The sequence below is a fragment of the Lytechinus variegatus genome, chromosome 1 (genome assembly GCF_018143015.1).
Source record: "Lytechinus variegatus isolate NC3 chromosome 1, Lvar_3.0, whole genome shotgun sequence".
Lineage (NCBI taxonomy): Eukaryota > Metazoa > Echinodermata > Echinoidea > Temnopleuroida > Toxopneustidae > Lytechinus > Lytechinus variegatus.
In genome coordinates, this window is record NC_054740.1 from 21,815,323 (window position 1) to 21,959,501 (window position 144,179).

General features: G+C 36.1%; 2 protein-coding genes across 4 annotated transcripts; one reads left to right on the forward strand and one right to left on the reverse strand.

The window, feature by feature from the left end:
• Positions 1–5,792: 5,792 nt before the first annotated feature.
• LOC121409247 (glutathione S-transferase C-terminal domain-containing protein-like) lies at positions 5,793–18,834 on the reverse strand. Of its 2 annotated transcripts, none has more exons than XM_041601125.1 (9): positions 18,358–18,834; positions 16,788–17,253; positions 15,014–16,005; positions 14,157–14,311; positions 13,284–13,399; positions 12,107–12,280; positions 10,952–11,119; positions 9,896–9,965; positions 5,793–6,013 (listed from the first exon to the last, which is right to left on the reverse strand). In XM_041601125.1, coding segments are annotated over exons 1-9 (2,304 nt in total). In that variant the 5' UTR covers positions 18,360–18,834; the 3' UTR covers positions 5,793–5,852. The 2 variants fall into 2 exon arrangements, with proteins under 2 accessions (XP_041457059.1, XP_041457067.1); XM_041601133.1 differs by lacking the exon at positions 5,793–6,013 and adding an exon at positions 8,091–8,317.
• A 16,478-nt stretch (positions 18,835–35,312) lies between these two features.
• LOC121409262 (phosphorylase b kinase regulatory subunit alpha, liver isoform-like) lies at positions 35,313–92,412 on the forward strand. 2 transcript variants are annotated; one of them, XM_041601144.1, is made up of 26 exons: positions 35,313–35,526; positions 39,369–39,527; positions 42,286–42,502; positions 43,616–43,698; positions 44,211–44,291; positions 44,853–44,993; positions 46,053–46,211; positions 46,698–46,916; positions 47,935–48,121; positions 49,037–49,171; positions 49,838–49,947; positions 50,488–50,632; positions 52,463–52,618; positions 53,839–54,189; positions 58,700–58,954; positions 64,397–64,548; positions 65,461–65,570; positions 66,724–66,802; positions 67,640–67,876; positions 68,463–68,592; positions 69,271–69,369; positions 69,851–69,951; positions 71,622–71,780; positions 72,909–73,015; positions 73,845–73,995; positions 91,608–92,412. In XM_041601144.1, the coding sequence occupies exons 1-26, from the start codon at positions 35,449–35,451 to the stop codon at positions 91,836–91,838; spliced, it is 4,032 nt and encodes a 1,343-aa protein (XP_041457078.1). In that variant the 5' UTR covers positions 35,313–35,448; the 3' UTR covers positions 91,839–92,412. The 2 variants fall into 2 exon arrangements, with proteins under 2 accessions (XP_041457078.1, XP_041457087.1); XM_041601153.1 differs by lacking the exon at positions 58,700–58,954 and having other exon boundaries at positions 35,314–35,526.
• The last annotated feature ends 51,767 nt before the right edge of the window (positions 92,413–144,179 follow it).

Here is a 144,179-nt window from a genome sequence, read left to right on the forward strand (position 1 = left end):
TTGAAAACAGCATTATGTTCTTGCTCGGTCACAACGCTCCCTCGCCTACTTCATTACAATATAAAAAAAAATAATCGCCATCAGTGTTATTAACACTAAGTTTCATTGTAGAAAATAAAGACAAATTTGTCACTCTATGTGTAGGCATACACCCCTCTGTTATATTTTTTATCAGGGGTGATGTCACTGCAGACCTAAGCCTGATTGCTTTATCATGTCCTCCAAAATGGGGGGGGGCACCACTTTTGTTTATATTATATACAAAATCCTTCCATTTTTGCACGTTAAATATTAATAAGCTTTTATTAAAGTCATCAAGAATGGCACTCATATAGTTATTTAGAACCTGAATAAGGCATACAGTACATTTAGTTTGAAAGTTTCTTACAGAATACAATTCCCTCAATAAGAAAATGATTTGTTTCACAGATGAAATTGATTTAAAGAGATAATTGTAAATCCTAAATCTAAAATGAGGAAAATAGTGCATCTAGCTTCCCCAAACCCTTGTTTATATAAATATTTCCTATATATTTAAAGTGTGGTATACCAGCTGAAAGTCATGCCTGACATCAACTCTGTGTAAACCCTGGTTATCATCCGACAATTCTGCTTCCGATAACTCAGACAATATTACATACATGCTCTACTGACTCACAGGCAGACTAGCTCCTATCTCAGCTGTAACAAGGACTGTACCCACTGCCATGTCATGCAGTGCACAGCCCATTTGTCTACAACCAGTTGCTTCTTCCCAGATAGTCTAATACCACATAGGCAGATACCCTTTTGTCTGTCAGTCTACTATCTATTTGGCCTACTTGCTTTAATTTTGGTCTACACTGCACTTGGTCTAATCAGGGATTCTCACCAATTTCATGGTCTAGTATCAACTAAGTCTAATTCTTTAATGTCCAGATGGTAGATTTTCCATTCTGTCTGCTATCAGCCAGTACTCTGTCAAATGACAATTTGGTTCATGAACTGATCATTAAATCATAAACTGATAAGTGTTACACCAAGTGGATATTGTGTGAAATATAGCCTCACTTGAGAGTACACAAAAGTAGTAAATAGGCTTGATGGCAATTAAACCAAATAGACGCTAGTGCTGCGGTGGGATTCGAACCCCAGACCTTGAGGTTCAAAGTCAGGAGGCTTATCCACTGGGCTTCAGCGCCTCTAATTTACCAACCGATCAGGCTCAATGATTTCTTTCAACACAAACCCATTTCTTCAGATTGATCTAGTGCAATAATGTGTATGTTCTACATGATCATGTGACAAGCGGATCACACCATAGCAGTGGGTACACCACACAGTATGTGAGTCACCCTCATCACTACGTTCCAAATATAATACAATATTGGACTGAAAATACCAAACTTATAAATAGAAAACATACTGGGAACATTGTTAATGTAGAAGATGCTTATCAGCAGATATTTTATTTTTGGTATGTACTACATTGGCATAACCATATAAAATACATATGTACATTGTAAAACATGTATAGAACTGCTAGTGGAAAAGTCTTTCATCATCATCATGTGTGATATCAAAGTGATTGATTGATATGGTTTAAACAACTGCATATTGCAACCAAATTGCTGAATAACATTCAGTTTCCTGTATATTATATACAAGCAAAAATACAGGGGGTTGGCACACTTAAGTTTCATGGCACTTTTACATTACAAATTTGAATTGTGTCTCTTGAATGGGGGAGAGGGAGCACGGGCTGGCTTTGCCATCCCCCCCCCCCCCATACACCAGTAATTATTTGAGTAATTATTGCATCTTGTGAAAAAATAACCTCAGAAAATTGTTAAACAATGAATTCTGGGCCTTTTGGCACAGTCCATCATAGTACAACATCTAGGCAAGACTATGTTAGTATATGAAAACAACAGGATGAATACAAAACTGTATGTAGGTGAACTATTCATTAAAAGCTCCATTTTCAAATATTCTCTCCAGAAACTAATGTCTTTGAATGATCAATGAATATGATGTTTCTTCAAACATGAAGATGAATTTGGAATTAGATTATCAGCTAGTACACTAAGTAGATACAAAAAACAATCAGATAACAATGTATCTTAACTTGTAGTTGTAAAGGTTGATTTTTTTTTCTGGGGTGGGGTGGGGACAAACTCTCAAATATATGTATACTGCAGAAGCATGATTAAAGCCAGACTGTAAATGACAAGTATACAGGTCACAGGAAGTTGTGAATTTTTGATAAACCTAGCTTTCACACATCTAGACACAAGACCACATGGTGAGGATCCTTCTTTAGAAGTAAGATACCCTTCAAATGTCACATGGTATTATATCTATCTTACCAATAATCTTAACTCATTCAAGATGATGGTTTTAATACATGCATGGTTGTGAATGCATGGGGTTGAGGACATAACTTCTGAATAATGTCAGCACCCCATTGATACTAAAAACACAAACAGAAAAATGAGAAATCAAAATAAAGAGTTGAATTAAAATATCAAATGGCTCAGAGTATGAAATTAACTCCTACATTAAATAAACAATTAAACCTTACAGTATTGTTAAATAAAATGAAGTGTTTTGAACCTTCAGTTATGACATATTGCTTTCTAAAAGATTGACATTAAGATGAATTGCAACAAGTATTCACTTATCTAAATAAAAAAGTCATAATACTACATGTATTTACAAAACACATTGGCACCTCACATACTGCATACAAGTGACATTGCACAAATGAAAATCCAGGGTACAAAAAAATGGAAAGCATAGTAAATGCACAGCAAAAGCAAACAAGTGGAACGCCTTTGGCAGTCTTGCCTGCATTATGCAATTCGATATAGCAGCAGTGCTGACTTTGAATAATTATTCACAATAGAAAACATTCATATGATAATAAGATACATGTACTATGTCTTTTGACACAAAATGACCTTTGGACATGATCATGCAACCTAAGATATGTTCCAAACAATCATTTATACTTGATTACACATATGTCTAGTATGTTTTGCCTTGTATGTAGTCTTGCTCTGCCATGCAGGCATGACAAAAATATCTTTCCAAGAACAAGGCAAAAGCAATTTTGTGTCTCGCCCACTTATGAAAATAACCAGAAATATCATGATTTGTGAGGGAACGCAAGAGGATTATATCGAAATTCATTGTGAAATGACTGGGATTGAATAACACTTGTCATAAGAGCCTTGCACGTAAACTTTGTTGACCTGAAAATGACCTTACCATGTGACCTCCGACTGCAGCATAACATGCAGGTCGCCTAAGTACATCTACCATCCAAGTTTGGTTGAAAAGCGACTTATGGTTGCAGAGTTAAGAGTCTTGCATGTAAACTTTAACATTGACCTGAAAATGACCTTTGACCTTACCATGTGACCTCCGAGTGCAGCATAGCATGCACGTTCCCCCCCCCCCCCAAGTCCATCTACCATCCAAGTTTGGTTGAAAAGCGACTTACAGTTGTGGAGTTAGGTGTCATAAGAGAGTCTTGCATGTAAACTTTAACGTTGACCTGAAAATGACCTTTGACCTTACCATGTGACCTCAGACTGCAGCATAACATGCAGGTTCCCCAAGTCCATCCACCATTCAAGTTTGGTTGAAAAGCGACTTGTGGTTGTGGAGTTATGTGTCATTACAAGTTTGTGACGGACGGACGACATTTGGATCCCTAAGTCTCGCCTTCACCTCTGGTGGGCGAGACAAAAATTGAACAGTGTAGAAAATATTAATTTACATGTATACAGAATATCCGTCTGAACTAATGTGTAAGTTCAACTGGGTAAAAATAACTCCTCTTCATCAAAGTGGATGGAAATTAGACAGACTGATCACATTAGAAGTGTTTTTTTAAAACACAAGTACAAAATTACATACATTCATAAAACAATACTTAATCTCAAATAAGGAGATGTAAAAAATGTTGATTTGTTATGACCTTACTTCATGCAGTTAAAAGCAGAATTAATATGGAAGACAGTACACCTGCTCTAGTTTGAGAAAAAAATGGGTTCTGACTTCATATAAATATCATATAAATACAGATAAGGGGCATATCAATGATATAATATTTAATAGAAAGAGAAACTTTGTTGTGCTAGGGGTCCACTAGGCCGTCACCCGTTTGCGCCAGAGAGTTGGTGCCAGATTACAACAATGCAAGCGGCTGTGTCGCCTAGTGTCGTGCAGTGGCTCTAACTGCCTCCGTACTTGCTCGTGGTGGCACGCAACAGCGCAAGGAATTATTCAAAGTGTTTGAAGATTTAGTCACGCAAAATTCGATTTTCGGTGCCGCGACATGTCATCACACGCCAGTTGGGTGGCAGTTTGAGCCACTGCATGCCACTTAGCACTTATCTGGTGACACTAGGTGTCACATTTAAGGTGCATTGGCACAAACTGTATTATACATGATTAAGGGTCCGGTTTCATAAAGGACATGCAACTGTTGTAACTTTGCCATAATATCAACTACCATGGTAACAGGGCTCAGCAGCCAATCAGAATCAAGGTTACCTTAGAAGTTGTCATAATGGCAAAGTTACAATACTTGTAAGTCCTTTATAAAATGGGCCCCAGATCACATTTTTTTTATTTGATTACATTATAAGGAATTAATCATGTTTTACCAAAAAACAGTGTGTACAATTTCTTATACAAAATATAATTTAATGTAATTCACAATAATATTCAGAATTCATGAAATACAAGCCGTGCTTCTATTCATGGTAAAATACACACTTTATGGCATAGGCCAGACATGTCATCCACACAAATACAGAGCTAGGACAAATGGACTATATACACTAGTTATAAAAACTGGTTGATACAACCAATGAATATTAGATGATAAAAAAAAGGATCAACATTATCACCGGTCAGCATCCATTTCAGGTTAGATCGTATGATCTCCACAGATATGGGTTTGAGCCCAGTGCATGCCAACAGATGCCTGATAAAAAAAGCCGGTGCAATAGAATTACCGGTATGTGAGCATTCCTCAATGCTGTGTTCAGGAAAGGTGTTAATGCAGTCGAAAACACTCAATCCATTTGAATAAAAATATCAATGTTAGAAGAGTCACAACCTATGAATTATGAAACCAAACGTTGTTACCGCTAACAGTTCAATAACAGTAGGACCAGTCACATCTTTCAGATTGTGATGTCAAACGTTGGGCCAAGATTTATGAACAATGCATTGTGGTGATAGGCTTTGTTGTGAGAAGGGCCTCTTTTAGTGCAGTGTTAGAGCTAACAATGTTTCTGTGTGGCTGGTACTGGTGTAATGCACTGATCAGTCCCCCACCAAGAGTTTTAGACAGTCAAGTCAATTCTTCAACTGCCATGGCAATCAACACTTTGATTGTGGGCATCAATGGAAAGACAAGGCATTTAAACTACTACGATATAGATCTGCATGCTTTCTATAGTCCTGGAGCCCCCGTTTCATAAAACTCATTCTAAGTCTATCAGAGTTAAAAGCTCCTGAAAGGCTTATAGTAAATTTGTTATAAAAAATGTGCAGTCTTTGGGACACAGGACCTTGATCAGATATGGTGCAACTAACCCCAGTAATACCGGCAGAAACTTCACACAAGCTAAGTATATGGCATTCGAAACAACATAATATTTATGATCGATTTGCTGTCAGTTTGGCTAGTTTGGCTGACACAATATTCATGCATTTATAATTCCTTTGCAATTAGCATCATACCGCCATCTATGACGCTGTCTGAAGAAGCCACCAGTTGGAAACTTACATGTTGAATCACTGTGGTACAAATATATTTCTCGATTTTTAACATCAAGAACATACGATGATCATGCATTGTTGTCTTGCCTATGTAGAGGGGAAACCCCTATCAGAAGATTATTCTTGGGTGAACATGTCTCAGGTATCAGTGAACATATGGTAACTTGATAGCCATATTCCCTGGCGAACTCGGCTCTATCTCGATCGATATAGCCCATACAACGCTTTCCTGTATGAAGTATATAAAAAAATTGAAATATAAACATTTGCTTTTTTCTCTTTTAGATACATTGTTGTTGATAGATTCATTATTGAGTCAATTGAATCACAAGAAGACACACCCTTTTTTTAGCAAAAACCTTTTTTTACCTTTTTTGGTAAAAATTTCCCTTGCGAGGCTGACAGCTTCATCAGACCTTTGTCGTATTTGGCATGGTTGCTGAGGCAACAAAATAAAGTGTTAAGATGGGGTTGTGAGAGCGTTTTGATCCATAAGTCTCAATAAAAGGGTTCGTTTCACACAAATCTGGTTAGCTTTCCTACAGACCCTCATTCACTTTGTACATGTAGATTTTGTGCTACATCAGCAAATATGCCACCAAAGACAAAGGTCTGATGAATCTTGCAAATGACATCTTATCAAACAGGTGAAAATTCATGATTGTGGGAAAGAATATTGTACATCATCAAATCAATTGCTGATGTGGTTTACGGTACACCATGTGGAGTGTTATAGAAAAAGTGGATAGGCGAAAAAGTGGAGATTTGAGAGTAGAGTATTCTTTCTTGAAAATAGTCCTGAAAAGGACTGTAAACCAGAAGGAATGTCGAGTAAGAACAGCTTGAGTAGTAGAGCTGATGAGGAGATGCTGGCTTGAGTCGGAGAGTAGAGATGATGAGTAGTAGAAAGACTCGACGTTTCGGACAGGTTGACTATCCGTCACCTCAAATCTCCACTTTCTCGCCTATCCACTTCTTCTCTTCTTCTATCCACTGTTTCTATAACACTCCACATGGTGTACCGTAAACCACATCAGCAATTGTACATGCCACCATGCAAACCTTCAAACAACACCATCATCAAATCAATAACTGGTTCCTTTTCAGGGATCTATTTGGCAATTCCATAAAATATGTACATCCGACCCCCAATATGTGGGGACTTCATGAAATTTTCTGTCTCTGATTTCTTGTTCTTTTGACAGTCAGTGATGTTCTCAAGGGTCCATGACTTGGTCAGTTTATAAAGTGAAATAAGACTTGAGAAAAATGGGGGTCGGATGTACAAAAAGGTTGACTAATTTATGGAACTGCCCTAATATAGAAGATATCTGCCACCAATAAGATAATGTTATTATGTTAGTAACTCAACCAACTTCATTTAATTTTATGAGTGTGGAATAGAATGTTTTATGTCATCACATGTAACTTTTATAGTTAGAAGATATCTGCCACCAATCCAATAATGTAAATGTTATGTTAGCAACTCAAAAACTTCATTGAATAACTTTAACCCAATAACTACCAACATCACATGGCACTTGCTGATGTGGTTTACGGTACACCATGTGTGTTATAGAAACAGTGGATAGAAGAGAAGAAATGGATAGGCGAGAAAGAGGAGATTTGAGAGTAGAGTATTCTTTCTTGAAAATAGTCCTGAAAAGGACTGTAAACCAGAAGGAATGTTGAGTGAGAACAGCTCGAGTAGTAGAGCTGATGAGGAGATGCTGGCTTGAGTCAGCGAGTAGAGATGATGAGTAGTAGAGAGACTCAACGTTTCGGACAGGTTGACTGTCCGTCTTCAGGAGTCTCCTGGATTGTACATGCCACCATGCAAACCTTCAAACAACATCACAAGGCACATACCATACTGAGAGAGTGGGTTGACTAAGACTTTCAAGGACAATTTTTTTTTCCAAGCAGATGTGCTTTATTGGTTAATGCCAGTTTTAAACCTAGGATACCTTCTGCATAAGCAGAAAGGTACAAGTTATACAAACAGGTGTAAGAGATAACAAATATGGGAATACATAAGAGATATATAATTTGACAAAAGAACAAAACAAAAAATTGTTAAATTTATAAGGATCGTGAATGCATCAGAAGAAAAACTTCCAGTAAATAAAAATAAATGAACAAAGTATAAAGCCTGGTAAAGGTGAGCAGTGAACGTGAAGGTGAACATAATCTTAGTTTGTAGGTTAATAATATTTAGAACATTTTGGAAAGGCCAGGTTTGTAATTATTATTTTGAAAAGATAACTGAATAATAAATTCATATAGAAAGATGACTTAGGAATAGATGGTGTTTAGAAATAATAGATATATGTGGTAACTCCAAATGACCAAATAGAGAATTACACATAAATCAAAAGTTGAGATTAATAAACGGGTTAGTGAACGTAACTAAATGCTAATGGTTAGAACATGCAATCTGCTTACAGATGTCTATTTTCAGAAAATGGGACAAAGAAAGTATTGATGTAAGATGAAGACATCCTTGCGAAGTACTTATTAATGTACATTATTCCTTTGGAAAAGAAAAGAAAAAGAATTATAAAGAGAATTTTCTCCATCACCAACATCATGTTTATGTCTGTTCTATGTATGCCAAGTGGGGGGTCTTTATTACACACATCCCTCTTTCATAACCACATGTGTGTTTGTTTACAATTTCATCATAGGGGAATCCCCCTACTTTCCCCTCAAGTTTCTGTCTTGCACTGTTTTTGTCTTACACAAAGCAGTGTTCTAATCTGAATTTGAATGACCAACTAACTATCTACTTCCTTGATTCTCTGAAGGTAGTGTTTAGAACTTAGAACTAATTGGTATTGATTGCATGGATCCATCTATTTGAAAGTGATAATCAAGCCATTTAGCAAATAATCTATATCAAGTTCACAAGAAAGCAATATGCAATTACATAATGTACACATTGACCTACAGTAGAAGTTACATCAACATGTTTAGGTTTGTTGAAATGTAGGGCTTAAAAAGTCTCTTGTCATAAATCAGAGCCAATTCAGTTCACACACTTCATCATTATAGACAAAATAATGTGAATTGTGGGAAAAGCCACTATGAAAAGATGCATAGTTCCTTTATAGTAGGTTGCCAGCTAAAAGGCTCGGCACAGCAGTGGACTATAACTTTCAAAGAAATGTGAATGATCAAATCAACCTTAACTGTAGAAGTCTATCAACGTCATAATTCTTTATACAGGAAATTTACACAATGTCCATCAGCAGAGCTGCCAACCTGAACAAGAACATTTCAGTATTTTTAAAGCTGAAAATCAGTATTTTGGCGAGGAGATCCGTATTTTCCAAGAAATACCATAGGACAACACATAAAACTGAAACTTGAGAAATCAGTATTTTGCATGATTCCATCAGTATTCTTCTCATTTTTCAGTACTAAATACTGAAAATCAGTACTACTTGGCAGTAAACAAGATAAAGCATTCTAGGTTGGTGAAGACACGGATGCATGCATGAGGATACATTATATGACACCTAGATAGATCTTTGTCATCTGATTAGTTGTTTGATATTGATCATTCAGCCCGTTTTACAATGACGTCATCAACCGTGCAATTTTGGATCCATATGATTTTGTCCATTGCACGTGCACACCGAAACTGCTGCAGGCATAGGCTGCAGGGCAACATGCATGTTGTATACTGTACGTGACAACAGACCGAGCTCGCACTGCAAGAGCATATTTTGCATCGAAATCCATAAATTTCATTTGAAAAAGAATCTATTTTAGGTGTCATATAAACCAAATAATGAATGTTTTTATCATTCGTGCAATGGACACAATACTTCATTCGGTGAAAATTAAATGTATGATCCATTCAACTCGGCTATGCCTCGTTGAATGGATCATTTCATCTTTTACCCCATGAAGTATTTTGTCCATGGCACTCATAAACATTAATTATTTGTATATTGTAGTAAGAAAACACTTTGAATAGACATACACATATGCATTATTGATATAGTGGGTCACTGGCATTCCATACTTGAGATTGGTCCGATCAGTGGCAACTCTCTGTATGTCAAAGACTTTGAGCAGATATTGAAGTTAATGACTGACTTACCTTGTTTAGCAAGGCGACTGTCAAAATCCCAACATGTCTGATCAGCTCCATGTGCAACTAATAAATAGTCCTGAATTAAAAAAAAGATACACAGTTTAGAAACATAAATAGTATGTAGAGTAAGCAAATATTCAATTATTCAATAACTTTGTCTTCATTCATCTTGTAAATTTAAAAAAATACATTAAGTTAACATCACAACATTACAACCAAGAAAAATAATGACTTAAAAATATTTTTGTGCACCTTTGGCACATCCTGGGGCTCGTAACACAAAACTTAGCAATGATTTACGATTGATTCCATTGACTACACTGTACAATCAATCGTGAAAATCAAGCGTACGATCAATCGCTAACCTTTGTGTTATGGAACCCTGGTCTGTTGCTTCAGACTATCATCTCTGAAACAGAAGTTTGAGAATTCAAATCCAAGCCATGGTTTATTTCCTTTACAAAGAAATTTATCCATATTAAGCAGCGCTATACTCAACCTTGGTGAGATGAAGGGGTTCTTAAACAAATTCCATGAATATACTGGCCCGTATTCTGAAGTCAGGTTTACCCTAAACCCAGATAGCCAATTGTTACATAAATCACTAACAGTAGAAATATCATTTTTCAGCTCTTTTGGCTCTCAAGTCATTCATAATTGTCTAGGAAGTATAAAAAGATGATTTTCTTGACCATCAATGAATCAGGAAAAAGCATAGTAAACATAAGGAACATACAACTTAATAAATTTTTTTAACACTTTTGGCTTCCCATAATTTTAGCAGAGTTAGACCATGGTCTAAGTTAAACCTGACTTCAGAATATGAGCCACTGAGTGCTAGTAGCACAGCTCAAGGTGAAACTGGGGTAATAATAAGTCTGCCTTCCATTATTTAATCTTCTATCTTTCATACAATGTCATACCTTCCCAAATCCCTCATCCCTTCTATCTTTAGACATGTGAAGTGCCAGATGATGTGCGTTATCTTTGGTCATGTGACATATCATGTGATGTGCTGTCTTTGGTCATGTGGTATCTTTGGTCATGGGATGTGTCTCTTACCTTCTTAGCGATGCTGCTCTCCTTGAATACTCTGCTTCTTGGATAGGTCATGTGATGTGTGTTATGTATGGAACCATAACAACATGGACTGCTCACAAATGATGCATTCTGCTCTAGGCATTTACTAAGTACAATATCTGTTGCTACTCCACAGGCATGTAGAGACACCTAGAGGACAGGACAAAAGGGGAAAGCATCCAATTTCAGGTCTCATTTAATAACAAACTTAATAAAACAAAGTCTGACTACCACATTAAGTCCATAATCAACAATCTGACCCAACACTTATTCTCTTAAAATACTATGCACAGACCCAAAGGCATGTCAGTGCAGAATGGCATTTCATAAAGTTGTTTTTAAATTACGCAAGACTTAATACTGCACTCATCCTTGATTCATGCAATATTAGCACTACATCATGGAACATCTCTGGTATCACACTCTGAGTCATCCAATACAATTACTTAACCTGTTACCTACTAGGATTAGACGGTCCCTGTACATAGCCTATGGAAATTAAAGAATTCAGCATTCAAAAGGTTAACGCAATGCCTACTGGGAAACAGGTGATACTTTATATAGCCTATGGGAATTACAGAATTCAGCAGTCAAAAGATTAACCCAATGCCCACTGGGAAACAGGTGATCCCTGTCCATAGCCTATGGGAATGACAGAATTCAATAGTCAAAAAAAGGTTAACCCAATGCCCACTGGGAAACGGATGATACTTTTACATAGCCTATGGGAATTTCAGAATTCAGCAGTCAAGAGGTTAACCCAATGTCTACTGGGAAACAGGTGATCCCTTTACACATCTCATAGGAATGACAGAATTCAGCATTCAAAAGGTTAACCCAATGCCTATAGGGAAACAGGTGATCCCTTTCCATAGCCCATGGGAATCACATAATTCAATAGTCAAGAGCAGAGCTACCAACTTGAAAAAGAACATTTCAGTATTTTTAAAGCCGAAAATCAGTATTTCGGTGAGCAAGTCAGTATTTAAAAAAATAATACGATAGGACAAGACATAAAGCTGAAAATTTAGAAATCAGTATATTACATGAAACTATCAGTATTATTCTCATTTTTCAGTACTAAATACTGAAAATCAGTACTACTTGGCAGCTCTGCAAGAGGTATATTGCACTCACCCCAATATCAAATTGTCCATAGAAGTAATCAATGTTACTCAGGTACATGGTGACATTCTGTAGTTTGAGGGTTTGTACTCTACCAAGCGCTCGTCTCAAAGACTCTTCTTTGTTCTCTATCATGATCACATGACAGTCTGGGAGGCAGTATGCAAGAGCTATACCAAGATGACCCTGAAAAGAATAAACAAATAACTTATTAAATTGATGGCAAAAATAAAATAATTAACAGGGTGGGTGTATAATAAAGCTGTTCGTAAAGTTAGAACTAAAACATGTTCTTAGGTCATATATCAATTAGATGTGGATATCACATAGCACAAGAAAGGATCACCAGTCATGAGCAGTCATTCAGATCTTTATGAAACACCCACCAGTTACTTAATTCATTGTGTCTATGAGTGATTTCTAATGCAACTCATTATATACTGAATTTGTTCATTCCAATCTATGAAGACATAAAGTAAAGTATTATCAGAGTCAGAACATATCATGAAACATATACCGGTAGTCAATGATTTCTACTGACTGATATAACTGAAATCCTTGCATCTTGCTCCTTGTCATTTAATATCATTCACTATTTACTACATGAAATTATAATCATGCTACCCAGTCTCCCATACTGAACACTTAAAAGCGAATGTTCATTAGTTGGAGAGTCGGTGTTTTGAAAGTTTGACAATAAACTACTTTGTTAACTAGAATGAAAATGACTACACCTGTACATATACTGATGTCAAATCATAAATTGTAAGCAAAAGCAGCAACATCTATTTGAGCAAAATTGGTTGAGAAACAGCTAAAATATTTCAGAAATAGGAATCGTGCTTGGGAATCATTCAATGAGACATTCATGCTACCATGTGTGTGTGAAGCAGTGCAGATTATACGTAGGAAGTTGCTCAATGTGGATGACTGGAGTGATGCATAGACGATGGCAGATATTTGGTAAGTAATAATATGAGTTGATTATCAAATGATCTCTTGCATGGATATTTTTGTGGAAGGTTGACAATATTTCATGCCAAAATCATGAAGCTACCACTACTCAACATTACCTCTATGGTCAACATCAATAACATTAACTTTAATCATGTTTGAAAATGAAAATCACAAACAATTCTATTTTTTTCGACATCAAGGGTTAAATCTGAAATATGATATGATCACTTACCCCTCCACTACAGAAATCAAGAATCCTAGATCCAGGCTTGGCTATCTGTTGAACAGCTGTGACAATGCTCTCAATCTGATTTTCTTTACCTCTCGCTCGACGTGCTTCAACTTCACCTGTTACAAATAAAGACACACATATTGGTTTGAGAAAGGATTTTTGGTTCAAAAACTGAATATTCAATGTAAAAAAAAAAAGAATTGATCAATATATCTAACCATGCAGCCAACTATCTTGTAAGATCTACACATTATAGGTTACTTACATTTATTCCATCCATCCATCTGCTCTACCTACCATTTTACATCTGTAAGTCCATCTGTCAATCATCCATCAATCAATCTATCCATCCACTCACTCATCCATCATCCATCCATCATCTATCCACCATCCATCCATCATCTATCCACCATCCATCCATCCAATCATCCATCAATCCACTCACTCGTCCATCATCCATCCATCCACCATCCATCCATCATCCATCCATCCATCCACACACTCATCCATCATCCACCATCCATCCATCCATCCACCATCCATCATCCATCCACTCACCTATCCATCCATCATCCATCCATCCATCATCGATCCATCCATCCACCCATCCATCCATCCACTCACCCATCCATCCATCCATCATCCTCCCACCCACCCATCCATCCACCATCCATCCATCCATCATCCACCTACCCACCCACCCATCCATCCACCCACCCATCCATCCATCCACCCACCAACACAACCACCCATCCTTCCGTCTCTCCATCCATCCATCCTTCGATTCATCCATCCATTCATTTGTCCATCCATCCATTCCTTTGTCCATCCATCCATCCATCCACTCACCCATCCATCCATCCAACTAGTTACCTTCTATAGGACTAACAGCTGCATGCATGTTTCTCCAATCCAGTGATGTATTCTTTGAAGGGTGATCCAGGAATCCAGCATTCAATCCTTCATCCTCTATCGTCACAATCACATCAGGTAAAGCCTTCTTCAGTAACTCTCTCATTACACCACGGCTAAAAATAAAAAATAAACCCCAAAGACAACAAAAATCTGAATAAGTTTCAAGAATAAACAGCCTCTTAAACACATCAAAGAGTACTTCTGATAATACAATATCTAATGTCAAGACCATTCTCGTCAGCTAATGATTTCTGGACACTGTATAAGAAAACATACTCTCCTTCAACATTGCTGTTTACAGTAACTCACATGAAAATTTTGTCGTTTAACAATCAGAACAATCAAAGTTGTCATTGAAAATGAATACACAATAATAATGGCAAGTTTTTGTAAACATGCCTGAGTGACAACATCTAGTCTACTGGAATGAAATATTATTTCAATAATCATGGTGTGAAAACACATGTTCAACATACATTTTGAGATTGCAACATGACTGTAAAAAGGTAATATGTAAACAAATACAGCAATTTTCTCCATATTGGAATAAATGGCAGTGTTTGGTTAAGCATGAATAAATATGTCTTTTTGTTGTCACCTGATAAAGAAGACTTAGTTATCAAATATTACATATTTCATCAAATAACCCATAATTATGATAGTTTACCCTTAAAATTAACTATTTTATTTACTTTTTAGATAATGATCTGTATCTTGCTTTGGACAAAGTAATAATAATAAGAAGTCAGAACCACTACACCACGGCTCCTCCACATAGTGCTTATAACTACATGATAAAACAAGATGTAACCAACCTAACACCTAGATTGCCAACGTGAGGTCTAACATCTTCTTCTGATATGAAACTATCAGTCTTGGAGATTTCACCGATATCGCTAGTTGTTTCCTTGAGAGACATTATATCCACTTCCCTCAGACCTAGACAGGTTGATGCTACCTGCCTCACCAATGGAACATTCCACATGCGCTGGTACCAATCCAAGACCAAAGGCACAGTCCTGTATGGAGCGTGGGATGTACCATTCAGAGTAGAGGTGTGTAGCCACAGGTGGATGGGAACAAACAATGTGAAATCAGCAAGAGTGACGTCTACATCATGTACAAATAGATGAGTTAGCTCTGGCAAAGTGTCTTTGTGGATCTTTTTCTTATTCCTCTGTTTTCTTTTCCTTCTCATGCTTCCATCCTCTGACTTAGATGAAATCTCATCAACTGTTTCAACTCTGCCAATAGCACCATCTGTATCAGTGGATGATTGATGTACATTACCTACAGCAGATACATCAGGACTTGAAACAGTGTGATCTCTTGCAGAATTCTTCTGATTCTGTTCTCTCTTCCTTCTTCGAACTTCTTTCTTGTTCCACAAATTCAACTTGGTAGTGAACTCAGATGTCAACTCTTCATTCTTACCCTCTTCACATGTCACCATATCATTCCCAGGATGCATCTCCTCATCATCTGCTTCTCCTATCCCATCATTCTCTCTTATAACAGGTGTTCCATATTCATCAGTTTTCCTGTCTACATCAGACCTTCCATCTCCTCCATCTGTGATACCATTCTCCTGCTTGTTCTTCAGCAACTTTCTTCTCATTTTCTCAGAATTGAATGCAGACACAGGCTGGGACAGTATTTCCTGGAATTTGCTGACACACATGGGGCAGGAGGATTGTTCTAATGGCTTCTTGAGGTAGTTGGTGATCTCATCAGGAGTGTCTACTTCACAAAGTTTAGTCCATATGCTTGATTCTGAACAAGTTTTCAGGCAAGTTTGTCGGAAACCCTGCAAATAAAAACAACAAATTTCATCAGAGTCCGCATGGATTCATAAGATTTGTTTTTAACTCCTCGGAGATAATATATCATCATACTTTTTTTCCCATGAGGTTTTCAATCTAAGATATTTTTTCAATTTTGAATATATCTCATGTATAGTTTTAGATCACTTTAGAACATCATGTTCAAAAGCTTTAACATTATAAACGGATTGGAAATATGACAGTGTAACATTTTGGAAACCAGCTTGAAGCTTGCGGGCTATATTATAGCCATTGGCTTTGCAAAACTCATGTACAAATAACTATCCCCATTTCCTTTCAATGGTAAAAAGAAATATATTCAAACTGTCCAGCCAAGAATGATATGTGTCTGATCAGGCTGCTGTATCTGATCAAGTGTGAGTTATCTCCCTCACAACTCCTTGATTGTATACTATCTACATGTAGATTGCATTTTCACAGAACACATTCCTGAACACTTAAAATACCAATCTGATCTAATAAAAGCATTATTCAGCTTCATTACCAAATTGAAATGCAATGTCTGATAGAACTCTTTAATACTAATCATAATAATGGTCTATTTACACCATATCAAAATTTAGGGAAGGAAAAAAAGTTTAGACTATTATTATGTACAGTATACATGTACTTGACATTTCATTTTATTTGGAGGGGTTGACTATCTTTTATTGGATGGTGCAGTTGAAATACATGCTTTGTTTCTGCAAAACACAATGTACTACTTCGCAAGGGTTAAAGAAAGTCAACCACAGTTTTCACTTACAAGAAGTGTTATTAAATTCCGATGTGGTTCTAAAGGCACCGCAGCCTGGATGATTCGTCTACACACGTTAGCCAGACCAGAAACACAGAACTGTTTTCCTGGCAGTAATACAGATGGCAGCTGACAATCTTGAACCACACGAGGGAGACAGACATAATTCAATAAACTGAACTTCAAGCTCTTAGGTATCGCCAGAAGACTTTGCTTAAGATCATCTTTGTCACCTGGGTTGCCATCAAGGCAATTTTTATTTAGACTTGATTTTGGAGATGATTTTTGTTCCTGTTGATTTCTACTAACGAGTATAATGTCTAGATTATCATAGTGACAGTACTGCTGAATAAAGACGACAATCAGGGATGGAACCGTTAAGAAGTTTGAATCACTGCTGCATTCAAGATAAAGAGTATCTCTAAGTGCATCCTCTGTCTCCTTGTCCTTTTCCATTTTGGTAAAGTTATCACACCTATTGATAAAGTACCAAAATAAATGAACATAAAAGTGTTAATATGCATGATTTTCTAATGCTTTCACTTTTCCCCAATTCCTATGTTACGTAGAAGAAAAAAATAGCAAGTATACATTGATATGTAAAAACAATTTTTGTAAAAGTTAATGCATAGGAGCTGACAATCTCGTACCACACAAACTTCAAGAGAAGGAAGAGGGGAGATGATGTAAAAGGATGAGGAAGAGAAAGGGGAAAAGAAGAGGGGCTAAGAGGAAAGGGGAAGAGATGGAAAGATCGGGATAGAGGGGAAGATGACGAGGGGAGGAGGCGGTAAAGGATGAGGAAGGCAGAAGTAAAGTAGCAAGAAGAGAAAGGGGAAAAAGAGGGGGTAGAAGACAAGGAAGAGTAAGTAAAGTATGGAATGGATGTGGAAGAAAAAAAATAAGTAAAAGTAACATGAAAATAAAGGGTACAAGAAGAGGGGGAGAGAAAGACAAGATAATACAAGCATGACAAGAGGGGAGAATAGTGGGGAGGAAAAGAGGGGGAAGGGGAGGATGAAGATGAGGGAGAGATGAAGTAGCAAGAAGAGAAAGGGAAAAAGAGGAGGGGGAAGAGGAGGGAGAACAAGAGGAAAAGTATGAAAATGAGGCAAAGTATGGAAATGATGAGGAAGAATCGAAGATATAAAGTAAATTAACATGAAAATAAAGGGGAAAAGAAGAGTTGGGAGAAAGACAGACAATACAAGCGTGACAAGAGGGGAATAGGAGAGAAGAGGGGGAAAGGAAGAGGATGAAGATGTAGAGAAAGAGGAAGTAAAGGATGAGGAAGTTCCTTGGAAGAGAGGTGAAGTAGCATGAAGCGAAAGGGGGAAAGAGGGAGGAATAGAGAGAGGAAAATGGAAAAGGGAAAGTTCAAAGAGGAACATGTCAAGGAAGTGAAAGACAAAGGGGAGGTACAAGAAAAAGATGGGGCAAAGAATTATGCCCCACAAAAAAATCTAAAAGTGAGACCCATTAACATCATGTTCTCGTTTTGCTCATTTAATTTTGCCCACCTGATTTTGGGGGCTCATTCTGGATGGAAATACTAGAAATTTGAGACAATACCACTTACATGCATATTTTTTGTTCTCGTCAATAAATAGGAAACAGCCAACACCATGCATGGGTGATGGTGATTCCGATGGTGATGCTGCCTGTTGCTGTTGTTCGTTTTGGGCCTGTTCTACACCTGGTAGATCAGCTCAGTAGACACTTGGTGTTGATTGACAGCTCGAAGTTAAACTAAAGAACTGTGTGAACTAGGCTAGGTAGAATCCCAATTGTTTTGTATGGACCAAATTGTAATTGTTGGCAAGATAGGCAGGTGGCTCTAGAAGCTTGTTAGCGCTGGTGATTGGTGGATGACAAAGGCCAACGACAATCTAAGACCGTCGACGCACACTTGCTTGGTCATTGCAGGGTTGAAGCCAAGAAGGATAACCACTGAGATCTCTCAGAGTCTGAAATGGCATGGAGTGTTCGTGTATCCTCACCCTGGGCATGCTGGGCAGTCTCTAAAAGACTACATTCTGTATCAAGTAGTAAAACAAAAAGGACAAGTTACATAACGTAATAATATATCGTTATTAGTCTATGGCTTTCTGCATGGTTTCCCCCATCTCTATTTTCTATATTTCTTTTAGTTAGTTGAACTTTGACTGAACTAGAGCAGTCAGACCGCTGGTCCCTATGCTAATGAGAAAAAAGGCCAGATTCATCCAAATCATCTCGTGGCTGAATCCTCCTCCTTGCAGAATCTCGTGATTCGTGACATTTTCTTTCTCTAAGAATTTACCTGTTTTAACCTCTAGTTAAATGAAGTATCACTGTACCATCAGATAGAGTATATGTTATTCTTTCATATTGCCATATTGGTCATTTATTTTGTATACAATATTTTCATAAATAAGTAAATTTCTGGCCTGAAAATATGCCTCAAAACTGAATTTTCTTCCTGTTTTCTTTTACAAATTCTGAAAAACTTTTTATTTTTGAGCCTCAATGATATATATATCACCATAAAGCTGAACTTATGTACTTTCTCACAATGCCATTCTTGATATGGGGCACATTATAATCGGGTCAAGATCACACTTTTCCCACCAAGGTACAAGACGAGATTTCTGATCGGCTGGATAAGGTTCACAGAACAGGCGCAGGTAATTTGAGATTACCACATGGGGGGGGGGTCTTATTCTGGCAACAACTTGTTTAAGGGCCAAAATGTGTAAATATAAAGCCCGTGAAAAACTTGTTTGGAGGGTATTTTGCACACAGAAAATAATTGTTTAGGGGTAACCCACGAAGCAGAGCCCAGGAGTCAACCATGCAAAACATGGGAGACACTGGGGTAGATTGGGGTCTCAATAATAGTAATCTTAAAATGTGGAAACGGAAATTATATACTTTATGATTATATAGATGAAGGTCTATCGTGACACACAAAAATCTTGACATCGAGGCACAGACTGGAACCTCAAAAAAACGAAGTTCTGTCGCGATACCTCTCCTTCTTTCAAATTAAAAAAAATGGCCCTTAGAGACCGAGGCTATAGGCCTAATTTGTTTTTTAAAGATCCAGTTTGTGCCTCAATAGAACTTTTTGCGTGTCATGATAGATCTTCATCCATATAATCATGCCTGGTAAGTGCATAATTTCCACATTTTATTAATAAGATTAAATAGTATTGAGACCCCAATCTACCCCAGTCCAGCGTCCCCTTTGTTGTTCATGCCTGGTCGACTCCTGGCCCACTTTGCGGGCTCTCTGGGTTTACTTTAGGGGGTGTTTGGAAATGATATGATCACGCCTGTGTACAGCAATACATTCGACTGCCCCCCCCCCCCCTGATAGGCAGGACAACAAGAATTTCAAAATGTGTTTGTTGTCCCCAAGAATGTTATTAAAAAATTTCTTAATATCTAATTTGTCATGTGAAACCACTTAAAACTTACGTAAAATTCATTTAAACTGTAAAAATTAGCAATTTCATAGCACCAACATGGGTCGAAAAAGTCATAGACATCGCGGGTCCCTTGTTATGCACTGTCCTTACTATCGATAGTTTAAACGATCACGATGTGCTCGCTAAATGCGAGCGCCCGTCGGCGTCTGCTAGCCGTCCTCTGCTGTGACTCTCAAATAGCCCCGCATGTGCGATTTTTAGTCAGATCGTCCCATATGCTGTTTTTCATGTTAGTACATAGATGCGTGCGCGTTTTTTGCGGACGCAGATCATGTACCCATCTCCGTCGTCTGCTACGGCTCTCCGTATCAGTTCCAACTTGTGATATGTGTTTTCATGGTGTATTTTCATTTGGTCTACATGCAGTTTGCCCACTTGTCATTTGGTCTAATGCCAAATGGGCTAAACCCATTTGGTCTACTAAATTGCCATTTGGTCTACACTTGGTCTAATTCCCATTTAGCGAAATGTCCAGTTGGTCTAATTTCAGCATAACCTACATAATTATATATTTTTTTACTTTGTCAAATACTGGTACATAAAATTGACTTTATATCATGCAGTTCCACATTGTATTTTGGTTCACATGCAATTTGCTCACTTCTCATTTAGTCTAATGCGGAATGGGCTAAACCCATTTGGTCTACACTTGGTCTAATTCTCATTTTGTTCAGTTGGTCTAATTTCAGCACAACCTAGGCTACTTAATTATATTTTTTTAACTTATATACATATATTTTAGTCTTTATACCATATACCAAATGGGCTTGACCCATTTGGTTTTAAAAAAATTCTAATTGCCATTTGGTCTACACTTTGTCTAATTTACATTTGGTCTGCACTACACTTGATCTAATTTTGAGTCCAGTCCAGGGTCTAATTTCAACATGACCTACATCATTATGATTTTATACTTTGTGAAATATATATTTTTTTTCTTTAAATAATTTCATTTCACCGTATAGTTTTAGCATTGGTTTCCAAATAAATAATACTTGAACAGTGGCATAATCATGATAATGGAGCCAAAAGTTTTGAAAGGTGTATCGGGTAAATTTATAAAGTTGTAAGCAGAAGCAAACAACAAAAAAATGTGGAAGGGGGGGGGGGGGGGGGGGGGGGGGGGGGGCGGTGTTAATTAATTTCCTTTTATTTTCCAATGCCAGATCAATCTGTGTTTTTGCTTGCTAAATTTTTAAAAAATGATATGTTCTGTTCTCTCTACAATCTTTACTAATGATCCTTTTTTTACTTATTTTTTTTCAGACACATTCGCACCCGAACCGACTCTACAAGGGAAGAGAAGGAATTATTGAACCCCTTGAGAATATACAGGTCAAGGGCTGTAATAGTATACAGGGGCACTTCCTGGGAGTTTAATTTTATCTTATGTGTTTTCAGGATTTTTTTTAGGATATCTAACATTGCAGTGAAAATTATTGCCCCTGCTGATAGTTTTTCAGCTGTGCATGCCCCTCCTTAATTTCAGTGAATAAGGTGTGGCACTGCCCTCTATGATTCATTATGAATTTTAATGGGCTCAAAAATGCAGTAATTTATAAATGATAGCATGATCTTATTTTGATAAAGCATTTTACTTAACGGGGGGGGGGGGGGGTGAATTTGACTACTAAACCAGCCCCCCCCCCATGTCAAGGATTATTTTTTTGGAAAAAAAAGCATATATAAAATAGATATAGTTATTGCATATCAGAATGTTATTTTTCTTGATGTTTTCTCAATAACTCTAAGCTTTTATTGATGAATTCTTTCTTGAAACAAAAATAAGCAATTTATCCAAACATGATGTCAGTTTCATTTTGTAGACATGTGCATTGAATTTACCAATTCAAAATATAAGGTATGCAATCTTTCATAAATGTTGATTTTTATCATTGGTGGATCTGGGGGAGGGCACATCTAGCTCAACCCCCCCCCCCCCCTTTGAGAGCTACAGTCAAGATGTAATGAAATATGCAATTTTCATCAAAGAATCCCCCCCCCCCCCCCCCGTAAGGCCCTTTTTTTTTGCTTGACAAATTTTCATCCTGAAAATGTGCCCCCCCCAGGATAAATCCTGGATCCACCATCCCTGGTTTTGATTAAGTTTTCATGTATTTTCATTTTGAAAAAAAAATCCTAGAGATTTATAAACAGCATGATTTACACTGAGCATTTCATACACTTTGTGCAGAAGAAATATTATCTTGAGAAATTTGGTTATTAAATTATGGAAGATATCTTTTGGATATGAAATTACTTTATTGCAGTTATTTCTTACATTGTATTGTCATTTTACTTGATAGAAATTCATTATTTTTTATAACCATGACAGTGTTATAAATTCATATTTACTAAATTGTAATACCGTAATCATTTTGATGTTCCTTCATCTTCATGAAAGTATGAATTCTAGTCATCTGCTTTAGTCTGCCCCATGCAATGGTTACAAAGGGCGTAAGCATCCCTTGTCATTTTTCAATAATTAGTTAAGTCAGTAGTCAAGTAAGGGGTCAGACAGTTTGGCTGTATTATATTTGTTTGTCTTACTAGTGTCAATTTACTAAACTTTTTCTGCTTGTGATTGAACCACCAAATTGCCAGATAGTACCATTTTGTTGGGCAGACATTAATATTGACTAGAGGACTTACTTTCCAAACCAACCTAAAGATAATATGATACTTTATGTATTACAGGGGTATATTGCCTCCATTCCATTGTTGGGATGTATATGGGCTGGGTAATATCATCTAACTTGTCCTGGAATAATCATTCTCTATAACAAGTTCACAGACAAACGGGGATTCCACTTCAGCAACACTCAGTTGAACATCAACATTCCTGGCATTGGTGGCGGAAGCCAAAAATTTTAGGGGGGAACCGCCAAAATCTTTTGACCCCCCCAAAAAAAAAGATAGTGACCAAATGATATCTTGGGGGGACACAGGAAACAAAATTGAAAATTGACAAGCCAAAAAAAATTTAAAAATAAGGTTATCAACAAAAAATTGAGGGGGGGAATCGTCCCCTCCCCACCTCAAATTTAGGGGGATACGTCCCCCCCCCACTTCCGCCGCCTATGATTCCTGGTGCTTGGAGATCTGCGAAAGGCATGCTATAACATCCACTTAAGTTCCATTTCCTTTCATGTTTTTTTCCTCTTCTTAGTGAGCATCTCCAAGTGTTCATACTTTTCAGTGTCCTTTTTTAGATTTATCAAACTCAGTTTTATTACCTGATAAAATTCTATCCCAAGAATTGAACACTTTGATCAAATTTGGTTACTATAACTGAAAATATATAATAAAAGGCAAAATAATTATGAGAAAAATAATAAAGAAAAACAGTTACTCAAATCAAATTCACTCAAAACCATACACTAATGTACTCTCCTCAAAAATCAGTTCTCACTTTTAGGTATTGATCATTCATTCAGTCAATAAAATAAAAACAGAGACAGGAGGTCCTCCTCAAAATAAACACAAACACAGTGTCTCACATACACACTACACATTAAGAGTAAAATCAGTTTGTATCTTTCGTGGGATTTGTTTTTATGTAAATCTGGATTCTTCTTGTTAGTAGGGCCTTAGGTCACTCTGACTTGAACTTAAAACTTCCAATCTCAAGAAGGCAAGATATATCTCAGTAGATAGTCATTATCAAGATGTTTAGGAGTTCAATCTGGTGGTGAGGTTATTCATGATGGCATCTGATATTCTGGCAGAAGGCTTTTGACAAGGTCGGTCACCAGCGCCTTCTCCGGAAACTTGAGTTCTATGGAGTTAGAGGACATAACAACCGCTGGATTGCTAACTTTCTTCATAACAGGAAACAGCAGGTGCTCCTGGATGGTCGTAGTTCATCTCAAGTCGACGTAACTTCAGGCGTGCCACAGGGCTCTGTCCTCAGCCCCTGTCTCTTTCTCTACTACATCAATGACCTGCCTGATCAACTCAAGTCAAGAGTTCGACTGTTTGCTGATGATGCTATCATCTACCTCACAGTTCAGTCAGATGCTGATGCTGACCAGTTACAACAAGACCTCAACAGACTATGTGAGTGGACCAGTAAGTGGATGATGGAATTGAACACCAATAAGTGTGAAGTCATCACAGTCACCAGGAAGCGAAACAGGATTGTACACCAGTATAAACTCAAAGATGCTATCCTTACTCCTGTAGAAGCAACAAAGTATCTTGGTGTCACTATCACATCAGACCTGAAGTGGAACAGTCACATCAGCAATGTTTGTCAAAAGGCTAACAACACCCTTGCCTTCCTACGAAGAAACCTGCGAGTAAACTCTCCCAAGTTGAAAGCTACAGCATACCAATCACTCGTCAGACCTTTGGTGGAATATGCATCTACTGTCTGGGATCCATCAACCTCCAAGAACATCTACAAGCTTGAAATGATCCAACGCAGAGCAGCTAGATTCACGCTGAATCGATATCACAACACATCAAGTGTGTCATCGATGCTGCAGGAGCTAGGATGGACATCCCTTCAACAACGACGGGAAATCTCTCGCCTTGTGATGTTCTACAAGATCCACAACGAGCTTGTCCCATTCAACTCTGATGCATACATCACCAAATGTACCAGATCAACAAGAGCTGTTCACACTCAAGGATATCTGATGCCTCAATCAAGGACCCAACAACATCAATGCTCTTTCTTCCCCAGAACCATCAAGATGTGGAACACTCTCCCAGTAAATGTTGTGACAGCACCATCAACCGAAGCCTTTCGTCTGCAACTGACGAAAGGCAACAACAGCTAGATCAATATCTGTTTTTACTTGCACCATGTATATATTTGGCACATGGACTTTATCCTTGTGACACACACCTCACCAAGTTCTGCAAGAATCTTCAGGATTGAAGGAAGCAGACTACACAGAAGAAGAAGAAGAAAGAATGAGAAATAAAAAAAGTGCATAAATACAATAATTTATTTTTCAATGCAAATTAAATTAACGAGTCATTCAAGATAGTGTGTATTGTTTAGAGGGGGGGGGGGGGGGGGGGTGATGGCATGACAAGTTTTTAGTCCAAATTATTTTTATCTTCATTTTTTTTCCACTTTGTATTACCATTTATTCAAAAATTGCAATAAACATATTAATAAATGAATTTTAATCTAGTTGGCAAAAGAAAAACCAGTGGCGCGGCAGTGCAGAGAAAAGGCCAGTAAAAGGCAGTAAAGCACTGTCTGAGTGACTGACACCACGGCACTGACAGTGAGGTGAATGTTCATTTTCCAGTGCATGCACATTATTGTCCCATCATATTCACTCGTTTTCAGAAAATATTTAGTTATTCCTCATATGACCATGATTATCTCCTTCATGTCATTACTCTGGTGTTTATTCATGATTTTAAATTCAGGAAATCATTTAGCAAACAAAGAAAACAAAGCATTTCTTGACTGTGATTCCGTGTGATTCAAGTTCAATTTCATTTCTGTGTTTCACACGTACGCACGTACGTGACGTAATCTTGATCTCTAATCTGCTAATTGTTATGTTAATTAATCATCCCGTGCGCGCGATTAAAATGGCTCGAAATTCGACCAAATTCAAGGGCAGCTCAGCTTGTAAACCTCACTGAGAAGGGCTTCCACAGCCCTTGCGATTCCCCGCGCTGCAATTTAACTGCAAGAAACAGAAAGGAAATCAATTCAAGTTTCACAATCAACGGAAAATCCAGAACCCTTCGAGACCCATTTTGCAAGAAATACAACTAATTAAGGTAAGAATTGAGAGCAACTCAAGACATTTTTGACTTACCGACACTTTCATAGTTATTTTTGGAAGATTTCATGGAATTTGGGGCACGAAAATGACTTCGGTAGCTCGCGAAAGTCCTATGCATTACGATGACATATTTTTCATCGCACGGGAGGACAATCACAAAGAGAAAATATCATATTCATCCGCGCTGACAGGGGCTTAATTTTGACGATATCGCATCGCTATGCGATTTCACTCATTGACAAGCGGACGAAACTTACGTACAAATTTTGAGCACTTCCGCGACAGCGCCATCTAGTGACTACGGCCGTGCCTACCCTTGATCTTCTATCACATTTATCCTGGCTTTTTGCAGCATATGTAAGCAAAGGAAATTGGTCTCCCAGGCCAGACTTGAGACTGTCTCTGAAATTTGATAACAATAATTCTTTACAAAAGTCTCTGATGAGATAAACTCAGCCTTGAGAGACAGTCTCCCATTATCTACTTTTATTGGCCGTGCCCCTCTGCCCTGGCCTGGCTCTGCAGCTCAGCAGCGCAGTCGTAGTCGTACCGTTATCTAGGCCGGCCCAGCAGGCAGAACAATCATCACTGCACTGGATCGGAGGGACTTCGTGTGCGGCATTTCTCAGTCGAAAGAGTTCTATTTGTTCCCTCATCTCCACAGCATTTTTAACAGGATTTTAGATGAAGACTTGACGATTAGAAACCTCATATCGTCGATAAGCTCTGAACCAAGGGGTTAGGAAAACGCTGAAATATAGTTGATTTATTCCACCTCGCTCGCAGGACAGCTACAAATCCTGATCCCGCACAGTTCTAGTTGCACGTGGTTAAATTCACGTCAACGCCAGTACAGTGTACGTTAATAAACTAAGGGGTTATTTCAGTTCAATCAATTTGAGATGGATCTTCAGTGTCGTAACCCGGGGGGGGGGGGGCAACACGCTGGAGGCAGGGGGAGCCCCGGGGGCCACTTCCATTGACGAGTGGATACCTTGCGCGACCATGGGGTCTTGAAAAGAACCCTTAACACGTAATTTCCATATTCTGAAAATGCACCCCTTAACAAGTATTGGAAACAAAACGATACTATTATATTCCCTGAACCCCTATAAACAAGTATATGGAATGTAAACGCAACAAGTATATTGGAAACAAAACGATACTCTTGGCTAATATTCCCTGAAATGAACCCCTAAACAAGTACTGGAATATTTTATTGTTATGTCACGCGGGTCCTTCGGTCGTCAGTCAAGTTTCAGTGGCGGATCCAGAGGGGGGCGCCCCGGGCGCGCGCCCCCCTCCCTATTTTCGCCGGATTTTTTTTTTTTTTTTGATGGTTATATTTACTGGATTGGTACAATGTAGTCAATTTCAAGGGCTAGATCTAGTCAAAACTATATTTTAACTTACGCTCATGGCCTTTGTGTTCGCACAAATGCACCTCTGTCATACTGTATTGCAATATGTAAATTCCGGAATTCCAGGGCGCGCAAGTCGATTGGTTGGAAAGTTGCACCACTTGTAATCGGGAGTTGCAGTGCAGTGACCAGTGTGAAGATGTTGGATGGGATATCATTTTTTCCCGAAATTTTGTGTTTTTTGTAACATGCGTTTGTCCGTCTTTATGGCAAATACATGTAAATTGTAAGTAACAGATCGCGAGAGAAAGTGTCAACGATGCGAATGATGTCTATCCCCGAGATTATTCTTCACTCAAAGATGAAGCCCTGTATCGGGCGCCACGTGCGCAGCATTATCATTCTGCCTTGGTCATGTACGTTTTCACTGAAATGTATAGGTCAGACATATTTGTATTTAATGTAAACTAACTTTTACACTTTCTGGTAGATTCAGAGGCATATTATCCAGGGCGCCCCAACCATAGGCGGATCCAGGGGGGGCCGAGGGGCCCGGGCCCCCCCCCCCCCTATTGGCGGAGCAAAAAAAAGAAAAAAAGGGGAAAAGGAAGGAAAAATGAAAAAAGGAAAAGAGAGGAGAAAAGAAGGAAGGCAAGCATAAGAGGAGGAAGATGAGTGAATAAAATAAGATAAGGAGAATTAAGACTTGGAAATTATTTTTTTTTAATCTTTCATGTCGGGATATAAAATTTTCGCTCGCGCTTTGCGCTCGCATTGCCTTTTAGGTGATATCTTGCTCAATATGGACCTTAAAATATCAAATTCTGAAGTCAATATACAAAACATATTTCAGCTGGGAAATTGAACTTTCATTATTTTGTTTTATTTACAAATTGATTTTTTAAAAGTGTAAAAAATTCTGTTTTATGGTCTGAATATTAACAATTTCTGCTTGCGCTGCGCGCTCGCAAAATTTGATTTGTCAGGTACCTATTATTTTCCTGTATTCCATGAAGTTCTCAAAATATCCCTATTTAGGTCAGATTGTCAAAACGTATCAGCTAGCGCTGCACGCTTGCATTTTGATTAGTGAGTTATGTATATCTCAATATTAATTCTAAAACAAACTACTTAAAATCACCATTTGATGACAATTAATCATAAATTTCTGCTCGCGATTTGCGCTCGCATTGATATATTTTAAACTCGTGCATCTTATACATAATTACAAAAGTGCTTAAATGTCCAATTTTCAGGCCATAATATTAATAGATTTAGCGCTCTCATGCTTAGGAAGAGAAATAGGAAGATAGTCATCATTTTCTTATGATGACATAATGTCCTTATAGAATATCCCGGTCCTATGTCAAAACTCAAAGTAACAATAATTGAAAATATCAGCTCTGTTTTTACTGTGATCCTTCTTCACCTCACAATTTTTCCACAAAGTGCTTGCAATACAGAGCTTAAAGTGACCCCTTTTCTGATCTGAATATCATATATTTTTAGCTCGCGCTTTGCGCTCGCTTTATTGATTTTCATGTAAAAAAAAGGTATTTAGAATACCCAAATTCTAGGTCGATATCTCAAACACACGTTTATTCAGATACGCACCTTGTTCTCCATTTAAATAATTATCCAGTTTCAGATAACAATATAAAAAATTGTCTGCTCGCGCTTTGTGCTCGCATTATTAATGTATGAAAATTTCCAATAGCTTAACCTTTTCATGATTTACAAAACATGAATAGAGTGTCCAGAATTTTTCCGCTCGCGCTTCGCGCTCGCATCAATAATGTTCAGTTTTTGTCTTATCCTTTCCACGATTACAAAAAGTGCTTGAAATTTCCATTATTCAGGTAGAAATGTCAAAAATTTCAGCTCGCGCTTCGCGCTCGCAATATTTGAATGTTGAAATATGTAACGTCTTCATGGCTAAGTTCAAGCAGTCCATAACAAATACGTTTTCGATCAGCTCAAAACGTATATAAAAATTTTCCGCTCGCGCTCTGCGCTCGCATTATTAATGTAAGGAAGATCCCCACTTCCTCATCCTTTTCATGATTTACAAAACTCGAATAGAGTGTGTCGTTCAGTAGGTCTAAATCACGAATTTTTTGCTCACGCTTCGCGCTAGCACTAATCGTTTAGTTATATACCTATTCTGTTAAGTTACAAAAAGTGCTTAGAATTTCCATTCCTTAGGTAAAAATGTCAAAAAATTTCAGCTCGCGCTTCGCGCTCGCATTATTTGATTTTTAAAAATATGTAACGTCTTCATGGCTAACTGCAAGCAAGTCCTTAACAGTACCTTTTCCATCAGTTCATTTTTGCTCGCGCTTCACGTTCGTAATAATTATTCACTTGCATACACATCTTTTTTTAGGATTGCCCAGAATGTTCAAAACTTTTAGAAAAAAGTAAATAAGATTCCCCCCAAAAAATAGCTTGCATAATGATTATGGTATTATATATTTATGTTTATTCATAAGAATAAAGCTTAGAAGTGACTAATATGACGGCCCTTTAAAGATACCAAAAATCCCGGCAAATATCATATTCGAGTGGCCGATCGGGGAAAATATGGCTGAAAAAAAAATTCCGGGCCCCCCTATTGGCGAAGGCTGGATCCGCCCCTGCCCCCAACTAAGTTTCGCCGAAGCAATCATTCCAACGAATTATCAAGGAGCAAAATTGTATATTCTCAATCACCAGTCGACCCCACTCCGCGTTTGCTGTGTATAGGCAGCTATATGTCAGCGTAAGGAGCGAAGATTTTATGTGACGGGGGGGTGGGGGTTGGGGGGAGAATAAAAATACTTTCGTGCAAGCAAGTGAAGAGCCTTTGCCAAATGTATGTTTTGAATGACCGCTTATACGGTGTGTGACTGGAAACCAGCTCCTAAATGAGTCAGTATGTGTCTTTTAGTCATGAAGTTACAGTGATTTAAGTGTGCATTTTTCTTCTAAAGGTGCTCTCAAAATACGACTTTTGGACATGATTTTTTGAAAAAGTCCTTGCCGTGGGAGGGGGGTATCCCCCCTCCCACACCCTACCCCGCTCGGTCGCTTCGCTCCCTCGCCGCTGGCGCCCCCCCTATTTCAAAATCCTGGATCCGCCCCTGAGTTTATACTCGCGACCCCCGTGACGATCGACCCCACCTTCTATACCTCGCGCAAATCGGACTCTATACACGTAGTGTTGGGGCAAAAATTAAGGACATCCTTTATAAAACATATTTTACTTTTGTTTTATCATCCCCGCAAATTTGACCCTTAACACGCGTAATTTTCCTATAGCAAATACCCTTAATTTGTCATTATTTTTGTGTTTTTGACACCCTTATCACGTCACGTACGTAACGTGGGCCCTATCTTGAAAAAGACATCATCCTCTTTTACGTGTTTTTTGGTCGCGCATGGTATCCACTCGTCAATGTAAGTTCCCCCACCCGGGGGAGCTCACCGGAAAAATAACACGAAACGGAAAAGGGGAAATTAAAGGGAAAGAAAAGAGGGAAAAAGAAAAGGGGATCGAATTAAAGGGGAGAAGGAAAAATACCATCCTGAAGTACTTACAAACGAGTGCACCCATTTTTGCAGGCCCATCTTTGAAACCAATTAGAGCAAAACCAATTGAAACCAGTTGTACAACAGTAAAAGAGTGATCCAATCTTGGAATAGTTTGCCTCCGGGGGGGGGGGCACTTCCATTCACGAGTGGATACCATGCGCGACCATGGGGTCTCGAAAAGCACCCTAAACACGTAATTTCCATATTCTGAAAATGCACCCCTTAACAAGTATTGGCGTGTGAAACCCTACCCTTAACAAGTATTGGAAACAAAACGATACTCTTGGCAAATATTCCCTGAAATGAACCCCTAAACAAGTACAGGAATGTTTTATTGTTACGGGTCCTTCGGTCGTCGGCTTTACCTTATTTGGTTTAGTACGACCCCACCTTCTACACCTCGCGCAAATAGGACTCTAAACACGTAGTGTTGGGGCAAAAGGACATCCTTTATAAAACATTTTAATTTTGTTTTATCATCCCCGCAAATTCGACCCTAAACACGTAATTTTCCTAGCGAAATAGATACCCTTTTTTCATTATTTTTGTGTTTTTGACACCCTTATCACGTTACGTACGTAACGTGCCCTATCGTGAAAAGGACATCCTTTTTACGTGTTTTTTTGGTCGCGCATGGTATCCACTCGTCAATGTAAGTGGCCCCCCCGGGGGTTAAGTACGACCCCACCTTCTACACCTCGCGCAAATCGGACTCTAAACACGAAGTGTTTGGGCAAAAAGGACATCCTTTATAAAACATTTTAATTTTGTTTTATCATCCCCGCAAATTCGACCCTAAACACGTAATTTTCCTAGCGAAATAGATACCCTTTTTTCATTATTTTTGTGTTTTTGACACCCTTATCACGTTACGTACGTAACGTGCCCTATCATGAAAAGGACATCCTTTTTACGTGTTTTTTGGGTCGCGCATGGTATCCACTCGTCAATGTAAGTGCCCCCCCCCCCGGGGTTTGCCTGCAACACTAGCATCCCGGGCCCAGCATCACGGCCGGGTTAGACTATTTTTGGTCAAGCAAACATTTTGACATGGTTGCTGTCTGACCAAGGAGATAGAGGTGATATCTCCTTGGTCTGACAGCATCCACGCCTGCACTCTTGAGCTGTAATTATCCCGGGGGGGGGGGGCACTTCCATTTACGAGTGGATACTCCATGCGCGACCATGGGGTCTCGAAACGCACCGTAACACGTATTTTCCATATTCTGAAAATGCAACCCTAGCAAGTATATATTGGCGTGTGAAACCGGCCTACGACTCGGACAAAACGATACCGTTGGCAAGTATTCCCTAACAAATTGAACCCCTAAACAAGTACAGGAATATTTTATTGTTATGTCACGGTACGTCCCTCGGTCATTCTACCTTTACACAGTTTGGTTAAGTACGACCCCAGCTTCCACACCTCGTGCAAATTGGACTCTAAACACGCAATGGGCAAAAAGGACATCCTTTATAAAACATTTTAATTTTGTTTTATCATCCCCGCAAATTTGACCCTAAACACGTAACTTTCCTAGCATTATTTTTGTGTTTTTGACACCCTTATTACGTTACGTATATACCCTATCGTGAAAAATACATCCTTTTTACGTGTTTTTTGGTCGCGCATGGTATCCACTCCTGTAAGTGCCCCCCCCGGGGGGTAATGCATCCAGTCTTTACGACCGGGGGGGGGGGCGTTTCATCAACATTTTTGTCCGACAAGTTGTCAGATCTGACAACTTTTCTGTATTTTGATTGGCTGAGAAGCACTGTTACTATGGTAACTGTCGGATAAAATGGGACTTGTCGGATAAAACGTCTGACAAGTCCTTTCATGAAACGCCCCCCTGGAGATCTCGAGCCTACAAGATCCTCTCACGTCCGTCCCTAGCTGATGGGACTATTGAGACCTTTTGTTTTCTGAGACGAGCGATCGATGTGGACGTACGAGATTAAAGGGGAAGTTCACCCTGAAGAAAACTTTGTTGCAAAAATAGTAGAAAAAATAGTAAAAAATATTAATGAAGGTTTGAGGAAAATCCGTTAAAGAGTAAGAAAGTTATTAGAGTTCAAAATTTTGCATTTGTGACGTCATAAACGAGCAGCTGCCCCATGTGTTATGTAATATAAAATGCATGAATTTCAAATTTTGCATGGTTCCTGATGACTTAATTTTCTTTTCTATTCATGATCGGGTGTGAAATGATTTGTCTATTGATATACAAAAGGTACAGCGAAAACCATTATCAATTTTCTGAGAAAATGACATTTCATTGATTTTTTACCATTTGCTATGTAGGAATGCTGCTCGCATATGACGTCACAAATCAAATAATTGAAATTCTAATAACTTTTTAATTATTTGATGAATTTTTCTCAAACCTTCGGCAATATTTTTTATTATTTTTTCTGCTATTTTTACAATAAAGTTTTTGTCAGGGTGAACTTCCCCTTTAAGGGATTTTGGGAGCACTGCGCATGCGGGAAGTAATCTGTGACGAGCCTTCTCGTTCACTGCCCAAATCTGTGACTCGTATTTGAAGGTTTTGACCAGGCCCCCGAAGCTATACCGCCATTTTTATTAGAAGCTAAAATAAGCCCTCATTAATATTAATTTCGTACGATGCTCCCTCATCAACTGTGGTTTTGTACGTGTATTAGTCAATACGCACATCAGCGCAATGACAAAGGTCAACTTGGCAAACTTTGATATACTGACATACTCTCCCGGAATACAGATTATGATGATGATGATAGGATTTTTGGAACAACTGGTTCCAAAACCATGTACCGTATGGGCACTAGTATTCAACCCGGCAGAATTCAAAGATTTTGACATATTCCCGAAAATATTTAGAACTTGGGAATTTATCTTTATTTCATACCTTTGTTGTTTTCAGGGTAATCTGGGGAGCGTTTCATGAAAGGACTTGTCGGACGTTTTATCCGACATGTCCCATTTTATCCGACAATTACCATAGTAACAGTAACTCTCAGCCAATCAACATCAGAGAAAGATGTCAGATCTGACAACTTGTCGGATGAAAATGTTGATGAAACTCCCCAGTTGTCGGTATTTTCTTTATCAGTCTGTCTACTGTATGCGCGTAGGATCGATCGAATTATGCGCCTATGGCCTTTTGCACTGAATTGTATTCAACCTACACTGTTAGAAAATTTGTCCTTAAAATAAAAGAAGTTCCTGCAGCAGAGTCTCGAGAACACCTGTAATCTTACCAAATTGCGTAATCTTAAAGGAAATTGGTATTGGGTGTATGGAACCTTACAAATTTCCTTTAATAAAACACCCTTTTCCCCTTTGTTAAATTGCAGAAAAATTCATGTTTTATGAATTTACAGAATGATTCTGTGATTGCTCTTTGCAAAATAGTCTTTATTTGTTCTGTAAAATCAGGGTATTTTTAACAGTGTAGTGAGGATAGACAGCAAATCTCAAAAGGGCTTAGATTGCTAAATTAGATCTAGATCTATGTAAGTCTCTGACTTTGATTAATTCCCTTTTTGGTCTCATATCAAATGGCCTAGTCCATAGTCGGATGGCCGAGGGCAGATTGAGAGACAGGGCCACTTTCATCGCTAGGTTGAATACTAGTGCAGACGGGTTGAATACTATAGTGCCAAAAATCATCGCCGTAAAATTCGATCGCCCGCGCACACAGTCGACTGGTTGAAGAAAAAAATAACGGAAAAAGAATAATCAGCATTTGCTCTTCGAAATAAGACGGGTCTGAAATTCAGGTAAATTCTGTATTTCTATATATTTGAGGAAACCCAACGGGTTGAATACTAGTGCCCTTACGGTACTGCCAATTGGTTCCAGTAACCAATCAGCAACTGGAACAGTTGGCAATTGGTTTCAATTGAAATTAGGCAAAAGTGCATCTCAGTTGGTTCCAATTTTTGAATCCAATTGGAGGCAACTGGTTTCATTTAATTGGTTCCAGCCGAGCAGCTCCAGTTGAAACTAATTAATCCGGGTTTCCTGCTATTGTTTGCCACTTCGTCATCTTATTCTTTCTTTCTTTTTCTTTCTTTCTTTCTTTCTTTCCTTCCTTCCTTTCTTTCTTTCTTTCTTCCTTTAATCTCTCTCTCTTAATTTCTTTCTTTCTTTCTTACTTTCTTTCTTCCTCCCTCCTTTTCTCCCCCCGCCTGTTCAGCCACTCCCGCGCCACTCGTAAGTCGCGAATTTGATCTCAAAAGTTCCGCGAGACTCGACTTCAAAGAAAAAGTTTTAGATTTTGAGTGGGGGGGGGGGGGGGGTGTGGTGGTATTATATTTTGTTACGCCAAAAAGAAAAGAAAAAAAAAGCTAAAATGAATATGGCTGCTAATTTCATCTTGGAAGTGCAAGCAAGTTTAAGTATGGCGAAAATGTAAACACTGTGCGCTGAAATCAAATGCGATACTACCAAAGAAACAAATATCCATGAGTCACAGACGCAGTGAAATCGTAACATAATTGTAAAATATCCAGTATGAGGAGCAGAAGTAATTCAGGAGTTCGACTAGATTACTACTATCGTCTTGTTTCAGAGACAATTCTAGCATATCAGGTAAGAATCTCCGATTCTGTGCAAGTCAAGTGCAATGTGGTACGTGTGCTATGTGTGGAGTGTGGCTGTGTAGTGTACGGTACCGTACGGTTGAAATTTGTAGGCCTATGTATGTGCGGTCCCTGTATGTGCATGTATGGTAGTGGATCGTATTACCGAACACTTTTCATGAATTCAATCATTTCAAAAATATTATTCTCATAAAATTCACCAGACTTTCACCATAATTACACAATTACCTACAAAATATAAATATGTAAAAAATTTGCCGAAATCGTTTTTCCTTTTGATGATATTAGCTTCCAATCGGACCCCTCTTCGGATGTGAAATATTTTGGTCACCTGAAAAAGGTGTCGTATTACCGAACGTGTGTTTTCAATGGGAAAAGTTGAGAAATCAACAAAATCACTGATGAGCTATTTTGACCATATTTTATTTTTTTTAGAATATTAAGACTTTGAAAATGTGTTTTGACCATTTTTCATCATCTTTCTATTCAAGTTCTCTTTGGAAGGATGTTGCAAAGAATTGAGCGTATGAAATTATTTTCTGACGCGTACGATGCGCACGTTCGGTAATACAAGGCCGGTCGGTAATACAACCACTCACTATACCGTGCATTTGATTTGGTATGGGCATGGCTGTGTGGCCCGTGGCGCAGTAGTGCCGCCTGTAGGTTGTAATGTAACCCAGGCAGGAGCTCAGGCCAGCAAAGTGGGCCGGAGCCCAGGACTCCATAGCTCTAAATATGGACTCGTCCGTGTAAATTAGGCAGAGGATACTCTCTTGAATGGGGTCAACTAAAACGGGGAAAAATAAATTGTGCACTTGTTGAAGTTGTTTTGAGAGTCCAGTTTGTGCCTCGACATGCTCGATGTCACTTGTCAGGATTCTGACTGTGTCACGAAATAATGGAAAAACTCAAACTATACATGTAACATGCATATTATGTTATATGGGACCTCCCATATATGAATATTCATATTTTAGTGCGATCTCCTTTTTCATGATTTTTCTTCACAAATTTTTGTCCATTTCTTCTTTATAATGACATTTCTTAAAACAATTTTCTATGTATATGGTCAGATGGTAATATTCTTCACTTTCAAGTACTTCCTTTTCGTTGAAATATAAAGAAAGTGTAATTTTATGCGATTTTTTCCTACAGTCCACAATCCCCATTGTAGGTGCGCTTGTATGTCATATTCAGGGTGACCAGACGTCCCGTATTTTGCTCCTTTGTCCCGGCGTCCCGACAAACCCTTCCCGGGACGCCTATTTGTCCCGTATTTCAGAATATTAAACAAAACGTAGTTAATACATTTAACAGTGACGAATTTTCATTAAATAACCAACAGATGACGAAGCAGAGACAACAATTAAATCGATAGCTGTACATAGACTTTTGCAAGTTCTGCGGTCATTTTCTTGCTAATAACCCAATACATTGCAAACGAACTGGCCTCCGTGTGTGGCAGGCTCTTAGCTAGGCATGTAGAATCGGAGCAAATTCTCAATGGTGCAAACAATCTCACATGATAAACAGTTTTTCCACCAAAATAATCACAAAAATAGGCGGGAAATTCTTATAATTATATTATGGATTCTCAGATTCATTATTTGGAGATGTAATCGGAGGAACAAGTTATTGACTTTTCATAGATCTAGTTATTTCAGCTTTCGTTTTGAGTCTTGGTGTGTACGATGCCGCAATGTTTAATCTAATTTTTTTAAGTTTGACAATATGTTTCACTTTGAAATTTTTAAAACATTTTTAAAACATTTTACTTCATGAAATTTTTAAAATACATTTTAAAAAACCCAAATAACATTATGGTTTTTATTAGATGATTGGATTTGTTTTGTTTGCTTGAAGTTTGAACTTTTTCTTTCTTTTCTACCCTATCCTTCCTGCTTGCCCTTTTTTGTTCCATCTATCTTTATTTCCTATCTTTCTTTCCTGAATATTTTTTTCTCCCTCTCTGTTCATTTTTCTTTCTCGACTTCTTTCTTTTACTTTCCTTTTTTATCAAATTTCCTTTTTTATTTCCTTCATTCTTCTTTCCTTAAAAATACCTTGGCTTCCTTTTGTCTTCCTCTCCTGTTTCTCTTCGTTCTTTCTCTCCTTCCACTGCTTTCTCTTTGTTCGTTCTCTTCTCCCTTCATTCTTTCATCCATCCCTCCCTCTCTTTCTTTCTTCCTTTCTTTATTTTATTTTTTTCCTTCTGATATTTATTCTTTTCCATTTTTCTTTCTTTCCCTTTCTTCCTTCCTCCCTTTCTGTTTTCTTCTTTCTTTCAAAGTATGAAGGAAACATTTTCTTTCCTCCTCCTTTTTTTCTTACCTTTATCCCTTTAATTCTTTCCTTTATTTTGTCTTTCACACATTTACTCATCTTTCCTTCCTTTATTTTTTCGATGTTCATTTCAAAGAATGACAGAAATTTATCTCTTTTATTCTTCATTCATCCTTCTTTTATTCTAACTTTCTGTTTTTTCCTTTTTCCTTCATTTTCTTTCCTTCTCAATTCATCTCTTTTCTTTCTCTCATTCTTTCTTTCACCCATCCTTCCAATTCCTTATATTTTCCACAAGTCTAACACTGTGTGTGGGCTTCTTTGTTGATCTTTGTTTGTCAATTGTCCCGTATTTCATTTTGTGAAATCTGTTCACCCTGTTCACATTACAACTTTAGGGTGGTTAGGGTTGGCTGTCTCAAAAGAAACTTGCAATTTACTAGTAAATAAACCAGAAATAAGACAAAATTAATAAGGGGATAGGATCTAAATGGTAAACTATCTTTTGTATTCTTCCAAAATGGAAACCAGTGGCAATGAGTATCATACTTAGATCTCTAAAATTTGTAATAGAGTTGTACAAGAGTAAATAAAGACAGTTAACTAGTAACTTAATTTATTTATTATTCATTTATTCATTAAGATTTATTAATTTGGGTACAAAAGATCAGCAAAAGGGTGTTTTTCATCAATGACCTGATGGAAACAGAATCATGATTACAAATAACATCAATATCATACATGTAAATGAAATCAAATTCTAAGTCATTATCTAGGCAATGCTAGTAACACAAATATTGTTTAACATAAATGATAACATGTCAAGGATGAAAATGCTAATGTTATCACAGCGGATAAATATACATATACACTCCAAATCATAATATTTACTGATAAAATCACAGAAATGAAAGTAATGGATTAAGGTGCTATGGGAAAACAAATGAGTGAAACAGTAACTATTTGCTAGCACCAGCCATGATATTTTGATGGTTGCAATAATCAATTATTTCACACAACTAAACCTAGAATACTCATAGTCCTTGATAACTGTTGATAGCCCCCCCCCCCATTGACAGATGAATTAATTATCCTACTGCAGATTCATTATATGAAACTATCATTTTAAACAAAGACAATCTTTGTAAATAAGGGGCAATCCTCATTTTCAGACTAGAGGCTCTACTGTTAATTGTTTAAATGTGGTAGAAAAAAAAATGTGTAGCCCACACAAACGCTTTGTTTAGATTTAATTGAAAAAAAACAACACAATTTTAAGAATTCAATTTAGAAGTGGGCCAAGGAATATGATGAATAACTGACTATGCCCCCCTATCACGCATTTATCTATTAAATTATTAAATTTATTATTAAAGTGAAAACAGGCCAACATATTCAAAGGTTACATATCTAGAAGTGGACTTGGATAGTTACTGATTTTTTTCCTGTCCAAGTTTAAATGCTGTTGTTTTCAATATCATTTCAAGTTATGGGATTTTTTTCATATTTAAAAATTTGACATATTTCTCTTTTTTTCTCCTTTAGAATCCTATATCTGGTTTATTACAAGCCACAGCAGACCAGAAACATGCCTGGGTTAGAGATAATGTATATAGTATCATCTCTGTTTGGGGGTTGGCCTTGGCATATCGCAAGCAAGCTGACCTGGACGAAGATAGGGCTAAAGCATATGAGCTTGAACAGGTATGGAAGGCTAACCAATTTTGTATTTTTCTCTCTTTGGTTTGATCTTAACAGCAAGATACTAAATTGATACAGTTATGATGTTTTTTTTATGTACCCTGAGTAGCTATTTCAGTTTTGAAACTGCTTTACCAGCAGGCCCTGCTTATCCTTGACCCTTTTTTTTTCACAAAGAGGTGTAATAGGACGTATTGTTCTCATTTATGGAAAGCAAGGGACTCCAACATACACTACCGGTATTTGGAGTTGTTAGTCCATAATGTTTTAGAAACTATGATGTATTGTCATGCATTATTTTGATGTGTCCAAACAGTGTATTTGGCATTATTTCCAACAGGGTTTATTTCCTGAAGCAGTATTTTTCTTTGAGCAATTCCTTACTAGTGTTTGCGGAGTTGCTAATTTTCCGGATTTTTCCGGAATTCCGGATTTTTTCCTTTGCTGAAAAATATTCCGGAAAAAAAAATCGATTGTCAGAGAGAAATCCGTAAAAATTTCCCCTCCAAATCTTGTCACGGAGTTCGCTACGGAGAGCGCAATTTCAATTTTGGATGGCCAATTTGCGCAGACGGAAAATTATTAGCGTTGTGCGCAGCATGAAGTTTAGCTGGTACTGTACTTGCACGGTACGCGCGAGCAATACATTGTAGCAGTTGCAAACGCCGCCCTATACCCTGCAGGGATACGGGTGTCAGCGCTATCCCAGTCGGGCGATCGCCCGGTAGAACCGCTCGAAGCACGGCCCGGTGTGGCTGCAATTGCCTGCTGCTGTGTGAGTGATTGGTTGTCTGCCGCGGGATTTCAGCTGAAAACCTATTTGCTACCATGAAATATGTGTTCTCTGGTGCGTATTCATCAATTCATATGTGTGAACTATCCATCATTTTGATAGAAATTGTGATTTATGGATTTTCAATAGTATAGGATTGTCTTGTTGATGAGTACAGTGAGTGAAAAAGGGCACCCCAGCTGCTACATACACCCGTCCCGAGTCGCACCCATTGGCCGCAGCATATTAACCCGCAGCAGGTTAACCCGTACCGTAATGAGTACGGGTTACATGATTTTTTTTTTTTTTTGAGCACCTTTCTTGCCTATGATATGAAGTTTATTATGTCATTAATTATTTGTTATGTACTACTGTAGATTAATGATTTCAGCCCTCTAAAGAATAAGAAAACGTTCCAGCTTCAGGGGGCTTCGCCCTTGACCCCGCCAGGGGCCCTTGGCGGGCCCCTGGACCCCCGGCCTGGGTTTTCAGGATTTTTTTGAGCTATCAGTTAGCATCTCTGTGTTTGGAGAGGATCTTTTCAATGTTGGAAGCGTCGGGGTGTAGTTGTTCTGACGCTCGACTCATAAACAAACTTGGCTTGTGTGTTCGAATCCCACTGTAGCGTTTGGCAAGGCGTTAATCCACAATTTGCCACTCTCCACCCAGGTGTTAAATGGGTACCCAGTAAGATGCAAAAGTCTAAATGCAGAGATGCCAACCCTCCCGATTTCATCGGGAGGCTCCCGAAAATTCATCCCAACTCCCGCCCTTACGATTACCATCCTTATCCTCCCGAAATTACGATTTTTTTGCATTGATCAAATTGGATTGGAAGGACATGTATCGTCTGCTAACTTTAGCATGTAGTAACTCCATTACGTTCGCTGCTACTAAATTCTGTGTGAAAAGTAGACAAATAAGGAGCAGCGAAAAGCTGGTGCATGTGATATGCCCAACGGGAATCCACTGTGCACCAGACCGTTAGGTCCGGCTAGCTTCGCGAGGCGTGTGCGCTCGCGGCCACTGGATTTGTCGAGTCGTGCGGTGGAATATCGGTGTGTGATTTCGGCGTATTGATGGGTTGATATTGACACGAAATGGCGGAAAATCAACAAAAGAAGACCAAGAAATGGTCTCAGAAGTATAAGACTGAATACAGTCTCCAGTACCTGTGTGTTCGGAAGTCGGAATGAGGAATTTACCATGCATTTTGCGCAATTTGCAGCGTGGACATTTCAGTTTAGCAGGGAGGTCGTGATGATAATTCGGAAGCACTTTCGTTCGGGAGCAAACGGCATAGGCCTACAGACATTGCGATGACAAGATCTTCGAGCTCCACTAGTACCCTGTTGTCTTTATTTCACCAAGCAAGGGACCAGCGCTGAGCTTTTCTTTACTGGATTTATAGTGGAACATAACCTGCCTAGAGCCGATAGTGATAATTCATCCTTATTATTGATGTTGAACAGGTAATGGAGTTACTACATGCTTTTGTCCCCTCATTTTTTATTTACATGTGAAAATGCATATTTGATATTTTTAATGTTAAAAAAGTGGGAACAATGTTTATTTCAAAACATGTGAAATGCCCCAAAATAAGGGTCAGATTGCACCAGAGAGCATCTAGAAACCCAGAGCTTCCAGGGCCCTAAGGCGGGCCCTGGACCCCGGCCGCAAGGGTCGAGCGCTCCGCGCTCGAGATGTGCTACGCGCACATAATTTGCTGGCGGTTGCAAATCCTCTCTAATTCTGATTTCCAAAAGTTGGCATCTCTGTAAATGCCTAGCATGTGAGCCTAGAACTTGTTGGAATGCTACCCAGAAGGTGGAGAAAGTGCATTCGTATGCAGGCATGCCAGGATCCAATGATCAGAATAATGATATTTCCATAGAGTGCTTAGAGACGTCGATCCAATATATTAAGGGCAAAGGTATGAAAGCGTACTACTATTATAATTTTTATTAATGTTTTTCTGTCTATAAACAGCAAGTAGTGAAGCTAATGAGAGGTCTGCTGACTAGTATGATGAAGCAAGTCGAGAAGGTGGAATCATTCAAACTAACCCAAAGCCCTGGTGATTCCTTACACGCCAAGTACGACAGTGAGACCGGTGAGACATGTGTCAAAGATGGAGAGTGGGGTCATCTTCAGATTGATGCTACATCCCTCTACCTGCTGCTTTTATCTCAGATGACTGTCTCTGGTAAGTTCTATTTGGGATGCTACACAGTGGCGGACCGTGACCCGGAGGAGACAAAGCATTGGACGGGCACAGCACTGTTCACAAACAATACAGTGCCTCTCCAATCATTTGTCTCCTCCGTGTCACGGTCCGCCACTGATGCTACAGTTACCCCAAGGAAACCAAAACCAATCCAACCGATGATACGCCATTCAAAATAATGTAATAGCTTTGATTGGGTTTGGATTCAGTTTCATTGGTATGACTGTAGCATAACCCATTGTACTGTTGCATACTTTAACATGTAAATACTAATGGCTGAATCATTATCAAATTCTTCCTATAGAACATTCAGTTTATCTTCATTTCCACGTATGTAAACATTTATGTAAGCTTCAAAAGAAAAATTCAGCAATAAAAGTAAAGCTTCCGTAATCCATTGTTGCTACTACTACTACTACTAATAATAATAATAGGCATTTATATAGCGCCATCTATCTAGAAATATTCTATTCCGAGGCGCGTTGTTATTATTATTATTACCCTGGCTTAAGCTCGAGCTGCCTTTCAGCACTCATGCATTCAAGGAATTAATCCTGATGGGTACCCATTCACCTCACCTGGGTCGAGTGCAGCAAAATGTGGATAAATTTCTTGCTGAAGGAAATTACACCATGGCTAGGATACTAAATAGAACATAGACATTGATCAATGTTTGGATTACTTAAAAAAATCCTCTGCACATTTTCAAACAACATAAATCCTGTTAGATGGGTAAATGCTTAGACGAAAAAACATCATCCTGTCTGTCATGACGTTAGTACTGTTTTTTGTAGAAGAAATAATTTACAGTTTATAAAGGTGCCTGATCTCTTTCTTCTCTGGATACCTGCATATATCTTTGATTATTAGATGATATTAAAAATACAATTTAAAACTTGTATTTGATGCATAATGTTGAATATCTACAAATGTAGTTGATGGAAATCTCATTAAGGTTCCTGTTTTGGTTTTATTTTGGTAGTCCTGCTTTATTTACAGTTGTCATCTTTTCATATCAGAAATGGTGTATGTACATAATATTTTAAGAATTAAATATGATCTGTTTCTTATTTTTTATTTACTTTTAAACAGGTCTTCAGATAGTCTTTACATTAGATGAAGTAGCATTTATCCAGAACCTTGTCTTTTATATTGAGGATGCTTACATGATAGCGGTAAGATAAAAAAATATTGAATAAGTAGTCTTCTCTATGAACTAAATTGGCAAAGAATTTGAAAACCATCAATTTCCTGGTAAATTAATATAGTGTGTATTTTTTTAAATTGCTCCTGTTTGTCTTTGTAACAAAGGAATGTACACATAATCTGTATTGATGGAATGAAATATGTATATACTAGTGACTAAGCTTTGTCAAGTCTATTTTTAGAGGAATTGATCCGAAGTTATAAAAGTGAGGGGTTTATTGTTGATAAAGAAAGATTTTACAATGAAATATTTAGCAAGGACTAGTATAGCAGTTCCATTAGTGTTCCAATGCTAATTTTATCACTGCTCTGCTGAAGGATAATTTTTTTTTATTTTTTATTACTACGTGTAAATATATCACAGGTTTTTCTGTCTTAGAAACTAAGATGATTAATGAATGTAGTCTAACCATTCTTTATCTATTGCAGGATTATGAGGATATGATTAATGAATGTTGTCTAACATTATATTTTTTTGTAGGACTATGGCGTTTGGGAGAGAGGTGATAAGACTAATCATGGTCAACCTGAATTGAACTCAACTTCTATAGGAATGGCAAAGGTAAAGTACATGCATATAGTCTGGACCCCGTTACACAGCCCCATTTCAATCTCCATGAAATCAATGTAAGAGCACCCAGTCTTGAACAAGGATATTGTGATTGATTCTCAACAGTTGAAATTCTGAATTAAATGAATCTACAGTACTATCTTTTAGACATTTCTAATTTTCTTGAAACTTATTCATTTCAATAATACCAGCTTATGCTGAATAGTGTGCATGGAATATCTTTGTAAAGTGCTTGCTACATGCCTTGTCTGTTCATTGTGCTGTAACACCTAGATTTTGAATGGATCGCAAATATAAAACCAATTTTGATTGGCCGACGGGAGTGTTTTTAAAACAGTGCTCATGTAAAAGTGATCTTAATTGGCCATTGCTATTTAGAGATTGATTGCAAGCCATTGTGTTACTGACCCTAAGTGATCATGGCATTATTTCTACTACATGTATATTATTGTAATATAATATCATAATGGATACATGTTTACAGGTCACCACTCAATACCAATGAAATTTTCTCTTTCATGGATATAACATATATCCTCTTTGTTCCATTAGGGTGCTATGGAGGCCATCAATGATTTAGATTTATTTGGAGCTAGAGGTGGAAGGAAATCAGTCATTCATGTTCACTCTGATAAGATAGCTCAATGTCAGGCGATCCTACACTCAATGCTGCCGAGAGAGTCAAGTTCAAAGGTCAGTTCATCAATCCTTATATTTGTATTTTAATGTTTATCTCTAGGTACCCCCTTTAAAGGAGAATGAAACCATTGGAACAAGATAGCTTGTGTGAGAACAGAAAAATCAAAGAAACAGATCAACAAAAGTTTGAGAAAAATCAGACAAATAATGAGAAAGTTATGAGCATTTGAATATTGCGATCACTAATGCTATGGAGATAGCAAATTGGCAATGCGACAAAGATGTGTGATGTCACTTGTGAACAACTCTCCCCATTACTTTAGTATATATTTCACTTGAATTGCCTCTTTTATCACATCTATCCATAGATCATGTGTTCTTTCTACATGAGGGCATGTAATACATATTTTTTAAGAATACATCATGGATAGAGAGTTTGTATCATCATAAGAAAAAGCAAAAAGAGACATTTTGAGGGTATTTTATAGTCCACCAAAGGGAAAGTTGTTCATCAGTGACATCACACATCCTTGTCGGATTGCCAATGGGAGGATCTCCATCGCATTAGTGATTGCAATATTCAAATGCTCATAACTTTCTCATTATTTGTCTGATTTTTCTCAAACTTTCTTTATTTGATTTTTCTGTTTCTACACAAGCCTATTTGTTCCAAAGATTTCATTCCCCTTTAAGTGATTTTCTTCCTTGTAAATTTTTGGCTTGATCACGCGATTCATGGCGAAAGGCGGGGGGGGGGGGGGGCATAATGCCCAAGATTAGCGAGACTAAAGATACTTGGATATATTCGGATTAAGTTTTGGTAAATATCCCTCAAAAGTGCATTTTCACTCTTTATTCAATACTGCATTATACAAATGTGTTTACCATGGTTTTTTTTGTCTTGGGATTGTATAAAAATCTTCTCATTGGATTCCTGATAAACCTGAACAAAGTTAAGATAAATGGTAAAATTAAATGCAGAGGCTTTATGTTACACCATGTCTTCTTTTGCAGGCATATGTTTGGTCCTGAAAATGACCACTCAAAGTTGATGTCCGACAAGTATGTTCTACATGTAGTTTGTAATGATTGTATTTTATATTATTTTGTTAGGAGATAGATGCAGGGTTGCTGAGCGTGATTGGTTACCCTGCCTTTGCAGTGGACGATGAGTCTATTATTAATATTACCAGACAACAGATTCTTGATAAGCTCCAAGGAAGGTATGGATGCAAAAGATTCTTGAGAGATGGACACAAGACAATAAAGGAGGTAGGGATTATTTTTTTTCTGTATCAGTGTTGTGCTCTTTAAGGTAAATTAAGCGGTCTCGGCCTTGGACGTATAGTCTTTGGCCTTGGTCTTCGGCCTTTGGCCTTGCCCTCAGACAGTCTGTCCTTGTTCTTGATCCCAGAGGTCTGAAGTCCTTGGCCCTAAGATAGATCTGTTGATGAGGCTAGGAAACATTTCAAAGATGAGAAGATAACAATAAGTAAATTGATCAATCTTTTTTGTATTGAAAGTCATTTGTGCATTGTGACCCTTGGGCCGTGCCTTGGACTCAAAGTTCTGAAGTCCTCGGCCTTGGATAATCAGTCTTTGGCCCTGTCGCACAACAATGTTATTTTTATTTCAATGATGGTTGTTAAAAGGTTAGTTTTTCATGTAAAATTGAATAATATGGAATAATTATTTTCAAATTTCAAGAGCAGATTCTCTGTCCTTAATTCATGTTTTCTCTATATATATATTATCTAGGACCCTAATAGACTATATTATGAGCCCGCAGAGCTGAAGATCTTTGAGAACATTGAATGTGAATGGCCTTTGTTCTGGACCTACTTTGTCTTGGATGGAATCTTTAGAGGCTGTAAAGAACAGGTGGATGAATACAGTGAAGCTCTGGAAGAACTCATTCAAAGGAACTCTCATGGTACCAAGGTTATACCAGAGCTTTTCTATGTTCCTGCTGACAAGGTAATTCCTATAGCAATAGCGTATCAACTATGACAAGAAAATGTATATGACCATGCACAACTATAGTAGAGTCACTATTCAGGGCGTCATGGTCTAGTGGTTCGGACTCTCACCTTTCAACAGAGGGTCGAGAGTTTGAATCCTAACCATGGTGTGTTTTCCTTCAGCAAGAAATTTATCCACACTGTGCTGCACTCGACCCAGTTGAGGTAAATGGGTACCGGCAGGAAGTAATTCCTCAAAAAGCTGTGCGCACCAGAATCGGTAGACTAGCTTAGCTGGGGTAATATTGGAGCGCTTTGAGCACCTAGCAAGGTGGATACGTGCTCTATACAAATCCTATATTATTATTACTATTGTCCCCAGAAATGCTTTGTAGGATCTGATGCTGGATACGTGCCTGTGTAGTGATCTGTAGAATTCACTTGGAAAGGCTTGAAACGTCACATAACAAAAATACATGTAGTTGTGACTGTTTCTAGCAACAGAATCGCTGAACTGTGATTTTCAGGATAGGAATGTGACCCTAACCTTACAACCCTATCCCTATGTTTCTAACTAAATGAACTATCAAGATAATTTTGAGTTTTAAAGTCATCCTTGGTCATATCCCTGAGAGAAGAATTACCGGTTTCATTGTCCTTCTATGACCTTCATGGGTGTCATCAGAGTGACCTTAATGTGACCCTCTCCCTTGGCTTACCATCAATTTTTTTTCTTTCTTGGGGTGGGGGGGAATCTATGTTTATAACTGAAGCATTACCAGTTTTAATGTCCTCCTGACCTTCATGACAACTTTTGGACATTAAGAGTGACTTTCAATGTGATCTCCATGCTCTTCAGCAGGTCACTTTTTTTGGTAGGGGGGGGGGGGAAACGTGGTGGTGGTGGTGGGAATCTCGTTACATCCTGGGCCTTTTCTATAAGGGAAGCATCACTAGTTTTAATATCCTCCTCTTATGATCTTCATGATAGTCATCATAGTGACCTTCAATGTGACCTTCTCCATGTTTTACAGGTTGAGCTAGAGTATAAGAACCCAAACAGTCAGGACCGTTTGCCCGGTGGTAAGATGCCTCACCTGTGGGGTCAGTCTCTGTATATCTTAGGCTGTCTCCTCAGAGAAGGCTTCATAGCACCGGGTGAGATAGACCCTCTCAACAGACGACTCTCTACAGAACCTAAACCGGATCTGGTCATCCAAGGTATGCATGTAAATATCATACAGATAATGCACAAGTGTTTGTGTTTAGGTGTTATTAGCGATGTAGTGCACTCAAGGGTATTTACAATGTGTGACAAGCACGAGGCACTGGTGCTGAGTGCTTTAGCATTTCGTTGTGAATATTCAAGATGCATGCAAAGTCAGTAACATCACAAATTTGAATCTGTGCATTATTTGCTTTATAAAACAGGTTGACAGCATGAATTTAATGTGTAAATTTGTTCAAGTCCTTCCAAAATATCCTTTGAGTGCACAAATGAAGGAACAGCATATACTTTCTATGATGTATTCATGCTGAAGTAAGCATATCAATTTCTTAGCCATAGCCTTCTCTTTGAAAGAACATGTATTTTGAGATAGCGTCCCAGTTTTCACATTGATGTATCCAAATTGCACAGTACTGCACCCTCAAAATTCACAGCTTGAATGTTGCGCAGAATTATACAGTGAACATGTGACTTGCATATACACTTGCTACTGGCTACATCCTTGAATCTGTTTCATAAACTTTGAGTATGTTGGATATTGATATGTTTCTCATTTTTACAAGAGATCAAATCCTTTATGTACGTATGTTTATCCTTTAAGCATGAGAAAATGAACAAAAATATCTTGAGATGTGTTTAGCTTAGGATTAGCGATAGTCTAGCAGTTGCTTTTCCAGATATGAATATGTCATATTTTCATAATTCAACCTGATTTCATTAGTGTAGGAATTAAATGAGAATTGGATTGCATTGTCTGTTTTAAAATTGTTCTTAATTATTGCAAATATTATAGTGTGCTGCTTAGCTTTGTAAAGTTGAAAGACGGCTTTATAAGTGTTTAATCATTTAGAGCATGTCTTGCATGTCTAACATTGGAATCACTTTACGTTCTTTCCTGCAATATTCAGTGGTATTATTAGCAGAAGATGAATATATTCAAGAGAAGTTAAAAGAACATGGGATACAGATCAAGACGGTAGCAGAGGTTGCTCCTATCAAAATACGCCCAGCGAGGGCGATGTGCAATATAACAAGACTTATGGGTAAGTTATTGAATCATTCCCTCTCCATTGAAGTTAGACATTGCACTCAAAGATTATGCCATAGTGTATCTTTGCAAACTTTCTGAACCTTATTGATGGTCATTCTGATTGTGTTTGAAATGATTTCTTATACATTTGTATATTCAGACATACAAATGTATAAGAAATTTGATACAGTATTGTAATCTACATTTAAATGTTACCCATCTTTGATGATCAAAACTTATGGAATAAAATCAAAATCAAAATAGCTGACATAAATAAAGATATATTCATGATTACCATGATGGGGGACTTACAAGATGAGACAACCAAAGAAGACATGGAAGGAAAATGTGGAGGAAAAATTAGGGGGAGTTGGGTAGACAATAGAGAATGTACTTCATTAGGCAAAGTAGAGGAGAGAGAAGGAGTGAGTGAAGGGTAACTTTGCTCACCCATCGACCGGGAAAAATCCAGATTGAAAATTTTGGTATGCCATGTCCTCCTCCGCTGTCTACTTCTCCACCTTCTCCTCCCCCACCTCACCCTTCACCTCCTCCATCTCAACCTCTTCCGCCAACTCCTCCTCCGTGGTACATCTGTACATCATTTACTTTGTCATCCAGATATTAGTAATCTACCCTGTAATGATTTATAAACCTGTTTAACTTACTTCATATGCAGGTCACAATGACAAGCTTGGCTTATCTGGGAATGTGAAGAAAGAAGTGGGCATTCTCAGTACCAGTAAACTCTACTCGATCCATGAAAAGATCATAGCATTTCTACCACAGGTATAGTATTCATTCAATTTCCATTTCAATTCCAAATTCAGTTTCAATTCCAGATTAAATTCCATATCCTATTAATTTTCAATTCAATTTCAATATATTATTATTTATCTAACGCCTCTTTTACCTTCCAAACGACTTTTGGTGTTACTAATACCCTGGCTTGAGTTCAGCTGCCTTTTACAGTGCACAAGGATTTGAAGATTGTAATTCTCAGTTACTATTTGTATATTTTAATCAACAAAACTTTGCCCTAAATTCCATATTTCCTTTTTATCCATGTATAATGAATACCAAGAATGCATTAAAAAAATCCTGGAAGTTGATGGCTAGCCTGAATTCAGTAATTATAATGCTATTATGAGACGGCAAAGACATGTGCATGTAGTCAGTAAAGAGAATAATAAACCAATATTGCTTTCCTCAATGGTTGCATTTGCTGGAAAATACACAACAGTTAAGAAAATGATTTCTTTCTGCATATAGGATGTTAATGTTTTAATTAGGTACCATTTTATTTTTCCCCCTCTTAATGTGATATAGTTCATGGATCATCATCAGTTCTACCTCGCCCTTGACAATGACCTTCTAGCTAGTATCTGTATGAATGACATGTCATATCTTAGATATAACTGGAGAGAGCTTGGTAGACCAACCATGTGTATTGAGGTCAGACACAGCATGATGGGTAGGTCACAAGGATTCCATAATATTCGCTCATATGATTGATAATTACTTGGTCTACCAGCAAATGGTGGATGTCTTTGCTTTGTACCAGTTGGTCCACTATCAATTCGGTGTAAGTGCTGTTGGGCAATTCCATAAAATGATCAACCTTTTTGAACATCTGACCCCCATTTTTGTCTCACCTGCGAAGCAAAGTGAGACTATAGGCGCCGCTTTTCCGACGGCGGCGTCGATGGCGGCGGCAGCGGAGTCGGCGTCAACATCAAATCTTAACCTGAGGTTAAGTTTTTGAAATGACGTCATAACTTAGAAAGTATATGGACCTAGTTAATAAAACTTGGCCATAAGGTCAATCAAGTATTACTGAACATCCTATTAGAGTTTATGTCACATGACCAAGGTCAAAGGTCATTTAGGGTCAATGAACTTAGACCATGTTGGAGGAATCAACATCGAAATCTTAACCTGAGGTTAAGTTTTTGAAATGTCATCATAACTTAGAAAATATATGGACCTAGTTCATGAAACTTGGACATTAGGTTAATCAAGTATCACTGAACATCCTACATGAGTTTCACGTCACATGACCAAGGTCAAAGGTCATTTAGGGTCAATGAACTTTGGCCGAATTGGGGATATCTGTTGAATTCCCATCATAACTTTGATAGTTTATGGATCTGATTCATGAAACTTGGACACAATAGTAATCAAGCATCACTGAAAATTTTGTGCAAGTTTCAGGTCTCATGATTAAGGTCAAAGGTCATTTAGGGTCAATGAACTTTTGCCGAATCGGGGGTATCTGTTGAATTACCATCATAACTTTGAAAGTTTATTGGTCTAGTTCATTAAACTTGGACATTAGAGTAATCAAGTATCACTGAACATCCTGTGCACGTTTCAGGTCACATGACCAAGGTCAAAGGTCAATGAACTTTGGCCGAATTGGGTGTATCTGTTGAATTACCATCATAACTTTGAAAGTTTATGGATCTGATTCATGAAACTTGTACATAAGAGTAATCAAGTATCACTGAACATCCTGTTCGAGTTTCAGGTCACATGATCAAGGTCAAAGGTCATGTAAGGTCAATGAACTTTGGCCATGTTGGGGTTTTTTGTTGAATAACCATCATATCTCTGTGAGTTTATTGGTCTAGTTCATAAAAAGTGGACATAAGAGTAACCATGTATCACTGAACATCTTGTGCGAGTTAGAGTAGTATTCAAAGTCAGCACTGCTGCTATATTGAACCGCGTGATGCAGGTGAGACGGCCAGAGGCATTCCACTTGTTCTCAAGTACAGACTATAAAAAGAACCAGAAATCAGGGACGGAAAATTTCATGAAGGTCCCACATATAGGGGGTCGGATGTACATATTTTATGGAATTGCCCTGTTTGGTCTACAGTACACTTGGTCTGAAATCACTTAGAGTTATTGTCATTTAGTCTAATGATCAGGTGGTCTTATTTCAATTTTGTCAGCCAATTATTTTTAATTTGTCAAATGAAAATTGGTTTTAATAGTAGTTCATCCAATATAGATTACCGTTAATTTTTTACTTATGTTACATCTTAAATTTTGTCAAAGTATTGCAATGAATAGTAAATAAACAATTGTTGCCAATGTGAGGATCAAACAAGATTAAAGTTTAACATTATGAAAGCAGGTTGCCTAAATAGGTTAATCATTCTTCCATCTTTCTTTTCTTGATCATGAGGTCAAAGGTCAATGTGACAGAGGTCACCATATACCTGAAAATAACAATCTAACAGTTAACCTTTTTTTCTTTTATTAATCCTGCTTTCTTCATTTTTCATCTTTGCAGAAGATGATGACATTCAGAGGGCCATGCTCAATATCTTTCACAAGTTTCATTCAGGATATGTGAATGGTGTTCAGGTTCAGATGAGGAATATATCAGACATCATCAACACGTCATGTATTGAGAAGCTTAGCTATCTAGAAGGATTCTCTATGTCAGGTAATATCAACTTGTTACTCAACCAGGGGGTGTTTCACAAATAATTTAAGTATGACTTAAGTTGCACTTAAATGCCGACGCATGCATCATATGCAACGTGCGATCCTATTGATAGATACGCAGTAGTGCACGTCCTTATTGCACAATCTGACCAATGGGGTTAAGCCTTTCATACGGTACCCAACTCGGCATTTAAGTGTGACACTGAGTCATACTTAAATCTTTGTGAAACACCCCCCTGATTATCAGGAGACTCTGACCTAGGACCTGTCTTGCAAAGAGTTGTAATTAATTCACTTAAAAACTCACACTGTTTCTGTTTTCTGTTTTTGCTAACTGTCATAGGAACTCGGCAGGACAATGTTTTGGTGGTAAACACCACGCTGATATATAACCAATTAACCTGGAAACATCATCTAGATTAACTAAGGTTGATCTCAAATTATGTAGCTAAGGAATAGGAATTTAGGTAAACCTTCATTTGAGTTTGAATGCAATCTGTTGCAACTCATTGTGAGAGGGGGTATTGATCTGAAAGGGGTTTAGTAGTTATTTTACCATTGGAATAGAACAGACTGAAAGTGATCTCTTTTAATGAAAATGCTTTCCTTTTGTCATGTTTGATTGGTAATTCTGTGGTTGCTCTCTGTTTCACTGTATAATAAAAATGATAGTGGATTTGTGTATGTCTGCCAATGTGACTCTCCTATGGCTCCATAAGATATACGATTGTGTGGAAAGTTAAGGTAAGGTTGAGGGTAAGGCATTATTGCTGGTCCTGTGGAGACCTTACTTGTCTTTGTTTCCTATTGCATCTTTCAATCAGGATAAATATGTATTTCACTCTTTTCACCCATTTTATGAAATTTGTTATTACTGACTAAATTGTTGACTGGCAATTTCAGTAAAATCCTTGGTTTTAATCAGCTGAGAAAAATGAATATCTGACTGCTACTATGGTAACCATTACAGAATGAAAACTTGTTGATGCAGATGATCTTGACATTGCACTCAGGGGAGCTTCTTGTCGAATGGATATTTTATCTGACGGTTTTGATTTATCCAACAGTTACTTTAGAAAACTGAAAGCCAATCAAATAAAGGAAAGTTGTCGAGCTAACAACTTGTTTGATAAAAATGACAAAATGCGCTCCTGGTATATATCATTTGTGTCAGACATCTTTAAGATTCTAGTATGATTGTCTATCACTTCTCTTCAGGTTCTGAACTAGCCCAGTTCTTGGAGCCATCAAGCTACTCTTCTGTCCCCGAGCCAAGCTTACGAGGCATCAAACAGCTATCAACGGACTCCACCACTTACCACCACCATCAACACCGCAACCAGCTACAACATCTTCATAACTTGCAACAAGAACAATTCCAACTGTCCTCTGATGATGAAGAAGGTGGGATCCATCTTGTGACGTCTACACCGGTAGAGATGCGTAGATCACCGTCGGGTACGATGCTTGAGAAGGGAACAGGAGATCATCGAAGATCGTCCTTGAATGTCCATGGAATCATCCAAAGAACTAGATCTATCTATATTGAAGAAAGTTCAGCGAATCCAGGTCAGTGCAAAAAGCTGTGTTGTGCATGCTAAAGTCAAAGTGGAAATGAGGTCTATACAAGACCAATATGAAAATGTATGATTTAAAAGCACCAGTTCACAAATTAATTTGTTTCTCTCACATTTTCCACAGTATTTGCCCAAATTTAATAATGGCAAATGATTTGTATAACAGTTTTAAAATAATAACAGGTGATTGCACTCTTGTATCGTTTGGCTTGTAATATTAAAAAAATGGCTGTATTAAAAAAAAAAATTATTATTTCAAATGCATTGTTCATTCTTGACTATTTTCTCTACTTTTCATTTTTTTTTTTTTGGGGGGGGGGAATAAAACTCATTTTCCATAATAGTTGGGTAAATGTTTACATGCTGTACTAGACAATAGGAACATAGTTTAGAAAATTACCTATATTCCTGTCAAAGCTATGAATAATAAAAAATTAAATGCATGTATGTAACTGCTTGTTTGTTCGGTCCAAGTGTTTATAAACTGTCTATGTTGTGCTTCCTATTAATATCAGTATGGGCTTGGTCTAAATGTTATCATTATTTTGTGGGCTGTCTTTATATAGTGTAAAATAACTCTTCCAAGTTCTGAAAATAAGTGTCATATATCTTGTAAATGTAGAATGTATAGATTTTTTCCTTTTCTGCATGTTTTTAGGCATCATATCTCCTATTGGTTCTCATGGTAAGACCTCTTTTCATAGCAAAAATCAGAAGCAAACATCAAATCAAGCAATCATGATTTTTGTGCAATCACCCTTTTCACCCCTGCCTTCTAGCTAGTGAACAGACCATGGCCAAAATATCACTGCAATATGAATATTCATGATCTACAATATGAATATTCATAATTATGTTCTATTTAAAAATGTCATTCATAGAGTAGGGGAAGGCAGGTTAAGTTGTGGCACTTTTTGCATTTTACATGTTAGAATTGATATGACTAGTACTATTGTAGAAATAAGTACATTGCCTTTAAATTTGATTCTTGGGAAATGTTTTTCACCTACATATAACTTTCTACCCCCACACTGAAAGTCATCGTGACCTTGAAAAAACCGATGTCAAATGGCTCAACTTGCCCCATATATGGGGTAAGTTGTGCTACCGTCTGGGGTAAGTTGAGCCTCAAAAACTACGTACAAAATGTATGGGGAGAGAACCAGCATGTCAATTTTTTGTTTAAAGTCTTTTCACTTGCTAATTCTCTATGAATACTAACATCCTTTAAAAGGAAAAGAGCAGTCATGTAAATTTGCTCCTTTCAGCCTGCATTTCAATTGATTTTTATGGTTTGTTTGTTTTTTAAGATACATTACCATAAGAATTACCATGGCTCAACTTGCCCCATGCTGTTTGGCTCAACTTACCCCAGCCTGAACTTAGTGCGATAATTTTGTATCCACACATTTATTATGCATCCATCATATAAAAGACTATGACAAGAATGAAGATCCATACCTGGACTAATAATGTTGTTATCATGTTTTTATTATATTTAGAGACGTGTGTGTTTATAAAGCACTTATCTATTTCACACTCTTTTTTACTTTTTTGGCTGAAATTCATATTTTTCCCTCTAAAAAACTACTTTTTGTTTCAAAGTTGAAAACAATGTGGTGGGTTTAGGGGTTATGCTATGGGTCATCAATACATGACACCACCTCAATCTCTGACTCATTCATTATTGACCTGGGGCTGGTGGCTCAACTTGCCCCTATGCTCAACTTACCCCGCCTTCCCCTACAGAGAAAACAGTATCAAAAAGAGGAATTATGCCCAAGTTAATTTCTCTTCAATACCCTACTACATTTTGTCTCTGAATAATCAGCAAATAGCTGACAACAAACTGATTTTTGCAATATTCATTTGATGTACTTAGGAACATGCTCTAAAAGAACCAAGTATGTTTTAATCTATTCTTATATGTACTTCTGAATACTTTGTTTCATGATAAAGGTCTTCTAGATGCAAACTGTGTCCCATCTTTAAAAGAGTTGTGATTGATCCAATCATCTTAACTATATCAATCTACCAATAACATTATTTTTAAGAAATGTGCATAAATATCCTTTTGAAACACAGAGGAGCACCATGGTTGATTAATACAATGATTATATAAATAGTGTACAATCTATTGTACAATATACTGGATTATATGTACGACAAATATAAAATTAGCCTGAGTGCAGGTCTATTATCCCTCATGCAAGGCTATTTCACCTCGGCCTTCGGCAATAGTGAAATAGACCTGCACAAGGGATAATTTTAGATTTGGAGTTTATATACTAGTAGTCCAGTAATATTGTATGATCGAACGTTCACTATTTATTACAGTAAATTTTACAACGCCTACTTAGCTTGTTGTACATGAACAAAGGGGAGGCTGAACGTCAAACATTCGTACCGTTGCACACATACCATCCAAATGTACCATCCATAATGTAAAGTTGCACAAGTCGCACAAGTCAGAAAGAAAAGTTGACATCACTATAAAAATTAAGATTCATGCGCTTTAGTAAATGCAGACTCGCAGGACTGACCGGCTAAATGCGCATTGCTTTTAATCGATATTCTTCCCAGTCATTTAACACAGGTTTTACCCTCCAAAAATAGAAAGTTATATTGTACATATATGTACAATGTAACTCTTTGAAGGGAGGTCATGTGGTACCAATCCAGCCAATCCCAGCTCGTATTTTACTACTATTTACTATATGGATACACACCATATTCAGCAATAGGAACTGATGATGATAATAATATACATGTTTGGGTCCCTGGCCTTCCATACTTGTGACTGATCTAATCAATCTTGGCTCTGTAACACATAGGTTTGCGATGAATTGAAAATATGAAAGAACTGCACTGATTGGTTCCTGGTCAGTATTTTAAACCATATGCACATGTAATGATGATCTTGACTGGTCATTGGTATTTTTTTTAATTTTTCATGTTTAGATTGTACTTCGGGCCTGATGTTGCCATGATAACATGATGAAAAGTGGACAAAATTTTATGACTGCCACATAATAAACCATAATTAAATAATGTGACAATAGTAATTAGATGGAATGGGCAGTCAACCCAAACCAAATATAACCAGGGGCAGAAGCCTCTTGCTCCTTGGACTAAAACAGAGTTCCCCCCTTCACAGCCCTAACAGATGCAGGCTAGGGTTGTCATCCCCAAAGGGAGCCTGGTCAGCTAGGAGCTAAGCTAGACAAGCTAGTAACCTTGACTTCTAACCTCCCCTAATTTGTGATTGATTGTAAACCTCTGTGTTATAGAGCCCAGAACTCTGTGTATGACAGGCCCCATATCATACAATACATTGTATCTGCAAGTGTACATTATGTTTTAGTACATGTACATGTAGGTGGATTTAAGATTATTGTAGGGTTCAGTTTCTCTGATAATTTCTTGTCTTATTTCTATCCTATTCTACTAAATGAGTGGATTATAGTGTTGTATATTGACATTTTAGGTAAATTTATTCTGGACTGCAGAAGGGTTCCTTCGTTTGATTCTCTTTATACAGATTTAAAGACATGTTTTCTGCACTGCATAGTACAATCAATCTCAGAACACTGAAAATCTCTAGAGAGTTTCATGTGATTTGTGATGATTTCTAGAACAATCTTTTTTCAAGAACACCCAAAATATAACTTCTCTTATTTTTCTGGTTAGTGCAGGAAGCAATAGAATTAAATCTTCCAAGCCGGTGAATCATTCCTTGCATGTGAAGTAAAACTGTTTAGTGCAACCAGTGGATCAGGAATGCTATCCTTAAAGTGCCAAGTTTAATACTCATTGGTGAATACTAGGTTTTGGCCAATATCAATTAACCCTTTGAATACTGAATTAAGTAATTCCCATAGACTTTGTACAGGAATTACTCAGTTCCAGTCAGCAACTGGTTAAGTTTCATCTAAAGATCCTACATCAGTGATCATGTTGAATGTCTGGTGGAACTCGAAGCATTACAAGCAAATGCCCCTTTTTTATTTCCTGTTTATTGTTCAAAAGAATGTTTTCTGAAGTACTGGACAAATCTTTTTCTGTTGAACTTTTTTTCCAAGAAAGGCTATTCCACAATATAGTCAACCATTTTGTATATTTGACCCCCATATTTATCCACTCATAATTCCATGCACTGCCCAAGTCATCATGAATTGAGAGCATTAAAATCTTTCAGATGAATTGTAGAAGGGAAATGTTCCAAATATAGAGGGTCAAACATACTTATTTCATGGAATTGCCAAAAGAATATTTTGTACTTATTTATGTAACTTAATAAGACTCACCATATACTTCCCAATTCCTTAACTTATCAATATTTTACCAATCTAGACCGATCGCTAACTATGGACTGAAATTTTTGTAATACCTGTTGATATTGTATGAAAAAATAACACAATGTGTATTTATGAATGTAAGTGGAAAGTAGCATTAGTTGAAGCTTTGTTTTGTTATTCAACACTCTATGTGCTTATTACTAGATACACGGCCGCTCATGCACCTATTGAATCGCAAAGCCTCCATTAGTTTTAACATGCCCTCCATACGACATGTGGAGTCCCCTATGCATACGCACATCAGGGAACAGCCAGTGCAGCAAGGGGATCATCATCATCCTCATCACCACCATCATCATCACCATCAAGCTACTCCTCTTCCTCCTCATCGTAAGCTTACACGTGAAGGCAGTTTGGAGTCTTACAAGACACCATACACTCCGTCCTTGTTACATCAAGGTAACGTGATAGAAGAGGATGAGGATGTCTTTAGTTCATCCCCGACCCTTGTACTAGACCATGCTGGCAATCGCTCTCCTCCAATCACTTCTATCAGCTCTAACAGTAGCAGCTGCAGCAGTTGCAGCAGCGGTAGGAATCGCTAAACAAATCAATTCATTTCTTTACCAAATTTCATCTGTCTGCAGTGCAGTACTAATTGCCTTAATTCATTTGATATAAGTTTGATATCAGTTGCATCTTGGACGTTTTTTATGTTATGTTCATCTTCTTTTGTTTAAATCAAAGGGATGGTTTTGATTTGATTCATTCCTTATTCTACCCTTCATGGATATATCTATCCCATGGATTTTGATTTCTTGGGTTTAATTTTTTTCCCCAACATGGAAAGAACATTCCATCCATTCAAAGTTCAATTAGTGGTCAGGGAATACAGATTTCTCTCTTTTCTTTGGGTTTTAGATATTGACCTTATTCCAGTAGCAATTTAACATCTCTTTGGTTTATACTGTTATTATCATAGGCTAGGGTACTGCTACACAAGTGCCCTTCAGAAAAGCATGTCATGAAACAAAATCAATGACTTTGTTATAAGCTACTGAAATCCTTGCATCTGATTGGCTTACAGTAAACTTGTCAATGAAAATCTCTGACATGTTTCTCCATGAAACAATCCCTAGAAAAGCCTCATTTAAAATCCTGATGCAGGAATCTAATATACAATTCCAACTTCTTTTTAATATGCTAATCTGTTAGGTTGCTGAAGTCAATCCACGTAGGCATAATTTTCAATACTGGTAGTTAACGAACTGCTTAGTGAATAAGCATGAGTGTGAATGTTTTTGATAATAATTATGATAATGACAACAGTAGTACTTATATGTCGCATATTTTTAGTCTTATGCATCTAACAAATGAAAAAAAAAGTTGTAACAAATTGAATCTAATTATCAACTTAAATCAATAGGGAGGGGAATTTATAACTGGAAAATAGATTTTATTCCTTTGATCATAACAAAAATACTGTTTTCAGTAAGTACAATTAATATTCAATTTCTCATGAACACGATTGTTCAACCTTGCCTGAGTTTTCTATTAATCTTTAAGGTGTCCTTAACAGTTACTAATGACTACAGCGTTTCAAATTAATCATGGACGCTTTGCAGTTCACAGCATTATGTAATAGCATGAAGCCAGATTTTACATATTGGTGGCCACTTTTCAATTTTTATAGATCAAAAGAACGTTTGATTCTTAGCTAGCCAAAGTCTCAGGTTGACAAACTGTACAAATTCAAATCAATTGATATATATTTGGCTTGGCTTGTTTAAAGTTTAGTAATATGTATTCATTAAAAAATATATATTTGTATTTTCTTGTTTTTGCTTTTTATTATGTTTAATCATGCCCTTCTAATTGTATCTTCAATTTTTATTTGATTTTCCATTGGATTTTTGTCAAGGTAATCTTTAGGTTTTATCTTGTGCAGTTAATTCATATTATTTGTAAAAGCAAGTAGATAAATGGATGTCTACAACATCGCCATAGAGATTGGAGACTATTAAAGGCAGTTATTCTTCTTTATGTTTGTTTGCAGATGATTGTACTGTGGCTTTCCCCTTGTCTGTCTCACTCGTCCCCCCCACCCTCCCCCTCCCCACCTCTTTTCTACCCAGGGAGCATGAGAGGTAAATCTGACATGGCAAGATAAATAAACTAAGTGGATTTGATAACTCTGTATGGGTGTGCAAAGCACCCCTCCTGACTACTTGAAAGATCAGAGTTTACATGTAGATGGATGCCTGACATAGCGTCAACTCTTAAATGTTAACACTTGTTCCGAATCATGTCATGTATGTACTCAAATGAAAGAGAATTCAATTTTACTCACAAATCTGGACACCGATATTGTCATTGATCAGAAGTGGGTTTTGTTCTGTGTATGCCCTCGTTCTACCCCCCCCCCCTTTACTCTGTATGCCCCTCCATCCCTCCCCCCTATGTGTTCACCAATTAGATGATATACCGGGTTTACTGTTTTAGGCTTTGTTTGTGCAGAAGTGTGAGTTTGTCAGTACCATACCAGCCATTGGTTGTGTGCACAGTTTTGTAGCTGCTTTCTCTCTCTCTCTCTCTGAAAAGGTTCCTTGTTGAAGAGCTGTTGAATACTTATGGTTCAACTTTTGTAAAAATCCTCAAAATTTTAGACTTCCCAAGGATGACAAAGTTATTTTGAGCTTGGCAACATTCTAAGGCTACTGCACTGTTTTTCTCCAAGATCACAGTCTCTCAAATCCTGTCTTGATCTTGGCCCTAGATTTTGCACTGCAGTGTTTGATATACAGCGTAGATTCTAAAGTTATAGCTTATCATTTAATATCTTTCTTTAGTAGGAAGTCGCTGTCCTGATAATTGAAGGTTCATGTTTTCTACTTAAATGTCTTACTTTATTTTTTGCAGGCAATGTATATTCATGAATTAATATTTATGGATATAATAATAATAATAATACGCTTTTATATAGCGCTAAAAGCCTGTGTATAGCTTTGGTAAAGGGTCAATAATGTGATTGATAATTGAATATCATCTAATATGACAGTCTTACTGAAGCGTAGAGACCATTAGATATTTTTCCAACTGCACTTCTCTGAGAAAATTTCAAATATTCAAATCTTGGATATATAGCACCCTCTCTCGGTGATGCTTGTTTTAAATTTTAAAAATGGGCATTCAAGCACTTATCTTATAAATTTAGTGATTAGATATCCAAAAGTTACAGACAAAGAACATATCTTGAAAGTTTCAGCCCATTCCATGATTTGGAATAGGATTTAATTGAAAGACAAAAACACACAGATATTTTAATTTGATCGGGTGACCCGATCAAGTTAAATTTCCATGTAAAATCACAAAATTTATCCTGTAAAACACATTTTCATTTCATATCCTCCACATCATAACTGTTATAGGGCATATCCATTCATATTAGCTAGCAATGAATTGGAATAGTGATAGGTGCATTTTGGTGGATTTACCAAAACTATACACAAGCTTTAATACATCGGAACGACGTGTCTAAGTGCTTTACAGATATATAACTACCCCGGTCATCGGGATATATTTTGCATGTATTCTCAACTCTGGGACTATATCTACATGTTTGTTTATTATTCACATAATACAGCTTGGACAGGCTGCTGCTTCAATCTAAGTTGAATTTGTCTTATTACATTTTTAAGGTCTCCAAGGAGCTAAAAACTAACATGATATGAAATTTGTCATCAAAGTATATCCACATCCATGTGGATTGTCCCTAAAGTGAAGGAAATGATGTTTTCTTTTCAAAATGTGGAATCTGGATGATATATCAGGGGCCTGTTGCAGAAAGAGTTGCAATCAATCGCAACTCTAAAAATCAAGCGCAACTTGATTTTCAACCAATCAACAGTGCTCATTTGGGACTTGCGATTGATTTTTTGACTTGCGTTTAAACACAACTCTTTCTGCAACGGGCCCCTGTACATGTAATCTTAGTGCACAAACCCCGGGTGCACCTAAGTGTATTGTTAACATTGAATTAAATTTCATTGCATCCTTGCAAAATACCTACTTATCAATAATAATTATTGCCATCAGTTGATAAATACTTTCAGGCATGCAGATGTTACCAAAGTTTCCGTAGCCCTGATAATATTAAAAGCACCCTTCTATGCTTTCTGGTATACAAGAATTAATATTTATGCATGTGCTATACCAGGGATACCTCATGTAAGATATTCTGCTCTTTTATAAGCATTTACCCAGTATTAGAATATTCAATGTAACATGTATTGTACATTTACACTTTTTATTCTTCATGATACCTATTGCAATAACTATAGCATAATATGCTTTATATACACATGTAAAAATATCAGGTCCACATGACATGGAACTAATCAAGTGATTTTAATTGATAAGATAAGCATTTGCTGTCTCCATAAAAAAGTGAGAAATTGATTTGACAAATTGTTTGTAAAAACATCAATTGATCTTTACCATTAAATGCATTTATCGGAAATGGTAATCGATCGTATCAAGAATCAATTGTTTAGATTTATGTTATTTGATCCAGGCCCCACATTTTATTTTTTGTTATATATGAATGGCTTCTGTCATAAGAAATTATGTTTAAAATATCTAAAGACTTACAAAGACTGTGAATCAGTTATGCAGATCACACACTTATCATCTGGGCTATTTCTCCTAAAACATGTCATTGATTAATAATTGAAGTAATTAATATAATTTAGAAAAATCACTGGAATTGATTAAGATTGAATAGTGATTTGATTTTTCTTTCACACTAAATTAACAAGTTTGTGAGACCGAGTTGCATTCTTAACAGTTGTTCTGCTTTAAGCTTGCTTGCTTGCAGATTGATATTTCTACAAGCTTGCTTTAATATTTATATTCAAGTATGTGAACCATGATTGTGAAATAAATGCATGTATTTCACTCCTGTATTGAATGTACATGACAAATTGATACTAAGTAACTGTATAGTGTTGTTCCAAATAAGTTTCAATTCTTATCAGATATACAATTTGGTGATGGTCTTGTATTGAGGTGCTATTGGATATGAATTGGCAAGTGTTCTTGGGGTAATTTGATCTACATGTTTTTGTATGTTAACACGGCCTTGACATGTGCTCTGTTTTTGTAAGTTTTGTTTGTTTTTGTTATTTTCATGTGCATGGAGGTACATTTATTTTTTTTTCTTGTTAAAATCCATGTTCATCTTACATGTACATGAATATGAAGTATGATGCTCAGTGTCATTTTTTTTTCATTAGAAAAACAATTACAAAAGGATTCAAATAGTTGATTTTGGTCTGAAATAGAATGATTGATTTTGTTTTCATTACAAGAAATTAAAAAAAAAACTTTACAAATGATTTAAAAAGCTTGATTCAGATCTGAAATATAAAAACACAGAATTCATGTTGACAGAAGAAATCTAAACATCAAGCACTCTGAAGTCGGGTTTAATTTAAACTCTGGTTTTAATTTGTGGTTTAACTATGGAAAGCCAGTTGTTACATAAATCTATAACAGTAGAGGTTCAATGTATCAGCTCATTTGACTCCCAAAACATTAACTGCCTGGGAAGGATAAGTATGACAGTTGTCTTCACCATTAGATAATTAGTGAAGAGCACAGTTAACATGAGAAGCATTCACTGTAAACAAAATTTTGAAACGTTTGGCTTCTTATATCTTTAGCACAGAGCTAGACCATGGTCTAAGTTAAACCTTACTTCAGAATACGGGCCTATATTTTGAAGAATCTGATTGCAGTGATGGAGAAAGGTGTCATTGAAAGTAACCCTGCTACAGAGAATGGTACATTTTTCAGAAAGAAATTTTACATTATGTTTGTAATCATATCTTTATGTTTCAGATGATACTGACTCACATGACACAGTATTGGAACAGTCTGGTAAGGAAATTCCTCTCTCCTCGTCTCCTGGTAAATTTCATCTCCGTCCTGATGCTGATGGGTCGTTTGGTTCTCCTATGAAGAGGACGCCCTCTTGGTTTGAATACAAAGAGGTAGGATTCCCATATGATTGTAGTGTTTCATTAAATCATTATTTTTTTTTTTAAACAACATTTATAATACAACTTGTATTAAAAGTCAGTGTGTGCAGTCACCCATTAAAAATTGTCTCCACGACATTCTGGGGAGTGTTCACTTTCATGAAGCATCTAGTTTGCCCTCAGCCAACCAGACGCAAAGATTTCAGTGGCTTATAACAGTTAAAAGTGTTGAGAGAAAGCATGACCTTGACAGTCATTGGTAAAGGTCTCAGGTAGGATGTGTGCTTCAAGGACATTATTCATTCATTCATCTTCTGCTGCTACTGTGCAGAATATTTGTGAAAGCAATTCTGATGATTGTCTGAAGTTCTTACAATCAATTGAATGCAAATATGGATTTTTTTTAAACCAACGACCCAATTGCCCTTGAAAGGATACACTTTTGATAAATTTTACACAGCACCTCTTCTCAAGTATATGCTTATCATTAGGTTTAAAAAGAGATAGAAGACAATGAAGCATTCTTTTCAGGTAATAGTAGTAATCAGCTTTTATATAGGTTTTCAGTATGATGTCTCTAAGTACTTGCCAGTTGGTAACATGACAGTTGCTCCTCTGCGAATATCTCTGAAGATGTAAGGTAGAAGTTTGATATGTGACATGGTTTTTAGTTCAAAATCATGTGAAGATTAGTATCGAGGTTAAGGGAAGATTTGAAGCTCTGTTTTGTCTTAAGCAGCATTTCTAGTAAGATAAATTGCTGCAGGAGCCAATTTCATTGTACCTACTAGATGTATGTATATTATCACTCCGGTCAGAGGATGCTGGCTCGCACATTCTTCACTTCCTGAGGAGCATTCATGCAAGAGTACTGTAAATGATAATAGTGATAGTGAAATTCTTTCATCTCAATTTTTGTATTAGTTGGAGGAGATATATAAAGGCCAAGAAGCAGCTCAGTTAGTCCAACAGCTCCAGGAGTCAGACTCACTTCATGAACAAGCCGATATCGTTCACTACCTCTATGAGTCAAAGTGAGTAACTGTCTTAGTCAATGTAACTACCCTTATAATCAAACTATCTTAGTCAAATCGAGTATCTGCTGTAGTGAAAGTGAGTAACTACCCTTATAGTCAAAGACTATCTTACATCAATGACATTTTAGACGTAGTCAAAGTGAGGAACTATCTACCTGTCAATCACATTAAACATCTTCGCTCTTTTTTATCTTTTTGAATATCTTTGAGTCTCTTTAATAGAATGGTATCTTCTGCAAAGGAATTCAAGTTTGTTTTGCCAGTGCAGATATTTGAACCAATTACCTTTTTTGTATTGACATTCAGTGGTGTGGAAGCATTATCATGTATTTGTTCCAACTCTCAGTTATGATCCTGAAGAATTTAAGTTTATATCCTCCTCTGTGTCATTAATTCCTTACAGCAAGATATTCATTCAATCCAGGTAAAGTGAATGGGAAGATGATTCAGTGAATGCACAAAGTGATGTGGTTTCCTGAACACAATTTATGTAATAATATAGCGCCATCTATCTAGAAATATTCTATTCCGAGGCGCGTTGTTATTATTATTATTACCCCGGCTTTAGCTCGAGCTGCCTCTCAGCGCTCATGCATTCAAGGAATTAATCCTGCCGGGTACCCATTCACCTCACCTGGGTCGAGTGCAGCACAGTGTGGATAAATTTCTTGCTGAAGGAAATTACGCCATGGCTGGGATTCGAACCCACGGCCCTCTGTTTCAAAGTCAGAAGACTTATCCACTGGGCCACAATGCTCCACATGTATCTTGAAGCCAGTAGGAAAATTTGTTAATATTGCAGAGATGTCAACCTTACCCGATTCCATCGTAAGGCTCCTGAAAAATTGCCTCAACTCCTGCCCTTACAATCACCACCTCCCTCTCAAAAATTTATTATTATTATTTTCTTTTTTAGAATATTTTGTAAAAAAGCACATTTATCATATTTCTACATTTATTTTAAAATAGAGGGAAATGTAAGATTTTTTGAACAAGTCAACTACTGCAAAATAGAGCACTCAGCGCTAAAGATATGCATGGAACACATAATCTGATGTCACTTTCAAACCCTGCTTAATTCTAATTATCAGAAGGTGGCATCTCTGATATTGTGTTGTACTAGAATGGTTGATTATTTCTTTCTTTGCAGGGGTCTTGATTGGGATACTAAGATCAATGGTAAACCAGGAGTTACCGTTAAAACATTGATGGAGGAACTTTATTACAAGGTGATATGACAAATCAATCCCAAGAGATCTCAAAGACTTCTGGGGGGTGTTTCACAAAGATTTAATGTCTTAATAAATCGCACTTACATGCCGACGCATACATGATATGCAATGCGCAACATTATTGATCAATACGCAGTAGTGAGAGTCCATTTGCCATGATCTGACCAATGCGGTGATGTCTTTTATACCGCACGCAACTAGGCTTTTAAGTGCGACTCTAAGTCATACTTAAATCTTTGTGAAACACCCCTCTGGTCCTGATTTTTTAATTTGGAACACTGTTATTTGTCTGATAAAGCTTTGTATGTTGTACAAGGATGCACCCTGATTCTTTTTAAGTTATGGTAACTATGCCTCCAACCACTTTTATGTGGTTGATGGAGACAGGTTAAAGTTCACAATTATGTACCTGAAAATATCTTTTTCTCACGATTACTGAAGGACTGTTCAAGGGATCATTGTCACAACTGGCTTACTTATGCATATGTGAGAATGGTCTGAGCACATTTTGGCTTCACAGGGTCAAAGGTCACAGAGGTCATTATTTGTAGCATTTCTAGGACAGTACTTGAACTTAATGATGATCCTAACCATTGTTTGAAGACATTGAAATTTGTGAGATATTTCCTATTTTTGAGTAAGTGCCATGAGCGCCTAGCTGAGGCAGATACCAGCGCTTTATAAGAACCCGTCATCATCATTTGAAAATGATAGAAGTTGGGTGTGAAGCACACTCTTTGTCTGGCAATGGCAGGAGCATAAATTATGACCGGGTGCTGTCGATAATCCATCTAGGTGCGATAAAGCTCTTTGTTTATCTTCTTGTTTTTCCAGAGTGCCCATCATAAGACATGGTCAGTGGTTCGTCACACAGCTGGTATCCTACGTAAGAGAGTAGAGCACCTTGCTAAGTCTGTAACTGATCTGTTGGTAAGACAGAAGCAGGTGTCTGTAGGATTACCCCCTGAACCCCGGGAGAAGATCATCTATGCACCCTTACCACCGGAGGAATTAGAAACATTCATCTATGGAGCTTGTGGAGAGGATCGTAGCTCAGCCGTTCTCACACAGGTAATATTCTAAGAGGCTTTCCCTGAGTATTACGATCAATTACATATCTTTGGGCCAGCCAAATCAATTGTGTATCTTAGAATGTTTTGAAAATTTACTGATCGATCCTATTTCTTCCCTGTGCTTCATGGCTTGGGATTCACCGTTCAGATAGATATTTCTTTAACTTTCCAGTTCTCATTTGCTGATCATGTTATCTAGAAAATAGTTATTGACCCACAAGGAAAAGTAATCATCTTGTGATCATGAACATTAATGACTTTATTATGAAATGCACAAATTTAATGAATTGTATTTCTGTAGTATTCCTATGTGTTTTGCCACAAACCTACCTATAACATAAATGATACAATGTTACAGGAACTTGTATTGTTTTACAGCAACTAATAGCCACCAAAATGCTGATTTTATTAATAATGATACATTCGTTCTCTTTAATTCTGCTGATACTTTCCGTTTAGTTCATATTTTTCATCATCTTATCCCTCCTTGCTTTTATTTGTTCTTTTTTCTTCTCTTGATAAAACTATCCCTATGGATTATATTTTTATTGAAGAATGTTTCTTATTTTTCTTCTGCTTAACAGGAATTATTAATCTACCTCTCTATGTTCATCTGTACCGAGCCAAACCTCTTCACTGAGATGCTGAGATTGAGGGTGGGGCTTATCATTCAGGTCATGACCTCTGAACTTGCTAGAGCTATGGAATGTGAAGGTAACAAAACTAAGAAAGCAACTTACTCACCAGTTGACTCATGATATCAACCAAAATCATTTTAAAATTTTCATATCATTTTTTTTGGAAAATACTATTTTCTACATCATGCAAGAAATTCATGTGAGAACTTGAGTGGAGAATTGACACATTTTAGTTTTGCTTTTATGTTATTTGCTTTTATTAATTTTCATGAAGTTTTTAATCAAGATTTTAGCTGGCAATGTACTAAATGAAAGAATACTCTTATTTCCACTTAAATACATGGTAACACCACTAATTTCTTACACTGCTCTTATATAGCTGTATACAGTATCTATTATATTGATTGAATGATTTTGGTCTTAACTTTGGTCTGTTAGGAGAGTTGGGATGGGGGTCAAGTTCTTTGCAAAAGTATTTCAAATTTATCTTATGCATGTCTCTTTAATTCACTTGGCATATTGTTCATTCTCCTTTCCTCTTTTAGATAGTCACTTGCTTGTTAACAAAAAACAAATTAACATGGAGAAGGTTAATGGTTTACCATGTGTAATATGAAGAAGAGAAGGAAATACAGGCAGAAAGATTGAAATGGAAAAACAAGATAGGATGAAAAGAGAAATCACTATAAACTCCACCATGCAAACCTACAAAGATCATCTGAAAAAACGAATTATATTTACTTCTTTCTTGCAGTAAATGAAGCCTATGAGCAGCTTGTGACATTAAGTCCTTTTGAAATTAAAGATCTCCTTCATCACATCCTGAGCAGTAGAGAATTCATGGTTAATACAAGTAAGTAGTCATCGCTTAAAGTCATTAATGTCAGCTACTTTATAATGATAATAAAAGTATTATGCTTTCATATAGTTCTTATTACAATACAACATTTCTAAGCTCTTTACAGATATCTTATTTGTCCAGAATGATTGATAAGGTAAAACATGAAAATTTGTTATTTCCCATAGTTTGTGTAGTATAATGAGATGACCATGACTAGTTGAATTTGAAACTGAAACTGAAGTTGAAATCTGTTTAGATGGAGCTATGATTATAGTTCGTCTGATGTCGGAAAGGACACTATAGGTAGTCTTGTATATAGAAGAGTCACAACCTATGTGAGAGAAAACCAATACATTATTTATAAAAAAAAAATAGTGGTGTTCACCTGATGAATTGCATGTGCCAGGCCCCCTGACCTCTGCTAGAATCTTTAGAATGAAAGGAGGTATTGTAACTCAAAAGGAAGTAACATTAATTTTGTTCTTTTTTGCAGCATCTCATCGTTCAGGTACTATGGAACGTCAGTTGTCCATTGTGAGTTCAAGGTCAATCAAGTTCCATGGAATGTCCTACCTCAAGGGTCAGATATCCACTGTGAGTATTCACCTCTTTGATTGCAGCCTACCCTAATATTGACCAATCAGTGTTCAGCTATTTGCCATCAATGATTAAAAGGAGAGCTCTGATTGGCTGACAGCTTGAATACAAGCTTCCAAATATTGACAACTCACTGTTCAGCCATTTGCTATCATTTGTTGAAATGAGGATGATCACTGTGATTGGTTGATTCATTGAGAGGCATCATGATGTGGCAAGATTTATAGCAGAACATTATATATTCCCTATATGTTTGTATAAAGTGGAGGTGCCTTAGCTAAGACACCTAGCAAACAAAAGTCCAGGGGGGCGTTTCATGAAAGGACTTGTCGGACGTTTTTTGTATCCCTGCATATCTTTCATCCTCTACACCCGAATGTACCCAACCATATCCTACTTAAAGGGGAAGTTCACCCTGACAAAAAGTTTATTGTAAAAATAGCAGAAAAAATAAGAAGAAATATTGCCGAAGGTTTGAGAAAAATTCATCAAATAATTAAAAAGTTATTAGAATTTCAATTATTTGATTTGTGACGTCATATGCGAGCAGCATTCCTACATAGCGAATGGTAAAAAATCAATGAAATGTCATTTTCTCAGAAAATTGAAAATGTTTTTCATTGTAACTTTTGTATATCAATAGACAAATCATTTCACACCCGATCATGAAAAGAAAACAAAATTAAGTCATCAGGAACCATACAATATTTGAAATTCATACATTTTATATTACATAACACATGGGGCAGCTGCTCGTTTATGACGTCACAAATCCAAAATTTTGAACTCTAATAACTTTCTTACTCTTTAACGGATTTTCCTCAAACCTTCACCAATATTTTTTACTATTTTTTCTGCTATTTTTACAACAGGGTGAACTTCCCCTTTAAAGGGGGAGGGAACTGTGTGTGGTCTCTCATTGGCTGTGTGTTATGAATACATAGTCTTAGAATAATGTTTTTTTTTTATATCTGCTAATAGTACAGGGAATAAATTTGCCTATAGTATTTGTATAGAGAAACTAAAATGTTTTGAGAGGAAAAGTAATTGTTTTGCTACTTGGTAACATAATTATTGCGGTATAAATGTATTGAGTAGTTAATTAGAATGTTATCATTCAAATTGGTCTATATTACTAGTCTACACTAGCATTGTGGGTCAGGGTACTGTCCAGGTATGAGTAGTTGAGAACCCGAGATGACGCTGTTGGTTCGCATCTGCTCTAAAGCTTACCAAAACCTCAGGAGAGAATCGGTCTCCATTCATTTTGTACATACATTTTCCCATTTATTTTTCATATTTCTGATAATCTCCTGACCTTGATATTGTTTATGTGAAATATATTATCCCATGACTTTCTTGTGCTCAGTAGGAGGAAAGATGCAAATCAATTGATAGTGGGGAAAATCTGACAATTTGTGAACAAAATAAAAGGAGATCATTCCTCTAAATCAGCCAGTTCAGAATCCCAATAGCAAATGTACAAGAAATGTTTGAACTCTCTTTATCTTACAGCTGATTATGATGAAGCTTATAGTAGATTGATACTCACATTTACCTCTTTTAAATAAGATTAACTCTCTCCAAGGGTTTTGGTTTCCTTTGTTATTAACTTGATTTTAAGTACTCAAGAGTAATATAATGATTGTTTATACTCTGCATTTCAGAGTTCCTCAGACAAGCCATTTTCAACTGTTAGTGGAGACTTAATGGAGGAGCAGCTAACAGAGCGACAAGGTCAGTGGTTGAGAAGACGAAGATTAGATGGCGCCCTCAATAGAGCACCTCCGGACTTCTACTACAAAGTTTGGAAGATCTTAGAAAAGGTCAGTTTATTTCCCTCCAGTCTTCTTTTTCAGATTCTGGAAGATCTTAGAGGAGGTCAGTTTATATCCCTCTTCCAGACTTCTATTTTAAAGTCTGGAAGATCTTAGAGGAGGTCAGTTTATTTCCTTCCTCCAGATTTCTATTTCAGAATCTGGAAGATCATAGAGAAGGTCAATTTGTTTCCATCCTCTTGACTTCTATGTTAAAGTATGGAAGATCTTAGAGAAGGTCAATTTATTTCCTTCCTCTCAATTTCTATTTCAAAGTCTGGAAGATCTTAGATAAAGTCAGTTTATTTCCCTCTCGATTTCTATTTTAAAGTCTGGAAGATGTTTGAGAATGTCAATTTATTTCTCTCCTCTCAACTTCTATTTCAAAGTTTGGAAGATCTTAGAGAAGGTCAGTCTATTTCCATCGTCTCGACTTCTACGTCAAAGTACGGAAGATCTTAGAGAAGGTCAATTTATTTCCCTCCTCCAGACTTCTATATCAAAGTATGGAAGATTGGAAGATCTTAGAGAAGGTCAGTTTATATTCAAGGAATCGTTAAAAAAATACTGTATTTTCTTTTTAATAATGGTCATGAGTCTGATTCCAGTCAGTGATGAAAAGTTATCTAACATCACCATCTCTCCCTACTCCTGCATGAAAATGCAGATAATAGAATGCAATATCATTGTATCCAGCAGATCCTTATGTTAATAGGATAAACAGCACATCAAGTCTGAGGGGGTATTTAATAGAAAATAATAAATCTCAGTAAAATAGTCAATTAGTAGAGGTGCTGTAGCTCAGTGGATAAGTCTCTGACTTAAGAAAAAAAGTTCATGGGTTCAAATCCCATTGCAGCACCTGCATTTATTGGCAATGCATTTGTCTACATTTGCTACTCTCCACTCGGTGAAGTAAATAGATGCCTGATAGGAAAAAATTCCTTGAATGTTTGAATCAGGTAAAGTTTTGGTAATAGTAGCCTATACATGTATTTGTATTGTTTAAATTGTATTATGTACTATAAGAATGTTGCACATAATCAGCTTTTATTAATTAACATTACCCTTGAGGCTTGAATATTTTTTTGAGATCATTATGTTTGATATCGAGCATTCTTATTGATTTGCTTACAGTGTCAAGGTTTACGAATCGTGAGTCACTTCTTATCACAGCATTTAACCCGTGAGATGACCCCTCATGAATTCAAGTTTGCTCTCAGAGTTGAAGAGGTTCTTAACAGGTTTGTCCCTAATATTTATTGTGTTTTCATTTTTGAAACTACAGGCATGTATTATCTTTCAATAAAGATTATATACAGACTATTCTTCCTATTTTTTGTTCATTGAAATTTCCTTTTCGACTTCTTTCCTATTTATCATCTGCAACTTCATAAATGAATCTCTATTTTTTTTTTAAATTCTGTCATACTTTGTATTGTCAACATTCTGTGTTTGAAATGCTGAATAAATGATGGTGGTAATGATGATAATGATGATGATGATGGGGTTAACTTCCCCTTGAGAAATGAGCTTTATTATATTATCTGCACATGACACAGACTTCTCATTCAACAAGCATATGGAGTTGTAATTGAACTGTAAAGCATAAATGGCTCATGAATCGAGAAATGTTTTTCCCAATGAAATTGTATGATGATTCATGTCTATTGTCTAATAACAGCCTTAATGCCTCCAGTATGCCTATATCTTAAAGAAATTCATGTTGATCTTACATCATCATTTTGGCATAAGAGGTCAAGAGGTCAAGTCTGATGATAATGAAAAAACTAACCTTCTTTAAAATCTTTGGCAAGGTCTGAATTAGAAATCATGCCATTGTTCTTCTCTGACATCCATTCTGTAAGATTTAATCACCAGGGCGCCGTAACACAAAGGTTAGCGATTAATCGCTAAATGAAATGACCAATCAAGATCATCGTTGCATGTGCATTTTGTTAAGTAGACTGACTATGAACCAATCAGAACTATTCTTTGAAATTAGCGATCAATCGCAAACCTTTGTGTTACGGGACCCAGATGTACTAATGATCTGTTTATTTTTAATTGCAGGATACCTGAGCAGGAGTACCGTCAGCTGATGGTGGAGTGTTTGATGGTAATCTCTCTGGTTGTTGAGAATGAATGGATACATAACTTAGGTGGAGTAATAGCAACAGATAGACTAGTAGCTGAGGCCAATGAACTCTTCCTACAAGATCAGGTATGTTTGATTTGATCTTGGTCTAGTTATTAGTGATATTAAGAACCATGGTGTGGAATCGTCTTCATGCTGTGTTATACTCCTTATCAAGGAGCTGTAGATGTCACAACCCAATCCATAATAAGGACTTAATAATAGTAATAATAATAACAGGCATGAGATTTCTCCGCGGATCCGCGGATTTTGAAATTCTGAAAAAAAAAATGAAAAAAGCAACAACAACAAAAAATTTTTGTTTTGTTTTTAGCTTGTCCTTTTGAGGCTACCATATCCTGCCGGCAGTGCGTGTGTTGTGAATGGTGCAGTGTGAGTACCGTTCGTGTGCATTGTCTATGCAGCTGGCAGCTTTCTGCATGCACGTGTGTATACATTTGTTTACATTGAATGCAAGTGATACGGACGTACAGCGTTTTCGAGTTGGATTATCGTGGATTTTACAAGAATTTGTAGTGTGTGTGGTGTAATTTCTTCCACTACAAAATGAAGACTGTTGAGAAGGAGAAGAATGACCCTCGTGTTAGTGATATTGACAAGGATGTCTCTAACAAGTTCAAATGGCAGTGGTTGGACCATGAAGTTGAGCTTGCAAAGTCAGCTACGATGACAAATTCTTCAAGCCAATTGCATACCTTAAATTCCAAAATTTTCCCACACCCTCTTCCGGGGGGCCGTGAAGTTCCTCTTTTTTCAAATTTCTCTGTCTCATGCTTGTAATAATCATAACCTCTATTTTATTGTATGAAATAAGACATCAGAAATAGAAATCGTCCGAAAAAATTTTTTGCCCAAGTAATTGGTTGTGGACCTGGCAGCCACTGTGCAGCGCCAGATCAATGTTGCTCTATGCTTTTAGTCATTGACCGCCAAATAGGGTAACAGCATCTCCCATCTTTTAATTCATTTGGTCTGATGCGCTAGGACTTCAATCCTTTACCTCCAGTTGTGAGGCCGACCCACTATCAATTGAACCAACACACCTGTTGTGTGGTCTTTGAATTTGCTGTCTACTCAGTCTTTCATCCCATTATATTTCCTCATTCATCCGCATTAAGCCTGATCCCCTAATACAGAAAATTCCACATCATGGATCAGAAATCTAAAGACCACTATTATACAGGAGTAGCAGTTTCGGCTATCTTTATTTTTGTTTTTTTTTCTGATTTAGATTTCAATTCAGTTTAAAAAAGAAATGATTGTATAGCTTCAATCCAAAAGCATGAGCATCAGACTATTATGTTAATCTCCTTGCAGCCATTAGTCCTGGAGAGTGCTTCATAAAGCAAATATTCACTGATATTTCACTTATTTTTTATAAGCCAATCAGATGCCAGAATGTCAGTAGCTTATAACAGCAGTCAGTGAAAATCACTGACTGAATATCATTAAATGATTTCCTGGTGCCTGACCCCTGTCTTACAGATCATCGTTAGTAAATATTTGGTCTGAAAATCAGTCACAAGTCTTTCAATGAATTGTAAATTTCCAATTGATTGATACATGTAGTTTGCTTTGAGATGTATATCAATTGTAAAAATTAAAACAGAAAATTGCAATTAATTCAAATATGTGAGCAGCCGCCTCAAAACTAACAATAAGTTGCCAGGGAAGGTACTCTTCTTCTTCACACTGTAAATATTTGAGGTTGAGAAGTTACAATACTATTTTTTTCCTGGACTGCTTGGAAGTTTCAAAGAGATTGCCCGGTGTGCACATCCCAAGCTTGATTGAACCCCAAACATTCAACCATGTTTTCTCCTTATAGGCCTGGTCACACCGCCCGAGCGTTGTTGGAGCGGTCGTGGAGCGGAGAGAAAAAATCATCACCGCTCGCTACCGTTCACCATTTTCGATTGTTTTTTTTAATCAATTTTTTCCACAATTTTGTGAGCGAAATTCGACCCTCTTTCCCTATCGCTCCAACAACGCTCAAGTGGTGTGACCAGGCCTTTATATTTTGTGAATCTGTAACAAAATTTCTTCTATATTCAGTCAACTTTTTGTTTTGGGTTATGATTGATTAATTTTGACAAGTTTTATATCATATTAGAGCTTAGGTTATGCTTTATTAATATTAATGAAACTCTAGTAATTCATGAAATTCATTTTGGGTGACTTATTACTTTGTTTGGGAAGGCAGGCCACATATTTGGCTTGGAATTAATGTTAAGCAGGCTTTTAGATTCATTAGGCCTACTATAAAGGATTGTACAAGTGATTGATTTCCCTAGGTTATTTTTAGGATGGAAGTCATCTGAATAAACAGGTATATTGACTTTATTTCACAATTAATATCATCTGCAAGGAAGGCATCAGGGATAAATGACAATAGTTTTATACCATCCTTAACATTTTCAATATTTAGGGTATTAATGCCAAATCTTTTTCAAGCATTTGCGGAAAGCATTTCAAGTCTACAGAAAAAAATGGATTCTAATTCATTCTTTTATTTTTTTGCTTTTTTTTTCAGTTTCCTTGGATTTTTGGATACTTATAATTTAGTTGTCTCTATTTTGTATTCATATTTATGGACGCATGTATTAGTTATGACTGAATGTGTTACATCATTAATTTTGATCAAGTTGAAATGAGTAAATATTATTATGATATGGAATGAGGTGCAGTAGAGAGGGAAGTATAAAAAATGTCATCTTCCACCCCAAAACCAACAATAAAGTGATTCAAAATGAGTTTTGATATTTTCAGGAAGCTATAAAATGATATTTAACTTTTCCAAGTCTATCAAAAGTAACCCTTTCAAGTGTTTGAGTATAGAATAGATTCAGTGACAGCAATGAGAAAAGAAGGATTGAATATCTTGATTAACTCAAGAATGAGATCTATACATGTACAATCTCAGGGAAACATCCATGCAGTTTGAAAATAAAGTTGTCAAAGTAGCTCTTGAATCTCGTTTTTGTCTCACCTGCGAAGCAGAGTGAGACTATAGGCGCCGCTTTTCCGACGGCGGCGGCGGCGTCAACATCAAATCTTAACCTGAGGTTAAGTTTTTGAAATGACGTCATAACTTAGAAAGTATATGGACCTAGTTCATGAAACTTGGACATAAGGTTAATCAAGTATCACTGAACATCCTGCATGAGTTTCACGTCACATGACCAAGGTCAAAGGTCATTTAGGGTCAATGAACTTTGGCCGAATTGGGGATATCTGTTGAATTCCCATCATAACTTTGAAAGTTTATGGATCTGATTCATGAAACTTGGACATAATAGTAATCAAGCATCACTGAACATTTTGTGCAAGTTTCAGGTCTCATGATTAAGGTCAAAGGTCATTTAGGGTCAATGAACTTTGGCCGAATCGGGGGTATCTGTTGAATTACCATCATAACTTTGAAAGTTTATTGGTCTAGTTCATTAAACTTGGACATTAGAGTAATCAAGTATCACTGAACATCCTGTGCGCGTTTCAGGTCACATGACCCAGGTCAAAGGTCAATGAACTTTGGCCGAATTGGGTGTATCTGTTGAATTACCATCATAACTTTGAAAGTTTATGGATCTGATTCATGAAACTTGTACATAAGAGTGATCAAGTATCACTGAACATCCTGTTCGAGTTTCAGGTCACATGATCAAGGTCAAAGGTCATGTAAGGTCAATGAACTTTGGCCATGTTGGGGTTTTTTGTTGAATAACCATCATATCTCTGTAAGTTTATTGGTCTAGTTCATAAAAAGTGGACATAAGAGTAACCATGTATCACTGAACATCTTGTGCAAGTTAGAGTAGTATTCAAAGCCAGCACTGCTGCTATATTGAACCGCGTGATGCAGGTGAGACGGCCAGAGGCATTCCACTTGTTAATCTAACTTTACCTTATTTTCTCATTTTTACTTTTTAAAGATCATTTGCTAATTTAGCTATTTACAGAAAACATTCCTGTGGAGCTTAGTGTTGGTTTTGGGTCGGCTGGTCACAATTAGTATTTTCCAGTTGTTTGTATAAAAAAAATGCTCTTAAAATTTTTTAAGAGCAGTGCAATATATACTGAAACCCTATGATCCTTTTGTGTTCATAAATGTGATACCAAAAGTGAGAAAATAAAAACATGTAACAGCATAACATGTCATGTGAAGTATTCATACATTTGATAAAATTGCCCTTGTAGTGTTTTTAACCACATGCATTATGAGTTTTCAAAAAGTTTTTTTTTATCACACAAATTATAAAAATTAATAGAAATGGTGAAAATGGTGTGGTTAAAAGTCATTTTAAGAAACTAAATTTCAGCTAGTGGGATTGGGACTATAGAAATGATATGGAGCTTAAACTTGAGAGACAGAAACATGTGAAGCCAAATAAAGTAAGGTTGGTTTCATTTCAAACTTGATAAAGGGAAAAATATGAAGCCATATAAATTGAGGTTGGTTCAATTTCAAACTTGATAAGGGGAAAAATATGAAGCCATATAAATTGAGGTTGGTTAGCTCATGATGGACATGAAATTGGCCTTGCATAATGATGATAATAGCTGGAATTATAAATTGCTATAATTACACCAGCTTTAGCTGTGCTGCCATATTGCTCGAGCATTCAAGGAATTTCTTCCTACCTGGTACCCATTCACCTCACCTGGGTTGAGTGCAGCACAATGTGGGTAGATTTCTTGCGAAAGGAAAACATGCCATGGCTGGGAATTGAAGCCACGTCCTTCAGATTGAAATACAAAAGTCATAACCACTAGACCACGACGCCCCCACATGATGGGTGTGGATGTTCAAGACTTGAGCTAAATTAGCTTCAGGAAGGACGCCAGGTCATCTATTGGTGACAATTAAGTACTGACACCACCCAGCCCGTAGGTTGGGATGGAAGGTAGCGGCCTACTATACAAAGAACAGTGCAAACAATCACCCTTGGTCACCCAGGCGTTACTTGCTTTATGATGGTGGGAAGTTGGACGAGTGGTCTGGGGTGAAGGTGAGGAGGTCAAATGTAGTGTATAAGAGTTGTGTGAGATCGATGATGATACATATATCTTTGGGCGGTGTGGTCTTGTGGTTATGACTCGTCTTCCAATCCGAGAGATGTGGGTTCAATTCCCAGCTATTTGGTGTTTCCCTTTAAGAAATTTACCCACATTGTGCTGCACTCAACCCAGGTGAGGTGAATGGATACCCGGTAGGTAGAAATTCCTTGAATGCTTGAGCACCTGCAGGCAGTGCAGCTATCAGTTTGGTGCTTATGTGCACATTACAAATATGATTGTTATTAATGATTGGAGCGAAGCATGGGGTTTGAATGAAAATCAGAGGACAGAGAGAACAATGGTGAGAGATGTGTGGTGTAAAGTTGATGGATAGGAAGAAGACAGAGGATTTGATGAAGATGGTGGATTTAGAAAAAAAGCATTGGGCCAGTTGGCAGAGGAAAATGAGGTGGGAAGGATGAGCACATTAAAGGAGGGCTTGAGGTGGGTGGTTTGAGGAGGAGACAGCCAAAGAAGATGTTGAAGAAGCGAGAGAAGCAGGTGAGTTGGGTTAGGTTGGAGGATGCACTGAATCATGCAAAGTGGAGCTAAAAGGATGATTGCTTCAAATGGGAGGTAATCCAGCCAAACCTGTTCAATGGAAATAATACATGATTGGACAACACTGACTGCTTGACTGACAGACAAGTTGTTTGTGTTGGTTACTAACCTTATTAGAAAGTAGAAACCTTAGAAAGTTGACTAAAAACTTGAGAAAAGAGAGATGGAGAGATTGTGGAAGGGGGGAGTGGTTGTTATGAGATAGAGCTACATTGAAAATATGCAATGTCTATTTGCAACAACAAAAACATGCCATTTGCTTTTGAAAACATGTTTTGCAATTGTCTTGTTTAAACTCAATGAAATGAGATTATGCAGGATTTCGTTAGTTATTTTGAAAAAAGGTGACCTTCTGTATGCGTTTTATGTGTACCTATGAAAAAAAATTAAAATTAGAAAAGTGAAAAAAAAAGTTGTTATGGAGTATTTTACAGCTTGAGTAAGATGTTAATGATAGCATTTACTGTACATTTTTTTAAAATAAAAATTCCGGGGGGGGGGCAATGATCCTGACCGTTGGAAAGGTGATGGGCAAACTCTCACTTTTGAGGCAAGCTGGATATAGCTATGTTTCCAAAGTGAAGTTGAGGAAGGACAGAGAATACATCTTGCTTGCCATGGAAGTGATAGTTTGCCTCATATGCAAAATATAGACAAAAATAAGCTCATAAAACTCTAAATATTTTTTTGCATATTGGCCTACATTCTTGTAGGTGCCAAAATAAATATAAAATCACCGTTTTAATGAATTAGTCGATTCATATATGAATCTGTATGCTCTAAAACAGGTATCATATATAGGATATTGAAGTAATATGTGTTTTATTGGATAAATGTTGTGATCCTTGGTGAGGATGATAGTATGACAAAATAAAGGATATTAAAGTTTACGCAAGACATGTATTTATTTGATACTGGGGCTTCTGGCTCAGTGATGTCTCATCATAACTCATGATCAAGGTTTTTTGTAAATCCCTCAACAGTCATTGTGATGACATATGAGATGAGTAGTAATAGCGATAATATTTGACTTATAATAAAATGTGTAAATTTACATTGGTCATTATTAGAACCAGGGAGACGAGAGGTAGTTCTGTGGAGGTAAATCCCCGTTAGAACATGCGACTGAATTTGCCCCCTGATTTTCATCTCACTTCCCCCAAAACCCTGATTCTAGTCAATCAACATTTTTAAATGCACCTTTTTGTAAGTTTACAATGGACATTCTGAAACGTTGTTTAAATGAAAGTAAGCATGGACGCAACCGTGTTTTGGAATAATCATGTACGAAAACGCTGATACTGGCCTGAAAAGTGGAAGCATAAACACGCCCTAAGTTGAATTTGTGCAAGTTGATGTCCTCTGATAGAATGGAGGAGTAAATCTATTTACCACGCCATCATTTGGTATATCAGCTACATGATTAAATGATGAAAACCGACAAACTCAAAGTATAAATAATCGCAATATCCCTTCCTCCTGACGTCATCACAAATTCTTGAGTAATTGGCCGTGGTCTGGTGCGCTCGTCACAGTCCAGATGGAGAGTGCATGTTGGTTAACATACCATCAGATGATTGCATTTCATCAAGAATCTTTCACTGAGAAATTCTGCTCTCAGCCAATCAGATGCAAGGGTTTCAGTAGCTTGTAACATATAGTTAGTAGAAATCACTGGCAGGGTGCTTGATGAAACACTCCCCAAGATGATTGCATTTACAAAGTTGATGTGGGGCAGGGTTATGAAGAGGATGAAATGAGCCATTCATTAGCATGAACCAAAATAAAAGTGAATAAAATGGGGGATGCTTTCTTGTGGTCCAGTAGAGTTGATATGGTCATACCCCCCCCCCAAAAAAAAAAAAGATGGATTGTAATTATAAAGCATCAACCAAAATAAAAGTGAATTAAAAATGGGGGATGCTTACTTGTGGTCCAGTAGAGTTGATATGGTCACCCCTCCCCCCCAAAAAATATGGATTGAATATTTGAATTATATCTGAAGTTTGTGCCCCCCCCCCTTGTGGATGTCACTGTGTTAATTGTAGACATCAAAACTTAGAGCAAAATTAACCTTGATTTCCTTTGTACCATTCGAGTCACCATCATGCTACTTTTATATGATAAGTACGGGTAATACTATATTTTGCCCATACACAGACCAAACCTTTCCTGCATTTCAGCGAAGTTTTATGATACAAACTACATATCTCTTGATATAAGTGCAGTTTAAACTTTAAATGCATCACGTGGGTTTGGCTGAGTTAGATTTTGTTTATATATATAATACAATAAGTTTGGAATGAGGAGAAATATTGTGAGGATGGAATTTGTCAGAGAAAAAATTGATGGACATACCAAAGTAGTAACCAAACTATAATCAGCAAAGATTGTTCAAGTTGTGTTTATTGGTATGATTTTTTTCTACTTACATGTAGATATCAACATCAATTTGAGGTTTAACTCTAATGACGTTTTAATCAGTGGTTTAGATAGGAACCCTCGGATTAATCTGATTTCAATTTGAATGAAAAACTATTTTTTTTACCACGACCCGTCTACTGTACCTGGTTAAAACTGATTACAGTTTTGTTAAAATTACTGAGTGAAATGAAATCCCAGGGGGACGTGTCTGCCCCCCCCCTGCCCAAAATAGTAGGGGGACACAATATAAAATGTACCCCCTACTATTTTTGGTATTTTATAATGGAAAGAAATACATCATTCAAAATCAAAATAAAGCATGTATTTTGACAAGATGACCTTACTTTTTTGTTGTTAACTTTTTTTGTGAAATTAATTTTTATCTAAATGACCTTACATCTGGGTGATAATTTTTTTTTTTTTGCTTGTCAAATTCATTTTTGTCTAAATGACCAATGACCTTACATTTGGGTGATAACCTCTTTTTTTGTCTTTTTTTTTTGCTTGTCAAATTTATTTTGGTCGAAATATCCTTCATTTAGGATAACCTTTTTGGGGGGGAGGGGGGCCTTGTCAAAATTTTCTAGCCCCTTGTCCCCCCCTGCCTTTGGGGAGAGATTTCTGCCCTTGATACTTACAAATGCTCAGGGGCTGATCAAGGATTTGAAGGGGGGGGGGGTAAGTTAAAAGTGAAATTGGCAAAGAAAAAGTCTAAATAGGGGCTCGTGTACCCCTCCCTAGAGGCTAGATCCTTTGCTACATGTATTACTGATCTATGAGTCTATGGAATGACTTCATTATGCTCCCACACTACCCTTCTTCCTCGTTCACACCACAGCCTCTTTATGGGCACCAAGTCCAGATCAAACGAATTTCAGACCTAGTAATAGAAGTTCTAAGGAACTTTTTCAGTGAAAGTGGAAAATATTTTCATCAAGATTCATATAACCATTCATTGACTATTACACTTGATGTTTAGTAACTATTACTTGTACATTGTATGTAATTTAAAAGATTTTTCATTTAATGTAACTTTTTATGTACAAATAGGAGACCCTTATTACATTACTTCCCTGATAGCGTGTAGGCCGATATCAATTATTCTTGAGAGCATTTCATTTTATCTGACAGTTACCATAATAACAGTGATTCTTCGCCAATCCAATTCAAGGAAAGTTGCCAGATTTGATAACTTGTCGGACAAAAGCGTTGATAAAACTTTCCCTGCTTTTTGTTGATATTTTCTGGAATAGTCGAGTAATAAGGTGAATAATATCAGATATCATGGCCCTGGCAATTTAGTTCATTTGTAAAGATAAAGAATGTTGTCATTAGTACTAGGTGTATTATACATACATGTATAGATGAGGAATGCTCTGTGTAGAGCCTTGCCTTATATTTGAACCTTCTGTTATAATCATTACCATGAATTTTTCATCACTGAAACACATGTATCAGTGCTATCCATTACCGATTATTTATTTTATTTTTTTGTGGGGGGGGGGTTCTGTTATTTTGCTTGATGCTATTTTACTGTATGATTGGTATTACATTTTAACATCAATTTTTATATGAATATTTTGATTTGAATAAACTTTATGGTCTGCAATTTTCTTGAATTTTATCATTTTGGTCTGTCCAAATCTCTTATAGTTCCAACTATTTTTCAGGTACTATAGTTTTTAAAATTTTAGATTTTTTTTGTGTGTGAATCATTCTGTCTATATTTTTCATATATCAAACATCATCATTTTACTTTATACATGTGGGGCATGATTTCTGCTTTTGGACCGCACTTGGAAAATAAAGTTTTATACAGTAGTAAAGAGAAAAGATATAATAGAATCATTAGTAAAAAAATCTTTGAAATATTAGTTGCCTGAATGTATGGCTTCAGAAAACTCCAAGGAAAAGTATATTCTAGGCATGAAAATGAATTATTTTTACAGCGATAGCGTATTAAGACAAAGATAATTGGCATTTCAATGTCTTGCGATTCCAATTAGTTTAAACCTTATGTAAATTGGCCATGACTAAATTTGGACATGAATTGTTCAGCATGGCTTCCCTTGTTTGTCTCACCTGCATTGCAGAGTGAGACTATAGGCACCGCTTTTCCGATGGCGGCGTCAACAACAAATCTTAACCGAAGGTTTAGTTTTTCAAATGACAGCATAACTTAGAAAGTATGTGGACCTAGTTCATGAAACTTGGACATAAGAGTACTGTATCACTTAATATCCTGTGCGAGTTGCAGGTCACATGATGAAGTTGACATTCACAGGTCAAAGGTCAATGAAGGTCAATGAAGTTTGACCAAGTTGGGGGTTATTTGTTGAATTACCATCATAACTTTGAAAGTTTATGGATCATATTCATGAAACTTGGACATAAGAGTAATCAAGTATTACTCAACATCCTTTGTGAATTTCAGGTCACATGACCAAGGTCAAAGGTCAATGAAATTTTGCCATGTTGGGGGTTATCTGTTGAATTACGATCATAGCTTTGAAAGTTTATGGATCTGATTCATAAAACTTGGACATAAGAGTAATCAAGTATCACTGAATATCCTGCATGAGTTTCAGGTCACATGACCAAGGTCAAAGGTCAACAGACTTTGCCACGATGGGGGTATTTCTTGAATAACCATCATAACTCTGAGAACAAGTTACTTTGAATATTCTTTTCAACATTGCTTTGAGTGAAGTTATATTATTTCTATAAGATTATTTCACACACTGAACCAGGTCCATGATTGGATCAACTGGTTTTAATGGTTTTAAAGATGGAATTCTCCTCTGCTCAGAGACCAATGTAAATGCATAGATGGAGAAAGAGAGATACAGGAGATGAGTGCTAATTATTATGAGATAACCATCCCTTTCTTGTCACCATCTGTGTTGACAAGATCCCTTTCTTGATATGATCTGTTTGAGAGAACAAGCTGTGACCAGATAGATATCTCTTGCTTCATCAGTTGACCCTGATTGAATATCAAACTGTTTTCATTCTTATTTACTCCAATCTCTTGTTCTGTCTGTTCTACAAACTAATACCAATACTAATGTTTATTATTTATGAGGCACCGATTATCGAGCTGCCTATTTGTATGGTGCATTCAAGGAATTAATCCTTCCAGGCACCCATTCACCTCACCTGGGTTGAGTGCAGCACAATGTGGGTAAATTTCTTGCTGAAGGCAAACATGCCATGGCTTGGATTCGAACTCACGTCTCTCTGATTGAAAGACAGGAGTCATAAACCACGGCACTAGACCATGAGACCCAGAACAAACTAATTTTGTTGTGTTTTTTCTGTCCTAATCCTACTATTACATTTTTAAAAATCTCTCTCCCTCACCCTTCCTTTCTTCATGTATACGTCTCACTTATTTTCTCCCCCGCCCTTCCTGCCTCATCTCTCTCTCACCTCTCTATCTTTCTCCCCCAAATGATTTAAAGATTTATTAATCAAAATCTTTATACACCAACATACTTGTATCTGATGGAATACTAAACACAAATCCATTACAGAAGGTCACTTTTTATATTGTGTCATATAGATTAAAGTGTTTTATACATGGGACACAAGATAACCCCATGGGCCTCTTTCACACTTCTATTAATTTAAACTGCATGATAGATGAATATCCTTATAATGGGAAAGGGGTTTGAAATGCTTCTTCAGGTCAGTGGGTCAGTGTGCAAACTGGACATCTTTAATTGCATTGAATTATTTAATAATTGTATTCTTTCTATCCAATTAAGATGTTTTGTACACTTGAGCTTGCCATAGGTTCTTGACTTCATGATTTGTAGACGGATTATATCTTCCTTTGATGTGAAAAAATGAGGGAAAACAATCAACATGTAACCAAATACTGTTGTATCATGGTTATCTCATTAGCGCAATACAAATCTGAGTTCAACAAGTTTAATGATGATACCATAGTTAATTTGTACTCAACCCTACAGTATATAGCCAATTGAGAAGTACATACATACGGGTAACCATTTTGATAATGAAATGATCATTCCTGTATTAGGCCTATCAAGAGAAGCAAATTCAGCAATCAACTGGTTTAGAAGGAAATATGAATTAGATATGTATTTACGATTATTGGCAATGATGTTACAGGTTGTACTCTAAAAAAATGAATGACCAGAATATTATTATTACGGGACAAGTCCACCCCAACAAAAACTTGATTTGAATAAAAAGAGAAAAATTCAACAAGCATAACACTGAAAATTTCATCAAAATCGGATGTAAAATAAGAAAGGTATGGCATTTTAAAGTTTCGCTTATTTTCAACAAAATATTTATATGAACGAGCCAGTTACATCCAAATGAGAGAGTTGATGACATCACTCACTCACTATTTCTTTTGTAATTTATTATATGAAATATGAAATATTTTTATTTTCTCGTCATTGTCATGTGAAATGAAGTTTCATTCCTCCCTGAACACACGGAATTCCATTATTTTAACATTTTGTGCTTCAGGCAAGGAGGTCCTAATCGTCAAATTCGTAAAAATTGAAAATATTGTATAATTCAAACAATAAAAAACAAAAGAAATAGTGAGTGAGTGACATCATCGACTCTCTCATTTGGATGTAACTGGCTCGTTCATATAACTATTTTGTTGAAAATAAGCGAAACTTTGAAATGTCATAACTTTCTTATTTTACATCCGATTTTGATGAAATTTTCAGCATTGTGCTTGTCTGATTTTTCTCTCTTGATTCAAATCAACATTTTTCTGGGGTGGACTTGACCTTTAAGAGATTTTACTCAGATGAGTGCATGTTGAAAAGCCTCAATATGTCAGTTTTTAAAGGCTAGTTTACGATACTAATTACTTATTTTTTATGAATTTGATATCCCCCTCTGCATTTAGATTTAAACACAGGTGAATTCGATGACCTTTAATCTGCACTCTTTTCCTTAAAGGACAAGTCAACCCAGCAAAAAGTTGATCTTAATGAAAAGAGAAAAATCAAACTGGCATAATAGTAGTAAATTTTTATTGTACATCTGGTTCTGACGAAATTTCTTTTATTCAATTTTTTTTTTTGTGGGGGGGGAGGGTGGACTTGTTCTTTGACAACAAAGGGTGTGTATATTGAAATACCTTGTTAAAACCTCAAAATTATAATTTGTACTTGCTTTTTAATGAGTAGCTTTACAAATTGTTGTTTTTCAAAGTCAACCTTTCAGATTTTAAAGATAAATTCCAGTTTTGGTAACGATCTCAAAATGACTTTTTACAGAATCTAATATAATGACCACCCAAGTGTCTGTTTGTATGAATAAAAAATATGTGCCAAAGGATTCTGCGAGAAATTGTGTAATTGCTGAGAAATAAGCAAAATAAGCGCGGATTCGGTCACTTCCGTCGGGTCTTTATTCCAGCAATAATAATACACTGTCCCATGTGTGCCTATCTGTGTTGGGGATCTTCAGTGTGAACGTTTTTCAGCGTAGATTTCAAGATTTCACAAAGTTCAGTTTATGTAACTGTACCAGATCTAGATCCTCGATGATATACTGACAATTAAGCCTGGTTTTACAGACTTTCTCATGAAATCAGTGTTTCCTGCAACTACTGGAATTTCTCTTTAAGTTGGTATAAATTGTTTAAGTGGTTTACGGTATACCATGTGGTGAGTCCTAGAGTGGATAGAGATAAAAGTTAAATTAAGAGGCAAACAAATGAAAGTTTAGAAAAAAAGAGTATTTTTGGACCTGAGTAAGGACTGTAAACCAGAAAGAGTTCAGGTTTGAGTATTTGGATAGATGAGAGAAGGTTGGCTTGAATTGAAGAGATGAGAAAATGCTGGCTTGAGTCGGAGGGATAAGGGAATGTTCAATTTTTCAACTTCTCCTTAGGTGGTGACGATGTGGAGACTAGAGAGGACATTCTTTTATTTTTTTCTTACCATTAACCATCATTTTTTGAAGACTTCTATTTCTGATGTAATTTCCATTCCATGTGCTTTGTTAAATAACTTGAAAGAAAAGTGATTGAGAAATGTCTTACACTTGCTAGTATGAACTGGATGTTGTCCAGATCTATAGGAGCTAACCTCATCCTTTCTATCATTTGATTCTAGTTTCTTTGGGAGGGGGTAGTGGAGATGAAGGCCTGCGTAACATATCTTTTATAATATTGTTATTATGAACTATTTTTTAAAAGAGGTTTCACTATATAACATCATCAAGGTAACATCGGTCGTGAGGAGGGGATTACCATTGGCTTCCATCCTAGGAGGGGGTCGGTGACATTGGAAAGTGGGCTGCATCCGCAATGGCCATTAAAGGGGAATGGAATCTTTGGAATAAGTAGGCTTGTGATGAAACAGAAAAATTATTAGTTATGTGAATTAAAGGACAAGTCCACCCCAACAAAACTTGATTTTAATAAAAAGAGAAAAATCCAACAAGCATAACACTGAAAATTTCATCAAAATTGGATGTAAAATAAGAAAGTTATGACATTTTTAAAGTTTCGCTTCATTTCACAAAACAGTTATATGCACATATTGGTCGGTATGCCATTGAGGGAACTGATGACATCACTCACTCACTATTTCTTTTGTATTTTATTATATGAAATATTTTTATTTTCTCGTCATTGTCGTGTGAAATGAAGTTTCATTCCTCCCTGAACACGTGGAATTTCATTATTTTAACATTTTGTGCTTCAGGCAAGGAGGTCCTAATCGTCAAATTCGTAAAAAATTGAAATATTGTTTAACTCAAACAATAAAAAACAAAAGAAATAGTGAGTGAGTGACATCATTGACTCCCTCATTTGGATGTAACTGGCTCGTTCATATAACTATTTTGTTAAAAATAAGTGAAACTTTGAAATGTCATAACTTTCTTATTTTACATCCGATTTTGATGACATTTTCAGCATTGTGCTTGTCTGATTTTTCTCTATTGATTCAAATCAACATTTTTCTGGGGTGGACTTGACCTTTAAGAGATTTTACTCAGATGAGTGCGTGTTGAAAAGCCTCAATATATCAGTTTTTAAAGGGTAGTTTACGGTACTAATTACTTATTTTTAATGAATTTGATATCCCCCTCTGCATTTAGATTTAAGCACAGGTGAATTCGATGACCTTTAATCTGCACTCTTTTCCCTTAAAGGACAAGTCAACCCCAGCAAAAAGTTGATCTGAATGAAAAGAGAAAAATCAAACTGGCATAATGGTAGTAAATTCTTATTGTACATCCGGTTCTGACGAAATTTCTTTTATTCAAATTTTTTTTTTTGGGGGGGGAGGGTGGACTTGTTCTTTGACAACAAAGGGTGTGTATATTGAAATACCTTGATAAAAACCTCAAAATTATAATTTGTGCTTGCTTTTTAATGAGTAGCTTTACAAATTGTTGTTTTTCAAAGTCAATCTTTCAGTTTTTAAGTTGGTATAAATTGTGGAAGTGGTTTACGGTATACCATGTGGTGAGTCCTAGAGTGGATAGAGATAAAAGTTAAATTAAGAGGCCAACAAATGAAAGTTTAGAAAAAAAGAGTATTTTTGGACCTGAGTAAGGACTGTAAACCAGAAAGAGTTCAGGTTTGAGTATTTGGATAGATGAGAGAAGGTTGGCTTGAATTGAAGAGATGAGAAAATGCTGGCTTGAGTCGGAGGGATAAGGGAATGTTCAATTTTTCAACTTCTCCTTAGGTGGTGACGATGTGGAGACTAGAGAGGACATTCTTTTACTTTTTTCTTACCATTAATCATCATTTTTTGAAGACTTCTATTTCTGATGTAATTTCCATTCCATGTGCTTTGTTAAATAACTTGAAAGAAAAGTGATTGAGAAATGTCTTACACTTGCTAGTATGAACTGGATGTTGTCCAGATCTATAGGAGCTAACCTCATCCTTTCTATCATTTGATTCTAGTTTCTTTGGGAGGGGGTAGTGGAGATGAAGGCCTGCGTAACATATCTTTTATAATATTGTTATTATGAACTATTTTTAAAAGAGGTTTCACTATATAACATCATCAAGGTAACATCGGACGTGAGGAGGGGATTACCATTGGCTTCCATCCTAGGAGGGGGTCGGTGCCATTGGAAAGTGGGATGCATCCGCAATGGCCATTAAAGGGGAATGGAATCTTTGGAATAAGTAGGCTTGTGTTGAAACAGAAAAATTATTAGTTATGTGAATTAAAGGACAAGTCCACCCCAACAAAACTTGATTTTAATAAAAAGAGAAAAATCCAACAAGCATAACACTGAAAATTTCATCAAAATTGGATGTAAAATAAGAAAGTTATGACATTTTTAAAGTTTCGCTTCATTTCACAAAACAGTTATATGCACATATTGGTCGGTATGCCATTGAGGGAACTGATGACATCACTCACTCACTATTTCTTTTGTATTTTATTATATGAAATATTTTTATTTTCTCGTCATTGTCGTGTGAAATGAAGTTTCATTCCTCCCTGAACACGTGGAATTTCATTATTTTAACATTTTGTGCTTCAGGCAAGGAGGTCCTAATCGTCAAATTCGTAAAAAATTGAAATATTGTTTAACTCAAACAATAAAAAACAAAAGAAATAGTGAGTGAGTGACATCATTGACTCCCTCATTTGGATGTAACTGGCTCGTTCATATAACTATTTTGTTAAAAATAAGTGAAACTTTGAAATGTCATAACTTTTTTATTTTACATCCGATTTTGATGACATTTTCAGCATTGTGCTTGTCTGATTTTTCTCTATTGATTCAAATCAACATTTTTCTGAGGTGGACTTGACCTTTAATTTACATAAACAGTGGATACATTGATGCTATAATCTGAGCAACATGCTTCAATTTAGCACGCTGTGGTCAAAGTACGCATTCATTATTGGATGCTGCTTCATTAATGAGCATGATTCAAATGCAGGTTTGTGAGTTTAAGTCCTCAACTGGTTTTGAGAATGGCAGAGGGGGTGGGGTATAAATCAAGAAATTATATACTTGATACTTTAATTGCGTTTTTATAATACCTTGCAGTATACATTTTGTAGTGTTTCGTATCATTAAAATCAGGTATATGATGAAGGTTTTCATTTTAGGTAAGATTTTTCTTTATCAATTGTAAGGAAACCATACTGGGTGAATTCAAGTAAGCTACGGTGTTAAAGTCTGGTGTTGGTTTTGTGACTTTACCAACACCAGCCAAACACTGACTTGAAATGAGGCTGGTGTTGGGATTGACTCGTGAAAATATGACCTTTTTCCTGGCAGTTCATGTCGAGTGCTGGTGTAGAATGTCGTCTGCTGACCAAGCAATCAAGCTTGTGTTGCAGATTACATGTCGTTTTCCACCTATTTTCTGATGTTAAGCTAGCCCTTTTCAGTGTCAGACTAGCCACTCCCACCCCCTTCCCCAAAAAAATATTACAGCCCCCAAGATATGAGTGATTCTTATTCTAGCTTACAAAGCAGTCAAATCAAAGCCCCAGCTCTCCTGAAAAAATTCTGATTCACAGTCTTCTATCAAGAAGTCCTTTGATGATGCATCATAGTTAGGTCTTTCCAATAATGATTTCTCTTTGGTCTTTCTTGGAATTTGAAGTGTTTCTATTATTTGTCTCCCTCTACAGGTGACCCATGATGGAGATGCTACACTATGCTGTGCGACCCCTGATCGAAGAGGACCTTCTCCCCTTCCATTATCATGTGGTGGTATAGCTGGTATCTGTCTTCATTTCTATGATACCGCCCCCATTGGTCGCTATGGGACCATGACATACCTCGCTCGTGCTATTGCCAAGCAGCTGAACTTGACGCAGCATTTTGGTGCGGACGCCAAAGTGGAATGCAAAGTTAGCTGATTATTTTTTTCAAAGAGAGTGAGATGAGGGAGAAGGATTTAGGAAATGAAAGCTGTTAATTCTTGTTATTGTTCATATAGCTGGGGTTGTATTATTATAAGAAATATTATTTATTCTTATTGCTTGTTACTTGCTGCCATTTTGTACTGTACACATCTAACTATAAAGGTGCTAATATCAAATGAGATACGATGAATCAATCTATGATTGATTTCATTCTAATGAAATATTGAAGAATGAAATACTTGTCTTTTTGTTTAAATTTTTCAATAAGGTGTTGGGAAGTGTATAGACATATGAAATTATATCATCTCAAATGATGTTCCATAAATTCAGTTGAATGAAAGGCCCAAAACTTTTCTCATTCGTATAGTCTCCGTTACACGTAAAAAAATACATTTCTTAAGGAGGAGTTCACCCTGGCAACATGTTGATTTTAATAGAAGCAGAAAATATAGAGAAAATATTGGTATAGGTATGATAAAAATCCTACAAAGAATGAAAGAGTTATGTGAATTTTTTAGTTTTTTTATTTAGTGGCATCACAGATAAGCAGCTCCTCTGTCCATCGTTTTGATATGAATTTCATAAAAGGTAATTTTCAAAAAAAGAAAAAGATTATATTTGTTGGTTGGAAATATCATCAGACACATAATTTGACATCCCCTTTGAATTCAAAATTGATTGGAATTTGTGATATATCGGGGAGCTGCTTGAAGAAAAAAATACAACTCTCCTTTTGGTGGGATTTTCAAAAAACTTTTACTGATATCTTTCTCTAATTTTTCTGCTTCTTTCAAAACAAGATAAAGTCATAATGAACTTTCACTTTGGAATGAAAGAAGCCCTTTGAATTTGACAAATATTTTCCTCCAGATGTATTTATAATTAATACATAAATACACATCGGGAAGGACATTACGGAGATAATAAGTCTGGGGGATTACACAAATTCCCAAGTAAAATTTTGGTTCATGACATAATGGTGTAGATACTTGTTACTTGATAAGCTGTCACCATCTCACAACAATAACCGGTCATAATTCTTTCTTTCTGACCATTCATTAGTAAAATAAAGCAATAATGAATTGGCAAGATAGAGCACTGGTCATGTGGGTGTATGCATATTATATTATTTGAATTATTCATGTCAAAAGGAATCAAATGTGTATATACATTTTTTAATGTAGTTACATAAAGAAAAGCAATACAATGCTTTTTTGTGGGTTTTTCTGATCTTAAATGAGGGTAAATTTTGTGTAATGTGGATTGCTGCAGAGTAAGTAGTTTATTACTGTAAAATATTTGTGTGTCAAAATGGCCAGCTGAAATACAAATTTATATTTTTTCATGAATTTTATCTGCATCATTGCGCTTCACATATATCTCCATGAGGTATTCCCATTCAAACGGGGTGTAAACCTAAAAGAACATTTCCTCTATGGTGGCCGTACGGCGAGTCGAAAATAGCTGTTTTATTCATTTTTATTCAAACCACCTCCATGTACGTGTAGCTGGTACAAAAAATGTTAAAATGGCTGTTTTTTACTCACCGTAACTTCGCCATAGAGCAAATGTGACTGACATGTTAGTGATATTTTTTGCTTAAATAGGAAAAAAGACCAATTTAATGAAGAAGTTTTCGTGGTTTCGTAAGTTCTTTAGTGTGGTGACATGTTGGTAATGTATTTTTATTTAGATGTTTAGAGCTGTTTTTATTGTTTCTTGAAAGATGATAGTGTGTGCTTCAAGAAGATTAGTACTCGAAACATGTACTAATGTCCACTACCAATGGCTACTAATGTCCACTATGAATGGCTTACTATTATTCTTATCAGTTAGATGTTTGTATGTTTGTACAGAAAGTATATATTGTATATAAAGCTTATTTATTCGTAGTATGCTGGGAAGTGATCAGATCAGCTTTGCTATTTTTGCTGCCTCATGCATTTTTATATGAGTGTAATTGCATAAAATACCTTATAGAAATGGAAAATGAGTCTATGTATTGGAAACTTATCTGTGTAATTTGACACAGTCTTGATATGTTTAACCATTCTTGTTGTTATGTAAGCAGTGCATTTCATTTAGGAATATAGTTAGCTGATAAAATATCTATGAGCTTATTATGGTCTATCCACACAATCTTTATTACTATTATAGACTTTTATATGATTATTATACCTCTTTTCATCCACTTTATTAAATAGTTTCCAAGAGGAATGTGGAAGATTTGCACTTGTGACATATGCAAGCAGCCACACTGTATGTCATGTTATACCCCTTTCATACTGCGCTTTTCACCTGCGAACTTCACCGGCGAAGGGGAAAGTGTCCAGTATGAAAGGTACACAGGAGAACTTCACCGGTGAAGTTCGCCGGCTAACTTCTCCACCTCAAGAGGTGGGGAACTTCGCCGGCGAAACTGTTTCACCGGCGAAGTTCACCGGTGAAAAGGCCAGTATGAAAGCAAACCAGAGAACTTCTCCTCTTTAATGACGTCAGAGGTCAATTTTTTTTCTCTCCCGAAGTCCCCTGTAACGAGATTCCGCGCGCGCGCGATAGTTGCAAGCTCAGCTGAATGCTATGGCCAAGTAGATACCCTTGAACATATTATTTTTTTTTTACTAGCAATATTTATTAAAAAAGCAATTTTTCCATGTATAAAATACGTTAAAATATAAAAACAAGGTGATATTGTTTGTTTTTCTCGTAATACTTCCAAAATATGTTGTAATTAATTTTTTATACCTTTTTTTAATAGGTAAGAAGTAATGTTTACAATTTTCTTTTGTTTGTTCTGCAATCGCCCGTTGACTTTCGCCGGGGAAGAAATGTCAGTGCGAAAGGGTACATTTTTTTCTTCGCCGGGTAAGTGAGGAATGCGAGGCGGAGAAGTTCGCCGGCGAAGTTCACCGATGAAAAATGAAGAGGGGAGTATGAAAGGGGTATTATACGAATTCCATAAATTCCCATTTGTAAATGGTTCATGATGACTGAAAAAAAAAATTCTTGTAGAAACATATGATGTGTTGAATCATTCTTTTCGGGAAAAAAAATGCATTTAATGTAATTTATATCACATGACCATTGGAGGAGGTGCTCACATGTGACATCACAAGACAAAAAAAAAATCCATAGCTCTGTTAATCTTCTGAGATTTTTTTGCCAAATCTTCAATATTTTTCTTTTATTCTGCTTTTCTTGTAACCAACTTGACGCGTGGGTCAGCTTCCCCTTTGAATGAGCCTCTGGCATACAGTCTTTAATCTATTGCCTACTGGAACTGGGTGGTTGCAACATCTAAGGGAATCACAGATTTTAGTAGTTTATGGTGAAATCAATGCTTATGAAATGAGACAGTTTTTTCAGTCATCATGAACCACTCATGAACCTCTTTTATTGGATAAGGTATATTATGTGTGAGATAAGCAATAAGATCCATTTTTAAATGCATGAAGCATTATTTAAAATCCTTGATTTTTTTTCTCCTATTGTGGAGTGATGGCATGCAGTGGTTTTACCTAGATATGTCTGATTTATATCAAAGTTATCAGGAAGTTGTGTGTTTCTATGATGGCTTGATGATTGGTGTGTTTGTGCAGGAATGTTTTTATTCCCTATTCCATAAGTATTAAAAGTAATTGTTTTCATAAATGATATGTCATTTCAAGTGAAAGGATTGGTTTTGAATTATGGTTCATCACTGACCAACAACTCTTTTTAAAGCAAACATATCTGCAATCTCTGATGTGACTCCTTCCAATAATGGTAATGTTGACTTCCCCCCCCCCCTCCTCCGGCAATTTATTAGGTGTTTATGTTTGTAGTTATAAGTCCTCCATGATAAAAAAATTGTAACCTTATATCATGTCAGTTATATTGACCCCATGCAACACATAAGGTGTGTATGCAATGTAGCTTGACATCCTCCTTGATGTTACATAATTATCTTTCCATATAAGGTCATCATGTTTTAATATTCAGACTGGAATTGGAACAATTTAAGCATTTACTTATCTCTACATTTATGTGAATCATATCCCATCCCAATTTCTTGTCTCATATATGGTGTTTTTAGTTTGAGTTAACCAAACCCCATTTTGTATTGATATCTACAAGGCATAACTAGTATGCAATGTTTTGTTTTGATGATTTAGATTAACTCATTTTCCGTTTCTTTCCTTGGTACTCCTTTCAGATGATACATCCCATAATAGTTTCCTCCTCAACATTTCTTCATTTCACATTCATCAATCAAGATTTAAAGTTAAAACACATATAAGGTATTTTGATTAAATTATGAATAACCCAAACACATGGGCATTACTTGCTGATTCAAAATTCAATGTATTTTTCCCACCTGAACTGTATTGACATTTACATTTTGTCATTTATTAATACACTTGTGTCAATTGCTGTTGGCTATTTACACATATGGTGTGAATTGACACACGATAGAGATTGTGGTTGGTGTCCAACTGAGTCCATTTTTTTAGCCTGTAGCCTGTTTTGCCCCAGATTTCTGTATCCTTTGCCCCTTGTTTTCGATACATTATTGTGGTTTTGATTTAATTGAGTTGATTGTTTTTATTTCTTGCAATATGACAAGATTGGTTAATATTTCTTTGTTTATGAAGCTGGTTGTGATGAATCATGGAATGAATAAATAACGCATTTAATGAGACGTTTAATCAATGAGTTTGAGTCATGATTATGGGTTGTTAGAGAATGAAGAGGATTAACTTGTTGGGAAAGGATATTATCACATTATGCTCTTGGTATACAGATAGTCTAAACCACATGGAATAAACCCATTTGGCCTCCCTATCAACTTGGTTTAATTGCTGTTTGGGCTACAATAAACTTTGTCTAATACCTACTAAATTTAATTCTCATTATACTCAGATTGTCTAATTTCCACTTTGTCTACTAATTATTTTGCACTTTGTTAAATGAATTTAGTTGATTATTTTTATTTCTTGCAGTATGAAGAGATTTTTAATTATTTCTTTGTTTATGAAGCTAATTGTGATCTATACACCAAGTGGACTTCACATGAAATGGGTATATGGTCTAACTGGAAATGAGACCAAATGGTAAATGTGCTTAATGGCAATTAGACCAAATGGTAAATAGACCAGGATTAGACCATTTCAGATGAGACTAATCAGAGTGTAGACGAAGTTTGTGTAGACCTAATGGTAATAAAATCATTAGTCATACTAGACTTGCGAGAGGAAGAGAGAAGTGGTGCATGCGAGACTTATGGTGGTAGGGTTAACAGGATCTATTTATCATTTATTCATGTTATATTTAACATAATCGATAAAAACAGTGGAGGGTTAGGGTAAATTTCTTGCTATTTTGTCATCACATCTCCGTACTAATAGGGGTCGCACCAGGGGATAATAGGGTGCGATACCCCCACCCCTCCCCCATTAACTATTAAATAGTGGAAAAAACGAAGAGGGAAAAATGGAAGTGAAGAGAAAGACAAGTTTAAATAGGAATGGTCTGAGTCGTGTAATTTTATAATACATATAAATGAGACCTAATATGGATCTGCTGGAGGATCATAGAACATTCTTGATGCATCATCAACATCTGTGTTTCGGTCTTATTTGACTCAACCGATGACGATATGAACCGGAAAAGATGGCGAAATATTTGAAAGCGAGAAATGATATATGGAAATATCTATTTTGATGTTTCAAGGCGAGTTGATAGATAATCAGCGGCCCTCCACACAACGAGTGCCTTCTATTTCTCTCTCTACTCCTCCTCGATGATCAACATTCCAACCTAGATGATAGTATCATCATACGTCATACTCATCAACTGATGCGATCCAGTAGATGGATAGAACGGAGATGGGGGAAGGTAGGAATAACCAAAATGAAGGGCTTATTAGCAACAAATTAGGAGTACGCGAGGTCAGATGAGATTGATATTTCTGACTAGAAAGGCCCTTAAAAATGTTTTATTGCTTAAACGCTCCTTTCTAGATTGAATGATGAAATGCAGAGAATTTCAAAATCCCACTGCTGTACTGGCATCTTTGGACAAGTCATTAATCCACTCTTTGCCGCTCTGGGCCTAGGTGTTATTAAAGAAATGGATAGGTCTAATGGTTAATGAAAGGGGAATAAAAAAAAGACTATGGTTAAAGTTTGAAAGAATTCAAAATGGGGAATGAGGTATAGGCCTACCTCCCTTTGAAGAGAATGGAAGAGGGGGTATTGTATAACAAAAACGAGTGCTTGGTTTAAATATTTTCTTCAAATTATCACTTAGTTATCATTAAAAACTGCTTAATATTGGGCAAGAACTGCAGACCGTTTATCCATGGAAATGCGAAGCTACCAACACACTATACTGCACTGTTTCTGTCTACTAGGGTAGTCACTGTGTCATATTTTTGAACAGCGCCATCAGTGTTTAAAACCTAACCTGGTCTGCGTTTAGTTGCTATTTTCATGATTTTAAAACCCTGGAAGTCAAGTAAATTTGAAGTAAATGAACAGAAGGGGGAATAATCTATTGGAGTTAATATGTGATTTTTTTTCAAGTTATGACGACATGAGTTATTGAAATTCTTATCTCAACCACACCAAGTTGCCAAGTCTGTGACTCCCATATCTTCTCAATTTCCAGATTTTGCTGTCCATATAAATGAGAATCATTGACATACATGCAATCTTTTTCATGGAGCAATTCTCAAAATGAAATGTGAATGTATTTGGGTTCATTGTCTTAAAAAACTCTCTAGGGAAAATATATTTCTGATACATATAGTACTGACCGGATGATTATATTCTAAGAACACCCTCACACACAATATCGCCTGGCCGTAATAAGATGCACGATGAGTAATGGAGGGTTCACCCGGTAAACATTTCTTGGTAGACCAAACTTGATTGAACTCCGAGACCAAGTCCGGAAGAAAGTAATATCGTGATGATGAAGTTATAATATGAAGAGGAAGAAAATATGAAGCGATGGTTTGACCAGGTTCTTCGCTTCTCCCCTCTCTTCTCTGGATATTATTAATCAATTTTCTCCCCTCTCCCCCAGGGGTGTTACATGGTTGTTTGCTGGGGTGTGTTCCGGGTGGATAAGATGGTCTAAATTCCCAATGTTTTGCAACCCTTTTTTCTCTACATTTCGCTCTTCACTTTCCATTTTCTTCCACTCCCTCCTTCTTGCCTCCCCTATGAAAAGTTGATTTTTCTTTGACCACCTCCCCCCCCCCCCTTTTGTTGTCTTCGATGAAAAGAGCATGCTATTACAACCCCTCGTTTATCATGTTTAGGTATTTCCCCCCCCCGCGCGTTCTCTTTTCCTCCCTCCCCCTCTCCCCCCCCCCCCCCTCTACCCCTCCCGGTCTCTCCCTCGCCCCACCCTCTCTCTCTCTCTCTCACAAACACACATCCACACGCACACCGACACCCTCACACACACCGGCCACACTTTCTTTTCGCTTTCACACTAACATTCACTGTTTTGAATATTTTGGATATGAAGAAGATTTTCAGTGACCACAAAATGAATCGATGAATAAAGAGAAAACGATCTATCCCTCTCATCGCTCCAGTGAGAGTGAAAATACAAGTCTGCATTTCACTCGTTTTTTTTAATCTTCGATAATTGCATATTTTGTTCTTGAACGTTCTTTTTCATGCTAAAATAGACAAACCCATAATCATATACACTGTAAAAAAACTGCGGTGTTAAAACTGACACCAATTGGTGTTAATAGAGGACCACATCCTGAGGTGTTAAAATTACACCCTAGAGATTAAACATAACACCCCAAATGTAACAACAAAAGGTGTTGTAATAACACCTATAGGTGTAAAACTAACACCACCAATTTAACACCGGTGTAAAATAACTGGTGTGGTCCTCTATGTACACCGGTTAACACCACAGTTTTTGCTGTGTAAACAGTGTCTACATTAAACATGTACATGTTGAGTCCTACAAAAATGATACAGAAGCTTACTCATGCACTTGGGAGGGATAAATCATATAGCAGATGTGATGAGGGCATTGATGGTAGTAAACAATATTTATGATGAATTCTACATGCGTCGATGTTTGTGGTGATTTCCCCGTGAATTTGTTCGTTTTCCATGATGAAGGGTTAATCTAGTAAACATTGTATGAATGGTAACACTATTAGGTCAGACAATGCCAGATTGAATACAATTTCTAGCTCTGAATTTCCTCTTTAGAATTACAAGTTTTGTGCCGAAATTGAAATCGCATGCAGGTTTTTTCTCCGCCAGCCAATCTGCCAGCATGGCCAGTCTGCCAGTCTGAATTATGATGTAAACCCCTCCCTCTTTTCTGTAATTATTTAGGGCAAACGGCCACAACATTTTTAGTTTATGTTTTCTCAGTTTCTTATCTTTGACCCTGTCATTCAAGTTCATATTTATATTACCGACATGCTATCGTCACAAGAACCGCTATTCATAATGACTGATGGGACCTTTACGAAGAAAGCCCACTAATCATAAATGTTCATTACACTAATCATAAGTGTTCCTATACTCATAATCAAAGGAGAGGGTCGCTTCGGCTATCCATTAACATGAAAAGGAGGTCGTTAATCATGGATGGATGTCTACATTCATAACGCGTATAGGGGGTCATTACTCAAAGGTTTAATAACATTCATTATGGTTGGTTTCAATAATGGTTTAAGAAAAATGATTTCGATTGATATATTAAGGATGACCATATAATGATTAACTGAAGAAGAGGCTCAATTTGATATCGCAATACTGGGGAGCGTTCCGGGGGAGCGTTTCATGAAAGGACTTGTCGGATGTTTTATCCGACAGTTACTTTAGTAACAGTGCTTCTCAACCAATCAGAACCCAGGGAAGTTGTCAGATCTGACAACTTGTCGGACGAAAATATTGATGAAACGCCCCCCAGATCTTTGTCGATATTACGATACCACAAACTGGAGTCGTTTTACATTGAAAAATGAATTGATACGTTTGATTTGTTTTTAATAAAATGTATATATACTTCTAATTAAGAATCGTCGATTGGAATATTATTGAGTATGATCATGATGATAGGCCTTGATTATAACTTGTTGATAATCATGGTAAAAAGTCACATCAGTCTGATATCTAAAAGGAGTATGTTGCTTAAAGTTTATTTCGAATAATACAATTTGTACACGGGACATAATATTATGTAAATAGATTTTTGACCTCCATTTATATGCAGCTTTAAATTGATTGAAATAAGATAAATCGCAACAGTTTTTATTTTATTTTCTAAACATTGATTTAAGAAATTACAAAAACTATAAATGAAGACGGACAGTATGCAGAATCACTGAATGTTTGAGATGAATAGATCTTAAAATCATTTTTCTAAATTTGTGAGCCTTTGTGTTAAGTCAAGATGCAAGTCAGAAATAGTTTCAATGTCACATCCACATTCCATTATGATCTTTGTTTTCATTCTTCATTCCTCTGAAACTCATTTTGTTTTGATCTTTATTTTATCATCATTGTTACACTTTGCATTAATTTATCTATCCTACGAGAATCGTATTAATAGTATGTATTGATTAGAGAAATCCTACACGTCATACACTCCAAACTTCCAGAGACGCAAATCCTCTTCGGGCTTGATCCTTGGAAATAATATCAAAACCAAAAAGATTTTTTTGAAGATTCAACCATATGGGACCCGAGTTAAATTGGGGTTAAAAAGAGTGATAATGTGATTGTTAAAATATAGATTCCTAGAGGTAATATAGATCTTGATATGGTAGATAGATAACACTTCAGTCACACCATCGAAACCGTTCAATCCCGGTTAAAATCTATCACGTTATGTCCAATGACATAACTTCGGTCGGTTTGGAGTCCGTTTGTTTGGTATAACCGGGACATTTCGGAGAGCACAACTGCTGTCTGAGCTGATGGTGAGTGTTGGTGAGATCAACCCTAGCAAAGTTCGTTGGGTGGTCAAATGATTAGTCACTACCATTAGTCATTGACAGTATTCTGTCTAAGTGATCTGTCATAGAGCTGTAGATATGAAAGATGAGCTAACGATCGTATAGCGAGTAAAGGAATGCTGATGATGGAATCCCCTTACCGCCATCTTCCCCCGTTTCAAAATGATAGCCAAACCGTTAAGAGTATCAAAGCCGCAGCCTATACTCATATAATTGGAAAATGATTAGACCTGTAAAATATATTTACAATTCTAGAATAACATGCGATTCAAATTTGGGCCCCATTTTTTACTGACAGTTATAGTTACTTTGCCATTATAAATATTTGAATATATAAATATATATCATATTGCCATTGTAGGTATACCATGATATAATATATTTTGATTGGCTGTTGGGTCAATACCATGGCTTGTTTTACTTTTACTTGTGGAAAGGGGGATTCTAATTAACATCAGTGAGTACTGATCAATCAAAAGCAACAAACGAAATCCAACTAAATCATATAACTGAGTAAGGTTTGATTAAGTTTACTATTCCATGAGGGTCAAATTATAATTTAATGGAGTTAAGATTGTCATTCAATAATATTGAAATGATCGTTCACTGGAATTGAATTTTATGATATAGATTCAGACTTATCAGAGATGTCTAAAAGAGAGGCGAGAATGATAAAGGGGGGGGGGGGTAAGAGATTGGTATAAATTGACAGGGGTGAGATATTGGGAGAATGACACAGGGAGAGAGAGAGAGGGGCAGGGGCAGGGAGAGTGGCCATGGTGAAAGACAAGGGGGTCGCTTGGGTGAAAGATCGATCTCTTGTCTCGTTGCATTATCAATCCGATACATATATGAAATGGTTATTACGAGAAAGAAATGAGTCATCATCAAGTGACCAGATAACATATTTTCTTAGTAATAGCTTGATTTCGTTTTAAGAGTTTCTGTAACGATATGTGTAAAAAAAAAACGTTTTTTTTCTTCGAAATTGAAAAAAAATATAGAAGGTATATCAAATATTATTAAATATAGAAGGTAAATTGCCAATTCGTCTACTGCCAACTCGTCCACTCTCCAAATGGTCTACTTTTATTTAGTCTTATGCCATTTCGTCCATCGACATTTTGTCCGTCGACATTTCGTCCAACAACCATTTGGTCCAATAACCATTTGGTCCAATCATCACTTCGTTTAATCACCCTTTCGTCTATGACCATTTCGTCTCATAACCAGTTGGTTTAATATCCATTTTATTTCCATTTATAAATGAACACTTAGTCCAATTAGACCAAGAGGTATACGGACTAAATGGCTATAGGGCCAACTGGCTATTAGACGAAATGGTGAGTGGACGAATTGGCAGTTAGACCATGTGGATAGTAAACGAACTGATGGTAGACCAAATGAGAGTAGACGAGTTGGCAATTGGACGAATTGGCATTAGACGAATCGAAGATAACCAAACAGAAGATGTAAAATACATATTAGGCCAACTCCTCATAAACAAAACCATGCAAATTTGTTTAGAGTATCTGTGATGAAGACACACGCCTCAAATTGGCGTTAATCTGGTAAATCGGTGCCAAGTGTATGCAGTAAAATAGCACCCCTCCAACATAAGACGCCGGGAAATAGCACTGGAATCACATCCCATTACCACCAATGGCTCCTTGTTTAGTCATCAGATACACTTTCAAGGTTTTCCCCCTTTCTTTCCCATTTTACCCCCTTTCCACTTTCCGGGGGCACGCCCCCCTCGCACCCCTAGATACGTTAATAACGCCACATTCCCGGGACCCTTGGCTGAGTTGTCTCACCTATAACCCTCCAGTTATTACCCCTGGGAGTGAAGTTCATGTCCTTACCCTCGCAAACAATCATTGACTGGATCGGACACCAGTCTACTACAGACTAGAAAGTGTTAAACTAGGGATTCTCTAGGTTAACCCTATGCTTTTCCTTTCACTTTCACTATTTTTTTTATTGATTCTTTTACTCCCTTGCCTCGTTTCGTTTTAGGGGAAATAAAACCAGGAATTAATTCAATGTTTTAACAAACATCGTGTCTTGTTTTCTCTGTCTAACTTAATTGTTTTATTTGAAAACCCCGTTACCTATCCCCTTCCACTATCGCTCCTCTCTCTGTCTCTCCCGTGTCTGTATCTCTCTCCCTTCCTCTCTCTCCCCACTCTAGAGGGGCGGGGTACTCAATTAATCTGGCAGTCTGGTGTCCCATCACGTAACCAAAAAATATGTTTTAAGAGGGAACGTTTTATGCACATAGACATGTTCAGGTGAGGGTGTCCCACCGCACCATGCCCCCCCAAAAAAAGATGAGGGGGTATTGCATATTTTAAGACCCACCCCCCTTCTCTCTCTGCACTCTGTTTCTCCATTTCTTTATTTCTTCTTTTCCTATATAACTTCTTTATATTCATTTATGTTTCATTAATCTTCTTCTCAACACTCATGACGTTGTAAAATGCGAGGCTCATTATTAAACAGATTTGATATGTTCTTGCAAGCAAACCGCCAAAGTAGTTCCATACTTTAAATAATCAAATGAAAATTAGCACACTAAACATGCTAAATGGATGTTGGTCATAAATGAATTTTCAGGATACTTACACAAAGAAGGTGTTGAAACATAGCGACCTAGCATAGCATCCTTATGAGTATATGATTCATTATTTCATTACGTGATTACATTGCAGCTGCAATAACCCTGATACATTTTATAGTTTATTTCCATCGCCTTTATACCTATGCTATTGAATTAATGAGTTTAAAAATGGGTTTTCATTGACAATTCTCTGGTAATTATCATGATTATGATCAACTAGTATGATCTTAAAGTTTACTAAAGTCATCATGAGCCTCACGTTTGGACTAATCATGCTAATGGCGTGATTAGCTTAAAATCATAGCCACTCGTACGATTGGTGTGATGTCATTATGATTACGAACTGTATTCGTTTTTATACCGAAAATTAACAATAATATTAATTAATTTTCGACTCGAGTATAAATATTAGTACAAATGATGATTATGAATTAACTTCCAACAGTCGTCATGGTGTCAATGTTCGACGCATTCTTCTTTACATCTTTCGCCTATTTTGTCCCAGACCAGGGCCCCGTAACACAAAGGCTAACCATCAATCGCTAATTTGAAAGAACAATTCTGATTGGTTCCTTATCAGTTTACAGAGTAAAATGCGCATGTAACGATGATCTTGATAGGATATTTCATTTAACAATTAATCACTAATCTTTGTGTAACGGGGGAATCGTAAGTTGTCATTATTTTATACAAACATATGGATTTAAATACGATTGTAAAAGAGTTTAATCTCTCAGCATTAATGAATAAATACAAATAAACAAATGACTGAATAAATAAACAAACAAACAAATAATAAATAAATAAAATAATGTACATCCAAAATCAACAACGATTGCTATACACGAATAACTCTCACAATGAACTGCGGTAAAATCTTTTGATTATAATATTTTAATGTTTCTAGCTGATTTGCCCTAGAACGAGTGGTATTCTAATCATACTGTAATTTAACACCAAGTTTGATGAAAGTGGGCATGTCCGTAACATTGGACGCGCTCCGGTCAAGGCGGGTATATGGAGGGGGCAAGGGAGATTAAAATATCATTTCCGGCAAATCATATTTTTGTATAGTATCTTCCTTGATAGTTTTCAAAATGGTTTTCGAAATCTTATGGTCACCCCCTTACCGGACTTGAATTATTCAAATTAGATTAATTTATGAATGCCTAATGAAGTCATCCATGACTTCATGCACGATGTTTGTATAATGTGTATTTATTTTTAATCTTTATCCTTTTCTGTAATTTGAGACATAAATTGAAATGCCTCCACTCAGTCTGTACTTTTATCTTTATATTATTTTCATTTTAATCTTCAAATATAAGACAATTTGCTTTGTATCAATCTCCAAGTTGATGACTGTTGATTGTCTGTCTATCTATGATTTCTGTAAGCTGATGACCACGCCATGTACTATTTTACATATCAAGGGGTGATGGGAGGGGGGGGGGCTGTAACCGATATCTGCTCAGGTCCATGGGAGATGAGTAGTCTAGACGCATACATAAGGGTCTTCAAATATAAATCTAGCAGGTGAAAATATATAAAATATGTTTCACAGAGCAAGGATACATGTAGATACACACACACACACATAATTTGATATGATTCAAAATCCGATTTGAGCGGTCAGGAAGAATGATTCTTAATAAGAGAGATTAATGTTTAATTTGAATAATACAAATCCAACACAAAACATACCAACATCATGATGGTCAGATAGCGTCTTCAGGGGGGGGGGCGTTGTTGGGAAAGATAAGACGTAGTGATTGAGGGTGTGGCGCCAGTGGCGCAGGATAAAAGAGAGTAAGAGAGAGATAGAGGGGGGGAGTAAATAATTGGACTGGAAGTAGTTGGGTGGGGATGAGGAAATATAGAAATCAGTTTCCTAAAATCTTACTCATTCCCGATATATTCCCTAAGGACCCAGTCTGGTGCTGATTGGGGTGAGGTTTCTCTGTTTGAAACTCCTTGTTTATGTGCTATTATTATTCAGTCCCACCCGCTCCTATTTTTCTGCAAATATTAATAACAGATGCTATAGTCAGTTAAATGATGCTTTTCCGATTATTTTGTAAGCCAAGGTCTGTTTCTTGCTCAGTATAAAACAGCAAAAAAATCTGATAAGGACGAACGAATAAAATAATGAAACAAAATAAATGACATATAAATGTATTGAAAATAATATATTCATTCATCAACTTATTATATTCCTGTTAGAAATCAATGTGTTGTAGTCTAATATGACTAGAAAATAGCAAATAACAAAAATTATTGAAATAATAGCAGTTTCAACCATTTGTCCCTTTCATCAACTTACATGTATTTGTAAATAATTATTTTGAGATGTAGAATTCATGTTTATGCTTATTTTGTATTATGGGCAAAACAATATTTGGCATTGTCAGTGTTATTAAACAAATCTTAACCCAGAGATATCTGGTATTATTATTTTGACACGGAATGTAGGTTCTGGCCCGGAATGAGCAGGTTATCCCAAAATGAATGAATGAATGGATTGATGAATTAATTAATCAATTAATCTATTTATCTCCTGTAAATTTTTCCTTCAAAACCAGCAACCCCTATCAAAATCGTTCCCAGGGCCCTGACTGCAGAAGCATTGGCTTATACAAGGTTTATCACATTAATATTAAATAGGTGATCTGGGGACAGTTTCATGTCACCTATCACGTTTGAGACTTAAATATTATTTGAGGGTGAACCATATCTCAATTCCAAACGATCAGTACTCGATATATATTGATAAAGAACAAATTAATGTAAACAATGTAAACATTCTCGTTTTTCACATAAGAAATTGAATATATTACATTTTCCCTCGTAAATGTGTAATAAAAGAGAAGACCATCATCACCATCATCACCATCGTCGTCGTCGTCATCATCACATCAAATCTTCCTCCTCATCATCATCATTTTCCTCCTCGTCGTCATCAGCGTCGTCGTCGTCGGCTTTCTTAGTGCCACCACCGTCATCAATATTATAATCAATCGCTCATCATAATTACAAATACTCGCCTTTCAGCCTTTGTCCCATTCCCGGGGATTTAGAACGTTACAATTATGACACCTTTAAACATGCATTCAAAATAAAAAAAATACCTATAAATAACTGTCAAATCCGCTCTGCGAGTAGCAACATACGGGTATGATTCTGTACCGTTTGATCTCATTGATAATGAAAATTGGTGAAAGTAATAAGAGAATGTTAGCATCTGGTAATGATGCCAACATATCGGTCATGCCAAACTGACTGAGCAGATAATTCCTAATGACACGCAGGTTATGATTGCATATCAAGATGGTGATCTTGTCAATGTGAGATATGAATAGAGAGCGAGAGGGGGGAAGGATGGATAGAGAAAAGGGGGAGGGAGTGAAGCGAGAGAGAAGAGGGGGGAGCCCCTGTGTATAGGTTGGCCAGGACTAACGCTTCAACAGATTTTTTAATTATTTATTCGCTACTTCTGTACTGTATCTTTAAACATCATTTTCCTAGAATCTATACATTTAATCTATACATAATATCTAGTACATTTAGCACAACTCCAAATTCTACGACGCAAATTATTTGTTTTCGATATAGAAGCATTTAAATGGTACATGAATACATAATCGCTGAAGATAACATTCTATATTTTGAATTAAATTGTTTATTTGTAATGATATATTTATTATAAGAAACAATAATAAAATAAAATTTAGTACATATTAATTGTCGATTCCTCCTAATAAGCTGCTGCATCTTTCAATCGAAGAAATAAATATTTGTATGAGTAATGAACAAAAAAAGGTCATACACTGAATTTTAGAATGAACATCAAACCTATACGGAATCGCTGGTCTGTGATGGAAAACTGACATGTACATTTCAATGCCTGCAGTAGCGTTGACTGGACATAGTAAAATGGAAAATATGAATGAATGTAATCATATCGCTCTAAAATGGAAGGTTTAATTAAAAGGGGTGAAGAACGCTCTGGTCCGATAGACAACTATCAAGGTTTCATTTTCACACGTGAGATGAAGAAGACAGATGCGGAAATGGGAAGGTGTGGATAAGCTATTGGAATGATATCATGCGAGGAAAATAGATTCATGACTTGTTTTTAAGCATCATTAATTCATAAAGTACAATTATAGTGCAATTTACCCAGGCCAGCAGCCCTCCCCTCTACTCCCCCCCCCCCCCTTTTATCAAGTCTATGTGTAGCTGCACACACATAATACGACGTGGGTTTTTAATTCTATATTCTATCAATTTTATATACCCCCCCCACACACACACACAACAACATGAACCGTATCATGCATGTCTATGAAACGCGCCTCTCGTGGGGATATCGTTTAATTGCCACTTTTTCTGCAATACCCTTCGGTAATGGCATTAAAACGATGTAGACGAATTAACATAGATTAGATCGCGAAATATCCTCCCTCTCTTTTTATTTACACAGCCAAATTTAAAGTTTGCATTTAATAATTTCAGACATTAGGATATCACAAAATCATTACTTCATCATAGCATAGCTGGGAATGAACACACACAAACAAAACATAGATCATAATTTTGTTTGAGACAATAACTCATTAAACACATTTTAATAGAGAGTTCTGTAAATATCTTCGGAAGTAGTACAGCTTGTATAAGTGACCCCCCCGCCCCCATCCCGAAAAAAAAGAATAATAAGAAAATGAGACGAAATAGAATATATACCAACAAGAATATTTACAAGAACAAAAACACAAACATAGGAAAGACTGAAGACTGAAGCATATTGTGAACGAAAAAAAAGTTCGAAAATGATGCATGCGATCATACAAATCAAATAAGTACAGAATGGTCACCAAATGATATAGTGCCTTCCTGAAAAGGTAAACTACCGATTCCTCTATTGCCAACATGTCCACTTACCAAATGGTCTACCTTCATTTAGTCTAATGCCATTCCGTCCATCAACATTCCGTCTAACAACCATTTGGTCCAGTAACCATTTGGTCCAATCATCACTTTGTCTAATCACTGGTTCGTCCATGTCGTCTATGACAATTTCGTCTCATAACCAATTGGTCCAATATCCATTTTATTTTCATTAATTTCGCCCAATATCAACACTTAATCCATTTAAGCCAATGGTATGTGGACTAAATGGCTATTGGACCAACTGGTTATTAGTCAAAATGGTGAGTGGACGAAATGGCACTTAGACCATGTGAATAGTGTACAAACTAATGGTACACCAAAGACGAGTTGGTAATTAGACGAATTGGCATTAGACCAATTGAAAATAAACCGATCATAATACCACATAAACGGACCTGGGAGTTCCCATGGACACGATATTTTTTTTATTTGTCATTGAATATCAATCTGATATAACTCTCGTCGTCATATCAGATGTCATAGTGGCTAGTTATGACGTCATTGAAAGAAACAATGATGACATGATTCGTTCGATCTCGTCAGAGTGTTACGAAACAAAGCGCCATTTTTTTAAATGTTCATCTTAACGTATTTTTTTTAGAATTCTTTATCGGTGATGAATAATCCTGCATCGAGTTTACTCTTAAAACGACATGGCTATCAAATCTGTCCTTCCATGTCACTTCACATGTATACCATATTCTATGAAGTTGTACATTACATTTCAAATATTTCATTTTTTTTAAGAAAAAAAACCTGTCATTGAAACAGTCATGATAAGGCCTCCTGACACAATGGAACTGTTAGATTTTTTTGTTTACACTCATCGATAAAAAAATAAGATTTCATGCTATAAAATGAAGCTCTGATTGAAATCCCATAATTGTACATGATCTCTCTGTCGTATTATTTATTTCTGGTTGAGACACATAAGTATGAAATGTTGGACTTATCTTTCATTTTGTCCAAGCTAGCTTGTAATATTAGGTTTCATTCTCCTATAACAAGATGCAATAATGTTATGTGAAAGTTTGAATATGTAACTGTGTATGAATGAATGTTTTACAATTATTTTCTCGAAATAAGGCTTAAAACAACAGATACAGTATTGTAGATATAATATCTGGCCTGCACTCAGTAAATAAGTTGGCATATTTGACATGAAAATGACCTTTTGGTAGTCACTGACTGACAATCAGTAGATGAGAGGTTCAAACCCCACTTACAAATGCGATCCTATTTACTGTGCGCAAGACAGAAATGATAATATTATCAAATTTCATCAACACTTGGTTGGTCATTTTATTGGATTCTGTTAGAAGTGATATTGAGATAATTACCACAACTGTAATATATCTTTAATATTCCAACAATACACAAAATTTGAACAATATTGGAGTGAATGTATGATGCTATATATTGTGTTTTGTGTATATCCGTCATTCGATTCCCACTGGTGCGCTAGTGCCCTCTGGTAAGGCATTTATCCTCATCACCAGGTCCCTCAGAGAGGACCTTAAGCCGCTGGTCCTCTGGTTGCTTGCTTACAAGCATTTATGCTTTCTTTGCAATCAGGTTAACAAAATACCACAGTTATATTTTTTTCTTTTTTTATTAATTGTTTGCGGTGTTTGGGATCTGGAGCGGCTACATGAGGTCTTAACTATCTGCTTTCGACTGGAATCCTCCATTCTCACAAATTATAAATCATATAATCCATTGTCTGTATTTTTTTAATATCATGACTATTTTAAGTTGATTTAATGACCTTGGTGTCTTGTTTATGACACTAATTTATCATGATTGTATTTACTTGGTTTATATTTTGCTGAAAATGAAATAAATTAAATGAAATGCCTCTATAGGTCCATGGTATGGAATGGCGGGGGATCTTACTCCGTGTTTCAAACCTATATCCGCTCGATACTCTGATTTAAGTCACGATTCGTGTTTGAGATGAAATCATTAGCAATCAATCAATACTACTTTATTATCAAACTGTAAATCAGAATGACCAGCACTTTATTCCAACCATACGATCACTTATAAATCATCATGTGTTATCAAACGTGTTTTGGATTATGTTACATTTGAACAACCAGTCAACACTTGAACGTGACAGATTATTATAGTGATTTATGATGAGGTCAAGATGATTTCGAGGTCATTCTGCTCCCTTATTTCATTTCGTTTGCCTTTTAGTTATATAGTTTTAGGTACCAACTAGTAATTAAGCCTATACATGTATAGAACTTATACACCAAAGAGATTTATTATATTTTATTAAATTTACCCTAGACAAACAAAAAAAAATATTGATGGCTTGCTTATTTTCCCTACTTAATGAAGCTAATTTCCTCCTCTGAAATTAATGACGTCTAGAAAATTATCATTTTTTTTCATTTCATGTTTTATCACTCATCAATCTTCTAGTAACACTGTTGTTCTGATAGCCCGTTACAGTATCAAACGGAATAGAGTTGATTTTTTTTAAGAAAAAAAAACCCATGAAGTATTTCAGTGTTATTGCCGAAAGAATCTCGTGAAAACTATTTGTGGCCCTAAATCCAACAGTTATTTCACATTCCAAGTTACTATTATTCTGATTAACGATTGGTATTTTCAAAAAATGACAATAATTAATAAAATGGTTAAAATTTATTATATGAGAACTATTTCCGAGGGCAACTATTGAAATATGATATGATGGGAGCTCTTTTTGACTCAGATTGTTCACATTAGCACCTCTACACTCATAAGATATGGGGGTCGTTATTCATAAACGAGATGAAAAAGGGCTTTAATTGTGGTAATTCCTCATAATTTGTGGGGCTCCTGAGAATACAAATATGATAGATAAAGGAATATAATTAATGTCCATCACGACATTGGATCCCTGTACGACTCAGCTGGGACTTTCGTATCATAGTCATCTGTCCTTATGCATGTTATGAATAATAAACCCTTTCCCATAAAAAATAGCGATAGTCGTGCTTTTTAGAGTGCTATATCATGTATATGGAGAAAAAATAGTGTACAAATTTACCATCTCTGAAAATCTCCTAATTGTATTAACTCTAATCGCGGGCGGATGGAAAACGTGTTTCTTGCTTATATCATTATTACCTTCACAATTTAATATTTCACTCATTTTATACAACCCCTAATTCTTACGTCGCATTCACACCAACAATACCGACTATATTGGCATGGTTGGTGTAGGTTTAAGTTCTGTTTCGCCCTTGTCGTGCTCGTGGCTAAAGACCAATTCACATCCTACGACTGGGCAATGATCCGATTTGGTAATAAATCGCATTTTGCTCATCTTCTGCAGAATGTGAATGAAAAGCTTCTTTTAGAGGTTCGAATTCACTAAAAGAATACTAATTGTAATGATTTGTGGTGATTGCAAGCCTTTAACTTGGAGTAAGGTCCAAATTAGTTTTAGATCGTAGCCTATCATACGATTGCTTTGACGTCAATACGACTGGATATTAAGTTCGCTTTTATTCCAATAAGGATGATGTGGATGACAGGATAGTCGCAGATTTGAAAATAGGTATTCGCACGATGATTAAAGACATTGCACAGTAAGATATTCCATGTCTGAATAATAGCATCAAATTCTACTACGTTTTATTCCAAAATCGGTTCGCGGACCAACCGTAAGGTATAGGCCTATGCTGTTGCCTTTAGGCCTTGGTCACACGACATGCACGACAAAAAACAATTCTAGACCGATCAATGAGCTGTAGACTGCAATTTGAATGGTGCACCATCGATCGGTTTGGACACAGTTACACTGATGGGACTGTATTATTAGCCCTCACTCGAGCTTAAAAGATGTCAAATCATAACGAAGCAAGAAAACTTTGTGAGAGGTCACACGCGATATTCAGAGAACCGGAAACTGATTCAAGGCGACAGTTAAAGTGAAAAAAAGATAGATGAAATCAAAATATAACTTTTGATAGGAGAAGGCGATGATATCATCTCGATATCGTGCAGAGAAAGAGAGAGAGTGAGAGCTACAGGCGTTGACCTTAACAATTCTATCCCATCATATTTCTTTCGAATGAAAGTCATTTTCCTTCTGTTCCATTATGATATTTTATGATAGTTGTCTGTAAACTCATGCCTAGACATGACTCAAAGAATTGTATTTTTTTTCTATTCCTTCCGAACATGCCAAAAACACACCACAATCTACAAAGTAAGGACAAACTATATATACTGTTATTTCGATCATTTCAAATTGGAGTCGAAGCGGAGGACTGTCTGAATTGGTAATTGAAAACAGAATCATGTCTAGAAGGAAATATGTAATTCAATATCAATCTTTGAACGATACCTGCCCTCTATATTATTTTAACTATTTACTGTTACCATTGTTTGAGGGAAAGTTGGGTTACACGACTGACCGGTTTTGCTATAATGTAGGGCCTATTTATTTTATATTATTTTCCAATATTATGTACATGACATGTATGCATATTGATATTTAACCATGTCATAACTGTGGTGACTGCAATCATTTCACTGATCCATTGCTTCCTAAAACAAAGATTACACTAAATGCTAAAGGTGATCGTGCCTTTGTTACAGCGCTGAGCCCAAACTCTGGAATAGTCTCCCTTCCTCAATAATAAATGCCTTACATATTTCCTTCTTCAAAACTAAACTAAAAACGACCCTTTTCAAGAGAGGATCAATGAATACGTCACTTTTTGTTATATGATTTGTATAGATAACAGGCTTTCCTTTTCCAGTAGAACTTAATCGTACTTTCGTGTATTGATCTTGTTAACTATTTTACCTTGTTTTATTGCAATACGCAGTTGGGTATATACAAATAGAAATTGCACATTATGAATATATATCATTATCATTATTCCTTCAACTTGTTTAGTATTTTATCTGTTCCATAAACTTCTATATTTTATTTGTTTATAATTTTTTATTTGTGCGTCTAAAAGTAGTAGTATAGAAAATAATATGATATTGAATAATAGTGCAACTTTGTAGTCACAGAGAGAGAAAAATACGTATCTAGGGGAAATAAAGACGCGCTGTTTTATGATGTAGGCCCTAGGTAGAGGAAATGAGATGGGTATGAGAGTGGGGGAGGAGCTGTGGCGCATGCTCGGTTGCTGGAGAGAAAGAAATATTCTATTGATGATATTCATGATAGAGATTGTTGGTTAGCGCAACGGTCTTTGTTTTGGTGCTCATTGCACTACAAGAAAATACAATGCAATTATTCACGGTAAAAAAAAAAACAATAGGAATTAAATAGAACGACAACCCCTCCCCCCAAAAAAAATCCTTAACAAAATATCCAGACTTATTACATTTTATTAACAAATATCATTATAAAAGAAGGCTATAAACAACTTGAAGCAAGGACAGGAATGGAAAGGGGTGAGAATATTTCACATTTATCCCCCCCCCCCCTCCTCCGAAAAAAGGGACTAATAGTCAGAGCAAGGAAATGCTCATTTCCTAGGCAGGTCAAACGAAAATCTGGAATAAGAAAAAGAATATGTGGGATAAATAATCTCCGTGATGATCATTATATAGCTGTCAGATCGATTCGTCTCATCACATAGAAACCATGGAAGCCGGATGGATACACGCCCATGAATATCATCTTTTCTTGTCCCTTTTTCATAGTTCAGACAAGATCACCTAGCCCACGGTCCGCCCCTACCCCCCCCCCCTCCCCTCACAGCGGGCTCACGACACGATTCAGCTTGTGTGGGCAGACAATTCCTATTAAGAGGGGTGGTTGTGATGCCCCAGGCCTAAGGAAATCAAAATGAAATTGAGACAATATCAAAACCACTTTAGTTGGACTCCAAGTTTTATTTACATTTTCAGTCAAACTGTTATTTTTCAAAGTTTATAAATCGAGTATCTGTCTTGTTGGACATAAGGCATGCATCATCTGAATAAATAATGAATGAACATTTTATATCAGAGTGTATTTGGCACCATTAAGAAGCTTTTAATTTAGAAATGGGTGTTACTTTGCCCTGAAAAATAACATTTCACCTCTAAGCTTTCTCCATGATTTCACTTCGAAACAAGTTTCAAAAGTTAATGTTTTCTCTCGTGTTTTCTTCAAATTTCCTTTGGTCGAGTTTTTATTTACCGCCCTCTTGTGGTGATACAGTATTAAGGTTCGTGTAAAGACTGTGGTTCATCAGTTCATTGGTCACTCAGTGATGGTCAGTTTGGTCATGGTTTGGTTTACATCGGAGATAGAAAGGATCTGAATTCGAAGCTGGATTTAATGAGGGAAATCAATACTGTTGAACTGATATTCTCTAAACTGAGATTTCCATTTTCTGTTTCGTTTATGATTTTCTATCTTTTATTTGTATTCATATAGGCCAATTATAGTGACCAATGATCTCTTTTTATTTAATTTTGCTTTTCTTCCTGATTAAATCTGTATATATATATATCAATAATCGTCCACTCATTATCTAGAGAAAAAATAACAAACTTTTTCTTCTTTTTGTCTTTATTAACTTGCTCCTGTAAATTTATGCAACTCCTATCTCACCTTGTCCTAGCTTGACCGAGAGTTCACGAAGAATAACAGAAAGTTGATATAAAAAATAAAAACTTGATAGGCGAATTCATATCATATTATACCATGTTTATACATGTGGGCTGGTCTTACTGTAAGCAACACTTCCTCTTACATGTCTTACGAAAATGAACTTTTTTTTACAAGTTTCAGTTCTCTTTTTGAAATTTTGTTTTTTCGGGTTATTCTTCTGTGATTCTTTGCACTAGAATATTGAGCTGAAAGCGCAAATTTCAAATGACTGTTTCCGTATAATTCAAAGGTCAATGAAATACTTTACATTTCCTTTATGAAACTTACAAACAAATGAATTTTAAAGGCGATTCCTCTGCATACATACATACGATTTCACATGATACCATAATTAGAATAATCACTATAATCACTGTATATTAATTTTGTTATTTCTTACTTTTGACGTGCAGTCTCATTAGTTTGCTCCTTGATAACTCTTTTGTCATTACAATAATTTTGTTCATGTTGTTAAATTATCATATTGAAGTTTATGATATATACTTATCATCAATTAACAGGTAATTGTTGATTTACTGTATATATGTTATTTTCAAGTAATCATAAAAAATAGCCCCCCCAAAAAAAAAAGGCAAAAAAAGAAATAGGAAAAAAAGCAGGACAAATTAAGAAAAAAGAAAGAAGAGTGTTGAAAAGAGTGTTACATCTTAGAATCATAATACACCTAGTTTTCTTTGGAAATAAAAATAAACTGTTAAGTCACCTTGCCCCCCCCCCCATCCCAATAAAAGTGCACTGGCTCAAACTTTTTTCCATCCGTCTTCTTATGCAATACATATTTTTAGGGAATAAAAAAACACCTTGTAAAAGTGTTTAGTAATAAATCTAGTTTTATTGTAAAACAAGACCATTGGATTCGGATTCATTATTTGGTTTGCGATCAGGTTAAATACAAGTTTGTACAGTTAAGATTCTTGATTTCTGGCCCACGGATTCCGGTCCTATTTCCGTAAACAAGTGCGATTGCGGTTCCAATGAACTTTTGAAAACCGATATTTAACGAACAACTATTGCTACACTCTGAAAACAAAAAAGGCGAAAAGGTTGCAAAAAAGGCTGAGGATTGACGACGTTCTCCGTTATTAAAGACTGACACCCCTCAGCCGTTTTAAAGAGTGAATTACCCCTTTCTACCAATTAATCTTTTTAGAGTTTACTCTCATTGTGCTGACTCTACCCTCACAGAATCACCACTTGGTGTGGAGAATGGTGAGTTCGTTCACCCATGATTTGGGTTTAAAAAAATAAAAACAAAGAGGAAAAACACAAAATTCAGATATAAGTAAATTTGGCAAAACTTTCACTTTAGTGTCAAAATATTTGACAATAAAGTGAATGTTACGAAAGTTTATTAAAAAGAGGAAAAATACGAATAAAATGCAAAATATTTTGACAGAATCATGTCAATGAAAAGAAACAATGTTTGGGTTACAGGGTAATATTTCCCTTCCGACTTTGTCTTTTTTTCAATCGTTTAAAGGAGACACATGTTTTTTACCATTGTTTGATTCCTTATGACCATAGGAACACACTAATCAGAAAACCCCTCGAAAATGATTTTTTAAAGGAAGACGGGTAAAGCTAGTGAAACTGATTACGTAATACTACCAAAAAATAATAATGATAAAGGAAATTCACCAATACACTGTAATATGATGAGTCATAAAAGTGACGTCAAAAAAGCTTCGGAAACAAATGAAACAATCCTGTTCTAATTTCTACGAGGGGAGGGGGGGGGGATCGGGGCGCGTTTAAAAAAAGATTTCCAAAGTCAAACTTACCATGATAGATGCCATAATGACAAGGTTACCATAGTTGTAACTCTTAATAAAACGGAAGCCAAAATGATTTATGTATTTTCAAATAAATTATGTGTCATATCTGATGGAAATGATTGCAAAACATTATTTTTAAAAAAAGAAAAAGAAACAAACCATGCAGACCGTGACACTGACAACAATAAAGCTCTTTATTGAATCACATCAGGTTACAACAAGACGATCATAGATGAATCAAACGATATTTTTCTTTATCGGTGGAGAAAATTGAAATATCCTTTATGTCAAATTATCAAATACAATTTACAACCGTTTGATGACATCTGTACCCCTATTTGCATACGGTCTGATATATGCATATAACCATTTTGTGAAAATAAACGAATCTTCGAAGTGTAACATCTTCCTTATAATTTACATCCGAATCTGATGAAATTTTAACATTGTTCTTGTTTGGGTGTTTCTTTTTATCTATATAAATTTTCTTTTAATTCTTCTTGAAGGCAATCGTGAATCATGGCTCCTCACAGCGTTCTTTCAAGGATTTCGGATGTTGTTTTCTTGAAGTAATTTTGTAGTTGGTCAGTCATCAACAGGATATGCATTTGTAACGGTCAAGCAAGAACGGAAGACTGAATGTTTTGGTCAAGGTATAATAATTACGTATGTCTGCAACTGACCATGTCAGTGGCAATGGATGTAAGGTCTGCTCTATTGATTTCTTAATCTAAACTTCTTTTACCATCACATATTCATAAAAATGATGGGATTCATCTGAATGTGATGAGATGCGAATAAATTGAGGAAAATCGACTGAACAATCACCTTAAAAATAAAATCTTAAGTTTGGCCCTAGAGGCCCGTATTCTGAAGTCAGGTTTAACTTAGACCACGGTTAAACTCTGTGCTAAAATTATGGGTAGCCAAAATTTGAAAAATTATGTTTATATTGTATATTTCTCATGTTTACAATTTGGTTTCCTTTTGCTATCATAGTGAAGAAAAATACTTCAGTTATCATTCTCAGACAATTATGAACAAAATGGGTGTCAAATAAGTTAATAAAGTGGATTTGTACTGTTAGGGATTGTGCCTCAATTGGCTATCCATAGTTAAACTACAACTTTAAGCCAGGGTTTAATTTAAACCCGCGTTCAGAATACGGGCCAGAGACTTTAACTTTTTAATCTATTAATCTATTCAACCTTTATAGTCTTTATCATGTGACTGAATACAAACGTTGTGAAGTTTGTCTCAACACCATAAAACTTTCATCAATCTTTTTTTTTTCTTTACCCTTCTACCGGGATCCTTTATTGAAAATCAATATGATACTAATTTTTCCACATCAATCTTTGTTGGGAACTGATCATCTTAAAGCCAAAATCTTGCTTTTTAATGTCATGAATGTGGTTATAACGCAATCGAAGAAAGAAAGAGTAAATACAACATACCACAAGAGAAATTTATCAAAATGAGAATTAAAGAAAATATATGTTTTCCTATTTTTTCCTTTGGCATATAAGATCTCATTTACTGAGCCAGGATATTCAGATCCGTGACCGTATACGCATAGGGGGAGGCAGTTGCCCTCACAAACTTTGAAAACCTACGTTTTTCTGATTTTTTTCCCGCAAAATTCACCAAAAGAATGAAAATCCTCAAATTTCATTTTTAAAATGCAAAAGCGCCCAAATGACAAGCTCGATCGCTTCACTCCTCGCTTTGTGAGTTTTTTTTATTGAAAAGATTAACGAATCCTACCCCCGCCCCAGCAAAAAAAAAAAAAAAAAATCAGATCAGCGGTGGTAAATCGGAATTTCCAAATTTGTTTCAATTCTCTGCAGATTTTTTTTTTTATCTCAAATCATTTGATCATATAAGTCTTAGATATAATAAACCTTTGAGATTTTAATAAAAATTCACTCTTCAGTTGATCACTGGCTGTGGCAAGTCTAGATATATTTATGAAAATGTAGAACATATTGATACGCAAATGAACCACATTTACAAGTTTACTGGGGTAATTAATATTACCTAGCATCTAGGTAATAGAATGATAACGATACAATTAATACTTCGACCTATGCACTACTTACACGGAAACTCAAACAATATGAAGAGCATAACAAAAGTGTTATTTATCCTTGAAAGAAAGGAAGTAAGATTGCCAATAATAATATTTCCAATATCAAGGAGCGTACCATAAACTTTATTGATCGATCATAGAGCTAATGTTACGATTAATCATACACTATGATCAATGCAATTAATCATAGAAATTAGTCTCATGATCAATTGCTAACGTTTATGTTACTAGCTCATCGGATGATTTGCCAATACAAGTATTTGGTGAACACACCCGAGTAAATAGTTGTGATTTTCTTGAGGTCACGAAGGTATCTTCAAGCTGTGGTTTTATCAAGTGATTGATTTCTTTATTCTTCGACCTTTCACATGATATTATTCATTCACATAATAATGATAGATTCATTTGATTGTTGCAATTCAGATGTTTTTTTTGGTACTTTGGATGTTTTTTTTTCCTGTTAATAGACCTATATCTCTACTCACTGAACTCAGTTTATAGGTTTTACCGCTAGAGCCTATACTGCAGCTGCTGCTGCTGCTGCTACTACTACTACTACTACTACAGTAATAATATAATGGTGGTGGTGTTGATAGTGATAATGATGATGGTGGTGGTGGTGATGATGATGGTGATGATGATGATGATGATGATGGTGGTGATGATGTTGATGGTGATGATGGTGATGATGATAGTGGTGGTGGTGATGGTGGTGGTGGTGGTGATAATGTTGATGATGGTGGTGATGATGTTGTTGCTGATGATGATGATGTTGATAATTTTCCTCATTTCCATTTATGCTCTGTATTATACTTTTTTTCTGTTTTACGAAGTAACAATTCCCCTTAAAATTGTACTTGATTTGCATGCTTTATATTACTTTGTATTATATTTTGAATGGAAATGAAATAAAAGAATTGAAAAAAGATAATGGTGATGATCATGATGATTATGATGATAAACTATTATTACTATGAATATGCTCTTATTACCACTGTGACTGCTACCAATTGCTTTTCAATCCTTCTTTTGTGTGAGGTTCTTGTCTTTTAAATACGTTTTATAATCTTGTCACTACGCATGCCTGAAATATGACACTCGTGTATAGTATGATCGATACTGCTGGGATATACACAGTTTCAGCTTCCGCCTGTATCTTATGACTCTGTGAACTGTGAAAAAATCCGTGGTCTTCATTTTAGTAGAATAATCCTGGTAGTCGTCTGAAGATTTAATGAATTTGCTGGTTAGTTTTATTTTGACCTTGTAATCATTGCCATCTCTTCTATCATAAACCAAATTGATCTTGTTCTGTCGGGTTTCAGTGATTTTGATTTATTTTCACCATTTTATGTGTTAAGATTTTGATATTTTTGATTAATTTTGTTTACAAACATAAGAATTAGGGTTCCTGGTTCAGATGTTTAAGAAATTGTGATAATACATATGCATGATTTATATACCACAAAAAGCTGGGGTCGGTAAAACGAATATTAATAATTCGACTATATTGAATCGTCAGAAAATAAGATTACACGAGTACAGAGTGGCAGGGTAGATTCTGGATTTTTTGCCCCCCCCAAAAAAAAAAATGACAAGACAAAAATAAAGTTTATTACCACTCACGGAGAGTTTTTTCCCCCCTTATAGTTATTGTTTTACAAGCACAAACAAGTTTAATAAGGGATGCCAATTAGAATGACAGTCAGTTCCTTCCCTGGATGTATCCTTGCCTAGAGCACAAGTGTTGAGAGGTCTAATCTAATCAACCTCGTCTTTTTTTTCTGTTCAATGATTTTCATTTTCCATGTTCTTCGTCGTCTACTGATATTTCCCCAAACATTATATCAACAGAATGAATGATAATAATGAGGTTTGCCATCAGTTACGAAAATTATGCATGCAAACTTCAGACAATTTTCCATTGCAAAAATATGAATGAAAAAAATGCATGATTAAAATAATAGATATCTTATAAAACAACTAAATTTATTTTCGCTGTGGCAGGGTTGGTGAGTATGATTTGAATCAATGAAAAATTCAAATATCCTCATTAAATGGGACATGCATTTTAATTCCGATACCATCTGTTCATATCTTCATCATGAATCTCGATTTGAATGAAAATATATGATTTAGTTTCATCTCAGAAATATCACGTATCGCAAGTTTAGTTGTTTTTTTATAATTGAAGATAATTGCAATTTGTAGACACATCATATCCAAGGTCACTGATAAATAAGTTTCGACCTGGTTGAGCGATATTAACGTCACGTTCTACTGTATCATGACATGTAAAATTGTCTTATTATGTACTTGTTGATATTTAAGAAAATTTGAACAAAAGCAATATTTTGATGATTTTTCCATCTTGAATAAAGATTTGACTCCATGCCAAGAATGATTGTTTTGATTTTGGTGAAGATGGTTCTCGGTAAAACTGGGAATTCTATTCTACGACACAATGTAAGAACGCAATCATGCCACGTATCTCAGAAGCACTTGACATTGAGCGTTAAGATGGGCGTTGCAAAATTCGTTTAAATTACAAGTACTTCGCCATGGCCGACATATTTCAACACAATCATTATAAAATAATGATAAATTACGACTTTTGTTATGAAACTGACGTTTGGGGTGATGAAGTTACATATATTAATCATTGTATTTGGAATGACGTTTTTGTCAACAATTAGATTGAGTGCCGGTTTTACAAGGTGGGGGTGGGGGGGGGGGGCATTACCCTTTATGATTTTTCAAGAAGTGCAAAAAATCAGCAAAAATTATTGGTCGTACACAATAGAAAATATTGGGTAAGAGCTAGTGCTCCATGAGGGTAATTATGTGTCAAACCAACAATTTCTTTTGGGCATTTTTATTCATCCAGTGTGATGAAACTTTTGCCCATTCTAAAGTAATTGCTGCTTATTTTTAACCTAACTGGACAATATGCTTCCGCGTTGGGTAAAATACAGCCCCAAATTGGTTGGACACATAATTACCCTCGTGCTTGTTAAAATGTTACCCAATATTTTTTACAGTGTATAAATATACTATTGTAATACCATGGAGTTATAATCTGTTAATAGCTCTATGGTAATACAACTTTCAATTGAGGAAAAAAAACATGTTGTCTGCCCCCCCCCCATCAAAAGACAGTGGCGCCGCGCCTGGCTTCAACAAAACGACACTAATAAAAACAACCAAAGATAACACAATACCACCAGCATGGTTTGATTACGATTGATGGACTAAAATGTATAATCCAAAAAATGATATTAAGAAATACATTCATACAATACAGTTTAGTTGGTTTGGTGGTGCAGGCCTGTGGATTTGAAAACCTGGAAGTTGTGAGTAAAATATAAAAACATCACAGACTTCCAAGTCATTCGTTACTTACTTTGTTCAGTAAGAAAATATTTCTTTGCATAATTTTTGTAATTTCCTCGGAAAATAAAAATCAGAACCCAATTTTTGTCCGATTACTTTGGCGGTTTCCTTCTTTTCACTTGTATTTTTGGCGGGCTTTACGATTTCCGTATACCTATCATGCAAGGTCATTAACAAACTGATTACTTCCGGTTCACAAGTATCTCGGCACGAACTCGGCACTTATGAAGGAACTACAAGTGCAAGAAAATGTGTTTTGATATATTGGTATTAAATTTCTATCAGGGCAACATTGATCCTTAGGAAATACATATTTCCGTTGAGAATTAGCGGTAAAAGGCAAGAAGTCGGTCCCAACTTAAATACATGATCAAACGTATTCAATAATGAGCAATACAGGGGTATACATGCTCATTCTTTCTCAGTTTTATTATTTCATACGAACAAGTACGATAGGCAAGATAGGGGGAACCAGCCCTATAAACGAAGCCAAATTTTACCATGATATGTCTTTAAAGGACAAGTCCACCCCAACAAAAACTTGATTTGAATAAAAAGAGAAAAATTCAACAAGCATAACACTGAAAATTTCATCAAAATCGGATGTAAAATAAGAAAGTTATGACATTTCAAAGTTTCGCTTCATTTCACAAAAACTGTTATATGAACGAGCCAGTTACATCCAAATGAGAGAGTCGATGATGTCACTCACTCACTATTTCTTTTGTTTTTTATTGCTTGAAATATGAAATATTTTGATTTTCTCGTCATTGTCATGTGAAATGAAGTTTCATTCCTCCCTGAACACGTGGAATTCCATTATTTTAACATTTTGTGCTTCAGGCAAGGAGGTCCTAATCATCAAATTCGTAAAAATTGAAATATTGTATAATTCAAACAATAAAAAACAAAAGAAATAGTGAGTGAGTGACATCATCGACTCTCTCATTTGGATGTAACTGGTTCGTTCATATAACTATTTTGTTAAAAATAAGCGAAACTTTGAAATGTCATAACTTTCTTATTTTACATCCGATTTTGATGAAATCTTCAGCATTGTGCTTGTCTGATTTTTCTTTATTGATTCAAATCAACATTTTTCTGAGGTGGACTTGACCTTTAAACACTAGCCTGGTCTCTCACTCCACACCAGAGAGATGTTCAAACAACAACGATTTGGCGCTAGGCTAACACCAATTTGGCATTTAAGCAACACCAATTAGTGTTAGACCAATATCGGTTTGATTCTTAACTGGACCGATATAGATATCAGACTGTTGTCAATTTAACACCTGCTTTTTGACAATGTTCTTCTCCATTTTCGGGGGGGGGGGGGTTCTTTGTTTATTTCTCATGTCTTCCCACTGGGACTTTTGCATCCTTAATAGTGAATATGAACGATTTAGTGCCCAATTTTTGTCAATTTTGATATGTTTAGCAAAAAGTTTTAACAAGGGAGGGTGGGATGAGAAACTGATATACAATACCATAACCATGATAACACAGGGTAGGTAAGACCATGGACCATAATTGTGAAATAAGGTCCTATCCCATATGCATACCCATTTTAAGACAGTGTTTTTGGGGCAACTTCCCACTGCCAGTGAATGGTCAATTTAATTTTGTATACATTTTCAACATAATGAACACATAAAGTTGAAAGATTATCACAAATAATGTCATTGCTTTATCAAAATATACATAAGTCTGATACAAAAACAATGAGTCGATATCAAAGTAATTCTGTGAATAAAATTAATGTTAAAAATTTATTGGCAATTGTAATAGTTATTCTCGTCTTTGTCATCGAATAAAAGAAGAGGGAGAAAGAGAGAATATGTTTTCATAACAGTAAACCAATGTCATTCTTCAGTTTTTACTTTCCTGCTAAATTGAAATCAATGTCATACGTCATTACATATTTCCTTCTGACTAATGATATGTGTAACGTTCTTCTTTGTTCTATATCTACCAGCTGATATTCACCCAGGTCCTAATATCAGGATCTGGCTCAGAGTCAAGTTGGCGTCAGCCAGATCACGTGATCTCAATTGTTGACCCTCAAGCACCGGTTAGCCGCGGCGAGCTGATTAAGGCGCCATGCTTATCGGCTATTCCCACGATCACGTCCAGGCACCCTCGTCATCATGATACTGTACACTTCTCTTATAATCACTCATTTATCTCATTCCGTGATACTTTTACGATACTAAGCTTATTATGCTATTCCATAAAAAAAAATAACAAAACTACACATTTTTTGAGAAATACATGTTTATCATGTTTATGTGGGCGCGTCGTGGTCTAGTGGTTCTGACTCTCGCCTTTCAAACAGAGAGTCGTGGGTTCGAATCCTAGTCATGGCGTGTTTTCCTTCAGCAAGAAATTTATCCACAATGTGCTGCACTCGATCCAGGTGAGGTAACTGGGTACCGGCAGGAAGTAATTCCTCAAAAAGCTGTGTGCACCAGAATCGGTAGACTAGATTAGCCAGGGTAATATAGGAGCGCCTTGAGCACCTAGCAAGGTGGATACGTGCGCTATACAAATCCTATATTATTTCATATTATTTATTATCATCATGTTTATATTTTGCCGAAGATGGACCGACAAGCTGCCCGAAACGTCGAGTCTTCTCTCCTGTAACCATGGTAACTCGCAAAGTCAAATCAACCTTGTCTCATCTCTCCAGCTACTCTAGCTCCTACTTTTTTTTTCGGGCCAAAGAAGTTTTAGAATAAGGGGTAGAAAAGGGACAAGAAAACAAAGAAAATGTATCAAATCGACAGGTTCGTGTAGTGTAAACTTTTACTACCTCTATCATGTCTATCCTTCGATTTGAGAAAAAAGACGTGATCTCTGATCTTTAATCGCCTTGCCACCCTTTGAGAATTCCCTTGCACCACTCCTCACTATAGTTAGTCAAAATGTATGAGCCATGAACTCTTGACTGTACCTGAGATAATTATTATATCTATTGAGAGGCCATCAACCAAAGAAGTCCCATGCGACAAAAAACCCATCCCAATGATCTCATTAAAGGACAAGTCCATCACAACGACATCGAAAATTCCATCAAATTTGGATTCAAAATTTGAAAAATAAGTTGTGAAATTTTTAAATTCCGTTTATTTTCCACGGAACACTTAGATGCTAATCACAATGATTTGCAAATGAGAGAGCCATTGATGCCACTCACGCACTATTTCTTTTGTATTTTATCATTTGAATTGTACATTATTAATTTTTTTTTAGATTGACACTAACGAGATGCTTAATCAATTCACAAAATGTTACAAAGATATTGGTATTTCCTCATGTTCATTGAATAATCATCTGTGGTTCACATTGTAATGAGAAGAAAATAAAAATATTTCACATTTCATATGATAAAATAATGAATAAATAGAGAGTAGATGACGTCATCGGTTCCTCGACTTGCATATCGACCACGATATATTACTTCATTTGAATAAAGAGAAACTGAAATATTATATCTTTCTTATTTGACATCCGAATTAAATGAATTGTCAACGTTATCATGGCTGTGCTTATTCATTTTTTATTCATTTTTTTCACATTTCATATACTCTCCTTTTATTCAAATCATCTTGATGTTGGGGTGGACTTCTCCTTTAAGCTCGATAAGATCGATAAAATATCTGATGAGGATGAACCATGAACTGCAGATAGAACCCAAGATATTCCATTTTGGTATCAACAGACAACTAAACTTATGTAATAATTAGGACAGTAACCCATCCTAGTTTGATAATTATATCATCTCATCTATTGTGTTTATATCCTCTTCAGAGATTGTGTTTGTATCGTTTTTGAAGTGGTATTAGATGAGGTCATTACACCTAATGAACAATAATGATGATGAATAAATACTCGATCGATACAATACCTGGTTCGTTTTCCTGGAAGGCTCTTCTCTGGAAAAATATGTAATTTGATAACGTGTTTACAGAAACACCATGGCTTTAATCCTGGTAGTCAAACAATGAATGACAGCACTCAATCTTCTTCTTAAAATGATCATCAATTATATCAAACAAGAAAAGGATATCAAAGAACACGATTTTCTTTGTTTTATGGCTTTTAAGAGCACAATGGAACACAAGATAGAATGAGCTAATTGAATGGAAAAGAAAGAATAATGAAGAGCAATAAAAAAATAGGATGAATGTCATGTTGTAATCGTGATTAATTTCCTTAAAACATTATTAGTATCTCTACAAGTTTAATTTACAGTTTGAGTGCACGCTGTTTGGTTTCGACAGAACAGATTCATTTTTAATGCAGATTTGGAATGAATGGCGACTTCATTAAAAAAAGAGATTCAATCAACAAACCATATCCATTAAGTGGAAATTGATGTTTAAAAATCTGGAAGTATGGATGAAGTGGAGAAGGGAACTGAACCTCCCCTTCTTTTTCAAACAATGACAATGATCACATGATTGCATCATAATCTCCATGATATGAATCAGGAGGGTGTGATATCCAGTGATCTCCATAGTACCCAGCAAAAACTGTGGTGTTAACCGGTGTACATAGAGGAACACACCAGTCATTTTACACCGGTGTTAAATTGGTGGTGTTAGTTTTACACCTATAGGTGTTATTACAACACCTTTTGTTGTTACATTTACACTCTTTGGTGTTACGTTTAATCTCTAGGGTGTAATTTTTACACCTCAGGGTGTGGTTCTTTGAGTTTTAACACCGCAGTTTTTACAGTGTATCATTGTTTGTAGGCCTATAGGTATCGGAGTACCAGCACCGTAATTGGTAGTTCCGTCAATCTAAAATATTATTACTTTTTTGTATTATTGTTCACAATATACTTTTTTTCAATTCAATTCAATTCTTTATTCCATTTCCATTCAAAGCATAATACAAAGTAATATAAAATGATATAAATCGTGTGCAATTTTACAGACGAGCATTTTTATACTTCGTAAAACAAACAAACAGTATAATATTGAGCATAAATGAAAATGGGGGGGGGGGGTCACCAAAAAGCAAAGCTTGTAAAGTGTGGATCCCCTTGGAAATGAAGAAAATATTGTCTACTTATTCATATACATGCGTGCGACTTATTCATTAATAAAGAAAAATATTGTCGACCTATTATATGCGACTTATTTGTATATTGTCGACTTATTCATATATGCGACTTATTCATATATTCGACTAATTCATATATTTCTATTAATTATAAATAAAGCACACAATAGCCGTGATAGTGAATATGTAAATGACAAAAGGTGAACGAGTACTTCACCCACTCACTACTTCTTTTGTATTTTATCACGCAGTAAACCCGTCATTCAGTCTAACAACAAGATGTTTTTACTTTAACACAATTGTTTAAACTTTTTTTGAAATTCTTGAAACTTTTTCGAAATCTTGTAAAAAAATAATCAACTTGCTTCAAATTTTAAACAATTGATGTTATAAGAGTGACGGGTTTAAACAACCTGCTTGAAAATTTAAACACTGTTTTAAACAGTGTTTTTATATGAAATACAAAAAATCTAATTCTCACCTCATTGTCATGTGAAACTAAATTTTACTCCTCCCTGAACATGAGGATACCATTTCAACGGATTAAGTAAAGTCAAGTTGGTCCTTATTGTCAAATCTGTAAAAAATGAAATATTTTATAATTCAAACAATAAAAAAAAAAAAAAAAAGTGAGTGAGTGAGGTACATCATTGATTCTCCATTGCATATCACTGAGTTGTGCATATTATAACTGTTTTGTGAAAAATAAGCGAAACTTAAAAATGTCATACATTTTTTAAAATTTTACATCCGATTTTGATGCAATTTTCAGCGTAATGGTTGTTCGATTTTGCTCTATCGATTAAAATCAACAATTTTCTGGGGTGGTCTTGACCTTTAACTTTAAGAACAGCTTTATGAAACACCACCCTGGCCCCCAATACTGATTGGTTCCTTGTAAGTTAACTGAGGGCGCATGACTTGTAACAATAATCTTGATATGTCATTTCATTTAGCAATATTAATCGAAAACCTTTGTGTTAAGGGGCTAAGGTCTTCTATCGACACACACGTTTTAAGTTTACATTTTTTATAATTAAAAATCACCCTACACTTCTCTTTGATAACCGAATTGACATAGCTAGTTAAAACATGTTAAAATGCGTTGCTCAAGTTTTTGAAAATCAGGCAATATGACCTGAAAGTAGTTAGTTCACCATCAGAATTGATATCAACAAGTGAATCGATAAACATTATCGGCATGAAAGAGAATGTAACCAGGTGAACATGCGAATCAAACAGATGGATGACAATTTTAGAAAAAAAAAGTAATAAGAAAATTATGAGCAGTCGAATGTTCAGATCCTCTAATGCTTTGAGGATCCTTCATTGGCAATACAACCAAGATATATCCAGGAACAACTTTTCCGTCAAGTTTATAACTTTAGTTATAATTTTTATGATCTCATTAATTTATCAAGTGTATTGGTAAATCATGAGTTCTTTTCAAGGAGAGCATGTAATACAGGTTTAACAAATTTATCGTGGATGGAGAGTTTGATTACTATCATTCATGTATATTTAGAATGAGATGTTTTTCAGTCTATCCAAAGGTCTTCGTGATCTTGGTCGCATTGCCAATTGGAGGATCTCCATCCTATTAATGATCGCTAGATTCAAATGCACACAGCAAAAACTGTGGTGTTAACCGGTGTACATAGAGGACCACACCAGTTATTTTACACCGGTGTTAAATTGGTGGTGTTATAATTACACCTATAGGTGTTATTATAACACCTTTGGTTGTTACATTTACACTATTTGGTGTTATGTTCAATCTCTAGGGTGTAATTTTAACACCTCAGGGTGTGGTCCTCTATTAACACCAATTGGTGTCAGTTTTAAGACCACGGTTTTTACAGTGCATGCTCATAACTTTATTTATATCTTTCCAAGTTAGCTTTCGGACATTAATGAGAACGCTATCCAATCAGACTCTCATTTATCTTATTCTTTCAAAGTTTTTTTTTTCACACAAGCATGACAAACAAAATTGTTGAGTTTCAGTTTTCCTTGAAAGACAGACATTATTATAATTTGATGACAGAAAGGGGAAAACATGTCCTTTCATGTATTTATTTTTGGAGTGCTGATTTTGCCTTGCCACTTGGTTTAATTTGATCTCCTTATGAGGGTACGGACTGATCAGTTTATAATTTCATGCATAATACTACCAAGTAAAGATAATCTCTATCAAGGGATAATTAAAAAAGAAATAAGATAATATCCGGTATACTTATCAGAAAAACAAAATCTATGAATTTCCACTGGTTTGTCACTCCCCTTGCTACTTATATAAAGGACCACTCAATTTGGAGTAAATTAAGAATGAAAACAAAAATTACAACAAGAACGTTTTGCATAATATTTCACTTTTTAAAAGGGTGAAATTCACTCAGCAAGAAGCGAAAGTCAGTCTTAAACTAGCGAAATGTTTTCACTCCCTCCGGCGAATAAATTATTTGATCGTTTTTTTTAATGCAACTATGCATGATTGTATCCATTTTGGTTCATTTCCACTTGTCGTTTTCATGACAGGTCGGACAATTAAAAAATATGAATAATGATTACCAGTACAAACCTTATCATACTATGCATGGATTACAAAGTTTATAACATGCGTAGTTTGGCACCAGAAAGAACAAAAATAATAGGATTGTTATTTTTTTTCGAAGCCACAAAAAAAATAAAGAAAGGAGAAAGTTATGGGCCATACAGGGACCGCAGAATAATTTAAAAAATTGTGATTTGGGATGGGGGGGGGGCTGAATATTATATACAAACTTTGATGGTCATTTTACATTTTTTTTACGTTCACTGCCCCCCCCCAAAAAAAAAATAGGGAAGGTGCTAAAGCCCCCAGCCCCCGTGGTCCATGACATATAACATGCGTTACTGCCTGGATATGGTCGTGTTTTACAAAGTGACCGAATCAATTCAAAATTTTCTGGTTCCGCTTTTCATTGACCTGATTCATAATTCTGAACCCACCCCCTCCACATCTCTTTAATATAGACATGACGGAAAATATATAAGTTTATCAGATAGAGGAGTTTGCACGGAAAGAACGGTCAAGTTCAACATTGACTCATCCCTGGACTGATGATCAAGGTCAATTTCGTGTATACTTTACAGAGATAATGGTCATTCTATACGTCATCATCATTAAGTCACGTGAGTTTGTAACTTGATGCTGTGATACGTTGCCATGGAAACTTATCGAGGGCCGTCACTCTATTCTGTCACAGGAATCAGGAGATTTCCGTCTAGATTGGCCAGCGATTTCGAGTGAAAGAAAAAAGAATGTTGAGAAAATTATTTAGATGAATTAATTTTGATTTATTTTTTATGTATTTCCGCTATCTTTTATCCCACGCACTGATTGTAAGGTGCGATACATGGTTTAATCCTTGTAGAAAAGGGCTTTTATTAACAAGAAATGGCATAAGATTGATGGGTCTTAAGGCCCGCCCACATTAAGATCATAGAGATATTACATATCTTTTAGAGAAATCAAATTACATACAGATGATTTTTTTTTCTTTTGAGGGTGTTGGACTGTTGCAAACGGGTAGTTACACTTTGAATATACTTGCATCATAATATCTTTGGATTCATCATCATGATGATCATCGTCGATATCGACGTAGTCGTAATCGTAATCATCATCATTGAGGTCGGTGGCTCGAACCTACGCTATTAAAGTTATTTTTAAAATTCTCAGGAGATTATGCGATAAACCTGTTTACTTGTTTATTTAAATCTATTGCGTATTCCAACCAAAGTTGTGCTTGACAACATGAAAGCTTACCAGTGACTTGCCACGCATAGCAACATGCACATGTGTGCAAAGTGAATTCCAAATATCGGGTTTCATTAATTGAAACAGTTTGATGGAATAGTCACTATACATGTCTAATTATTAGACCTGTTTAAAAATGATTCAAATAAAGTATATTTCATCTAAATGGTACACACTGGATAAAGAAATATAGATTTCCTAATCGGAACAATAGTTTTGATACCTATTGAAATGGTGGGAATAAAACATTCAAGAATAAAACAGTAACGGTATCCTTGGGTGCGTATCAAAGGCACGACATCAATAAATTGCAACATATGTCAGTATTGAGTGGGATAATCCCGAAACACTTATTAAATAGTTTTTTTCGGTCAGGATAACACCATTAAAGTGTAATGATTCACACCGATATTCATACACAGCAGGCACGATACGACGAATAAAAAATAATAATGTGTTCATTATCACAGTTGTTCGAGCGTTCCTCACAGTTGTATTACTAACAATTGATTCACAACTTAATATTCCAAATATATTTAGTTGTAAAATAGTAACTGGGTCGATAGCAAATCTGGACAAGATTTGGTATTCCGGTTGCGAAAACAGAATTGCCTGATTATAATCATGCCATCAAAGAGTTTACTTTTAATGAGTGGAACAAAATAACAGAAGTGTTCACAATTTCATCAAAATTTATCATCAAAATGAGCAAAACCACGTTTGGACACTTTTATCGTCTTATCATCACTGATTAAAAAGTGTCGTTTTTGGCTTACCGATTTCGCTCATTCGCATTTTATAAAAGTTGCATCACACTAAAAACTTAGCCATCGTGCCTCAACACACCGGATAAAAAATCATTCTATCCGGCACCGATTATGATGAGGGCAATCAAATCAATGATGGGCGGAAATCCCAGGGGGGGGGGACGCATCCCCCTACCCAAAATAGTAGGGGGACACAATATAAAATGCCCCCTACAATTTTTGGTCAATTATGATTTAAAGAAATACATCATTCAAAATCGAAATAAAACATGTATTTTGGACGAGATGACCTTACTTTTGGGGTGATAACTTTTTTTTTTGCTTGTCAGATTTTCCAGCCCCTGGTCCCTTTTGGGGGAGAGATTTCCACCTTTGAAATAAATGATTTCTGTTTTTTATGGGTGAGCCTTATGCATGGATCAAGGGGAAGGGGGGGGGGTAACAGGCCTTTTTTATTGGCCTGTCAAATTTTTTGGACTGCATGGGAAATGTCCTCAATCGTGGTGACTTTTGACCTATTTTTTTTATTTTGCTTGTCAGAAAAAAATTGCCTCCCCCTTCCTGATAAATGCTCCATCCGCCCTTGTGTAAGCCAACTGAATTGAATCACACAGACAGTCGAAATGTATGCAAAAATGAAAATATTCCATTTTTTAGTTCTCTAAACAAGCCCATCTTTCAACAAAGACTTGTCTTATCTCCATCTTAGACTCGTAAATATCTCGTAAAACAACAACCAGATAACGAAATTTCTCGAGAAGTGATGACAAGTTCTATTAGTATGATTATGACCCAGTCATGCCGCATCCAGATAACATTGAACTATGATGCTTCTTGTTATGATTAATGTTGTCTGTGTTATTACAGTAAACTGTAGAACTTCAGAGGCATCGGCCTAGATATCCGCCGGAAATTGAAACTTTTCTTCTGAAGTTTTTCACCATAATTATAAAAGACGGTTGGAGAAAATAGGCTTTGCTTTCAAAGAGATCGAATTAGGGAGAGGGACAGAGAGAGGAAGAGAAAGAGAGAGAGAGAGAGAAAGAGAGAGAAGGGGCAGTGGGGGGGAGGAGAGGAGTATATATTTGATTTATTCAAGGGACAAAGTAAATATTTAATGAGAGGTGCATGGTTGTTATTAATGTGAAATTCGAGATTGGTCTTGGCAACACTAAAGTAATATCAATAATATTAATATTATGAAAAAAGCAGTTTGTTTGTTTTATTCATTTTACTATAATTATGCAAAACAACATTCATCGACAAGACATTTGTAGATAAGAATTTAAGAAACAAAGCATAAAAAGAAAAAATAACATTTGAAGCACAGAGTCCTTTGTGGATTTAATTGTGTGAGAAGAATCATTATGAGGAATGAAATGATAATCTAAAGTCTGATATATGAAAAATAATTTATGTTATTGGTAACCATGGCAGTGATGACTATAAAGAGAGATGATCAAAAAGGCAGATAAATTGTAATCTGAACATTTTTTTTCATAAAGAATAACAACTGTTCTAAATTGATCTAAATATTCGGTGTTGTATTTATTATTTGACAGGTGTCATCTATGTTTGAATCAGATAATTAGATAAAAATAGGATAAGATTGAAACAAAAGACAGATGAATAATAACAATACTACACTGAGAAACATTCTGGTGCAGAGAAGGGGGGGGGGGGTAAATGAAGGGGGAGATTAAAGACCCCTTACGGAGACATTTATTCTTGTTTTTATCTTGTCACGCATCGTTAGAAGGGTAACCCTCTTCACAGTGGGCCTGTGGAGAGAAGGGATGCACAAAATTAGGACAAAAAAAATGGCGGGAAACAAAGTCAAGTTTATGATAAGCAGTAATTGTCTCGATAATAGCTCTGTTTGTTATGTTAGACAGGTCGTCCGCACGGTTATGTATACTTATCATGATGAGCTCTTAATAGTTTGGCATAAATGACTTCTTCGTGAACATTAATCCTTTTTTTATTGAGAATGAATTGAGTTAAATTTGTCAAAACATTTGCTGATTTCATATTTACCATTTTGAATTAAATTGGGGTAAATCTGATCAATATATAGGCCCCACTTATTTTCGGAGTTGGACTACACTGTGGTGAGATGAAAAGTAGACCAAGAAAGGGAAAATTGAAGCGTGTTATTCTTAATGACAAAACACTGAAAACAAAACAATTCTACCTTTGACATTCACAAACCCTAACGATAATGTCTTGAGGTATTCTGTTGTAAAGATGTTTTGAAATTCATATATAGTTAGCAGGTTAGTCATAATGTTTTTATGATTCATACTGTCAGTTAAATGCTTTCAGGCTAATGATGACTATTTCTAATAACAGCCCAGATATACCACACACGTACGAACTCGTTACATGGCGTTAAACACAGATATTCCTCTGGGCAAGAATACGTAAGACATTCGAAAACATAAGTAAGCGAATCGATCGAGCTAATAACAAGTTTGAGTTCAATTTTGAGAAAGGAAGAGAGAGAGGTTTGATTAGTTTGCATCGGGTAGATTTTAAAAAAAATCTTACTTCAGAGGCCAGAAAATATTTGGATATTCTTTGGGTTAATGCTATTAAAAATCATGCTAAGTATTCTTGGAGAACAAGAGTTTGGTTGTCATGGTTTCCTATTCATATCAGATGAATATTCAATGTCACGGATGTAAATTAGGTCCATGGTTTTTGTTTTAGCCTTCTTGAGCAATTAAGATCAAAATAAATTTATTTTGCAGTAAATACTATGAACGAATGGATAATTTTACTAAAGATTTTTTTCTATAGCACTCCTGTTAACACTTTTATTATCTGTATATGAATGATATTCCATATACCAACAACTTGAGTTGTAAATAATGCTGGGTAAAGTCTCCTCATATAGAAAATCACAAGGACTCACAAAACGCTTGCTCATTGATCAAGATCAGATTTTGGTGCAACCTTTACATGCGATTTTGTAACAAAAAAATGACATGATAATATTAACCATGTACAATAATGTTGTTGCGGCATTAAATATTTAGCCCCCACTGATACATTTGTTGAGCACTCTATTTCATTTAGTAATTCATGCCCGCCTCCTCGTTCACGTCTCCCTCTCTAATTTCCTTTCCATTCCTTGTTTTTATTTGACAATAAATCATGATTGACTATTTTTGCCAATCACTGTATGAAAAGTAGGGTAACAATTTTATTTATTATTATTTTTTATTGTTTCTTGTATATATTCATTCCTTTTTCTATGAAAACAAACAAAACAAAACATTTGAATACATATGAATAAAAAAATTGAGGAATAGGATATCAGCAAACAATAGGGGGGATTACTTCCCGAAAACGATAAGGCTGTGGATCGACGATTTATGTGATATTGTATAAAAGAAAATCACTCTAACAAGAGGGGATAACGTTTTAACAAGTTTTTCGGTACTTTGAATGTACCACGCATCATTTGTGATATATTTAGCTTTTTATTTTCCTTTTTTTTTATTAGTTACAATTCCAATAATCTCTAGTTTCTGGGGTTATATTGACCCGTAAAGTAAAGACAGAGAGAGAAAGGATTTATGTGACTAAGAAGTGATCACAGAGAAGTGATCTCTTCTTTTCATGGCCCTTTTCAAGCCATTCATCTTTTCTTTGTATTGTTTACTGTATTCATATACGGGGGTCCGTAACAAGCCATTATAGGGTACGTCTTCTTCTATAAACCTAAAATGTACATATTTATATCTTCATAACGAATTGATTTTTGTAAGAATGTATCATTACGAAAAATATAGAAATTTGTGAAATGGAAGAAAATAAATGTTTATTTAAATCGAATTGAATTGAATTGAAAAAAAGTGAGGGGAGGGGCAACGGATATTACTCCCCCCGCATGCACAGCGTACGAGCATGGTCAACTGATAATGTTGGGATTAGTAGAGTATATAAATATAATGATATAAAAACATCATCAAATTTGTATATGAATCTAAATTCTTTAGATTTAGGAAGAAAGGTCAAATTGTAGTTGCTCGGTCTTGAATCGCAATGACGTCACAACTGGAAACAAACATCACAAAAGTTCTTTTTTTTGTCAAGCTTCTTTGACCTCTCCCATGCACGTTTGAATATCCTGTAATTTCGATTAAACTATTCACACGACCCTTGAGAAACATTTATCCAGAAGTTACTCGTTTCTTCTTTACTTTTTTTAAATCATCGTCACCGCACACTCTCAATTTGCTGAAGTGCATTTGTATCCATATAATAAGGATTTATGTGTAGTAGGACTTATGCAGGCGAATTCTGATCTGTTTCTTTACTTACTACTTTACTCTAAATCCAAATAGGACTATACCTGTTAATGGATCAATTTTCCACACTATTTTGGATGTTTGAAAAATTATGATAAATAATTAGACATACCAATTTGGGAATACATGACTAAATTCAACAATAATTGCCGTTAGTCTATCTATAATGACAAGGAGAAATGACATGCTATAGTCACTTCAATGAAACCGACTCAAACCGACCGATGTATGGTGTATCACTGGTAATAACGTAATAAAGATTTGATCGGTCTGGAGCCGGTTTCACTGGTGTGGCTGAGCTTCTAATTTGTACTTTCTTGGACAAGAATTTATTAGTAAGATTATCTCAAATGTTGAATTTCTGTTTCTGTTCTTTGAACCGATGTTAAAATGTACAGACATCGGTATTCAAATAGTTTGGAAGAGAGATGAGGGTCGAGGTGTAATATAGCGGTAAGCTGTATTGGGAGGTGAAGCGCGCGGGGGGGGGGGGGGTTAATATGACAGCATGAACTCATCACTCTTAATCTAGCATAAAAACCTTGGAGCAACAATGCTCTTCGGCAATATTATAACATTTCTAAATAGTATATTATTTAAAGTAATTACTTTAAACGAAGTTAAATTGGATGACACACAAGCATGATGTACATTCTCACCAATACGTTACTTGTCACTGTCTCAGAAAGAGAGAAAAGAAAGAAAAATAAGTTGAAAATAGTCTAGAACGAGAAGGCTGTTTCATTCTTATCTAGCTCGAAGCATTCTTAGCTGTCATGCTGTTTTTTTTTTCTTTTTATTAAAGGAAACCCTCATTTGGTCCAATTACTACCCACAGAGCTGATGAATCCCGTCCGTACATCATCGTCCGATGAAGGTCCAAGGACCTGGTAACACAAGCAACCAAGATCGTTATTATGAACACTATCATCCAATCACAATCGCCTTTCTACATTATTTTGTAATCGATCGTCACTGATGCAAAGAAAAGGCAGTCCCTGGAATCCTAGGTGATTCGAAACTCAGATTAAATACTTCAAAATCCAAGACGTTCTTGATGATTATGATATCAATATTCTTGACGGGAGATCTACAGTATATATATTAATCGGATATTTTGTTGTTCACTTTATTCATGATATTGGATGGGGAGGGCTGCTCCTCATTGGGCCACAGCAAATCAATAAGTACTATCATCATGATCATAAAAAGAAATCGTTTAATTGCAATCTTCTCTAGTTCTTACTTTAAAAATTCCTTAACCCCCCCCCAGTAGGATGGGTCTTAAAATCAACAAATAAAATTGTAGTCAATCACCTTTAGAGATAACACGTATCACACAGGATAATTGTCCGGTGCGTGACCTGCTCTTTAATGTTTGGATATTTTTTTTTGTACCGGAAAGTTACATTTTTAGGATTTTATTCTAAATATTTCTATATAGTCTCTGAAATGCAATTTCCTTTCTCTATTTTTGGTAAATTATCAGTAAACTTTGGTAAGTCTCCGTGTGTGTTAAATGATCAAAATAAATTTGATGTAGCTCGTACTTCTGATGAAATAATACCTCAGTAACATTCCCCTACGGCGGCCGTATACGGCGAGTTGAAACCAGCCGTTTTAGCATTTTTATTCAAACCACCTGTATGCAGCTAGTACAAATATGTTAAAACGGCTGTTCTCGACTCGCCGTACGGCCGCTGTAGAACAAATGGGACTGAGGTAATGATATGGAGACGATGATACAGTCTTACCAATGTGAATGACTAGAAACCAACTGATGAACTGTCATTGAAAGAGCCGTTGTGTAGTGGTTCTTACTCTCATCTTGTATAAACAGAGGGTCATGTGTTCGAATCCCACCGCGGTCTAGCGTCCTTTGGCAAGACGTTAATCCACACTTTGCCACTCTCGACCCAGGTGCTAAATGGATACCCGGTAGGATGCAAAAGATATTGTATGTTTGGTTTTGCCAGCGCCATAGTGAGGCTGCGATGAATGCAAGGAATGCTCCCCAGGGAGTGGTAATTGTGCACTTTCCGTGCGGGATTGAAATGAATCCAATGACCGGGGTAATAATATGCTGTAATGCGCTTTGAGCCATTCTGGGAAAAGCACTTTATAAAAATTGGCTATTATTATTATTATTAATATTACTATTATTATTATAATTATTATTATCCTTATCATTTTTATTGGAAAGAACATACTAGCTTTGATAGGTCTGGAGTAGGCTGGAGTGACTACACTATACATGAAGGAGAGAGTGAAGATTGACCAATTAGCCCCTATTGTAGAAACAATTGTTTTCTACTGAGTTGATTGAAATGTCTGTGTCACTGGAAATGGTCTATATCCGAAACCATCTCCGTCTTGTCTTAGAGAGTAAAGGGTGGGGCGGTTAAACTTATTAACTTGGTACATCAAAACACTGCCGAAACATTGCACTTTACCCGCAGTTATTAGCCCTTCAGAAGGATATCTTCTTCACACGTATCACGTGGTATACGTTAATAAAAGATAATAAATTCCTCCTAGAATAGTTGAAGCAGTATGTAATGAAATAGAAATGCAAGTCTTCTTTCGAAGAAATATTGTTATTCCCGTTATATTCATTCAATTTGTGTACTATTTTTTTTCATTAAACGTTGTTATATTCAACAATGTAATGGTCTTTTCTATTTTGTCTTAATTTTCTACAAAAAAATAAATCCAAGGCTTTAGGTTTCTTTGAATAAAACGAACCAAAACTAATTATAAAATGCATTTTATTAATATCATATTTCATGAAGTAAAAATTCAAAATTCTGTATTTACTATTACTAACTTTATTTACTACTATAAGTGCGAGCAAAGACCCTTTGATTGAAATTTGATCAGCAAGTCTTGCTGATCAAAGTTTCTATCAAGGTCTGTGCTTGCATGACTGAATGAAAAATAATAAGGATAATTTTCATTTTAGTTTTATTTATTTATTATTTTTTTTTTTTTTTAATTCATTCATTCATCTATCTATTAATGCATTATGAAATTGTATTTTTCCCTGCACTTTTTACTTTTTTCACTCAGCATGCTCAGGCCCCAATTCAGTTCATTTTTCAGTAGCATATTGCAAAAGAAGACAGTTACAGAAAAAACCTTAAAATCAAAACAAACAAAAAAGAGAAGAGGATAAAGAAAAGAAAACAAGGAAAAAAGGATTGAAAAGAAAGGAAAATAAATTAAAAGGAAAGAAAAGAAAAGGAAGAAGAGAATAAAAAAGAAACGAAAACGGAAAAGAAAAAAAAATTGAACAAAAAAAGGAAAAAAAATGGAAAAAATAGGAAAGGAAAAAAATGGAGGAGAAAGAAAGAAAAGAAAATAACTCATATATATAATAGTAGCTTTTAATACTTTTAAATAAGAAAAAAAAATGCAAAAAGCGGAGGCAAAAATAGTCATTATTGACTCTGGTTGCCAGCCAAACCAAGTAAAGAAGAAAATCTCATGTTATTAATTATCTTTACTTACTGTTTTGTTTGCTGTGGCGGTCACTAGATCTTGTTTGTAATATGAAACTCAGGGCAATATTATATTCAGGGATATTCTTGGATCTTAAATGGCTTCTATAAATTATCTGAAGCCTGAGAAAAGCAGTTCGATAAGATCACGTGTTCATTTGTCACGTGAGAAACCGGATGCGCTGGTGGTTTAATGGTATAGTGCGCCTCCTCACGAGGTCAGGTGTTCGATACCGACAGAGTTATACAAATATAAAACATGGGATCTTGTGCCTTTAAATGACAAGTACACCCCAATAAAAGTTGATTTGAATAAAAAGAGAAAATATATCAAGCATAACACTAAAAATTTCAGCAAAATCGGATGTCAAATAGGAGAGTTATGATATCTTAAAGTTTCGCTTAATTTCACAAAATAGTTATTATGCGCAACCTGGTATGCAAAAATGAGAGGACTGATGTCAAAAAACACTCACTATCTCTATTGTATTTTGTGATATTAAATATGAAATAATTTAATTAGCTCCTTATTGTCAAGTAAAACAGGGATTTATTCATTCCTGAACATGTGGAATTACAATTGTTTTAGCTTTTTGTGGTTCAGCCAAGTTGGTCCTTACTGTCCTTATCTATAACAAGTGGAGCGCCTCTGCCAGTCTCGCATGCATTACCCGATTCAATAAGGCAGCAATGGCTGACTTTGAAAACGACTATACAGAGTGTTTCTAAAAAAGTAACCGAACTGCAAAGATGTATATAAAAAACACATAATTAATTATTGTGATTTTTATTCTATGTGATGGAGCAACCCATCAACTTTAATTTGACACCTTTCTTACACCACAATTGTCACGGGGAACAGATTTATGGTCCGTCGAATGCGAATGGTGCAAAACCCATGCACTTTTTCCACTTTTAAGGGTTTTAATACATGCGTGAATGTTGTAAGGTTTGCGTTTCGTCAGAGTTTTCCCTTCAAAATTTCAGTAAAATCCTATTCCCTCTGTTAACTTTTTGTGAGTTTGAATCGCACAGAAGTTATTTAAACAATTTATACAAGTGTTTAAAATCTTAAACAACCATGCCTAAATGATTGATCATTGAATATTTGAATTCAAACTCTGTTGTTTAAGATTTTAAACATTTCTTTAAAATGTTTAAACAACTACTGTATGATTTACAATGTAAACAGGGTTGTTCAAATTAGTTTTAACAGAAATATGCATCAAGGATATGCTGAGCCATAATTGCAGCTAGACACCAATTATGCAACATTTACTAAGAAAATTATAAGAAGGATGACATTTCTTTCAAATTTGCAGGGAAAAAATCTGATGAAACCCAAACCTTATATACAACAAAGTTGGTTTCGTGCTTGTACATTAAAACCAATAAAGTGGAAAGATTGGGGTTTGTACCCTTCGCCTTATAGATGGACCATAACTTTGTATCCCGTGACAATTGTGACGCAAAAAAGTGTCAAATCAACGTTGATGTGTTTCTCAGTTTATGCAGGATAAAATCACAAGAATGAATTATGTATTATTGATATAGCTGACCTTTGAACTTCGATTACTTTTTTTTAGAAACACCCTGTAGAATAATCATTCACAAAAAACACCATTCATAATTATGGCGATGAAATACTATGTTCATTGACCCTTAATGACATTTGACCTTGATCATGTGACCGAAGACTTGTGCAAGACGATCAGTGTAATACCTGATTGCCCTTATGTCATATTTCATGAACTAGATCCATTAACTTTCAAAGTTATGATGGCAATTCAACCACCAACACGGCCAAAGTTTAGTGACCTGGGTCATGTGACCTGAAACTCATGCAGTATGTTCACTGATGATTGATCACTCTTATGTCCAAGTTTAATGAACTAGATCCATATACTTTCAGAGTTACAGTGTATGACATTTAAAAAACGTGACCTTGGTTAAGATCTCGTTTCGATTCCCGCAGCATTATCTAAGTTTATTGACCCTAAATGGCCTTTGACCTTGGTCATGTTACCTCAAACTCTGGCAGGATGTTCAGTAATACTTGATAACCATTATGTCCAAGCATAGAGCTATTAACAGCTCTATGGTCCAAGTTTCATGAACTAGGTCCATATACTTTCTAAGCTAAGATTTGATGTTGACGACGCCGCCGCCGCCGTCGGAATTAAAAGAGGCGCCTATATAGTCTCGCTCTGCTATGCTGGAGAGAAAAAAGGGAATATTTTATATTTCAAACAATAAAAAACAAAAGAAATAGTGAGCGAGGGACATCATCTTCTCTCTCATTTGCATGTCACTGAGTTATAACTGTTATGTGCAAAATGAGCGAAAATTTTTTAAAATGTCTAACTTTTTTATTTTACATCCGACTTTGATGAAATTTTCAGACTCGAACGTTAAGTTCTTTCCAAAAAGGAGAATGGTAAAATATGCTATGCAGTGTAAATTGTGAGAACATTACTGAAGTGGCTATACCCTTCGTAAATAAGAACTATCATCATTATTATTAGAAATCATTGTTAAAATTGGTAATGAATTCATCTTAATATAATAATATAGGGTATTTATATTGCGCACATATCCACCTTGTTAGGTGCTCAAGGCGCTCCTATATTACCCGGCTAAGCTATAGGCGTTCATAGCGCACAGAGCATTTTAAGGAATAACTTCCTACCGATACCCATTAACCTCACCTGGGTTGAGTGCAGCAAACTATGTGGATCATTTTTTTAATATGTGGGGCGTCCAGTTCAAAGTCAAGTCCTACTTTTATAAATGAAAAAAAAAAACTCGCTTTATTATTATGTCAAACTGCAAGCAGACATCTACTCTGCTTCAATGTAATATAAAGAGAGAATGATGATATATTATATCACAATATTTGATTTTCTTATTTCAATAGCAAAAACATTATCTGTATTGAATTAAGCATGTCTCTTGGTTTATTTAATTTATTTATCCATTGGAGGTGATATTCGTGTTCTGCTTAACCCGAACTGGTTCGAGTCCCTGTCTTGTTCATGGACGAATTCATCATGACTGTCTTTTAACCATTGTAAAAACATGGAATATGGTAAATTCATCAATCCTCCTGTACAACTGTTACTATCGTGTAACGTGGATGTCTGCTGATGCGTACTTTCTACACCCACTGGGTGAAGCCATGATATTTTTTATAAGGGGGAGGACAAGACGACCCTAAAGCAATGGTGGCACCAATAGGGCACATGACTCATCTAGACCAATGTTTCTTAATTCTACCCCCTCCGTTAGCTCTGTTTTCTTCTTGTGTTCACTGCTTGAAAAATAGTTAGTGGTCGCCCCTGCCCCCTTCCCCCCTTGGCGGTCACCCCTATATATGATGGGTCACACCGTGGGAGAAAACGATAAATTAGATT

Bases quoted from the DNA above. Each gene is read 5' to 3' on its own strand.
- LOC121409247 (XM_041601125.1), bottom strand. The intron at 12,281-13,283 runs GTAAGTGATCAT...TATTCTTTTCAG, and splicing joins TTGATTTCTGTAGTGGAGGG to GGTCATCTTGGTATAGCTCT. The intron at 11,120-12,106 runs GTGAGTGCAATA...CCTGTCCTCTAG, and splicing joins ATGGACAATTTGATATTGGG to GTGTCTCTACATGCCTGTGG.
- LOC121409262 (XM_041601144.1), top strand. From the start codon at position 35,449: ATGAGGAGCAGAAGTAATTCAGGAGTTCGACTAGATTACTACTATCGT. The intron at 48,122-49,036 runs GTATGCATGTAA...TGCAATATTCAG, and splicing joins ACCGGATCTGGTCATCCAAG to TGGTATTATTAGCAGAAGAT. The intron at 65,571-66,723 runs GTGAGTAACTGT...CTTTCTTTGCAG, and splicing joins CACTACCTCTATGAGTCAAA to GGGTCTTGATTGGGATACTA.